Genomic DNA, 108,523 nt, shown 5'->3' with positions numbered 1-108,523 from the left:
TGTGTGGTGTGTCACCAGAGCAATAGAGAAATTGATCAAGTAAAATGGCAAAACTTTGCTAGAGAAAGCATAATTTCTGAATCTATTCACCAAATATACTAAAAATACTTCAAACAATGTCACAAAGATATGGAAGAATGCATCTACAACTACCATAGAGCTGAAACTAGCGGACTAACTAAAAAACCTGTCCCCCTGCTTATCAAATATGTCACTTATTTGACCAAATATACAATGCTTTCAAAGAAAATCATGCATTTATTTATTTATTTATTTATTTACTTATTTATTTATTTATTTTTTCACAAAAGTGAATCAACAACTTGAGAAATGTAAACTGGATGAAACATTGATTTAAAACTTCATGACAAAATTGAGCCCTGGAGATGAAAAAAATCCCATCTGAATGTATTTAGAGTCAGTGGCTTATTAAAATTTCCCCTTAGCCTAACCTTCACACTCCACAACATGCACAGAATCCATTGATTTGAAAATTGTTCTCATCATTTTGCCTTCCTCTAAAATAAAACTAGAATAGCTCACTATTCCACAGAAAAACAGGAAATCCCGTGTTCAAGAAAACAATGGACAATCCTAAAAATTATTCAAAGCATGTGTAGCACATAAGTGGTTAAAGTAACAAAACATTTCAATAAGAGTCTTATTCTGTCAGATTCTGCATATGCATTTTGACTAATAATAAATAGTAAGAAAATAACCAAGGTATATTACTGTACCTTTATTATATTTGTCATATCATTTCTATCAGTCCACCTTGCACTGATAAAGTAGAACAAGCAATATCTTAAAATGTAAACACATTTGTATTGACCTACTTGCCTCAAGCCAGATTTCCTGAAAGAATTGAGCTCAACTATTATCAATAAGTGAACCACATGGCAAGCTAATCTAATCAGTTTCACCGACCTTCATTTTTCCTTCAGTGAGAGCAGGGGAAAAAAATAACAGGAAGCTTCTCTGGGGATGAAACAGTTCACTGATCAGCTCAGTTCACAACGGGGACAAAGAGTGATCTGACTCTGAGTTTCAAACGCTCCACACAGATCAAAGCTAAAAAGATATGGCCATTGACTGGTGCGTATTGCTAAATGCTCATATCTTACAAATTTATTAGTTTCTCTATGGTAAGTTGATGTAGGACATATTGTAAAATGGCAGCTTCCAATGCTAGATAATAAAATGCTTTGATTTATATTTAGTCACAAGTCTGTTTAGTTCGACGGTGGTCATTTGGAATTGACCCCTGTTTTCTAGGAAATGAGCCAAATTGGAAGGAAATTTTGTAGCGGCTTTATTAAATTTTGGCCTGTAATGAAAATGATGGAACAGAACTGACTTTTTCTGATAGACAAGGCCAAAAGACAAAATACCAAAGACGAAGTCAAGTAACATGGTTCGCTGAAATGCTACGCATCCAGACATGCATGAGAATTGCACAACAAACAGGACAACAGCAAAAGTTTCCAACCATTTATTATAAAAAATGTGTGGCTTACTTTGGAACAATGGATCCAGATACTAGAGGCTTCAAGAGTTTCATAACAGTGTGCTAGCTTCAAATAAGCCTGCAGGTAAATCACAAAGACAAGAAAGTAGAAAACAATACATCAAATAAACAGAAAGCATTAAGTGCATTCTGTAAAATAATGTAGAATCGTTTCCTTATATACAGCATTTAGAGGTAATTTAGAAAAACGATAATTAAGACAATAACTTTGCCTCACAGATTAGGTATTCTAAAAAACAAAAAAAGAATAGAACAGCACCGAAGAGGACCCACAACGAAGAGGAAGTGTCATCACCAGACAGAGTTCATCATGTATAGTTTTTATGTTCATCCTATATTCTTAGCATTTATTTAAACAGATCAAAAACTGTTTGGGTAAAATCTTAAACCCTCAACAGAGTCATCCCTACATAGGTGGCCCATCTTCTCAGCAAGCAGCAACCTGAGAATGAAAGCAAACAGAACACATATAAAGAAGAGCAAATGTGCAAAATTGAGCAAAAAAAAAAAAAAAACATAAAAAAGACTATCAACTGTCAAACATAAGACATAGACGATGACTATTTTATGTTAGCTTACCGCTCCTTAGACAGAAGAACAGAAAGACCCAAGAGCTTTGCAAACTCCTCTGCTGTCAGGGAGCCTTTTTCTGTCACCTGCAATTAAATCACAAATCATAAAGACAAATAATAAGGGTAAATGCCTCAAATATTTAGGAGATAGTGGAACAAGCTGGGGTATGATGTTTGTGAAGGATGAAACTCACATTGTCCAAAGCTGAGGCTATCATCTCCTCTTCACTGTGAGACTGCAGCTGGACCACCATCACACCGCTGTCAAACACACGCAGCCTACACACAAGACAAGACACCAAAACAAAACAAAACAAAAACTGAAGCAAGGAAATCGGTCAGGGATTGAGAGTAAAACTAAAACAAACACAGACATCAATATATAAAAAAAATATATACACATAAAATATGCAAGAAAGGCACCGTTTATTAATCAGTGCAACAGGATGTGGGAAAACGTGAATGATCTTATAACTAGTTGAAAAGAAGTGATTGATCAGGACTGATGCACAGAATTTAGCCATCTGACCTAAAGGTATAAAACATGGCAATAACTGAAACAAGACCAACAAAAAGAAGTTAATGAGACACAGATATCCTCTGGTTTTATTTCAGGACATCAGATTAAAAGGGGCTTTAAACATATGGATTCCACACTCCAACTTAAGAAGATAACAATTTTGACACCCATGTTTTATCTTCCTTAACTTCACCAAATAAAATCCCAGTAATATGCATAGAGGTTTGTTGTTGCAGCACAACATTTTTTAAAAAGGTCCACAATTACTTTATTGAAATACAAAGTTTAGGTTCACAAGGACCAGTTACCCAAAACCAATATGGGAAAACTTGGCTTTTGTTATTTCAAACAAAAAAAAAAGAAAAAAGAAACGACAAAAAAAAAAAAAAAAAAAATACAGGAAGTAACAGGAAATGACAGCTGCGGAAGCCTGGACAGACGTTCTCACAACAGGAAGCCAGGCAGGAAGAGCCTGGTCAGCTTTGTCTATGCTAAACACTTACCCTTCTCAGCATCTAAAGGAATGTAACGCACACAGATAATTTAAACAATGCAATACAAACAAGTCAAACTCACCTCAAGGGTAGTTTCAAGGACTCAAACATTTTGCAGGCGTTTAGCAAATCTTCAGGAGATAAAAGCTGGGGGAAAAAGGAAAGAAAAAAAACCCATAAGCATAGATGTTTGTCTGGGGTGTAACTGTACAAATTACCAACTTATGTCACATGAAACATCAGCTGACACGATCAACGTGTGAGCATCACCTCCATCCCCCTGGCACGGTTGACGAGACAATACACCTCTGTGAGAGCCATCATACCGCCACGCTCCTGAGATGGCAGCATAGAGAGAGCATGACATTTATGCAAGAGTTGCAAGAATAAAACCTGAATTTGTTTTATTCTTGTGTAGACAGCAAACAGCTGAGACACCCACCTCCAGAGGAGCCTGCAACATATCTCCCAGTTGTTTAGCCAGCTGCATATGATAATGAGTACCAGATCCGTGTGTTTCCCTGGTAACAGGGTTAGCAATGCCCATGCTCAAGAGGTAAGACTTAAAGCGAATTGTCTATGGAAAGAAACATAACTGTAGATTCAAAAAATGTTGCTAATCTTTGAGCATCAATGAGTTAATAACAAGCAATATGGTATCCGATTCATACTTTAGTAAATTTGAAAAACGAAGGGAAAAACTTTAATTTTTAAAAGTGTTACTATATCTCATGTTGTTGCTGGTATTCTTACCTCATCTTCTGTAATGTCTCCCTGTTTGTCTTTGATCTTGCTTGCAATAGATCTGGATAACTCCACCATTTCTTTGGCCTGCCAGTTAGAGGGTCATTTAGAATATCACACCGGAGGTTGATACTGATCAAGAATATGCGGTCTTTTCACTTGTGACTGAACATATGCACATCAAAAGTATTCCTACCCCTTTAACCTCTTCAAAATGTGTCATCTAACCAAAAATTTATTTTATTGGGACATAACAGGATTGCAACCAACAGAAAGGAGTGTTTACCTGTATAGAGAAAGAAAAATGATAAATGCTAATATGCATTTAGCCCCCTATAATCTAATACCCCTTAATAAAATACATGGCAAAAACTGCTTTCAGAGGTGATCTAATTAGTATAATATGCTGGACATGTCAGGGTTGTGAAGCTAAAAAAGAAGGCTTTGGAAAGGAGTCTTATGAAGCCCCTTTTCCAGTTTGCTACAAGCTACATAGGGAACATAACAAACATGTGGAAAAGGTACTGTGGTCAGATAATATCTTAAGGCAAGATTACATCCTGGGAAAAACTGACAATATATGTAACTCTGAACACATCATTCACATGGTGAAATATGGTAATAATATGGTAAATTTAGCTAAATAGCCCGATTATTTTACAGAAAAAAAGTCCCCTAAAAATAATCACTCAATCTCTAAATGTGCAAAACTGATAAAGACATACCCAAAACAGACTTGCTCCTGCCATTGCCTCAAAAAATGGTTCTACAAACTATTTACTCAGGATGGTTGAAATCAAATGCATGGAACATTTTAATTTGAAAAAATTGTCACAATTGTTTTTGTCCAATAAAATTCGAATAAAATACATTGACAGTTGTGAAATTCAAGGGGTATGATTACTTTTGCAATGTACTTGCAGATAATTTCCATTATATATTTGCAGGAAAACACAATAAAAGCTTCCTTTACCTTCACCATAAGCTTACTGAGGTCCTCAAAGGCCTAAACACAAATATGAAAAGTTATTGAAGCTTCAGATGTTCAGAAGATTTAATAGTAAAACACAAATATTTTCCAGAACACTCTATCCATGACTACAAGACAGTTAAAAATGCAACTTTCATGTTAGCTTTTAAATTGCTGTTCCTCCATATCATTGCCTTTAGTAGCTTTTATATTTTATCTGATATCTGGATTTCATTTCTTTCTTCTGAGATATTTCCACGAATCAGCTGAAAATACAGGATCTCAATACGGTCATTCCTTTGCTTTTTTTTCCGTTTTTGTTTCCAGAGATTACCTCAGAAATGTTCTTGTCCGTTTCTTTCCTCTTCTCCTCTATCTTCCTTTCAATGCCAACAATTCCCACTGCGCGTGTCCTTCCTGTCTACATGACCACAAAGGGAAAGAAAAACGCACGCAGTTAAACAGTAAATTCAACAGCTGATAACTATAATCCAAGAACAAAGAAACATAACAGCAGAGAAATTCTGGATATTAAAGTTAAATATCCAGTATTTAACTTTACTGGATAATGACTAATCTAACTATGTTTTTTTTTTTTTTTAAAAACTATGTTTAATTAGCTCAACTAAGAGAAAAAATGTAAAAAAGGTAAAAAAGACTGCCACCTAGTGGATAACAATTAAACTGGTCAAAAATATCTGATTGAATATTTAAAGTCCTAATTTTGAAGCAGGATGATCCTCTACCTCTTATCTTGCAGTCTGGAACAGGGTTGTGATTAAGATAAATTGACAAGGATGTTGTTCAGATTCTAACCTGAGGCCCAGTTCCTGTTGAGATGGGTTGTGAAACTGGCGTATTCTCCCACCTTTTCTGGGTAATCTCTTCTGTCAGTCTCCTGTAAAACTGCAATTGAATGGTATGGCGTCAGTTCCAGCCAGGTAATCATAAATAAGAGAGTGCAAAGATTAAAAAAGAAAGAGCTCTGAAAACTGTGTGAATGTGGGAATACCTCAATCTGCCCATGTTCTTTAAAAGACAGCTTGATGAAAGAGTACTTGCTGTTCTGGTATGGACCAGGCTCCTTGTTGGCAGGTGATGGATGCAGGTGGATTACTATTTTTGCACTTTAAGGCAAAAATAAAACAGTTAATCATAGCTTTTCTAAAAAATAGATTTAAGTTGCATGACACTACTAAAACAGGAATTATTACTTATGATTAGTGATCATCTTTGTATCACTATCTTTAATCTTTTTTTTTTTTTTTTTTGCATTTTTTTTCATAATGACATTGCCCCCACCACTCCTGAAGAGTCTTGCAGTCATTAAAATAGGGTTAGGAATAAGGCCAAATGTATTATTATACAGTACTGTACAACTACACTTTTGACAATGGGAATGGTTGTTACAGCAAGGTAATTGAAACTAGCTAACTATCCAAGTTCTGTGTACCTCTTTCCTATTCCTGCAGCCTGCTCTTCAAAGAAAATAATCTGAGACAGGGGCATGGCCATGCAGCAGTCCTGTCAAATGGAAAAAAAAAGAAATTCACAAGTCATAATTAGACAAATCATAGAAAAGTACTTTTAACTATAATCACCATAAATGTTAAAGCAAGATCAAAAACTAGCAATATGAATAAATTATTTAGGGTGAATGTTGACCAAAGTTTTGGTTTCATGTTGTAAGTTACATGGCAACAATCATAAGTTGCTGTTTATAATAAAATGAGTCTATCATAAGTAATAACACTATAACTACACATCTTATATCCGCAAACAATGCTGCATGTGTAAACTCTTATTTTATGGCTCATCTTTGAGTTCTTTGAGTCAAAGATCAATTTAACATGAGAATGAATAACATTTGCTTTATTTGCATTTAAAATTTCCTTACGTGATTCTTTCCGTCCCTCCAGATCAACCGATGTGTACTCAACAAGGCGACTCCAACATCCAATTTTGCCTGGTAGTAACACAGGAAGTAATTTTTCATTATGGCAATATTTTTAACATGTTTTGAGTATAGTTTTAAAGACGTTTTTTTTCAATACTTGCATTGAAAAATGCAAGTATTGCATTTTTCAATGAACATATTGCAATGAACATTGCCTCGACTCACTATAATCTAATTACCGAATTTCTTACTTAATTTTTCGCTTCTGTTTTGATAGCAATAAAAAAACTGCTAATAAATAATAAAACTTTACCTTATCATCACCATCATACAGTCTGACACCTCTCTGCTGTATCACTAAAGTTTCGTTTATTTCTAAGAGCCCATTTGACCACGAAAACCGGTCCATTTTTTCTCTTCTAAGAAGGAAAAGACCAAAAACAATAAATTGCTCCGTTGCAAACACCCGTTCTGTATTTACTTCCTGTAAGCTGTTTAAAAGTTGCCTGCATAGAATCACTAACATAGCATTAACTGTAAATATAAATGCTGCAGAATTCATGTTAAACATGTATATCTTGTAATATGGGGTGTTTCTTCCCTTATTATTTGTTAGCTACTGTTAAAATAAAATCTACACCAAATATTTGCGATCAGGTACCTCACGGGTGTCCTTTCGTTGTTGACGTCCTAGCGCCAGCTGTCAGCAGCGCCAGCTAGCTGAACTTGTGCCGTTTCTTGCACTCTTCATTCACATTTTAACGATTTTTATAAATGTGCTTGCAACGGTTGTAATTTTATGACGAGCCTGTTTGAATCATACTTGACCGTGCGACCTGTCGCATATTTGTTTGTGTATCTTTTATTGTATCTTTTTGTCACGTCGTCGTCTCGATTTGAATAACTGTAGCACGCTAGCTTGTTGTTAGCTACAGCCACATTTGGTTCTGCTCTGCAGACATATCTCCTATTTGGAAGTCATAGTTTAATGTCCAAGAGCTAAGTTACTTAAGGAGTATTTTAACCATGCAATTATTAAATATTTCACTGCACTCGTATAATGTCTTAAATCTTGGTTTTAGTAAAAAATGAGTTTACGTTACAAGTCAAGAAACAGAAAATTGATTTAACCTAATCGTATCCGAATGCTTTTTATTTTATCTGACCTCACTTGTTGTATTTTAAATACTACATTAGCCTTTATAGTTGTATTGTAATCAATAACAAATAATCAAACATGGATAAGAAATCATTTGACATCGTCTTGGATGAGATAAGAAAGGTATTAAACGTGTGTCTGATTTGTAAGTGTTATTACTTCATCTACAATATTGTTGACTGTGTACTTTCTTTCAGTGTGTCCTTACGGATCAGCGGATCAGAGCCATAGAGCAGGTTCATGGATATTTCTCCAGTGAGCAGGTAGGGTACTGCCCAGACTCCTTCATCTTTAAGAGTATGCCACAGTTGCTACATATCTTATGGGTGGTAATTCACACATGAATCACTTTAAAGTATGGATAAAATTGTAAATCAAATTTCTTATTTCAGTGACAAATGTAACAATATGACTACACTGCCTGTGAGAAGTATTCATAGCCCTGGAGTTTTTCCACATTTTGCTTTTCCATATTGTTTCTAAACACAGAAACAATATTGCATGATTGCAAACATACCAAGAGGTGGCCATTTACCTAAGCTCACGGGCCCCAGCACAGTTAATCTCCATTATGGAAGAGGAGAAAAACAATGGACTGTCGATCTCCAGTTTCAACTTTGACATATGCAGTGTATGAGAGAGTAAACATATGGAAGAATGTGCTCTGGTCAGATAAAACCAGAAAAACTTAATGACCTCTTGTCACCCTTAACGCACCATCCCTATCATAAAACATTGTAGTGGTAGTGTAATCAAGATGTTGCTTTTCCTCTGCAGGGATAAGGAATCTAGTCAGAGAAATTGGGAATGTAGATGTGGCTAAATAATGACAATGGTAGAAGAAGGCCTGTTAGAGACCATGGCAGATGATAAATTATAGTACATGTATATGTTAGATTGACAGAGATGTGAATCCAACTGAGAATCTGTGGCAATACTTGTACATTGCTGCATCCAATCTGACTAAGCATGAGCTATTTTTGCAAAGAATGGGCAAAAAGTTCAGTTAATGTGTAAAGTTGGTACAGATATGCCCCAACGATGTGCAGCTGTGATAATAATTAACGATAGTTCCAAAAAGGATTGACCCGTTGATCCAAGAAGGGATAAATATGTAACACTACAGTCATTGCAGACGTTTATTTGTTAAAAAGTTTGAAAACCATTTCACAATTTCCTTTTGTGTAACAGAATCCATTTAGATTGTAGATGTAACAAAAAGTGCTAAAGTTCCTGTGATCTGAATACTTTGCATTATATTTCTATTTTGGTCATTATATTTCTATATTTTTTGTGTTTTGTTGTTCCAGAGAGCTCTTTCTAACTTCATTAGTTCTAATTGGGTACTTTAATGTGTGCAGGTGATGGAAATCCTGAAGTACTTCTCATGGGCAGAACCGCAGATCAAAGCAGTTAAAGCACTGCAGCATGTAAGTAGGAGCACTTTTGACTAACTCAGGCTGTGCTGCTCATATTTTCACTGATCAGCCTCACATCCCGCATGGTCACAGTGCTCCCTTTCTCATAGCAATCTCTCATCACCAGGGTAGCAAGGCATGTCTTAAAAACTCTTTACAAAATGGAGGCCTAATATTGTATCTGTTCCTCTTTCTGTTGTCTTTAGAAAATGGTTGCAATCCCTACAACCAAAGTTGCAAACATTCTGAACTGCTTCACCTTCTCCAAAGACAGACTTGTTGTCCTGGAACTAATAGCTTTGTGAGTACAGTTTAAAATGCCATTTAATGTGGTCAAATGTTGTTTGTAAACAGTGTGATTTTTCAGTTGATTGATGGTTTATTCAGTAGGCATGTCTGTTTCCATACAGGAATATTTCGGATGCTCAGAATTATCGACCGGTGGAGGATCTGTTCCGGATACACGCATCTGAGAAGAAGCGCGCTCGCAGGATATTAGAGCAGGTGAGGACAAAGAAAAAACTAAATAAAACAAAGCAGTTTATACTTTATCAAGAATGATTTCTTTTAAGAAAAAAAGTGCTAGCTGCTTTTAGAGCTAAATGAGTTCATTTTAAAAATATAAAATAAAAAAATTAATCAAAAATGCATGTCTTTGTCTTGTTAGGTTTGTAAGGTTGGTTGCAAAGCTCCTGTAGCCATGATCTCATCCTGTGGAATGATTCCGGGAAATCCATACCCTAAAGGCAGGCCCAGCTTGGTCACTGGCACTTTTCCTGTGAGCATAAACAATATTGAATAACTAACTTACTTGAATATAATTTATATGAAATGTCTGTATTTATATTAAACTTAAGTGACAGCAGTTCTGCTATAATCTCCTCAATGCACAGTATAGTCTTGTTTTGTTTTCCCCCACATATGGAGATTGTTATAAAATGACATTGATATAAAATATGCTTGCTGATTACCGTTTTTTGATTGGATGAATTATACATTAAAAAGAAGAGGCCAACTTGTTTGTCTGAGGTTGAATGGTTTTGTTTTTCTTAAGGATGATTGTTTTGAAATGACATATTTTGCTTCTAACCTCAGGGAATCCTTCCAATTAAAAAAGACAGTGAGAAAAAAGAAGACGGCTCCAGCAATATGGAGGGGAAAGGAATTGCTTCCAGGATTATAGGACCTTTTAAACCTGTAAGTCCAGAACTGATAATGAGATGTATATGTGTCAGAATACGACACATTTTCTATTGCGGGGAAATCTGATTGCGCAACAAGTTTCCATGTTCCAAAACTATGTTGCCTGAGCTAACGATTGATGAGAGCCCTGAAAAGACACACCTTCTTTTTATTGTTTTGACTGGACGTCTGTATGATGTAAGATTTGTGGGAACTGATATGGACCTGTGATAATATGCAGAAAGGAATTTGTGCTATTTTTTTTTTTCAATTTTGTTTAGTTTTTTTTTATTTAAAAAAAAAAGGTCACCTGACTTCTATTTTCAGTGCATCACAACTTTAAATCTCACATTGCATTCACAAAATTCTATGTATTTTATTGGGAATTTTAAGACACATATCAACACAAGATTGTGAATAATTGTGTAATAACAGTATGTGTGTGAAGTAGTAGTGATAGGACACTGGGTTTTTAGATTTTTTTATTTTTTTATTTATTTTTTTTTTACAAATAATCGAAAAGATGTGGGCATTTGTATTGAACAAAGATATAAAAAAACAAAAAACATTAAAATAAACAGTTTTACAACACCTAATACGCTACAGTATTTATCAGTTTGGTGACTTGTGAAGGTTGCCACAATTTCAAACCAGAATCTCAATAAAGTACATCACACAGTACAAGTTTTGGTTTGTATTATAGGCTTTTATAAGTTTAAACATTTTGTTTTTTGTTTTTAGTTTCCCTCAACTTACAACCCTCATCGACCTGTTCCTTACCCTATCCCACCCTGCCGGCCTCATGCCACCATCGCACCAAGTAAGAAACAACAAAGCAAAGCACACGTCTCTTCAGTTTAACCTACTTTAGAATTACTTTGAACATCATGCAGCCTACCCGTAATTTAAAAACAGAATGCAGACACAGGGTGTGTTTTCTGACTGTTACTCTTGTATTGATTCTGGTCCATTTGGAAGCTTATTCTGTAAAGTTTGTGTCACACTTGTAATGCAGGCAACTTTAATATCTGTAACTGCTACTTAGGTGCGTACAACAACGCAGGCCTTGTTTCTGTGGGAGGGGTCATAACAGCCAACGTGCCCCCTCCCCCCTACCACTCTTCTCACAAAATAGCAGGTATGATTCCTTTAAGGCAAGTTGTGCCTAGACTCTTTCTGAAGCTTGCAGCTTACCTTGCTGGCATGCTGCTCACCTGTGCTTCTTCAGTTTATCAGGTAACTGATTTCAGTTTAACTTTTGTTGGAGCGCATTGATTGACCAGAAAAATACTACAAATTGCAACAAGTTGCAATTATAGTTTACTATTAAATTGTTCTTATCTATATATTGTGGGTAAATACTAGGGATAGACGGTAATATCTTATACTAGATAATATTCTAGAGCTTTTATGGCTATAACAGAAATAATAAAAGTGATTATAAAAAATAAAATACACACACACACACACACACACACACACACACACACACACATATATATATATATATAAAAAAAATAAAAAAATTCCCCTCTCACCCTCCGTGGGTGGTCTCTTTCATCCTCTGAGCTCGGGTCCTCTACCAGAGGCCTGGGAGCTTGAGGGTTCTGCGCAGTATCTTGGCTGTGCCTAGAACTGCACATTTCTGGACTGAGATGTCTGATGTTGTTCCTGGGATCTGTTGTAGCCACTGCTCCAGTTTGGGGGTGACTGCCCCGAGGGCCCCGATGACCACAGGCACCACTGTGGTCTTCACCTTCCAGGCCTTCTCCAGTTCCTCTCTGAGGCCCTGGTATTTCTCCAGTTTCTCATGCTCCTTTTTCCTGATGTTGTGGTCACTTGGTATTGCTACATCCACCACAACGGCTTTCCTCTGTTCTTTGTCCACCACCACAATGTCCGGTTGGTTCGCCATTACCATCTTGTCTGTCTGGATCTGGAAGTCCCACAGGATCTTAGCTCGGTCATTCTCCACCACCTTTGGGGGTGTCCCCCACTTTGACCTCGGGGCTTCCAGTCCATATTCGGCACAGATGTTCCTGTACACTATGCCCGCCACTTGGTTATGTCGTTCCATGTACGCTTTCCCTGCCAGCATCTTGCACCCTGCTGTTATGTGCTGGACTGTCTCAGAGGCCTCCTTGCACAACCTACACCTTGGGTCTTGTCTGGTGTGGTAGATCTGAGCCTCTATTGCTCTGGTGTTTAGGGCCTGTTCCTGGGCGGCCAGGATGAGGGCCTCCGTGCTGTCCTTGAGTCCAGCTTTCTCCAGCCATTGGTAGGATTTCCTGATATCAGCCACTTCAGTTATTTGTCGGTGGTACATCCCATGTAGGGGCTTGTCCTCCCATGATGGTTCCTCCAGCACCTTGTCCTCTGTTCCCCATTGCCTGAGACATTCGCTGAGCACATCGTCCGTTGAGGCTTTGTCCTTGATGTATTTATGGATCTTGGATGTTTCATCCTGGACAGTGGCTCTCACACTCACTAGTCCTCTGCCTCCTTCCTTACGGCTCGTGTACAGTCTCAGGGTGCTGGATTTGGGGTGGAACCCTCCATGCATGGTTAGTAGTTTCCGAGTCTTAACATCCGTGGCCTTCATCTCTTCGATTGGCCAGCTAATTATTCCGGCAGGGTATCTGATTACTGGCAAGGCATAGCTGTTTATTGCACGGATCTTGTTCTTGCCATTGAGCTGGCTTCTCAGGACTTGCCTTATTCGTTGGAGGTATTTGGCTGTGGCTCCTTTCCTTGTGACCTCATCGAGGTTGCCATTTGCTTGTGGTATTCCCAGGTACTTGTAGCTGTGCTCTATGTCTGCTATTGTTCCTTCTGGGAGTGAGACCCCTTCTGTGTGGACGACCTTCCCTCTCTTTGTAACCATCCGGCCACACTTCTCTAATCCGAATGACATCCCAATGTCAGTGCTGTAGATCCTGGTGGTGTGGATCAGTGAGTCGATGTCTCGCTCGCTCTTGGCGTACAGCTTGATGTCATCCATGTAGAGGAGGTGACTGATTGTGGCCCCATTCTTAAGTCGGTATCCGTAGCCAGTCTTGTTGATGATTTGGCTGAGGGGGTTCAGGCCTATGCAGAACAGCAGTGGGGACAGAGCATCTCCTTGGTATATGCCACATTTGATGGACACTTGTGCAAGTGGTTTTATATATATATATATATATATAAAACCAGAAACACTGTAGTGTTTCTGGCAAATCAAACCCAGAACCTTCACAGTGTTTAGAGTTGTAGTTCTAAAACAGTTTAGAAGGTAAAAATTTAACACTCCTAATTTTATTTCTTTTTGCAAACATATTGAACACATTACTGATGACAAACTGCCATCCCAAGACTTCATTGTAAGATTGCTGAAGTGATTGTTCAGATGTTAAACAAAACTTTACCACATTGTTAAATGGGAAGCCCATCTTCCACCATTACTGTTTCATAGTTTCAGAAACATATAGATGTAATTAAATGCCCCAAAACATCCATGAATCTGAGTCAGAATTATTGAGTAGAAAATGTATGATTCCTGTAAGCAAATAGATTTGTTATGAATTGTCTTTAATTATATGTACTGCAACATTAGTTATGTTAGGTTTTGAAAGTACCATTAAGAAAATATCAAGGCTCGCACCCACAAACACAAAAGAGGAAGCATTTTGGCTACAGTACTCCAGTTTCAGATTATATGCCTTGCAGAGTATCAGAGGTATTTATGTTATCTGGTCAGTGAGCATAAATTTTTTCTTGTGAGAATAGGTTTGGGATTCTAAAGACAAAAATATATTTAAAGATTTAAACTTGGACAGTTAGTCTTTTACTTTCTAGAAGTATCCTTTCTGCTTCCATTTAACATTCATTGCTTGGGGTAGTCTTTTTTAATTGCAATATTATTTTTTACAATGGATCTACAGCTGGGTTTCCAAAACAGTTGGTCTGTTTTGTAAGATGCAAAAGAAAAAGATTTGAGATCCTGTATTTCAGTGAAATGACACTTTTGATATCAAGTAATGATTATAAAGGATAATGATAAATAAAAGAAACAAGTTTTTCTTTTTTTTTTGACTGCTCAAGTTTGTAATTTTGTTTAATAATCAAAAGTTAACAGCTGATGATCAATCAGTTTAGCTAAATAAGTGAGTGGGCATGCATTGTTGGTGATTTTCAAGATCCCACCTCTCACTTAATGACATCTAAAATAGACTACCTATTCTCTGCATAAGACTAGTGTGAGTTTTGAAGAGTTCAGTGATAGCTTTGCATTTATTTCGATTTTACAAGACATTCCATCTTTCTTGAAAATACAGCTGTACATTCTCCAAACCCTTTGGGAAAATCTCTTGCAACCAAATTTCTCTCATTTGGTTTAACTGAAGCATTTAAGGTTAAAACCACAGATGAGAAGAGTTAATAGCTGTGATAAAAGTTAACTTAAGCACAAACCAACCTGAAACCATGATGCAGACATTTCCCCAAAGGTAAGAAGGAGATGCCTTTTAAAACTATTATTTCAAATACCCATAAGAAGCTGCATGTAGGAATGCTTCTTTGCTATTCCTCCTTGCTTTTCTCTTCTGTTATACACATTATGCAAATGGTTTGGCTTATTTTAATCTTAATTAAATATTTCACAAAATAACTGACAATAGTTATTTTTCAGAGATCTTCATTAAAAATTGAATATAATTTTTGACAACCTGTATGTTATTTTCAGGTTACACCAAACCTGGGAATCCACAGAACACCACACCTGGAGTCAACAGTGGGCCACTTCTCATTCCTCATGGGTCCACTCCTTCTACCCCTGCCCCACCCCAGGCTTCACCTTCTCAGCCACCTCCCCCAACCACCCCAATTACACCAGTTTTTCCTGGGATGGTACCATCCCACAACTTGAATGCCCCCTCTCCTTCCCCAGCTCCATCTCCATCTGTGATCAAAGCTGGACCGCACACCCCCAGTGGTCAAATCACCCCTACGCCTTCATCTGTCATTAAAGCCCACACCCCCTCGGGGACTCCTTGTGGGACTCCTGTCCCAAGCAATGGGGGGTTTTCCTCTTCCCCCTTCCATGGCCTTTCTCGACCAGGGACCCCTGCTGCCTCACGTAGTGGCCAAGACTCCCAGTCGCAGTCAAATTCCATGGGTTCAGCTCAGCAGAGGGCCTATTCCCAGTCTACAGACCAGCAGTCAGGGCCCAGCTTCTCCAGCATGCACCCACAAGGAGGTAACCCATCTGGTTCGGTGATCCGAAGTTATACCTCTTCCCCTCTCACTCCTGGATCTTCTACTCCAGTTATCCCTAACTGTTCCACCCCTGGACCCAGTCCAAAACCCTCCCCTGTCCACCCAGGCCAGGCTCAAGCTCAGGGCGTTGTGGCTGGAACCCTGAACAGACACTCTGGGGGCAGCAACAGTGGCAGTAGCAGCCCCGTACCCTCAGCCTTTAAGGGCACGTCTCGTTCTGGTACGCCGACGGTCAGCCCACTGGTAACACCTAGTTCGGCTCAGGCTGCCCTTGCACGTTCTTTGGGTCTGACACACCCCTCAGGTTCTCCTCAAGTGTCTCTCCCTACTCCGGTTGCTATCACTGGCCTCCAAGCAATGTCTGCCAGCCCCGCTGCAACTCATTATCCAGGTCTGTCCCCTTTTCCGGCGCTGTCTTCTTCTCTTCCCTCTGCCACCATTCCTACATCAGTGCCTACAGTGCCTCCCTCCACCAACCATCCACCGTCTTCTGTCTACCAGGGCTTAGCTCCTGGCGCTGCCCCCTCTGCAGCTTCACCTTTCGCTCTAGGCCTCACCTCTGCCCCCTCTATATTCCCAGGCCTTTCTCCTGGGCCTAACCCCACAAGCTTTCCTGGACTGGCTGTATCAGGTGGGGGTGGCACCAGGAGCCCTGTGTTGCCTTCCTTCATGGGACTATCAGGAGCCACTCCATCCTCAGTTGCATCTGTGGCCCCGCTGCAGGCAGCCGCAGTTGGGGTTCCTTCTTCATCACCAGTGTTACCAGGGTTTGCATCTGCTTTCAGCTCCAATTTCCAGCCAGGGTAGGTGAAGTTCAAGGTTTTAACAAAATACTATTTAAATTTACAGTCTTACTGCCAGTCTGCTGACTGAAATAAGGCTCACACACTTGTTACACACAGTGCTAAGAGGACAAATTCCCTGCTGGAGCAGATTCAAAGTACTCGTACATAATTAAAAGATTTTAAATTTTACATCATATATTCTTTGAGGTTTAAAGTATTTTTATTGAGATGACCTTACAGTTGCTTGAGTAAGCAGAATGTTCTTTTATTCTTATATTTTAAGCAAAGGTAAAGGGGTTATAATTACAGGTAAATTGTAATTCGAGAGGAAAGGCAAACATGAGAATTGTGTCCCAGCCAACACTGTAAAGATTGATTGTGTAGCAGCCCTTGGCGCTTGCATGCTCTGGGCTTGAGGTAAAACATTGCCGGTCTTCTCTGCAAAATAAAATATTCATCTTTGATCCATTCCAAGATGGAGTGCGCTGAAATGACATCAGGATGCGTTATGTTCACTTCACGTTAATCATCACAAAAATTACATTATTTAACTCAAAGTTCTCATAAAAATGATTTTAGTGTAACAACAGTAGCAATGAATATTTAAATAAAAGCATTTGGATCACATTACATATTGTTGTTTGGGTAAAAACATTAAAACCCTATTACTTTTAATCATGCTGCGATCATCTCCTACTGGCCTACACCAAACTAGAATATGTCCATTATGTTATATGAGTGTAATAATCTTATTCAGTTTGCCAGGTAATACGCCATTTAGTTCATTTAGTTTAAACAAACATAAAGTCCAGAGTCCAGACTTTGAATGGCTATTATATTTGCTTTATCATCCATTCTTTTTCTAGTAATGGCACAGCACAGTAAACAGTTGGTTGAACTACATTGAGTGGAAAAATGTGACCTTGATTTCCACTTACTCATAAAGTCAAAACACATGGGTATCATAAATCCTGCCTATCAATTTCCCACCTCTGTTGTGCATGATGAACCTAATGCTTCTCCTATTCTGTGCAAACTCCTCTTGTGCCTTTACTCTAGGATTTCAAGCGTAGACTCTGTCTATGTTCTTTGTCAGCTCGGCAGAATAATGACTGCCAGTTATTTTTAATCTGGGTGGCAGAAGCGTAACCTTTTGATGCCATTTCATGTGCTGAAAGAGCAGGTGTTCCCTGAGGAGAGAGTGAATAGAAGGCAGCAATTAATTTGGAAAAAAACTAAAAGGAAAAAAAATTTACTACTATTTTCAGTATTCAAAAATATCACAATATCCCATCATACAAAAATGTTATGGTTACATTGTAATTCGTGACCTAATACTATTGGGAAAAGATAAAAAGATAGGTTTACATGATGTTATAATGATATTCCCTCATCAGAAACATACCTAGAGTGTTTAGGTTTCATGTGTGTTTGAGGAATCTTTAAACCTCCCTTGGTATCTGTGCGGGTTTGTAATATGGGGGAACCAAGCACTCTTCCCATTCTCCTTCCTCACTCATCTCCTTCAAATTAGCAGCAGCAAATGGCAAACACCAAGTGGAAATGTGCTGTGCTTATTATATGAACTCTTTGTCCAGTGAACTCCAATGAACATTTGTAAATGCTTGATAGAGGAATATGGCTGTGGCGGCGTTCTGGATGCAGAGTTTCAGAAAGAGTGGGAACTTTTTAAAGAGACAGAAGCCGAATTCCAAGGCAATTGCGAAGTCAAAATTCTTTTTAGTCATATTTGATATATTTATATCTACTTGTTTGTGCTATAAAATGATACTATGTGGCTGGAAAACTCGTAATTCTTTAAACACAGCAGAAACTTTTAGTGACACGATGCAGTGCAGATTGAGGATTGTTTCTCTGAAGCGGAGAATTAATGTGTCAAAAGGGAAATATATGCAACACCGGTAAACAGCCATAAAAGCATTAGGTATTGATTATTGCACATTTATAAATTACACACAGGTGGAGACTGTGTATAATTAAACTGTGTTTATGTGACAGAAAATAAAACATGTTTAAAAAAAGTTCAGCTATAACACTAATGAGGAAATTGCAAGCTTTTCCCATCAAGCACTCATGAAGTATTTATGCATTCCAGTTTGAGCGGCGCGCTCCAGGCTCCTGGAGGTAGTGGATTCCCTGGCTTGCTCTCCTTCCCTGCAGTACCAGGCTTCCCTCCCTCTGCCTCCGCTGCGGCTCTCAGCGGCCTCCACAACCCGTCGATGCCGTCTGCTCTACTTCAGGCATGTTCCGTAAAAACAGTATGCTGTGGTCCAAAAATATTTGACTGTCATTTTAATAGACTCTTATAAAAACTCAGCTACTTTCTTGTGTTTCAGGGTCATCCTACATCTGCACTAGAGAACTTTCCTCCTCAACCCAACTACCATCCCGGTCCTGGAAACCCCTTCTCTCTCCAACCAGGACTACACCCCCAGTTGGGCTGGCAGTGAAACATGCAGTTCAAGACATTCAAACTTAGACCCTGAACCCGATGCTTTTCCCTCCCTGTTCTCCTAGGAGGTAATGTGTCACTGGCCTTGATCCCTCAGGACTACAAAACAGCACTGTTACAGAAGGAGCATCTAAATTGAAGAAACACTAGTCTGGATATGTATGGCATACTTGTAATAACTAGGAGGTAGGAGTTGTAAATATCAGCAACGAAGTTGTGAGGTTTAACACATAGGTTGTGACTAGATGAAACAATAGCTTTGACTTGCCTGTTTTTAATAATTATTATGAACATTTATTACAGAATTATGCAAAATATGACAAATGTAAAACTATAGCTATCATTATCATGATGAACTGTTTTATATGATTCAGCAGGAAAGCGAATGGACACATAAATTCTGTCGTTTACCTGTTATTACAATGTGAACTTACCACTGACCTGCTGCTTATGAAATGGATTTTTAGGTGGAATAATTATGATGTTTGTGCAGTTTTGGTCAGTGTAATGTCCAAGGTCATTCTGATCTGGAAAGAATGTGTTTGTGTGATATAAAATATCCCAGGCCTGAAAAGTCAGGAAGAGATATGAAATAACATTTCGCAAAAGTGCTATAAACGGCACTTTTCCGTAACTAAGTATTGAAATGCCTCAGCTGTGGACAGTTCCTGAACACACTCATAGGAATCCAGCATGAAATGAGCCAAGCGATCTGCACAAGTGGAAGAAAAGAACTCCAATTTTTAAAAAACATCCAAATAGACACCAATATATATAAAATATTCCAATCCTATAAAAGGCCTTGTGACCATTAAAAAGTAGCAGACCTTCTGTAATGGAACTTGTAATGCATACACAGTTTTGCTGAATAAATCTCCTCCTGGTCCTGTGTGATGATTTTTATTTTATAAGTTTGCTACGTTTTCACTCTTTGACAGATTCAGTCTTGTAAATATTTTTTGTTGTGTGAAGAGGGGGACTGTTCCATCTTAAAAATTGATTTTTGGCAGCTTTGGTCAAGTTTTGGACTTTTGATGTATATATCTGTGAGTATTTTACCATCATTCACCTATTTTTTATTTTTATTTTTTTTAACAAACTGTGTCTGACTATTCCTGACAGCTACATCACATAATGTAGATTACCAATGAAATGCTAATTTATCTCAGTAATTCAATAAAAGTTGATTGAATTGAATTAAATGACTTTCAAATGAAGAAAGGAGTAGCTCTTTAGCTTTGGCAGGATGCTGTCATCATTGTCCCTGGTTCAGCAGTGGGTGACCTTAAATAATGTGACAGTTGTAGCCCATGTATTGGGTGTATCTGTCTGTGTGTTGAAGCACTGTCCCAAACCCAACTGTCTGTATGAATATCACCTAAACTGTTAAATGAGTTTTGATTCACAACCATCTCAAGGCTTCCAGCTGAGTTTCACTTTTTGATTTGATTAAATTATTTCACTTTATGATCATCAGATCGTTTATTGAGAAGAAGCTGATGTTTGTGTTCTTCACAAGTTCATTGATGTGTTTATGAATTGTTCACACCATTTTTTTTAATTACAGGAACAAATGATGTTTATTGACTTTGCCATGCACATACACAGTTGACAGATTGTTTTAAATGATGAACATTTTATTTTGGATTTGTCCTGTTTGTGTTTGCATATGTTCCACATTTTCTCAGTGATCTAGTTTCTGTAGTTGTTTCTGTTTGTGTTGCATTGACTGTCCAGGCACCCTTTAAATAAAATTACCCAACCTAGATGAAATTAAAATGTACGATATATATTTTTTATTTATTTATTTTTTTTATTTATCTGAAATAAGAACATGTTGGACATACACATACATCTATATATCTGTCTGTCTTTCTGTCTACCTATTTTTTTTATTTATTTTGAACATGATACAAAATCACACACATGAACAAGGAATGCAAGACACATTTTTTGCACCACAATTATCTTAACATGCTCAAAAAGGAGTAGGAAGTAAAATACTCCTACCCCATAAACTCGTGCCATATTTTCAGATGGACCCTCATTATTGAATCAAACTAGAAAATAAATAATATAGCACACCAACAACAAAAGTAAACTTAAAAATTCTAAGTTCCTGAAAGTTGCCACCATCACATCCATTCCCACACATATAACTTTTTATTTGCCTATGCAATACTCATAATTTGTCAACCTTTATGATACTTATCAACATACTATTGCTCAATACAGGTGACCAGTCGGGTGTCGATTAGTCACAAGGTTTGCCGCTCACATGATTCCTTAATCTATTTCCACTCGTCTTTATTTTCCATGTCTGTTTGATTACTCTCACCTTTTCCAAACAAAAGAAAGATTGTAATCACGAAGCATTTTCTCCCACAGATACGCGTACAGTTTTCTAAAAAGCTTCATAGAATTAGGATTTTCATCTGAAATTGTGTTGTCATTTCACAAATATTTTTAATTGATAACTATGACATTTTTTATGAACTTTTTAAATGACAGATTTTATGTACACTTTAGACACAAAAACCTAATGCAATACAGAGAACATGGACACAACAATTTACTACTGAACTTAGAAGTCCAGGCTGTATCCGTAGTTAACATTTACCAGAATTTTATGAATGTGTTTGTTTTTGATAGAGTTGATCATGCTTATATATATTTGTACATTTAAAAAAGGTTTTAGTAAACTAAACTTAAACTAAAAAACAAAAAAACAAAAACATGAACAGTTCAGAAAAGGCAAAAGTTAATAGGGAAACAAAAATATTTATTTCATATCCTCTGTCTTTGAAATTCTCTATATTATATTTGTGACGAGGATCTGAAATACATAATATTTTCTTGTCCCTATTAATATTTACCTTTTCTGAATAGTTCACATTTTATATATATATATATATATATATATATATATATATATATATATATATATATATATATATATATATATATATATATATATATATATATATATATATATATATATATACTGCTCAAAAAAATAAAGGGAACATTTCACTTTAATTTTGTGTGTGGCTCCAAATCCAGGCCTCCATTGGTCAATAAATTTGATTTCCATTGATGATTTTTGTGATTTTGTTGTCAGCACATTCAACTTTGTACAGAACAAAGTATTCAATGAGAATATTTCATTCATTCAGATCTAGGATGTGTTATTTGAGTGTTCCCTTTATTTTTTTGAGCAGTGTAGTTTTAGAAAAAGGTTTCTAAAACCTTTTGTAAATGTTCAAATATATTTGAACATAATCAACTTTATTCAAAACATACAGTTTGTTTTGACTCCATTATCTCCTGGGAAGTTGTTGAAAGTACTTATTACTGAAAATGTGTAACCTCTATGCACACCACGATAGAGTGAACACTACTTGGAAATATTGTGCTTATATAATTAACTTGCTACACCTATTGTGGATATACAATTACTTGTCATTGTATCTGTATAAATAACTCAAAGATTATTTGTATGTAACACTTATGCAAAAAAAAAAAAAAAATCTGTGCTCTCTCAGTTCCCCCAAGATATATTATTTTGCAACAAAATTGTCTTTTGACCTGGTTTAAGTTTTATGATTCCACTCTGTTGATGATCAGCTCACAGTCAAAGCCACGCCTCCACATTAAGGAACATGATATTGCCGTGTTGCAGCTTTAAAAGGCTGGCTCACTTCCTCTTGGTTAGAAGCACTTTTACAACCCTTCCAGCATATTTTTCCAGGGAATTCACTCAACTCTGAGCAGCACATGGAAATGGAGGATCAGATGGAAAGCCAGAAGAGGAGAGGAGTGAGCAAAGACACGCTGATATGTAAGCCAAATATTATTTTTGTTTCATATGCATGCTTAAACGTGACTTGACAGCCTGTGTCATGTAGTGTAGCTGTTATCACCACTTACAAATAGTTTTTTTTATTTGGTTATTAAAGATTTTAAGTAATCCTGACCAGGTATTCTGTATGTTACATGACATGTTTTTCACTGTTAATTATGACATGAGGAGTTCAGCATACTTCATGAATAGATAAGAACACGCCTGTGTTAATAAAAAGCAGCGACCCAACCCAGAAGAAAGCAGAACTCCATCAGCGTAGAGACAGAAATCACATGTCATTAAGATAAACAGTCACTGAATCCATGTGACTGAGAATTATTTGCTTCTTAAGCTTCTCTTAGCATTTTCTACGCTGTATTAAGCCAAGCAAAAAGAAACCCTGTTTTTCAGAGCTTTGACTAACAAGTATGTAAATTTGGGTTTTTTAGATAAGTGCTTCTTTCCATAAAATACAATAGAGCGATTGTCTATACAGTATTTGAAAATACACAAAATGCTTATCTATAAAACTGAAACTGATTACAATATGATCCTGTTTTCTTTCTTGTGTTGATCATGTGAAAAAAGAAGAGGGTTTGCTGCGTTTGTTAAGATTCACAAATACAGCATGTGATGCAAGTCAACATTTCATTTTAGACCCTGGTAGCTTTTTTGTGTTTGCGTCGAAAGATCTTGAGGGCCCATAAAGAAATAACTGTCCCTTAGATTTTTATTTTTTTTTAATTTGCAGCTGGGAAATTTTTTCTGGTTTCGAACAACAGGAAGCTTTTTCTTTGTTCAACTGATTTCCTGTGACTTGGTATAATGTGGTTTTGGTTTAAATGTGTCCGTGTGGGGGCTGACACAGCAAAAGCCGCAAAGCATAAAACTTTCCATCAATGTGTGATTGTGTTTTCTCTGATAACAACAAACATAAAAGGAAATATCCTCACTGCTTCTCATCTGGAAATGCACTTACCACTTCAAGCTGGAAGCAGCACCAGTTGTGTGTTACTTTCCTTTCTCGACAAAGCCTTACTCCAGAGATCATGTTGCATAAGTCAACATTTTAATAATTGCTCTTTACACATATGTTTTTGTTTGGGGGGGGGCTCTGTCATGATCTCAATAATAATATAAAATAAACCTTCGACACACCTTGTAACTGTCAGTGGCAGTTAGGTCACAAGTAAACATTTTGTCAAATAAAGCATTAACATTTCTTTGGTGTGCAGTCCAAACAAAAACGTAATGCTTTAATGTTTAATGCTAAAGTCCAACTTCTAATATTACTTTTGTATATTGGCAGTTGTGCGGTGATTCAGATTTTGTTAAAGTAGGCATTTCCAAGGTGGCACTTGATGTAGCAGAAGCACCCCATGTATGGAGGCTATGAATCCTCAACACAGTTATCCAGGGTTGGAAGACTAACCTTCAGACTCAAGCTGCATTTCTTACCCTCCTTATCTTTATTTCCTACCCTCCTTATCAAATCAAATCAAATCAAATCAAATCAAATTTTACTAGTATAGCACATTTCAGCAGCAAGGCATTTCAAAGTGCTTTACATCATAACAAAAACAAAAATACAAAGTCATGCAACATAGAATCAACAATCAAAGCATTTCATTAAGTCAAGTGCCATCATTAAATTCGCAATTGATTACGTTTCAAATACAACTCTAAACAGGTGGGTTTTTAGTCGAGATTTAAAGGGACTCAGTGTTTCAGCTGTTTTACAGCTTATCTTTATCTTTGTTTCATATCTAATTACTACAAATGCAGCACACTTGTGCCACAAAACAAAACAAAAAAACAGGCATTTCTTTACAATCAAGAAATCTGTCAAATCTTTTTCTGTTTCTTAACACGTTTTACAGACTTAGTTTTCTCTCTCACTAGCTGAAGGGCCGGTCGGATCTCTGGGATGCTGTGGCTGGGTGCTGGTCATCCTCTCAGGGTTTTTTGTTTTTTTGACCTTCCCAATAACAATCTGGGCTTGCTTTAAGGTGAGTGAGCTGAACACCAGAAATCACCCATTTCGTTTCTGTGCAAACAAGAACATGAACTGATTGTTTGCGGCCAATACTGCAGATTGTTCAGGAGTACGAGCGGGCCGTCATCTTCAGGCTGGGCCGGATCACAGACCGAAAGGCAAAAGGACCAGGTGTAGTAATCATGTCTATCCTACTTTTGTCCTACTTTTTTCTTTAGCTTTAGCAAAACTCTCATATACCTGCACCTTGATCTGTATATCGGCAGGAATTTTCTTCATTTTGCCATGCACCGATTCTATTGTGAAAGTGGATCTGAGAACTGTGTCATTTGACATCCCGCCACAAGAGGCAAGAGGCACACAACAACACACTCTCAGAGGAATTTCTTGTAAAAGTCAGTTTAATATCATGTCTATAATGTGTATTGTTGCTGTAGATTCTCACTAAGGATTCAGTCACTGTGAGTGTGGACGGTGTTGTGTACTTCAGAGTAAGCGACCCCATCGCCTCTGTGGCCAACGTGACTAACGCTGACTTCTCCACTCGGCTGCTGGCACAAACCACCCTCAGAAACGTTCTTGGCACCAAGAACCTGGCAGAGGTCTTGTCTGATCGGGAGGGCATCGCCCACAGCATGCAGGTAAAGAAGCTGAAAGGGCTCTTAAGTTGACTTTTGTTCCCTCCTTCCTGATTCACATACGACCAATGTGCTTGCTAAAGACCTGGAAAAGTTATGAAGCTCACCCCAAGGGTAATTATTATTGTTTATGTATATGGAACCGGTTTCTGAACCAGAATACTTCACAGCAGGGATGCAGTTAGGATTTTTAGACTTGGGGGGGACTTAATCAGTCAAACTTTTCAGATGTGGCTAGATTAAACTAGATTAATGTCTGAACTTTCACAAATCAAATAAAGGTTTCAGAAACCACAAATTGTGTTAGGATTTGGGGTTAATTGGGTTTTAGATATTCTGAAAGTAGTGTAAAATAATCAAGTCCAGGTTTGAAGAGTTTTTTCAGCAAGAGCAGATTAAAGAGTCCACTGACAAGTTAGGTGGAATCATCTGTTATTCTTCTGCGTTCACCATATGTCTCTCTGTCAGGAAACCACACAAACCAATACAAGTCAGTTTGGTGCTCTCAGTACGTGCGTGGTTTCTTATATTTTCTATTTCAAAATAAAATGAGAAAAAAGGGATGTATTTTTTTTTTAAACTGAATTACAAAAACAACAATACCAAAAACACAAAAAAAGACACAATCTTTTACATTTCTTATTGTAATTTTTTATGGTTAGATAAAAGGGAAACTTTATATTTTGTTAGTGCACCAGTTGCAGCGATACTATGTGTTCTCTTGACTTACTGCTCAGAACAATGTGCTGCTGTGAGCTGTCCTCATCTGCTCGGTGTCACATAAAAAAACTGTTTTATGTGGAGACTTTTTCCCACGGAGCAGAATTTTCCCACTGAGCAGCTTATCACTTTTATTCCACATTGAGTCCCCCTGAGAACGCACAGAGTCAAGTACGCCCCACTCTGTGGGAGTTTACACAGAGTGAAGCTATTTATGTCACTGGTAACACTTATGTTTCTGTAGTACAGTGTACCACAGAAAAACAACATTTGTCTTGACAAAAATAGTGGTCTCTTAATACAAGGGTGACTGTGGCTGTGTGGGTAGAGTAGTTGTCTTGTGATCAGAAGGTTGTAGGTTCAATTCCAGCTTCCTCCTGCCACATGTCAATGTGCTTCTGGGCAAGGCATCTACCAATCTGTTTATAGATGTGTGCATTTGTGAGTGAATGTGACTCTAGTGTAAATGTCTGGAAAAGCACTATATAAGTTCAGCCCATTTACAAGCTGCAATGAAAATTTATTAAGTTAACTGAGTATTAAGCATCAATTTTTACCAATAATGTAAATTTGGGCCTTGTACGGAAAGAGCTGAATAGGTTTGGACTAGGTCACTATGAATCTTAGGGTTTGGGGGGGTCATGTCCTCCTTATACCCCTGGCCATCTGAGCCCATGCTTCATAGTCAACACAGACTTCCCTTTTCATATGTATATTCACTTATTTTCAATAAATAATTTTTTTAAGATGTTCATTTATTTCAATTATTTAGTTAACAATGTGAAACACGTTATTTACACAGAGACTGATGTTTACAAGCCTTTATTTCTATTAAATATGATGATTTTTCTGCTTACTGCTAATGAAAACCTGGCATTTAAGATTAGAATATTATATCAGATCAATATAAAACATTGTGGCTTAATTAAAAGTTTGTCTAGTACCTGCTTACAGGTTACTTTTAAACTTTTTAAGATTTTTTTTGTTAAATATAATGCTGCCTTTCGTTTTCTTCAAATGAACAACACATAATATCAGTTTCAAATATGAGGTAACGATCCTCTTTCTCTATTTTCCAGTCAAATCTGGATGAAGCCACGGACAACTGGGGCATCAAGGTGGAACGTGTGGAGATCAAAGATGTGAAACTGCCTCAGCAGCTGCAGAGAGCCATGGCCGCCGAAGCTGAAGCAGCTCGAGAAGCCAGGGCAAAGGTCAGGACACTGAACATGATAAAACCAAATAAAAAAAAACAAAAAACATTTGGTTGTGTTTTTGCTTTATTTTAATATCCGTCTCTTGCTACAGGTGATTGCAGCTGAAGGTGAAATGAATGCCTCCCGGGCCCTGAAGGAGGCCTCCCTTGTTATTGCAGAGTCTCCATCAGCCCTGCAGCTCCGCTATCTGCAGACTCTCAACACCATTGCAGCGGAGAAGAACTCCACCATCATCTTCCCACTACCTATGGATATCATATCTCACTTCATGCGCAAGTGAGGCTGCTGAAGCTATCATTTGGAGTATGAGGAGGAAGGAGTCGGGCTGCATTTATTGCCTATGCTAGAGGAAAAAAAAAAAAGCCAAAATTCACTGCCAATCCTTCATGGCTTAGTGATTGTTAGCTTTGATCAAACAGAGTCTTTCTTATGGATGTGATATAAACAGAAAATGTAATGCCAATGTAATGTGGTTTTTAAATTTTGTGTCTGCAATGATGTACAAGTAACTTAATGTCGAAAAATTCAAAAAGATTCTCTTGTATCTCAATTCTGGAAACTCCCAAATGAAATGCTAATGTGAAATTACAAAGAAACTAAATGTGTTTTTGAAAAGTCATGTTTTGATTTCATAAACTCTTACAGTGATACAATTTTGAAAAGGCCAAACTAAAACTCTTGGCTTTTTCAAACTTTTTCCTTTTACAATAATGTGATGTGCATCTGTATTCGGGCACTTTGATGCAAAGCGTCTTTGCCAATAATTGTATTCAGATGTCTCCTAAGCAGTAAACAATTATGTAAGTAATTTAATTTCTGTATGCGAAAGACTCTAAATTTAATGAAGAATAAAAAAAAATCACAAACAACCTTGTTAAAGGGACAGTATGTGTTTTCATATGGTGCCATTTTATAGCATAGTCAAGTTACTAAATTACCTTCAGTTATTCTGAAGCTGAGCAGAATTGGCAAGAAGGTGGTAGAGACTAATCACATGACAATCTGGGAAAAAAAAATCTGCTATGGGCTATAAACCACTTGAGAGAGAGGCAGAGGTTAGTTAATCTTCCAGGATGATAACAAATCATAAACATACAGCAAGCCTTAAGACGCAACAACTTAGAATCAAGCATGCTTATGTGCCTCAGGGGCCCAATCAAAGTCCATACCAAAATCTCTTTTGAGGATCCTTGAGATTGAGAAATTGCCTTTCAGAGATACTGTCCATCAACCCTGACTCACTTCCCCAATGCAAACGTACAACGCACCCTTCATATTTTGATGCAGCTAAAATGTGAAAGGTGTGCTGTCCATAAATGATGAACGAGAGGAACTGGAGAAGGCCTGGAAGGTGAAGACCACAGTGGTGCCTGTGGTCATCGGGGCCCTCGGGGCAGTCACCGCCAAACTGGAGCAGTGGCTCAAACAGATCCCAGGAACAACATCAGACATCTCAGTCCAGAAATGTGCAGTTCTAGGCACAGCCAAGATACTGCGCAGAACCCTCAAGCTCCCAGGCCTCTGGTAGAGGACCCGAGCTCAGAGGATGAGAGAGACCACCCACGGAGGGTGAGAAGGGAATGTTTTGGCACTGTATATCTCTTCTCATATAGTGCCATATGAGAGAATATCCTCTTGTAGTTGGATATCTTAAGGAATATGAGGTGCAGTTGGGTAAAGATTCTTGAATGGCAGAACTCATTCTGAAAACTCATTCTGAAAAGATAGCACAAACACTGTTACCTTTTCTTAAACACTTTAATATTGTCCTCTCCCCATAAATGACAAACAAAAGCATCGACAAACTGTCTTCACATTACATTGTTGAACGATCTTTTTCCTTCTCTTGTACGTCTCCCCACGCTACAGTTACAACCCAACCATGGACAATGCAGAGAGGTCAAAGAAGAGAAAAGGAGAACAAGGACAGCAAAGGCTGAGAAAACATGCTTCTATTTCTGTCGGTGCACTAAGACACACAACTCTTGTTCTAAATGTATTTACATTCAAACATACAATCAGCACCAAAAAGCTCATCTCAGGATCAAAATCCGTAGGAGCTAAAGTTTTAAAGATCACCTCTATAAATTTTAGTCATTGAATTCAAGGTTGACAAGCCACATTTGCTACAGTAGCATTTGGAAACCAACATGAGTGTTAAAAACATCGCCAAATATATTTCATTATCCACGCTGTTCTGTGAGTAGTTTTGACCAAATGCTACATATTCAATAGCTGCTACAAAATGATCACAAAAGAGGTCCTTCTTTAGTAAACAAAATGGCATGAAAGAGTTTTACAAAATGCAATCATTACAATTTTGACATTCAGAGCAAAGTGAGACACAAATGTCCACGGGACACATTGCAGGGTCTTTACAATACCAGTTTAGGGTTTAGAGACTCTAGTCCATTCAAAAGATTTATTTTGAAATTCAGAACTGTATGCTGCCATTTGTAAACAATAGTTTTGTTGCATCCTGGTAGACTGTAGTTTTTGCACCTGAGGTGAACCTTTAGGAGGAATCTTTTAGTGGTGTGAGTGAAGAAAAAATAATCCCAAACAATCTGGAAACAGTTTTTGACTGGTATTTTTTTCTCATTCTTTTTGTGTGTGTGTTTTTTTTTGTGTTTTTTTTTTTGTTTTGTTTAGTTGTTTTTTTTTTTTTCCTTTTTACAATTGTGCAGACATTCTTAAAATCATCAGGGTAGAAAAAAGAAATAAAAGAATTGTGACCGTTTCAGTACATTTCTCAAACACTGCAATTGACATTCTTCTGACAGGAGCATTCAACCCTGTGTCCACATCATACAAAAAGTTGAAGTGTAATGAAAAGAGTTCTTTTCAAGACCATCAAAAAGTGCTGGTAAAGAAGTTACAGACCAACATCTCCCATAGCTTTTTTTCACCCCCGGTAAAGATGTGTGAAAAGCATTCTAATAAATATCTCCTTTATTGCTGCAGCAATCCATCATTTAAATTAAATAAGGGGGTAGGAGGATTAATTTAACCGCATTTCTAAAATACTTCTCAAAATCCAGAAGCAGTTTTTCTCATTTGAACAATAATCATTGAATTCAGCCGTGGTGATAAACTTTTAATTGGTAACCCACGACACAAGGGCCAATTTCTGCTAGCAACTCTTCAGCATGGGAAAGATGAGAGAAAATGCATTAAAGTTAGGCTGAAGTATAGCTTTACCTTCCAAATAAATGTCCAAAACTTTCTGTCAGAAAACCGTTGAGTAAAAAAAAAAAAAAGAAGAATTTATTATTTACTTTAAAGGCTTTTGCACACATCTTTACTGGAGAATTGTTGTTACTGAAAGCCTGGTCCAATAACGTTTAAACGAAGCTCCCCTGCTGAGCTGGAAACATTCAAATCAAGTGTGCTGGTAAATATCTTTTTACATTTTCTTTGCAGAGCAAGTATTCAAGAGAATTTTTTTGTAATGACCAGCAACGGATCTCCACATTAAAACCCCATCAAACCCAACTACTTCAATTCTCAAATGTCGGTTTACCAATAAATACGACTATATTAACTACGAATCCAAATGCATGCTCCCCTTGGTAGTAAAACTGTTGACACTGACTCTCTAGATCTATCTATTTACAGTGGGTAAAGTTTAAACTGTTTCAGTTTTGTGGATAAAGATCTGCCAACCAAAAGATCATGACCCTGAGGGTAATTTACTGTAAGAAGCAGACATAACACACCATTTGAAATAGTGAAAAGGCAAAATTTAGTTTTTACCTTTACTCTTTTTATATAGGAATAGTTGGCTTGTGGTGTGCTCTGCCGATTTGTAAAACAATTTGGGGGGTGGGGGGAAAATCTTTTTAAATTGTTTTTACAGGGCAGCTGTACAAAAGAAAGAAAGAAAATCTTATAAATTGCAACTCAGATTTCCCTGAACGAGACATTCTAGGATGGTGTGGTTTCCTTTAGTATGCAAAAGTATAAAAGAATTGTCAATTGTAAATTAAAGTGTATTACAAAAAAGGCGATGAAGAGGTACTACAAATACAGGTTCTACAAGATCTACACTAATTAAGCACATCACAAAAGGTAAACACATTTTTTTTCTGTTTTACCTACATAATTTAGAGACATTTTACACAAGACAGTCCCCTCGAAGTTTAATCTAGAATTTTCTGCATCCATGGGCAAATCCAATAATTTATGCCCTGTTTGTTCTAAACATGTCCCCTGTTCACTCAATGAACTAAAACACTATGCATTCATGCACCACAGATACCGATTGTGCCTAGCAGAAAGAATCCAAGCCCCTCGAACTCTTTGTCACACTACAGCAACAAACTTTACTGTATTTTATTTGGATTTTTGTGATAGACCAAACACAAAGTTGGGCAAAATGGAACAAAAACTGATCTTTTCAACTTAAAAAAAAAAAAAATCTTAAATGGATAGCACACCTCACAGAATACTGCTTTGTTGATCATCTCAAAATGGAAAAGGTAAGGAGAAGCACTTTAAACATTGAAATGGTGTAGATCAAAGCAGATAATCATGTGCTGGAATGGTTCAATCAAAGTCCAGTCCTAAATCCATATGAGTCTGCGGTGAGACTTGAAAGTGGGTGTTCACAATTGCATCCTTGCTGAGCTATCATGCAATTTTATTAAAAAAAATAATAAAATGGACAATTATTTGCAATGGATAAGAGTAAATCTGGCTACTTGGTGTTGGTCTATAACATAAAATCCTTATTAAAAACAAAGAAGTTTGGGGCGTTGATGCCATAAAATGTGAAAATATTTAAGGGATGTGAATGCTTTTGCATATTCAAACCAGTGTAATGTACAATATAGTTGGGCTTTCCAGATTATCTGCTCTACTGGGCTCATATATCTGTATTCCACTTCTGTCCCATGACAAATATTTTTAAACTTACAAACACACAAATATTTTCTAAACATTTCAGCATCAATAAATAGATCACAGCAATAATCATTTTTTACGTTAAAACTGGAAGACTTTCACAGTACATGCTTGCTTAATTAGCAAAAGACATGTAATAAATAAATCCGTTAAACATTGCACTATAAAGTAATAGACAACAGTTAAAACAATAAATCCTGTGCGAGGTTTCCCTTAGCTCTGAGCGCTCCGTTAACTGTTATGTTGTGTTCTGATTGCTGTTGTTGAGACACAACAGACTGCACATTCCCACTGAGGTACGTAGAAAACAGCAAACACCCATTTTGCAAGTTGACCTGAGGGACCTGAAGTAAAGAGGAGCTTGTCTTGTAAAGGAAGACCTGGCAAGGCTGTAAAAAATACAAAAGTATTTTGCAGGTAACATGGCTCCGCGGAGGTTAAACTATCAGCACTGAGCTAATTAGAAACACTCAAATAGAACTCGAGGAGGCAATTTGCTTCGATTTACAAACCAATTCTTGAACCGAAGTCCTTTATAAATAAAACGTTGGTCACTCTCTGCTGGTGAGGTGGTAGGACCAAGTTTAAGGCGCTTTGTTTAGTCCAGATGAAAGGAGAGGACTGACTCTCCTTCCACATCTTATTCTGATGGAGAAGAGCTTATTTTACTGAGGATGCCTGTGTGTCCGCGTGTGTGTGTGTGTGGGCACGTGAATGCGTTTTTGCCACACCAAAGTATCATATTCTGGTGAACTGAATGCGTAATTTCCATTTCTACATTTGCACTATGCAGGACACATGCAGGGGAGGTTTATCTATCAACAACACCTGTTCTAATATTTAACAATATTTACAGTGTGCAATTAAAAAGACATGAACACACACGGAACAGTCAGGAGCTCTGACTGGAAAATTCAGTTGCAGCCAGCATTTTTTCGTGTTTGTATATCCAACTTAAAGAATCTCTGCATCTCGAACACCACCATCAGAGTGGTTCACAGTGTCTGTACAGTATTCTGGTAACTGGTTCTAGTTACTTTCCTTTTGTAACACCATACATGCCTACAAAGCAAAGATTTGGAGTGCTGAAGAAAAAACGGGGAATGTGTGAGCTTTGAAAGCTGCTTTTAATTCTGTAAAGAGGTGTTTGAGTTACAGCAACCTGACGACGCCCTGTGAGTGGGCGTGTTCGGGCCGGAGGAGTAGTTGTGATTGAAAGCCGCCCTGTGAGTGGGCGTGGCCGGTCCGGGAGAGAGGTTTTGATTGACGGCAGCTCTGTGCGACGGGGAGCAGTACTGGGCCTGCCTGGGACAGCCGTGACAGTGGGTGGGCGAGTCGCACCCTGCCAAGGGCGAGGAGGAGAACAGCGGGGAGAAGGGAACGGGGGAGGTGGAGAAGGAGGAGCGGTGGAGCGGGGACGAGGCCGGGGACATGAGGGGGCTGGTCTGGAGAAGCCACAGCAGCTCCTCGTTGTTGCGGCTCAGGCGCTTCTTCTCGGTGCTCTCCTTCTCCACAGACTCGTGCAGGTTGGCGTTCTCCTCTGTCAGGTGCCTGTATGGGGAAGGATAAATGACTGCATGAAACAGGAAATGCAATGTAATGTTAGAGCTAACCCAATGAAACCAACAAGCACAAAAACCAACCCCTTAAAACGAGCGGACGGTCATGGATGTCTTTTATATTGCCACGTGGTTCGTCATGGCTCCAACGTTTAAGCCCAGAAAATTATATTGGAAGTTGGACTTTTAGTGCTTTCTTATACCAATTTAATCTAAACATGAATGCTGAAAGTCAGCCTATTTCAACACCAGTGTTAGTGAGCCATACTGAGCCTGGATCAGAAGTCAAGCTTATTCTACTCACCGCAACCTTCAAGGTTTCACAAGAATAGTTTAGATAGCACTTCAAATAACAGACTCAATTTAATTCAGTTATCTGTAAATGTGATTCACAATGCTTTCCGGATGTGTCTTACCTGGACGTAGCAAGGTTCATCTCGATACGAGCCTTCATATCTTCATTCTGCTGCTGCAGAACCTGGATCTTCTCTTCGAGAAACACGTTCTTTTGAGCCTGCTCAAATTCAGAATGCAACAGAGGTGCAACCTTTAATTAACCAAACACTCAACATCATCGGAATCCAGAAAGCTCTGCATCCGTCATTGGCGTGCAAAGGTTGATAGACTGTGCCTTTAGAAGGCCTATTTGAGCCTACCACTTTCTCCAAGTCTGAAATCTTCTTCTCCTGCTGGTGAATCTGCTGATTTTTCATCTCAACAACCTCTTTCAAACTCTTCAGATCTTTCTCGATGTGCTGGTATGGAGCTAAAGCATCCTATTGAAAACAATAATGATATTCATAATAATATTAAGAAAAGGCTTTGCTAAAATATTCAAAACCCTTCGATATATATATATTTTTTCAAATGTCATGATACAGTCACAGGTTCTAAAGTGCATTATAAGTGATAAATCAAAACAAAGTGAATTATTAAGCTTTACTTGATTTATACTACCAATAATAAGTTGGGTTTGCTAAATTAAAATAAACAATCTACTATTTAAGCAATTTTAGCATCTGCAACAAACAACATCTATTAATTTCAGTGGACATAAGAGTTCAAACACTGATGTTAAAGCCATAAAATACAGTTTTGTGGCTTTAACATGAAAAAAGTTGAAAAGATTTAATTTTCAAAAGCACCGTGTCATTGTTATTTATCTTTGAAGTATTTATAAAGAAGCCAAAGTGGATTGGACTCATTTTAGAGACATCCTTGAGGAGTGAGGCAGATGGTTCTGTTTAGGAAAACTTAGACTTATACTCACAATGATTTGTTCATCCGTACTCCTTCTCAAAGCTTCCTCGAAGCGTTTGGCCTTGTCCTTTAGACTCTGGTTTTGAAATGTGAGCATATCTACTTGATCCTAATCAAAGACACACAGCAGAAACTGAACATCGTACATCCACACTGCCGAGCAGGTACAAGGACTCCATAAAGTACTGTCTTCTGCAGATATAATACCTGTAAAGACAGCCTGAGTTTCTCAAAATCTTCTTCTAGGAGGAGCTTCTGTTGCTCATGAGCTTTTCTCAAGTCTGCACAAAACACAGCAACACAACAAAATGAGAAGTCAGTTTTAGCAGTTTATGCATCACAATTTTGTTTTTTTATTTCATATCTAAAAAAAACATACCTCTCATGGTACGAGCATGCTCCTCATGCAGTGTTGCCATGGTGATATTATGCATGTCTCTGAGCTCCTGCATAGCTGCCTGGTGGTTAACTGTCACCTCCTCCATCTAACGCATCCACAAACATATATAAATATACATGCAAATACAAGAAATGTGACAATTCGCATTGGACATGAAAGACTGGATCCCATCCCCTGATTCCTCTCTGTCACCTGCTCCTGCTGCTGAGTCGTCAACTCCTCCATCTCCAACCGATGCTCCGCCTTCAGGTGCTCCACCTCAGCGGCGTGACACTTCCTGAGGCCTTCTTCCACCGCAGCCAGCTCTGCCTCCTGCTGCACCTGGAGCTCCTGCAGCTCGCGCTCAAACGCCACCTCCAGCGCTGTTTTGTCCTGCTGGAGTCTCTCCCAGCGCGCCGAGTGGGAGGCTGCGCGTCAAGCAGATTAAAAAAGGGAATGAAAATGTTCAACGTTTACAGAGAAGCTTCGATTTTGAGTAGCTAAAACATGCTCAGGCCTAACAGAAATTCATGGAGAAAAAAAATAAATAAACTTAAGAATTCTGATAATACCTGTAGAAAGATAAATAAATAAATATATATTTTTTGGCTTATATACTAATCACGACTCAGAGTAATTTTAATAGTGTTACTCTCAGTAAATATTCAGTCACTGAGTCTGAGATAAATTGATGAGAGCCAAAGATGTATTTTAAATGCTCAGGGAAAGAAACAGTCAAAAATAATAGTAATAAAAAATATTGCATTTCTAATAATTAAGTGAATTACTGTTTAATATCTGTGAAAGTAATTGACAAATACACTCTTGGGAATTACACAATAATGCAAGAGAAAATGTCTACATCAATATTCAGTCATATGTATTCTCACTTACTCATTTCCTCTCTAGCTTTCTTCAACTCCAGGGACAATTCACTTTGACCTTCCTCAGCAGTTTTGTTCTGCAAATTATATAAAAAAAAAACACAACTCCATATTTTTGACGTTGTGAAAAATCTAAAAATAATTATCAGTAAAAAGTTTGTATTGTTTGTAGCAGTAACAAGAATTTGTAAGAGCATACAGCAGGTCACAATGAGCTGACATGTTGATTTCATAAGCAAACACTGAGACTAAGTTGCAAACATTAAGCAAGTATTGATGCGACTTGAATATTTTGTCAAAGATCAACATAAGGCAAAATAAACAGAAAAATCGGATACACATTTTCCCAAAAATTCTTATGAATTAAGACATAAAATGAGTTTAGAATAAGTATGCTTGTTTATAATTTAATCTGAGTATGAATACAGCAGTTCTGTAAAGTCCTCAGGGTGAACGACACAGCCACAAACCAAGAATTGATTATTCACCCAATTTGAATAAGGCATTTTTTTTTAAAGCTGGGACATAGAAAATGTTGAGAGTTGATGAGAAGTGTGTGGAGCTAAATCCTGGAAGAAGACCTTTCAGAGGCTGCAACAGACTAAGGGAGAGAGGGGTCAACATCACTCAGAGCACAGCAAGAGCTACAACAAAATAGATTAGATCACTCATACTCATTTGGTAAAATGAGACCAATCAAAGTGCAAATCTGTGAATTTAAAAATTAGTATTCACACACACCTTCCATCCAGTCTGACTGAGTACATATGCACAACAGATTTTTTTTACATTTTTGTCTATGAAAAATTTGAAAACCACGTATCATTTTGCTTCCGCTCTACTGATAAATGCTATTTTCTTCCTGACTAGCACACTGCAAGTCCATTCATCCTTGTTCTTACAGGGTTCAATGTCGCCTTCAATTAATTTTGTTTTTTGGAAGGGTGCATTTGCCCTGCAAGAGGGAGCGTACGTGACCTGCATGAGCAGCACAGCAAAAACACTTCAGTTTAAATGATGCATATATCATTTACAACAGTCGCTCGCTGCCGTTTCCATCAGCAGGGGGTGCTCAAACCATCTCTGCTGCCCCACACCTGTCTTTTGCATTTCTGTGCTGCGTGCTGATCGAATGCGGCGCTCAGACAATGACTATGAAGGAGTCAGACAGACACAGACAGGATCACTGCTTTCCTGTCTCAGAGCCTTAAACACATCATCAGGCAGGGTGAAACCAGTTCGGACACACTAACGTAGAGCCCGTCTTCACACAGTCACTCTAGCTCATCATCCTGAATGTCACCTCATGGTGGGAAATTATCCATCCGTCCTTATTCATGTTCACAGTTTGCTCACGCATTGCACATGCGTTTGCTACAATCGAGGATCGGAGAAAAATGGAAGGAGGAAACATCATGTGGAAAGTATATGGAGGGGAAAAAGATGAATTCTGCTGGTAATCAAAAGTTGTGTCCCAGGAAATCAGAGGCAAAGATAAGAATCAGAACACTGATCACCATTTCTACCCTCCACTGAGGATTATTTGGCTGCTTTATGACATGCCAAGTCTTAGTTAATTGGGAATAGGGCCACTGTTGCGGAACACGGAGGCACAAGGTCGTTCTTTCATTATATCATTTCATTTTGGCTACCTTGAGGCAATAATGCTGAGTGGTGATGATAAAGGCATCAAGACCTAGAGAAGTTCTCTGCAGCTCGTCCCTCAGAGCCTTTAGCTGCCTCTCCTGACGGTTGCAGTACCTCTGTAGTTTATGAACCTGAGCGACAAAAAAGAACATAAAAAAACCCAAAGTGTAGATAGAATGCAATAGAAGAAAGCAAACGTTAAGTAGTTAGGCTGACTCTCTCATTACTGACCTCCTCCATTTGTTCCATCTTTTCCTTCTCATCTGCTTGCCTTTCTTGCTCTTTCTGCAGAGCCTCTTCTTTCTCTTTCTGCAGGTTCTCCTGGTGTTCCTGCTGCGGCCTCAGGGGAGCCACACGCCGAGGTGACCCTGAAGGAGTGGAACCCCGCACCGCCGCTGCAGGTCGCTGCCCAGGCTGGACTGTAGAGCAAAGAAAAGCAAGCAAAGGCTATAAATGGGTCGAAGTCAAGTTTATTTTGTGTAACACATTTCAGCAACAATGCAGTTCAGAGGTAATTATGTGTTTCACAAGGGGGGGATATGTGATATAAAGCTTTCCTTATCTTAATAATTTAAAATAAAATGTGTTTTGGATGTGTTTTCAGTCCCTAAATTAAGTTAGAAGTTACTTAATAAACAATAGAGTGCGACTATCTTGGGAGGAGACTCAACATGCAGCCCAGGATAGAAATGAGTTCAAAGTGTATGAAGTCTGCATGTACTCCAGATCAAAATCAAGAATCTGTGGCAAGACTTCAGAATTGATTATTTTAGAAAGACTTTATTCAATATGACTAAACTTGTGCTTTTTTGTGAAGAACAATCAGCAACAACATCAATTTCCAGTTATACAAAAGGCATTCTTCTGTAATTGCAGCAAAAGGTGGTTCCACTGACCACAGACTATAAATACACACCACACTTTCTAGATTTTGATTCGTAAAATATGAAAACCACGTATGATTTTTTTTTTTCCCCTTTATTTTACAGTTATTCACTGTTGGTCAACCTAAAATTTACGACTGTAATTCCACAAAATGTGAAAAAGTTGAGAGGGTGTGGAAACTTTTGTTACACACAGGATATATCTTCATGATCTAATTTTTAATTCTCTGTACCAATGAAACTGACAGCTGTTAAATTAGGAGAGATCTGACCTGACCGGCTGCTAATGATCGGCTTCATGAGATAAATGATTGGAACTTAATGAAATCTTTTCTGCAAAGGAAGCTTTGTGGTTGTCCCTAATCTGATGTCCCCGCCTCTAATTTCATGACAAATGGGGCTAATATCTGCTCCGTACCAGAATTAATCCACAGAGAGTGTGACTGTGAACATCTAAGGTTTTATAATAACTTGTGTGAGTGTTTACTTGTTAACTATCAATCTAAGTAAAGCTTCATCCACTAATGATGAGAGTAATTGAAAGCTGGGCAAACATGCTCACTTCGTCATTTTTTTCCAGGAAGGAGACAACCATTATGTTGCAGCTGACACACAGACAAGTCCATTAACCTGTGTGTGTTCCACCTTGTCAATGGTTGCGAACAAAGGTGCACAACATCTTTTAGTTTTGCAATGCCAATGTTTTAAAACAGTTATTGTATTTTTTTTAATCCCTCCTATAAACCTATACAAGAACTATCCCCCAAATGTCTGCACCTCTGCATCCCCAGCCTGAGCCAGATCATTCGGACCTACTGAAGCAAGAGGGAGCAGTTTCCATGACAACGTGAGGCAGAGATTGGGGTGCAGGGTCCCAGGTAATGGGAAAGAATTGGTTGGAGGAAGGTGGGGTGGGACGGGGGATAAAATAAGAGAAAGAGCAGTGAGATAAAAGAGAGAAAAGAGTTGCAAGGCATTATTGAGTAGGAGGGGGTGGGGATGAGGTGCGGAATGACCATAATAATGATACATTTCTAAAGCCCATTTAGATGAGTGAGAAAGAAAGCTGATAAGAAAAGTTAAATTTTTTTCCCTGAAAGAGGAAGTGAATAAGGTTGAGAAAAAGGCTTTGCTTCTCAAAAACCATACATTTTAGCAGACCTTGGAGGATTTATCTACATGATTATTCCCTGTTGTGCTTTGCCTCTCTAAATTATTTCCACCCTACTTTTCCTGACAAGCACACATGTGCACACATACCTGCAGACATCTGTAGTTTCCATCTGAAAGGTTACAGAGAGGATACTGAATACTAAATGAGTGTGATGCAGATGGGAGCAGGGAGAACGGATTTGGAATATTAACACGAGCAACAATGATGAAAACCTGAGGAAAGATCTTGCTGACAGCAGAGATTAGATTTTTTTTTTTTTTTTTTTTTTTGGTTGGGGTGTTGTTAAAATATTCAAAGGTATGTAATTATAAATTTATTTATCACAACCAGGAGTTTTGCAGACGCCTGGGAATATCACTGAATAATGTCAATACATGCAAATTTCATTGGGCAGAAGGAAATTCTAGGTAAAATTAGGTGAGGTGCAAGGAGGAAAGTAAGGAACAGTAACACTGCAGTGGAAATATTAAACGGAAGAAAAAAAACTAAGCCTGGGGAGACTTTTTTTTTTTTTTATAAGGAGACATTTGGATGTTTGCTGCAATCCCATGACAAATTTTTTTATTTATTTTTTTCCACCACTGCAGATCTGGAAGAAGGAAAAGCTCTGCTTTTTATGGACTAAATCAAATCATAGATGGGAGCTGTGTGCTCAGCTCAGAACGCCATACTTGGAATAACCACATACCATCCAAGCTGCAATTAGATTTGGGTAAATTTCATAGCTTAAAATATTTCACAAGGCTGAGCCGGAGTAAAGGAATACAGAACCACATGGAGCTGAGATGTAGTTTTGAAATGGAAACATGAGGATCAAACTAACAATGTATTAAGAAAATCTTTATATAAAGAACCAGACGAAGGTCTGGTATTTGCATGTATATTTACTGTAAAGGTAGCGGTAACAATATTGTTGCCAGGATGTCTGACTAAATTAAAATATCATCAAGACCCTAAATTACTTCAGTAATTCTATTAAAATATTGTTATATAGACTGATTTCATACAGTGATGCATCAGCTTTGTTTATGTTTTCACGCTTATATTTTCATGAAATTTTAGTTTATTGAGATACACCTGTACAGTATTTTCAAAGTAGTTTTTACAACCTATGTTGAACCGTCTCATTTCACAAGTCAAATGCCGGCTCCAGAATAGTTCTTCCTCCTATTCTGAATCTTTCAGTGATAGAAATCATGAGTGATAGCAGAGAAGGTTCTTATTTTTCAGTTTTACAGGCTCTTCTGGGCGCCATCTGCAAGTTTTTACTCCCAAAGTCCAAAACAAATTGCTTATTACAATAAACAGTCGATAGGAGTGAGTTTATACATTGTTGCTTTTTTTCATGCAGTCCTGAAATGAGAATGTGATGGATATACACAGCAGGCCTCAATGAGGACTCAACTGAAGAACTTACCTGGGGACTGCAGTTTCGGGGGAACCACTGCCAACCTTTTTGGCGAAGAAGGAAGGGAACGTGTGACCTCTGAACTCCTCTGAAACTCCTTTCTGCCAACTGTCAAAACACATCAAAGTTTGATAAATCAGTGGGTGGTTTCATCCTTAGAAAATCATGCAAAATTTTCAAAACCACAAGAGGAAGCATCTGGCAAATACAAATTTTATTATGTGAAAGCATGTTTAGCTGGATAGTATATATGTATGTGTGCACATGTCACAACCATCAAACTTGCTCCTCACTTTTTCAATCTTTTTCAACTCTTCCCTTTCACCTCCTGCTATCCCCCATGCTGTGTGCTATAAATATATTTCAGTACCATCTGTCAAACATAAACAGGGCATTCAAAGGTCTACATACACATCACCTTCATGCTCCTTGTAACATTCCGCACTTTCTAGACCAAAATAGGTTCCAAATAGAGATTTCTAAGACCTTTTATTTCTGTTTTGTGCTTGCACATTTGCTTGTATGCTACATTGCACCTATACACAGTTGGAGGTGTGTGAGGTGTAAAGCGAGCAGCAGGTTTTACAGAGTGATGTTAGATGTGTTGCACTGGAGTGCTACGGATGAAACTGCGAGAAGCTAAAACGGTAACGGGAGGAAAGTGAGAAGAAAGGAAGTTTCAAGAGGTTTGTAGAGAGTCTGTCATGAGGCAGAGAGGAGAGGGAAAAGAGAAGCTTTGAAAAGAAACTAATTAGACCTGTTATGGGAGAGAAGCCTCTGATCCTGAGCAAATCCTGGAGAGATACTCCGGGCCTCTGGAGAGATCATTTATGGGTTCACTGTATGTGTGTTCAACTCCGCATGCTCTTCAGCTGCCATTCAAATGTTGCTCTCAAATTGCCTAATAAGTTTGGTGTACATATCACAGATCAATTCATATTACTGTAATAGTTTGAGTTTGTATTAAAAAACATCAGTGTCCCAAGTGAGCAAAAGACTTACAATTCTCTTTATGGGAGCAGAGCCATCTGACGTTATGATAGTACAGCGCTATAGAGTAGTGTTGTCAATGTAGCTGTCATACATTTTATTTCAAAGGAGTGGGATCAAAGATCTGCTGTAGATCCACATAACACTGTGCTGAAACATACTCAAATTAAATCAATATTTTATGGTAGCAACAGATACAATCTTTAGGACCAGAACTTTGCCGTACGGATCTAGTCAAACGCAATCAAAGCTAAAATTTAGCAGACATTTTGAAATGTCCTCATGTGTGCAAGTATATGACAAGCCTTATTGAAAACTAAGTTTGAACTGAAGCTGATTATTTTTGAATTGAAATATTTGTTAAAATTCTAACATAAGAATTAAGTTCGTAGGGTAATACTGCAGAGTTATGGAAAAACAAGCAACAGACGTGTGCGGGTCTGGCTGGATTACAGCATCCGTCATGCTTTCACTCTACAGGCCTGAGATTTTGTGGTTTCCAAAAGGCTCTTTGTGTCCCAAATCAATGAAGACAAAAGCCTTTGGTGGCAGCTGCATACCAGCTAAACACTCAAACGGTTTTTTCTTGTGTACTGGTGAATTTGATGCAACTTATTGACGTGACACATTTCTTAAAATGAAAAGAAAATGGAAAAGACTAAGACAGAGAATAATAAATAAATTCATGAATAAATAAAGGTCATAAAAGAAGATTCCAGGCTTTCGACGTATACCACTGTAATAACTCAGGACAGCTAAAAACATATGCATGCTCTGCTTTTATGGTGTCACTTGACAAGATTTTCCCAGAGCATTTGTATTTTTCCTTCAACTTTACAGTTACGCATTACTTAGTGTTCATCTATATCACATAACTACTCATCTCACCCCAAATTTCTGGATATATATATATTGAAAAAAAAAAGAAAAGAAAACTTCCAAAGGGTTTGAATAGCTTTGCGAGGCACTGCAATAGACTGGTGAATATTTAAGATCTCCAAGAAAAAACAAAACAAAACAAAAAAACATCACCACTACAAATGTAATAAGTAACATAACGAAGCAGAAAAGTAGAGTTAATGCGAACTCACGTGACTCAAACAAGATCACATGAAACATACATACATTCGTGTTCATTGTTCAATAATATCCTATATACAATACATTTCATATTTTATTCCATAAGGCATCTGGTGTTGACTCTACCAGTGAAAATCCCGTTGTGTGTGAAAAGCATCACAGCCTTGTCTGCTGCTGGTGTTACTGCTGCTAACAAAGTCAGGTGTGATCCCGCATGAATCTCACATTTTTATTTCAGCTTGAAAAGCTAAACTAGCTCATAGAAGGTTGTTTGTAGCTGTTTAATATTTCAGCAGAAAACCAAAATAATAATAATAATAATAATAATAATAATAATAATAAAGCCTTGCCATCTAAACAGTGAGGTTACATGGCAGTTTCTGACTCTTTTAGGGATAAAGCTGCTCATGTTACTACAACAACACTTAAAAATAAAATAAAAATAATATAAAAGCTCATCTGAGCCTTTAATTAACAACTATTTGGGAAGACTAGTTGTTTTTTTCTTTATGATCTCCTACTGACCTCCAGGTGAGCTTCTTGGCTGAGGTGGCAGGTAGCGTCGTGGCAACACCGGGGTGGAGGGGGGCTGGAGGCTGCTGCTGCGACATGGCGGACCCCTCTGTTGATCTGTTGACGGGGGGCTCGTTGTCACTCTGTGGAGCGGAGGCTCCTCGCTCACACTCAGACCTGGAACACGTCAAATATGACTTTACTTCTCTGAGGTGTGATTTTCAATCAAATGTTTAATCTCAAATGAGTCGTTTCTCAAAACCCATCTATCCCAACCTTTCATGAATACAATCCTTTTCCTCGCATGGCTGTGCGACCCTGGTGTTACGTCTAAATTTGGACTCACTGGACTGAGAAATGGTTTGTTACTTGAGGTTCTTGCTGCTGCCCTCAATCTTCCTTTTCTAACCTGGATCACAGCATTTGTTATTCGGATGCACACACACACACTTTCTTTCACACAAATTGAGACACGCCAACTCACCTCGACTCACACATAATACTGAAGATTGCTTGTTCCAGTCTTTAGCACGGCTATCTTGTCAACTATGTACCTTAAACCAGCTATGATACATCGTCTCCCAAGCTCATCTCCACAAAATTGATCGATAACAGCACAGCAGAGCGAGCCAAACAATGACTCGTTTAATTTAAGGCTGCCACAAAGAAGCTTTAAGATTATGATTTAGTCAAGTACCAACAACTTGCTTCTCTCTGTGCCACCAGAAGACTGAAGGTTCGTCTCATGTTGTGCCAAAACCCCCTCAGGTTTCTGGGATTAGAATAGCTCACTGCAGGGCGCCTCATGTTTTCAGAGCAGTTACGCAAGAGAACATTGTTTCAATCTTCCCATCAACAGAGACAAAAACCTGTACAGAAACATTTACAAAGTAAGAGATAATTCCAAACTAATAATTAAGAAATTCATCATTGTTTTAACGCTATAGCTTCACTGTGCTACCTTTCGAAATCTAAAGAGTGAAAGAGGATCTCCCAACAGAGCCGTCTGTCCATGCGTCACTTCACTGCTTGACTCTAGATACGTCGGTATCATTGACTTGAAATTTTTATTGTGGCTTAAGATGGTGTACTGTGAATTGGTGCCATATGCTCTTAATAAACTGAATTGAACCGAGTTAAATGTATTAATCAACACTTTCTCAAAACAATCCTCCTGCATGTTTAACCATAGCAAATAAATTTTAGCCAAAAAATGAATTATGTGGCGAAAAGTGAGATTTGTTCAAGCAATATAATGATCACCATTATAAAGCTTACTCTGGTGACAGTTGTTTAGTCAAAAATGCTTATGAACATCATAGTATTGGGCAGAATAAGTCCCCTTTGAGTTAACTTCACTAAATAACTGCACTTTCTATCATGCAGTTATTATTTTAAAAATAGGTTAACAAAGCTTTCAATTTTTGTCCTCATTAATATTATGGGTTAGCGCCCATAATCTGGTTGGTGCACTAAACCAAAGTCTTGCTCTAAAATAGCTACAGATGACTCTGGCTTAACTGATGCCTATTTCAGAGGGTCATTGGTACAACCTGCACTAGTTGCTATTCCGTCACCTAGGAATTCAGAAATATTAATATGTAATAAAGTAAATATTTGATCAAAAGATGGTTGACTGATGCTCTCAAAGGTCTTGTAAACATAGAAATAGCAGAGCAATGCCTTTATATGACTGATGCCTTGGATAAAATAAATTATTTATGATAAAACATAGTGATTGACAAACTACACTGTACGACAAATGACAAGAAGAGGAAGGAAGATGTTTAAATAAGGGGGAAGCTGATCAAGTAAGTAAACGGGCAAAAGAGCAATGAGAAGAAATGAATGAATGACAGTGAAACAGAATGAAGACCCAGGCCTTTTCTGAGAGTGCATGAAAAATCTTATGCATATTTAACGGGGATCATGAAAATGAGGAAACAGCTGGGGATGAGGTAGGGAGCATTTTTTTTACACCTCAGCAGGAGGCCATTTTCTAGGAGAAATTTATTGCACATTCCAGCAAAAACTAAGCTAATGCTGATTTTTTTGTATGTTTGTTTTTAGTCAAAGTAGATGAATAGATAAAGCTATCCGATCCCACATACAGCCTCACAGTTTGCCTGATGTGATACAGTTCTGATTATTTCAAGTGATACGAAATGGCTCTAAAGACTTTTCGTTGGACTTAAAATCTCATTTATTTTTGATGAACTCAGCTTAGTTGGAGCCTTCCCCATCAGCAAAAGAAACTCAAATGCTGTCCTAAAGGAACTGATCCACTCCATCTCAGCTGAATTTACAGAGAGCTGCCCTCTCCAGGTGCTCACACAAACACATTAAGTGTTGACAGGGAATAAAGCTGCACAGCTGGCACTGCTGACTTGCCAAAGAAAAAAAAAATCCCAGGCATCAATGCATTCTTCCCCTGGAAGTAAATAAACATTTCAAGCACAAAACTAACCGGTGAAGTTGATGTACACTTTGGTTCGTGCATATTGATTTAGTTTATTTTTACTAGGGAACATAAATCATGTCTGATGCTCTTAAGTGAAATAATCTCAACAAGTGTCTTTGATATTCTCAAATAGTTTAAATCAAAATACCAGTTTCACATCAATATTAAGTGAGTAGAATTACAGAATATCAGCTTTGTTGTGCAACGTAAATGAAAAAAAAAACATCAATATTTGTAAGTTTTCAGGAACCGACAAAGTTTTCATTGCCTTTAAATACAGGATTTACCATCTGATAATCTTTGGAAATATATTTAAATCATACCTCATCAGTTATCTTTTAATTAAGCTACATGTTCCCTCTGACAGATGCACACTACAGTCAGTTTAGTGGGTGTAATTAAGTATGAAGAGTAAATCCATCCACTGATGTTTGTTCTGCCTGTCAACTGCTGCTTCCTCTCGTCTTATGAGGCTCATGTAGGAAATGCCTGTCACTCTTCCACCGTAATTCAGAATATCCTATTTAAGCTACTGATCTGCCTGGAAGATCTTCCAGATCTCCACTCTGCTTACAGTCTATGCACACACTAAGTACATATTATGATCTCAAGAAAAAAAAAAGTCTGTCTGACAAGTAAAAAAAAACATTTTTCACGGTGTAGAAAAAAAACAACCTTTCTCACGTGGAAAGTTTCCCTGCATCTGTTTCTAATGGTACTAGATGATCTTAGTCTCACATGTCGAACACATGTGGAATAATATATGGAAGATTTTCCATGGATTGCATATTATATAATTTCTGCATGTAAAATATGTTGCAGGGTTATCTCATGATTTTTAGACGCTGCTTGGTATTAATCCAACATGTGAGACACGTGGTAGATCATACATGTGTTTCATCTGTCACTACATGACGTAATTACAATATTTCAAAAGGATTTCAGCCTTTTCCTTCTGACTTTGTTGTTATACATAATTTACACATTCAAACGCATGTAAAAGCACTTCACACACCTTCTCACAGGTTTCTACAAGATGGATTTTCCACCTTCATGTGGGGTTTTTAAATCAGTTGTGCTATTTTGAGCTTTTATACAAACTGATTTTATTTAAGGAGCTGTGACTTTAAGTGCAGAAACTTTTCACCTGAACCTGTTCTGAGAAATAAAGCAGTTGTATGGCAAAATTACTGTAATTGTCAGCAGAAAAAACATCATTTAGTAACGATAATAAATAACTGATTTTAATTATAGTATATAGTAATTATATAATTAAAGTCAGGTGTTGTAGCATTTTAAAATGTAAATTAGAGAACACTTGAACAGCACACAAAGGTCCTGTAACATATAGACAGGGCAGAGAAGGACCTATGGAGATGACCATCTGTTAGCTGCACTGGATTCAAAAACCGGCAAGAGGCAGATTCAAGCCCGCTGAAATGTTCATCTACACACCTCTGAGTCGTGATTTACAGACAGCAACATGGAATATTTACTTTTCTAGTTTTGGTTTACTACCAGCCTGACACACAACAATCATTTCATTGAGGCAACAATCTCATACAAAAGAGCTGAGCACATCCAGGGTGCATTTGTGTTGGTATGGCGCTCGCTCTTTCCTCACTCAGTATAGATTAGGTCAATTTTCCACTGCCGTTCAGTAGGTGGTATACATTTGTGCCTGCTGTTTACAGACTTTGTCGCACACTTTCACTCACAAAGAGTAAGTAGAACTGTAGTAAATGAAGGGGAAAAAGCGCCGTCACTAAAGCTCAAGGCAGAGCAATAAAACCTGCATTTTATCTTAGAAAAAGTAGCACTTTAAACTGAGTCAAATGAAGAAGAAGAAAAAAAAAAACACAGCACACTTTAAACACTTCATGTTTACCCATAGCACATAATGCAGGAAACACTAAAGTTTAGCTGCTATCGATCCAGCAGTTTTCTTCCAGCGTGAAATGTCCGATTCAGTCATGAAGTCAAGTTAACACTGAGCTGGATGAAATGCACTATGAAGCTGTCAGTTAATGAACAGGCTCGATGAGACCATCTTCCCTGTCACCGCTCTGATGCTTTAAGAAGCTTCAGCCATGTTAGTTTTATTCTCCTTATCCACAGAATAGCATCCATATCTAATTGGCCCATCTAATTTGCTGCTCTCTGGGTGAGAACTTGTGTGCATGTGTGCATGCATGCTTGTGTGTGTGTGCATGCACCACAGAAACCATCTGTTCGCAGTGAGCTGGCATGAATCTCAGACCAGATCTAAGCCTTGTGTGGCATCTGGGGTTTGACATCCTCTCCTCCATCTACACTGATGCTTCTCTTTCCGCTCGTTTCCCCCCTTCATCCCACTTTCCCATTCTCTATGCTTGCTGCTCATTTTGACTCATTGGATTAGTGTTTATAGCCACATCACTCTTCACCTTCTTCCTTCTGCTCCCTAGATTCATTTTGATTTCTTGCGTTATTAGATAATTCTTTTCTTTTCTTTTCTTTTCTTTTTTTTTAAAGTACAGATAAGAGTGATAGCACTCTATTTTAGGATTTGAGTTTTCAGACCCAGGCTTCATCAGCCTCCTTCTGCTGCATTCACATCTCAGCTCTGTATGTTGGCCGGAGTGGATAACCTGAACCGTGATGCTCCTTCTCTAATACACCAACAACGACGACAACCATGCAACAACTGAGGAGGCCAGAGTGACAACACTAATGCTGGGATTTTGTTAATAGTGTATTGATTTTATACAGAGAAACCTAAAGCTCCCAAGATGCTCGACTGCTCCGCTCTTACTTACAAGCCTCTTATATGCAAACAGTTGATAAGAATCAATTAAGGCCATCGCTGAAGCTTTGGATCAATATGACCTTGCTTACATTAGTTTGTGTGTGAAAACTATTTCCAAACGTATTGTCACATTGCCTTGCCAATGTGTTCGTATCTCTTGACATTTTTATACTTTGTCAGATTACAGAACAAACCTCCATATATTTTGGTGGTATTTTGAATGAAAAATGCAAAGTAAGCTTCAAAGTGGAAGGAAAACAATATAACAATCCAAAGATCTGATACGAGAATCTGTTAACAGGACAGCTTTTAATTGGTGATGTCCCAGTTATAACTTTTATATTAAAGTGAAAACTGGTTAAAAAAAAAAAAAAAAAGCACTTAACAACCCATGTGAGCAATAAACATATTGTGACCTTCCTAACACAATGGATTAAATCACGTTTTGCCAAAAGTCCTGTTTTGTTTTTGCCTAAAACATCTTTTGGAAAGAGATATTTATTTATTTATTTTTACTAAAATCATGTTAGCCAAAAAAGACACAGGCCATTCTTTTAGGAAGGTGATTACATGGATAAAGGTGAAGATTACACCAAAATGGATGTTTTCGGCCAAAGTGCAAAAATACGACATGTGGTAAAACACTTACATCACCCACAGCACACCATCCCATCAATATTAAAGAGCTTTTCTTCAGTAGATGCTGGCCACAATAAAGGGGGAGATGAATGGAGCTAAATATAGATCAGTTCTGGATCAAAAACAGATGGAGGGCGCTTGAGGCTGGGGCACATGCTCACCTTCCACTTGGATACAAACCTGAAACCTACATCCAGAGCTACAGATCAGAACAAACAATTGGGAAAGGCAAAACTTTGCAACTGATGTTCCACATACAAGAAAAATATCCAAAGATTTAAATCTTAAGATGTGCAGTGGTAATAGAAAGATTGCACCAAGAGACTTGCAGCTATAACTTCGGCAATATATGTTTCTACAAAATATTGACTCGGGGGGCCTGAGTACAAATGAACTCCACACTTTTCAGGAGTTCATTTGTAAAGATTTCATAACGATTTAATATGATCCTTCTGTTTCACAATTATATGCCATGCTATGTTTATCTGTCATAAATTCCAATAAAACACCTTAACGTTTTCACGTAACACTTAGCAAGATGTTGTACTCATGGATACAAATAATTTTTCATCTGATTTTTATTATTTTGTATAGACTCTAATTAATCTGGACAATGCACATCCTCATCCACTGTTTAGAGCAGTCTGATGCTCAAGTCTTTTACTTTTCTGACCTCTTTTACTGAAGAGCTAAAAATCCCCTCGTCATTTTGCTGATTTATTTGGTCTGTATCCTCCAGGGATCTACATTTGCACGTTTAGCTTGGGAATCAATGGGGAAAAGGAGCAACCAAGCACAGGCTTTACTCTTACTGCACAAATGGGAAGTGTATAGCTTCACCAACTCCCATGATATCCATGAATGAAGAGTGTGTAAAACCTCAGCTGTAAGCATGGATGTGCTTTTATTCAAGTTGAGGTATAGTGACGTGGAGGAAAAATACCCGATGTATAACAAGCCTACATTCTTTGGAGGAAAAAGATGTAAAGATATATGATATGAAAAGTGTTTGGAAATGTTGAGAGATACTGGTATTTAAATACACAGTTATGCGATCAAATTAACAGAGCTAGAAATCTGAAACACATAATGGTTCAACTGTAAATTCATGCCATTTTCCTCAAGTGTTCAAAATCAACAATAGTTGAATGCTGCTTTAGGTTTCAGCGATCAAACTCTCAGCAACAATGTGTAAAACTGTTGAATCCAGGTCCAAAAAACATAGAAGCTACTATGATCATAAAACTGTTCCCAGTATAAAAACATGAAAAAGACACAAGACGCCCATTTATGTTACACAGAAGGATTGAAAGAATGAGTCTGGCTTCACTTTAAACATAAACAGAGAAAGGAGTTCAAACACCTCACAAACAAAGGTCACGTAAAACACACACAATCAAAATCTAAAGCAAACCCACCCACATTCTCATCAAAGGCCCCCAGTTTTTTTTTTTTTACCTCTCACGACTGTCATCCTTGATCTTCTTTTATCTCCTCCCAAGCTTCTGTAGTTCATTGCAAATTAGAGAGACTGGTGCAGATGCTGCTTTTGAGACCTTCTGAATATATATTCTTATGTTCAAAAGTTTACACATGCAATAATAAATAATACTGTTGTCTAAATGCTGAAGTAACCAACCAAACATGAAGACTTCCTTCCAGACAGTGTCAAAGAAAAATTGAGTCTGTCTCCCAAATTAAGCAAATAGTGCAGATGCCCATGTGAAGAGAAAGAGAAATGGTTAAAGGAGTGCAGCTTTAAAGTGCAACGCTGCAATGAGAAACTCAGATCAAAACCAACTAAAACTGAAGGGGAAAATCTAAACAAATATTAAGCATTCCCTTTAGCACACACATCTGTGTGTATCACGTTCATTATTTTTGAAATGATTGTGTTTTTGTCTCTATCTCAACCTCTTTGCTCGCTCAACAAAGAAGCTTTCTTGTAGGAAAGAAACTCTTACTTCTTCTGAAGGAGATCACCATGCTGATTTAAGTCTATGCGTAAGATGATGAACTCTTTTTTTCTGTTTTTTTTTTTTCACAAATTAGAGAAAAAAAATCATGAAAACGATATGCTTCAAAGGGAGGAAGTGAGGGAAGGGGGGATGACATAACAGGGGGCCTGATGTGTGTGGCGCTTACGTCAACTGTAACTGGGAGAAGAGGAGCGAGCCTTCTTATGTAGGTCACATTAAATAGACATGCTGCTACCTCAAAATTCAGCCAAGTAACCCAGCAGCCCTGAAATCACAACTGGAAAACTCAGAGCTTCACACCATGAATGCAAATTGAGAAAATTTACACGGTTCATCCAGCAGCGAGTTTGATCTTATCATTCTAATTGCTCACAGAATATGTGGCACAGACCCAGTTTGGAGCTTTCTGAATTACGGTAATCTTTAAATTACTGCTGTTGTTTTCTTTTGAAACAGTCTGTGTAATACTTTAACCCATCTAAGATCATATGACCCACCACAACTCAAGACCGAAGCAAGACGTTAGTGACAATATTCTGGAATGTGGCTTTCATTGGCTTAAATTAGTTATTATTATAATTATTTTTTTATGAATAATTTTTTAAACATGATGGTGTCAGAATCATGATGTGGGAGTTTCTGAAAACTTGATAGTGGCTGTAGAACATAAAACATACTGCATGTTTATAGATTATGAACATTCACAGATGTTATTTATATAATTTGACTCAACATAAGTTATTTGTAAGGAGTTTACAAATGAGTTATAGACTACAAAGAAGACTGTCAATTTGAACAAGTCTGGGAGATATGTGTTACCAAAAGATTTGTAATGAAAGGTGGTAAAAAGTATCGATTTAGAGTGACGGGATATAGATTCATGCCACACATTTAAGATTTGGATTTTATGCCACTTTAGAACTATGTGTTACTTCGTATTGGTCTAAAATGAGGTGAAGATAAAATGATTTTCTACAAAGTGTTGTAAATTGAAGCAACAAAAAATTTGATTAAAATAGAGCAAATGTTTTGATTAAAATGTTCATTGAAAAAATAATTTTAAGCTAGTTTCACAAATGCAAATGTCACACTTTGTAAAAAAAAAAAAAAAAAAAAAAAAAAGCGTCATTATTTTTGTTCAGAGGGAACTCACGGTGTGTTGTTCTGTAGGGATCACTCTGCACGCTGTCAGCGGAGTGGGCCGAGGACGCTGAGGAGACGCTGGAACTCCTGACGAAACCAAAGGCTGCCAGGCGGCCTGCCGGGAGACGGTTGGAGGAGAAACCTGGAGCCCGCAACCCAGACTGACTGACTTTGGGAAGCAGAGATTTGGAGGCTGTGGATGGGGGCTGGGACGCTGCTGTGGAGGCAGGAGGAGCCGCAGGAGCTTGATGGCTGAAAACCTGGTCATCTAGTGATGAAACAGGCAATTTGACGTTGAATTGTTTTGTCAGTCTTTAGAAAGACTGCATATTTCAAGAGGCAAAATGTCAATAAATATGGCAGTTTTTTCATTTTATTCAGAAAACAAGGTACACCCGTGCTGGATCACTCATCATGAGTTGTTAAAGCTCTCTCAGTAGGGAGCATGAGGTTTACTTTGTGGTGACTCTGGTTGTTCCAGCAAGCAAACATAATAACTGTGTAAATTAAACTGCAAATAGCTGTTTGGCTCTGCCTGTGCTAACAGATTGGACTAATGGCCAAAATATTTTCTAATGCAATTATGGCATTCAATTCAACACTGACAAAATAGCACAGGGGAAAGTTTTTTTTTGTCCTGATACAATGCTTTGAAAAAGCATTTTAATTGGAATTTCATGTATTAAACCAACACAAAGTAAAGCATAACTGTGATGTGAACAGAAGTTATTGTCAAAATTGAATCTGTATAGATTCTATTGTTTCTCACAGGAAATTAAAAGTCAGTATGTGCAGACATTAACAATTTAGGCTTCGTACAGAGACACATAGAATTCAGTGGTCAAATCTCAAGACTTTGGATAAAAACCCCATTTTGGCTTCCATAGTCTGCAAAAACAAGGTCAAGATCCTGCACAGAAGAAAAGCGTTATCCCCTGCTGGCTGCAGAGATAAGGTACGCGACCCTCCTTTCCTTTCCATTTGGCACAGCTGTGTGCTTCAGCGGAGCCCAGAGGATAACTACTACATCAGAAGAAAAAACATGTTTCACAGGGAGAAACAGATGCCTGATGTTAGGGAGAGGAAAAAGTGGAATGGGAACAAAGTGGAAAAGTCCACCCCCTCCAGCATCATTAGAGATCCAACTCATGCTTATCACATATTTCCTCTACCACTAATATCTGTGTGCCATGAGGTCTACTTATGAGTTTGGAGCTCCTTCCTCTTGAGTGAGAATGTCAGGATCATTAAGGATAAATGTGTTAATCTGAATCCTGGCATTCCCACCCCCACTCCTTATCCTATTCAACACATCTGAGAGACTGGGATTTAAATAGCTTACTTTGCTTACTTTTTAATTTTGAATTTGTGTTCTATTTCAGAGAATTCCTTCTACAATTCAATTCAAACTTAAAAATGCAGAATATATCATGAATCTTTTGAATAAAGCCAAAGTGTGCTACGGTCTTTGAGTGAAACAAGGCCATTCTCACTTTGGATAAATTATGTAAATAAGGCCAGGAAAAATCAATAGGACATGCAGCTGGCATAAGCACTAATGATTTTAATCACAGTCCAAAGTGAGAGGCGACAGTGTGTATAGATTTCCACCTCCAGGCTTTAAGCTGCATGTTATTAAATGTAATACTTGTTTGCAGTGTAGTCCCAGCAGCGCTACTGAAAGGAAGCATGGAGAAGCACGAGTGAGGGAATCCACTTGCAGTAATGGTTCAGTGCATTTCACTGTCTTACCGTATAAGTGGACTTTCCTCATTATCATAACAATACAGACTTTAAGCTATGCACTGGAATCATGTGACACAGCTGTGTCACAAACTATATAATTGCTATAATTAGTAGGTGTCAGACATTTTCATTTACAAAATACTGAAAAAGTCATAATTGAAATTAGTGCATAAGAATAAAAGGAAACGAACCCGGGTATAGAGAATGGATGGATGAAGGGAACTAGGTGGAAAATGATACCTGCTTTTTAAAATTTTTCATAGATACAAAATCTGAATTATATGTATTTGGATTCTTCCCTTCGTTCCCATCTGACTTAGATTGAGTTATTTTCAAACATCAGAATGACTAAAATGATTCAATCTGCAGATGTTCAAAGATGATGGTGTCACACCACAAAGTAATAACAGCAGTAAAAATCAATTCTAAAAAAAAGCATTGATTCAGGGGAGCTGGATGTAAATGCATGTCACACATTTCAGATTTCAACTGGCAGTACGATCATTTGTCATTTTTCTTCCACTTTACAACCATGCAATCTTTAAATGGGTGTGTAGCATCAAATCCCAGTGAAACGATTTAAATCCGTGGCTGAATTATGACAAAATGTCCAAAGAGTATTAATCCTGTTGCAACGCACTGTACTCAAAACAGACAAATGTTCTGTGTCAACATTTAATCTAGTGTGCATAAGCTAAGAAACATTCCAGTGAACAAACAGTGGATGCAGACTGATATGCCTTAGATATGCATTAGTACAGAGTATGATAAAATAAACCATAAAACTATGCTGATCGATTTGATATTAGAGGGTTTTTTCCACTTCATGTCTAAGTTATCACTTTAAGGGAAAAAGCAAATGAAATACAGCATGTAAGCAAAGAATGAAGGATCCTTCCAGAAGAATGAGAAAATGCAATACTTCAATATTTCATTGACAGATGAGCTGAAGCAAAAATCTGATTTCAGCAGTCAGAGGCGCTATCTGTATCACTGAAATTAGAAATTCGCTGAGGAGAAGATGCAAGTGGCTTATTATTTATTTATTATTTTTATATTTCAGTTTGTAGATTGCTGCCTTCTGGTGCAGAATGCGTCCCCTCCTACAGCCATCCAATCAGGACTGCCAAAATTAATCTCAGAGAGAATGCATTTTAATGAACCGCCTTCATCTCAAGCCAGGCTGAGGGATGCACAGGTCCCACAACTGCTAGCTGTTGCATGGCAGCAGGAAGACCAGGCTGTACTCTACTTAGTCAAAATTTGGGCTGGTGAAGTCATTTTCAGTTGGCGTTCCAGAAGTGAACGTGTAGAACATCCTACCTGTGCTATCTTGGCTTTTCTGGCTGATCGCTGGGCTAACAGTTTGGATTGGCTGGCTGAAGACCGACGCTGACCTCTGTCCTTGACCGGTGGGTCCACGGGTCTTGACGGAACCCGCATTTGTCCTGGTGACGGCTCCAAGACCCAAACGGAGGCCTCTGCCAGAACGGATGAGACTTCCACTTCCCCCGGCCTGTGTAACTGTCCTGCCCTGCAAGGCATCTTCAGAGGAGACGCCTTTCAAACTGTTGGATCGTCCCACCTAAAAATCAGAATCACTAAATTTATTGAAAGGCCTAAAACATGACAAATTCATGACATTTCCTGACTTCTGCAGCACGTATTGTAATGCACTGCCACATCATTATGAATAAAAGAAACAAACATCTGCATAGCAGTTGAAAGATCTGTCCTTATTTCCTGTAAAACCAGCAATTCCCATGGAAAATTAAATTTAGGCCAATAGAAAAAGAAAAAAAAACAGAGAAAAAGAATAAAGTTATCCATTGCAGTTTGTTTTTGCATTCCGTTTTAACTCAAAGCTTCACATATGTAAGCTGTTCAAGAGGAGACTCTGATGTCTTAAAGCTAAATATGAATGTTACAGATTTTCCACAAATCTAGATGTGGAAATCCAAAATGACTGGCTTGTTTATAAAAACCAAGTGAGAAAAAAGCTGCTTGTTTTCCCTTCTTATGTTTGGAAATGAATTGACAGGGTCAAACCTTTCACACACACATTGCACTGAGAGTTATATCTCTTCGATGTTAGTGCCAGATAAGGCTATTTAATAGAAATTAATAAAAAATATTAATGTTAAGGCGATAACGATCAGCGCTTGGACTTTGAAAAAGATACAGAGGATCTATCATCAACTATGTTAGCATGAGCTAGAATAATACATGCGCAGTAAATAAACTATGCCAAATATGCCAATCATGGCACATGACATTTTTTTTTATTATTTGATGACAAGAGAGTATAGAAAAGAATAATAAAAAAAAATCTTTATTGTCTGCCGGGGGAAAACTGCCTTTGGCTCACCAGTACTCAAGACAAGCTGATAAGAACATTAAAAATGACCAGACACATAAAAAAGCTAATAAAAAAAGACATGTTGATTAAAAATGTATTAGCTGCTATTAAACATCCTTTTCATTAACTTCACATTTCTGTATTAAAAAAGTAATTTTTTTATTGGGCTGATGTAATACTCTAATCTTAAATGTGTTTTTATTAGCTATTAAAAAATCATTATAAAATTAACAACAAAAAAGGCTTGAAAACACCAGTCTAAATTATTCTTAAATATTTAAATTTATTCCACATGACTGTATAAAAGATCAATCTCAGTGCAAAGATATAGAGTAGATCATATATATCTAACTCACCTCAGATGATGTCCCATAGTAGTTCTCCACCCTTCCGCTCAGTTTCGGGGATGCATTGTGGCTGTGTGCATGTGCTGGGGGAACAGTGTTTGTGTTTCCAGGAGTCCTGATGCTCCTGTTTTGCAGCCCTGGTGGGAAACTGTTCACCTGCATCTCTTGGCGATATTTATCGTAGAGTGGGTTGGAGGCACTAAGTACAGGGGTTCCTCGGGTTTCAGCGTCAGGGTTTCTGCGCGGGTCTTTAGACGGATCCTTAAAGGCCGCTGATGTCTGGCTGTGAGTGTAAGTCGAGAGTCTGGATGGCAGAGATGAGACCTGATAAGGTCCGTCAGCAGCCTGGACTTTAAACTGAGGATTCTTTCGAACAGACGTTATGATCTTGGGGCGGATTCCTTTAGGTTTAAGTTTAGGTGATGGAGAGTTCTCTTTGGGGTTAGAGTTAGAGGAGCTCTGCTGGATGTTAAGAGGCGCTTTTGGGATTCCACTTGTGCTTATGTTTGTTTTCACTGGAGCTCTCAAACAACTGTTGCCATAACCCTGAGCTGACGTTGGTACAGCTGGGTTGCATCCTGATGGGATGTGCCTAGAAGCTCCAGAGACATTCCTGGAAATGAGGTACATAGAGGGCTGCCTGCGTGGTGAGCCCTGTGGTGTCCTGAGAGGGGATTGAGGAGGGGTAGATGACCTGGATTCAACTCCAGTCCTGTTGGGACTGGAGCAGTTCCTACGATAAGTGAGCTGAGCCTGAGGTTTGTTTTCCAGAGTGGGTGTGTTAGAGGAACCAGATAGATGTTGTCCAGTTGTAGTTGTCTGTTTCTCCATGGGTGGAACCTCCCTATGGGATGCCTGGTTAGGCTGCCTTAGCTGGGAGACAGCACTCATGTTGTAAAGGTGGGAGAAGTCTGACGGTTCCCGTAAAGCAGATTTTGTGAACTTTCTGCTTGACCTGCTGCTGTGTGACTCTGGTGATGCATTGTTGGAGGAATGTAGCACTGTCCCAGTTTGCTGAGTTTTAGGATCTGGCAAGGTCTTCTCTCTTATCATCTCTGTCTGGCAGAGGGGTCTGACAAGCTGTTGGCGCCGAGGTGGCAGCACCCTCTCCTCAAATCCAGTCCTTCTCCTTTGGCCAAGTGCTCCATCAGAGGACCTTCCATTTCTATGATGACTCCTTTCCTCCAGTCTCTGTTCCTGGCCATAGTATTGATGACAGTCATATCTCTCTTGAGGACGAAATGGTGCAGAGTTCTGATTGGTGTCTAGGGAAGCTGCCCTTCTGCTGGTCTGGGCTGAGGTAGTACAGTTGGTGTTGGGAAAAAGGTTTGTCTTGGGGTTGGAAAGGGAAATAAGACATGCGCCACCGCTGGAATCCAGAGCACTAGACAGACTTCCACCAAGAGCAACAGCTGACAGACTGGAAACAAACACATTTGTCTCAGACTTGGATTCCTTCAGACCCCCTGTCCGTCTATCACTGCCTGTCCTGGTGTCTCTTTTCTCTACTGAGCCTGTCACATATGTATCCAGCTCTTCAGTACTGTGACAGGCGATGCGTTTCTCTTTGCTCCTCTGTATTCTGCTCTCTTCCCTGTTGTGGTCGTAGTTTCGTCTGACACCGGTTGAAGCAGAGCTGGCCGTTGAACTTGAGGATATGGACATGGGACCCTCATCCTTACCATCTCTCATGCTTTCTCCATCATCTTCCTCTTCGTTATGCTCCTCCTGACTTTGGTTTCCTAAGAATGTGTGGATTTCAAATTCTCTGAGCTCAGGCTCCATACATTGCTGCTCCGATCCCCAGATTACAATTTTGTCTGGAGAGTCACTCTGACGAACCAGTGGAGGAATAGAGCTTGTGTTGTACCCTGTGACCTCAACTAGACACCCTCCTTCTTGGTCAGTGGCTGCAGTTATTTGATTGGCGTTATCATCACCTGATGGGGTGCAATGGGTTTTATTTCCAATCTTCTCTCCTCTTTCAACACTGACCCTCAATCCATGAAAATTAGTTGGAATGCTCATCTTTGACTTTTTTATTAAGCACGTTCAGGGGTTGAGGCCATTTACAGAGTCTTAAGAGTTACTTTAACTTTTGCTCTTCCTTATCAGGGTCAGTGTTTTTAGAGTCATTTGGCAGAATTATCCAGGAGTTGGTTATCATCTCAGGAAGTCTCTCTCTTTCTTTCAGGTTGCCACGCAACTTGCATTTAGATTGAGCTATCTAAGTTGATGTTAATGGGTTTAAGTGAAGATAGAAGTCTGATAAATCTGGAAGAAGAAGAAACACACAAAGGAAACTATAAGAAGGAGCAAATAAGTTCATGAAATTCAACAAATTCTGATAACATTATCATGTTTTGTCCCTACAGAGTTCCAGAAATAGTTTATGTCCCCAGTGTATTTTTAGAATAGCAGCTGTTAATTTGCCCACAGTCCTATTTTCTTTATATTTGTAACTTATGTTATTAGAGGATTTTTTGACACAAAACCTCTCTACCCAAGGGAATGTGGGGAGTCATCAATCAATGTGTCCATAAATGTATAAAGAAATAAAATCAGAACTTCACCTTTTACACAGTTTTTGTCAACATGATTACTTCACTGCAACACTTGTATTTAATATGGCAACTACAGAGTTGCTCAACAGTAACAGTAGTTAAATTCAATCATACTTGAAAAGCGTAGAAAAGGTTTCTATCAGACTAATTTCAACTGTATCATTTATAAAGCTTACATTAAATCAAATCTTGATGTAAGTATAAAGTACACAGTAGCACAATACATTCAAGGAGAAATTATGTTCAAATATACATGTACCCATTTATACTATGAAAACAAAGATCGTGTTTTTCTAGATAATTTATGAATATTTTATATTAGTAAAATCTGTAGTTTGTTGTGGGGTTGGGGACTTAGGAAAGCTTCTAAAGAAAATGGCAACAAAGGTAACCTCTTTGGGAGGATGCAATGAAGGTTAGCACATCAGACGGGTGTTAATGCTTTTGCATGACTCAACATCCCCAAAACAAAATACCTTATCCATGCTATGAACACAATGGAAATCAAATACTATGTATATGTTGTCTGAATCAGAAGTGGTATCAGAAGTTCTATTTTTAGCACCACAAACTGCGTACAGTAATGGAAAATGACAAAACGTCATGGCTACACAACATCTCTTTCATACAGATTCTTCTTCTCCCTTGAGCTGAGTAATCTTGCATGCAGTATACAAAGACGGTGCAAAAAAGTAAGTAAAAATACAGCAGCGGCGGGAAAGCCATTTAGTTTCAATCTTTACATGAGTTATAGCGTGTTATGCCTTTGAGTATGTAATTTTTTTATGAGCAGTGGGGCTGTGGGAGAAGAAAGAGCCATGTGAGCTGATTATGAGCGCAGTGGCTCTGCTTGAATTTAATGAAAGGCTGGAGTAGGCAATGGGTGACTTTGGGAGGATGTATTTTCTGTATCATCCAATACAGATTTTTCCCAAGGAGTGAGAAGGTACTGGCGCAACAGTAATGCCGACATTGTGGGTTTGTTTTGTTGTTTTTTGTTGCAGGCAGTTGATAATAGCTTACATCCAGATACACAATTACTGGCCACATACAATTTTCTTTGAACACAGTCCACATCTGTGTAATTTTATTGTCTTCCTTAACAATTCCACCGAAACAAAGATGGTGAAAGCATTTTTTTAGTGCAGGATGAATTATCCGTGCATTGAAATGCACACAAACAAAAAAACTGACAACACATACAGAATAAATTTGACATTTTTATGCTATTCAAATTTTATGTGTGATTATTAAAGCACACCCTACTGACGGATCCACATCGTGCAATATATTGTTTTAAATCTTTATCAAATAGTATGAAACATATTGAGGTTTTTTCTCCATCGATTGTCTTTGTGCACCACATCATGCGTCTGCCTTCACTTTCCATTCTGTTTGCATCATTTCAGAAATTCAAGTTGAGCCCTCACCTAATTATTTTTCCAGCAGAGGTGTCTGTTCTCATTAGCAGGTCCTTTCTTCATGTATCTGATAGCAGGCATTTTAACAAACTCACTGCTAAGATGGCAGCTCCCTGTGGCTGTGGCTTATTTGTGAATTCTTTCCAAATGCACAAGAATTGAAAGCATCAAACAGAATATGTTTTCATGATGGTCAGTTGGTTTTGTGAATTTGGCGCTCAGCTAAGAAAGATCTATTTGAAAAAGATAAAAAAAGTGCAAGTTATTTTATGACACGTAAAGATTGCAGTTAAGTATTTGTTGACTTCTATGTAGTTTTCTGTTTTGCATCCAAAAGAGAAAGAGAAACCCAATTTGCGTTACATACAAATAACAACAACAGGCAATCCGCCCACTGTCTGTCCCACTCTGCTCCTGTGTATGTCGCTCACTATCAAATAATTAGCTGGTTACAAAACACACATGGAAAACTCAAAGTGGTAGGGAGAGGAGGAGGAGGAGGCTGAATTCTCCGAGAGGACATGGTGCCAGATTGATTACAGCGCTGATGTAGCACCGAAGCTTGTGCTGATGACAGCAATCTGAGGGAGGCTGAGTGCTCTGCTCAGTCACAGAGCCTGCACCTCAATACACTGCATTTCAACAAACAACCAGGCTGACAATGCCAATTTGGTACACAACGGAAGAGTGTGGAGAATTGATGAACAAGTCTGACAATTTGAATAAAAATATTTGGTTCAGTGCAAAACATGAAATGAAAAATGTGAGAAAAATAAAAACACTTGGCTCCCTTTCTTTTTTTTTTTTTGACATAAAGAATAGAATTTATTAGACAACTTGGGCATTTATGCTAACTAGGAGCCAATATGTTATTTTCTTTCAGTATAAATGGGGATGGTACCACATTTTGCAGAACGTAGCCCAGTCTGACCATCAAATGTGTTTGGCACACCTTTGGAAGCAAATATGCACAATGACGGATGGACACTCACTAGAAACTAACAAAATGAGGGAGGAACATCCCTCCTACTACAAATGGATGTACTCATAACATGATGAAAGCATGGCCCAGGAAGAGCAGGTACTTTGATGTTAATCAAGTTCTGTTCCAGATTTTGGGAGTTTTTCGGAGACCCCTTATGTGATATTAAACCAAACCAATTAAGTCGCTCATGACATGAACAAGATCTCACCATAATGTGAGCTGAAAATGTAAAAGAACCGAGGAAAGACTCATTTTAATTCGACTATGAGGATTCAGTCTGAGTGGGTGAGAGACTGAGACATAATCTGACGTGGGAGGGATAAGATTTGCACGTCGGTGAAAGAAAAGAGTTGCTGAAGATTTCTAATTAGGCGGACGGTGGGGAATGTGCAATGAGAGCTGCTATATGAGGTTTACGGCCCCGTTTATGATGTGACTTACCGACTCAAGCCCAAGAGAGGAGAGCAGAGCCATTATTGGAAATCCCTGACCACAAATAAGGCTCATTAGTAATGAATTGTTCACACTGATGAAACTGGGAACCTGTACTTCCGCTTTAATAAAATTCTTCTCTCCAGACAGACATAAGTGAACCTCAAGATGAAAGCACTGACCAAAAGTATAAGAGACTAAAAAAAGCATTTTTATTTTATTTTATTTTTTAAAACTACGGGCAAAATCATGGTGTAATCAAATACAGTTTGAAGGAACAGGAAATTAGTGATTAATTAATGAGTTCTTTTTTCCCCCCTTTTAACCACAGACAAATCTCCTAAGAGACTGAATTTGTTTTATTTTTTATTTATTTTTTACAATGTAAAGGAGATGTTCCAGAGTGTCTTGTAAAAGTATTCATACCCCATGAATGATTTATTTATATTTTGTCTGGTTACTACCTCTAAATTCAGTAACTTTAAGGGGTAGAGCAACATAACTGAGTTCATAACTGTGAATTTGAAGGATATGTTTTTTTTTTTTTCTTTTTTACAAATTAACCTCTTGAATTTGTCATCTAATGTTAATAAAATTCAGTGAAACCTCTTAAACCCTTTTAACCTTTTTAATCTCAGTTTAAATGCAGCTGTTCACTGAAGGAGCACAGCAGCCAGGCCAAGGACAAAGCTGTGGAGAGGTTTAAAGCAGGGTTAGGTTACAAAACAATCTAAACCTTTAATCCACCAAAGTGGTGGCAACATTATGCTGTGGAAATGCTTTTCTTAAGAATTTATTTCATGCCAGCATAAATATGACTTATGCTTCATGTCTGTCAATCCCAAAATCCCAATAAAATGCAAGTTTGATGTTGTAAACTTACAAAATATGAAAAAGATCAAGTGGTATGAATACTTGCACAAGACAGTAAAAAGATGCTTCTTTCTCATGATTGGGCAAAAGCCTCAAGTGATTTGACGTGTTTTAAGAGATTTCTTTCCTTCCTGTGCACAGAGGATGTTCTGAGAAAAACAGTCTACAGTTAAGAAAAGGTTCATCAAAGCCAAGTGGTAAACTTTTGCATTGTTTTATCTGACAGTAAAAAGAAATTCTTTGAATTGAGCGCCGCGCTCACTTTCTTATTTTGTTATTTTGCAGCATTTGTTTCCATTTTCAGACACACACACACACACAGACAACCGCTGAGACAATACAAAGCCAATCGAATTTCTCAGGCACACACTCGTGCCCGACATGCATTTCCCCGGCATCTTTGTTGTTCGTCCAGCAGCACAAGCGGCTTTCAGGGAAGCCATTTGTCTTTGGCACTTTGCTTTACTCTACTCCTCCCCCCACTGGCTAGCAGACAGGTTTTATAGCTCTGTGGTCCCCAAGGGGGACACCAGCAACACTCTCACACATGTATTCTCCCCTTCCCATCTCTTTCATCCACACTTGAGCCGAGATGTGAATTCCAGCACTTAAAATAGAAACAAACGAGACGGCACAGAACAATGACGTCTGTTTGTGCGTATCACCATAAATCGTGACTCCTGAATATTTATACATGACATAATCTGATTTAGCACCTGGTTTGCATTAAAACTGGTTGCCCAGAAAGGTGGAACTCGCTCCAATGCACTTAATGCTATATTTATTGCATAGAAGTAATAAATAATACTTTGCTGCTCAGCACATTGAAACAGACATAGTAAACAAAAACAGAACATTCCATGAAAGTCATCCAACAGGTAAAAGCTCAGACAATCCTCAGACAATCCTTGCCTGCTCCTCCTATATCTGTCTGCAGCACAATACGGACAGAAATAGCAGTGGAATGAGCTAAATGCTTCATTATCACAGTGCACAATAGACACCCCGTCTGCAGAATCTCACAAGACGATTCACTGCGGTGTTGCAGAGCGCTAAGTCAAGAGATAACTCATGGGATTTACTATCACATACAACAAAGAAGCTAAGCAGCGCAGGAAACGACATATAAATAGTCTTGCGGCTTTTGTCTTTATTGATTTGAACTGGTTTCCCTTTTCTGCATCAAAAACAACAAATGTTCCACTTTGCTTCTCTGACTGTGGTTCACACCATATTCAGACAAGCTTCGTTCCTACAGTGATCCCATCTGTTTTATGCCTCTCTTATGAGATTTTTTTTTTTTTTTAAAGTTTCTCCTGTGCTGGTCCAGCCAATCAAATCTTTCATCTTATTAATGAAGTGTTTATAAGGGCAGGGTGAGGCAATCAATCCCATTTCCATCGTCCTAAGGGGCCACATCAGCAGACTGCAGCTTTGCTATCTGTCTCTCTGCACTCCCACATCATGGGGCAGGGGGGCAGTAACAGGATTTATGGAGAATCTTGGGTCAGAGTGGGTGGTCATAGCTAAGTGAATAAGGGGGATATGGAAATCAGATCATCTCCAATAAAAGCTGATTTATCTCCTTACCGCGTGCAGGCATGCCGTGGTTGCTACCTGCTCTGAAACTGACGGAAACTCACAAAATGCCACTAATGGGATTCATCAGATGAGTCAGAAATGGCCAAATGCAAACACACATGGAAACATTTTCATGCTTTGTCTCTTTGCTGCTCTCACAACCAAGAGATTACTGCAGTAAAACCTGCAACAAGCTCTGAAGCATATCTAAAGAAGCAACAATAAAATCGACATGCACCATGTTCTGAATTTCTATCTATGCAGAAGAAGAAGAAAAAGGACATTTTAGTAACTCCATTATACAACCACACATTGCTCAGTCTGTAGCTACAATGCAACTTTCCCTCATTTTGCTATGTATTCAATGTATTTTTCTGAACTTGTATGTAACCCAAAGTAGAACACCCCCCCCCAAAAAAAAAAAAACAACTATATTTATACTACTTTTAAAGTGAAAAGTGAAAGTCTTTTTGCTAATAAATTCCTTTATGGTCATGGCTGAATGTGTAAAAATGTGTGAAAGTTCAAAGCATGAGAATACTCCTACACACTCATCCGTGTAGCCAGATTTTTGATGGAAAAAAAAAAAAGCTGTCACTCGCAAGTACAGGTTTATGGCAAACAGGCAATGCTTGTGCTATGTACTTCATATTTTTTTCATTCTTGCCTTTGGCAATCACCAGGAATCAATTTTCACTTCATAAGGCAGGGTTTTTTCCCTTCACCGTCTTATTTTGCTGTGCTGCGCACCTTGCAAAGTGATGAAATACAGACAGAGCCAAAAGAGTAGAGAAAATTAAATTGGGGTTTAAGTTATTAAGATGGGACAAACTGATATTGGTCAAGCGACAGACGCCGGTGCAAACGAGCAGATTCGCCCCATTTGTCATAAAACGGCGAAAAAGGAGATTGTGAGAGAGCAGTCAAAACACAGACTAACATCCATCGCACTGGTGGCAGCTTGAAGGAGGCGTGAAACGAGGCTGCCTGTCCACACCGGTAGCTGGTAACTCTGCATTATTATTAACAAAGCCCCTCCACCCTCTACCCTAATGCCTGTCGCAGAGTGAGAAATGTTAACTCTTGCATGCCTGAAACTGTATGGGACAAAGAGAGGGAAAAAAAAGTGCCTTATATTCAAGCTGTGAAGAGTACAAATGAAGAGATGCATTCTTCGTTGGACTCTGAGGAGGCTGCAGACATTCAGAGCCAGAAGGGCAAGAGGCTGAGTCACCTTTGTTTATTTTAAGAAAATACAGACTGTATGATGAAGCACAGAGGAAGTATGATTGATGGGAACTAGTGAGAGGATTCTAGATAGCACTGCCTATGTGTAAATGTGAAATGTGTTGTAATGTCCAAACCCTTGATGTGTGGGGGAGGGAAGATGGTAAGAGGTGAGTAATAAAAAAAAGGCAAAATGAGGGTTCAGGAAGGACAGAGGGAAAGAATATATTAAGAAAAGAAGTGACTGTTTTCATTCTGGGGGGAAAAGTGCTTAACAGAGCCATGAACTCCTTTGGGGTTGGGGGCGACATCTCACATGCACGACTGTTCTGGCGAACAGTTTTATTTTTAGCAACACGGACAAGGCTGAAAACCAGAAGTGGATAGATGCAGAATATGAAGAGGGCTCTTTAAATATTGATCATGTGGATTTCTGTCATCTTGCTGATTTGTGAAACGGGCTTTCAAGGAGCTCTGCACATAAAAGGAATTGTTCAAGTAAAGGCTCCAGCTTACTTGCTCTTGTTACCCAAATGAGCTGACTCTGTGCCCTTGAACTGACTGCTGACATTCTGTAAAAGGTTGCACACAAGTGAAACAATGGCTTTCACGCTGACTCTCCACGGCATAGGGACGTGCATGTGCGTATGCGAGGAGGCGTGTCTCTCCCCCCTCTCACCCCTCTTGTCTTGGCCATGACTGCAGGGGAGGAGCCATGGCGGGCTCATTGCCACCTTCCAGACAAAAGCAGCGTGAATCTGAAAACGCGGATTTGAGTGCGTGTGTGCTTGCTCACATGCATACATAACACGCTGATGAGATTTATATACATACTGACAAAAGTGGGCTAGGAGGTGGCTGCAACAATACAGTTGTCAAACTAACTGGAGTCTCTCTATGTTTTCCTAAATTGTTAAGATTCTTCTATTCAAAACGTAACTACAGTAACTAGAGGTGCACCAATTAATCTTTCAGAGCTCAGAGTTGTTGGGGGTTTTTTCTCTTCACGTGCGTTTGGCGTGTTCAGAGACAGCAAATATTCAACAAGTTCAAAGCCAGTGGGATTACTTGGTATTACTGTTGTTATTTATGAAAAAAAGCACTTTATGTATGCAATCTTGGACAGCTAGAAGATTCTCTTTTAAGATAAGGAGGTTATGCAGTTAGTTTTACTGTATATAATTAATCTTTTCCCCTCTTTTTGTTTGTTTGTTCTCTTTTTGTGCTGTAAACCTTTGGCAACAACAACAACAAAAGAAACAGATTATGTCAAAATCAGTATTGGTCAAAAAAAAAAAGATTGATTGGTGCATATTTAATTCAAGTAAACTTTATAGCATGCACTAAGTCACACTGACACAATTTCTGTGTCTCTTCTCACTTTTCACAACTGAACTGTTTCCCATCCTCCTTCTCCTTGTTTGCCCTTTAGAATATCCTGGAAGGTTGCACTAGTGTGCAACACTCCTGGGCTTTTCGACAAGCGTTCTTACCCGCAGAAACACACACACACATGCGTGCATATCATATCTGAAACAGATGGCTTCTGTAAAACACACACTCACAGACACACACACACGTTCGCAGCAGTGCGCGCTGTGTTCTTACTGAATTGATCGCAGCTGAGATATAGCTGAGGTCAGACATATTGTATCAATCATGCAAACGTCAGCATCCAGAAAGGCAACGACAGCAGACAGTTGAAAGGTCACTCGCGGGCAGCGTTGTGTCAGCCTGCGCGTTAACATGACAGGAAGGGTTTGCTGAGGTTTAACAAAATGAACTGGATGATCCATAAATGTGGAAAGCTTGTGGTACTGGAATCAATAGACACTATGAAGTGCACTTAGACACATTTTAGTAAAAGGTTCTTAGTTTAACCAGTACCACCAGGCAAAATCCTAAAGATGCCAATACAAAAACTGGGGTGAAGTTGGTCTCAAATTGCTCTCCACAATCTCAACGACAACATTAATATCAGAAACAAATCAACTATTAAGGTGCGAAAGAACATATTCACTTAACCTTTGTTTGATGCTTCAATTCACACCTCAGGTACTCAGGGCCTTCAAGCAACACAATGGAGAGACTAAAAACAGTTTTGCAAAAGTGTCAGGAAAACCCAACAACCATGGCTGGGATTTTTCCTGGCACAAAGATAAAGGTATCAGACAGGAAGGTGAGGTCTTAATTAATGCCCTCCCAACAGAGCTGGATCAAGGTTGTATGAGGCCCTGGGCAGAGTTTGGCTCACCTTCATTTAAACCATTCACCCGGAACAGCTCAACCGATCTCCCATTTGTACTGCCCTTGCTTTCTTTGCTTTCTTTGTTTTGTACATTCTCCAGCATAATATGCACAGAAAATGTTTTCCTGGCCCAGAGAGCTTTACATTTCAGTAATTTCCAAATAGTGAAGGTTTAATTTCCAAATAGGTTTAGGATAGAGATGGGGGGTCAATCCGATCCAGTATTGATACACTAAAGAGATGTTTACTGTCAGATTTGGGAGATTAGATTAATTTTAAATATAGGGGCAGAACTTGTTACAGAAAAACAATATCAGTGCAGTCTGCTGTTGCTACAGAGTGAGCACTCTGATGCTCAGCATTATCTTTTTTTAGAGGTATTGTAATGTTGAATTGACAAAAATATATGGGTTTCTGCAAACATTTAAATCAATATAAACTGGGAGAAAACACATCTTTTACTTTACAACATAAAGGACTTGAACAATTTGAGCTGCCTGTCAGGCCATGTTCACGCTGCAGCCTGAAGTGACCCAAATACTTTTTTTTTTTTTTTTGCCCTTGTGCGACCTGTATCTGATCTGTTAATGAGAGTCAGAACAGCATAAATCCAATTTTTTACAAATGCAACCCACTTGGCTATGTGGTTCTAAATCTGATACATATCTGATCTTTTCAAACTGTGACCTGTGTGTCTATGTGGCCAGGTCACACGGAAGCAGGAAGAAAAATGTGGATTAAGTTGTTAACGTGCTGGCTCCAGTTGGGCAACAACTTTAAAATTTTAAGATATTGTCCACTATTAGCAGACATGTTTACTTCCGCAAACATTCAGCACAGTCTACATGTGACGTTACTGCTTCTTCTAGTGTGCATGCTGCACACTTTTAGGTTGTTTGCAGTTCACACAGAACATCACATGCAAGTCGAATATATTTGGAAATGTGAACAACCATGCAAAAATGTTTCAGATTTCACAAAAAAGAAAAATCTGAATTGAGCATTAAGGCTTGCAGTGTGAAGGTTGCCTTAGAAGAGTTTGACACATGATAAGAAAAGTTGTAATGCAGAAAATATTGGGAAAGATTGCTCTTCGATATGCACACCAACTGTACTACTTGCAAATAAATGTTGATAAAAATCAAATGTTGTTGGCTTTATTTGATTAAGACAGAAAACTATTATGTTAATGGGTGACTTTTTTTTCCCATTAATACAGTCACAGCGCACATAAAGGCATTCAAGAATTGTTCTGAGATTCATGATGCAATCATCAGACTTACAGATAATATTGCAAATAAAGGTATGAGCAAAAACTCCAGCAGTATAACTGACACATTCTTGAGAGTGTCAGCGCTTTTCTATTTAATTTTTGATTATGAATATTTGCAGATTTTGAGAATCAATTCAGAACACCAAAGGTCCTGAATCAGATCATCTGCAGATTAATGTATTTTGTCATACAGTTGAACCCAATTTCACTGGGCCCCCCAACAAGCAATGGTTGCAAAATTCACTTATACCCAGGGTCGAACCTGGAAGTCATCGCACTCTATCCAGACAAATGAGATTGGAGCAACCACAACTGTAAATTAAGAAGGTAATTAAATAATCCTGTCATTGAGTCATAACCCAAAACCATGCAAATATCAGGATGTTTTTCCTGAGCCTACACACAAGAATAAGGTAATAATTAATAGAATCTGTATTTTTCATGAACAACTTATCAGCACGTAACACTCCTGCTGAAATCCATGCAAATTTAATGCAAGTGGCTATTACCTCACTATACAGAGGGTAATAGCTCTAGTCTACAAGTCAAGCCTGTAATTTATACAAGATCATTAGCAACACACACTCACAGATATCTCACCTGCTCCATCCATCTCATCAACCTGCATGACCTCACTTTTTCCTCCAATCCCGCCTGTATTATTTAACCCTCATTAAAGAGCAGTCTCCTTTACACAAACGTGCTAAATGTTTTTTCTCCTTTCTTTTTTAAACAAATAAAGCAATGACATTAACATTTAGCTGCGAACGAATCGGTTCGGCTAGAAGAAGAAGAAGAAGAAGAAAAATAAAGCAAGCAAATACATGTGCGACACATCTTAAACCCGCAACTGGCCTCTGGATCAACGCTGCAAAAAAAAAAAAAAAAAAAAAAAAAGACATGCGTCGGATGTTTTCTGTGTCGCCACTTACTTGCAGGGTTTTCTGGTGCTGATTCACGGAGGAGGCTGGTGGAAAACACAGGAGCTGCTATTGGAAACAAAGCCGCGTGGCTCTGCTGCTTCCTCTGCTCTCGCTCAGGTTTAGGATGACATGAACGGTGCAGGAGGAGAGAGGTATGGTGCAGACAGGAGGAAAAGGAGGAGGAGAAGAAGGGAGGGATCTGGAGGAGGAGTGGTGCTGATGCTGCAGCCCACAGCAGGTGCGTTTACACGCACATGCTCTCGTTTCATTTTCTTTATTCACTTCCGCCCTCTGCTGGATCTTTACTGGAATATCCCTCGGTGCTCTGAATGAGATGAAATTACTGTGCCTTGAAATGCATTCAAACCCATTTAAATTCATGGGTTTGTATGTATCGCACATTTAAATTGTATTAAAAATTTAATATTTGCATTTTTGCTGTCACACAGATTCTAAATTAAGCAGATGTTAAATTCATAGGTCAGGTGGGAGAATCTGTCTTAAGATCAGCTATTAGTTCTGCACTCAACAAATCTGATGTTAATAAAACAATGGCAAAAATAATAATAAAAAAGAAGAATATTGTAAGAAATTTAGTAGATGTCCAAATCAAAGTTTCCCCACATGTGATGTTAAGGAATTGGTGAGCATGACCAGGTGATTTAGTCAGGAAGACCAAAATTGAATGTTCTGACCTATAAATTATGCACAAAATATATTAGTATTTGACAAAAATAAATAAAAAATCAAGTGAGAAAGTGAACCATGCACAAGATTCCTTCATTCGCTTTGACAGTTGGAGCTGTAGAGATACCATATTTGTAGCTGGAAAGGATCCATGTATGTGTGAGCCAGGAGTTAGCCTGCTTCTTACTGTTTGTCCCATCTTTACAAAAAACTGCTTTAAAATGACAGTAAGATAAAATGATAAGAAAGCTGCAATTCTGTGCAGTAAACTGAGCTACAGCCACACCAAACCACATTAAAGAAAAAAAACCCTTCTGTAAAATAAGGATGAAATGAGCAAGAACTGCTCACTGTCACGTCACATACTCCCTTTCTTGCATGGATAACACATTTTGAAACATCGCTGTGTTCAAATGACCTTCGAAGCAACAGTGAGGTGTCTCACTTCCAGTCAAAAGTTGTGCCTAACAGGAGCGGCTGTAGTTTGGGGCATTTGTGACTCTTGAGTAATTATGCTGATGAAAGAAAAAAGACAAATGACGGCAACTTTTTTGTTTATAGCAAGGATGCAAGGTTTTATTTGCAGAGATATGCTTATTACAGGAATAAAATCAGTTTAAGAGAACATAGAAGCTGTAGAATCCACACGTTATGCAACTGCTCTTTTTCTAAAAAAAAAAAATGTATTAATAAATAACTTAATACTAGAAATATACACATCTTATGTACACAGTTTTGATTATACACATCTAATTATTGACTGCCATCTTGTTTTAAAGCAGCGGTGTCAAAAGTCTGTATAAAAGGGCTGATATCCTGCATGTTTTAGTCTTTTTTCCACTCGTTCTTCACACCCGAACCGGATCATTAGGTCTCTGCAGAACTTTGACATGTTGAGAAGGTAGTTTGAATTAGTTGTATTGGAGCAAAAACTCCTGTAAAACTGGCAGGACACCAGCTCTTGACGACCGAAGCTGCACACCAATGTTTCAATGAATTATCCAAAACTGTATTAATTGACAAAGTACGTGACATTTATTTTAATGAAAGTCTTGGGAAATAATTGTTCAAGTGTGCCAATTACGTCACAGTAACAAATTTCTCTGTCTTTATTTCCTGCATATTTTATTGCACTTTATCAAAAACTTGAACAGAAAAAAAAAGCAAATAGCAAAGGTTTTGAAAGTGGGTTGTAACACAGTAATACGCATGTGTGCGAATGGCAGAGACATTTAGCAAAGGCATACAAGTAAAACCCAGAAAATGTTTGAGACAAAAGTTAATTAACAAATGCTGTAAATGCCAGGGTGCAGCCGCCAACGGTGTAAAAATTATACCAGTACCTTTTCTGACTTCATCTTACAATCATATTACATCAAGTGAATGTGAAGTTTGAATTTTGATTTATGCCCACATAAAAGTCAATAACATAGCAATTTGTTATTGAAAACAATAGCAATTCAAATTCAAAAGAGTTCCTACAAGTTTTTAGGCCAGAACACTTCTCAGCGGTTTAAAGGACCTAACCTACATACTGATATCCAAGTATTGGTGTACGCAGGAAACTTTTCCAGTTTTATCCCGTTACCAGGGTGGCAACAGATTGCATGGGTAAAATTTATCGAGGAAAATGACCCTGAACCTTTGTGATGGAGTTAAGTGGAGAGAAGGATGTTGAGTGTTTTTGGACGATTGAATTTTCTCGGCTTTTTTGATAGTCATCGCTGTTTAATTTCATATTTTCTACTTGCTAATACATTTTTGATAAGATGCACAGAAGAGACAACTCAAACAATACATAGAAACATTTTATAGTCTAAAATCCAATGCTATAACATTGTGTGATCCAATGCATAAATTAAAACCATAACATCACCCATACAAAGCGTATTGTTAATCAATTTTTAATTTTATAAACTATAGAGATGCTGCTGCTACATTGCTTTGGAATACGTTGCACCAGTTTAAATTGTTGCACTTCAATTGATTAGCAATTGTTTCCAATGTGAAGTAAATGCAATTTTGTTTCAGAGTTAAATTGTAAGAATTGGCCTTAATGGCAGGGAATGTGGAAGTCTATGAAGTTCATCTAAAACCTGTAATAGTTGTACCTTTGCTCAGAGTTTGGTGAAACTTAAGAAAAGGTATAGAGCGAAGAGTCTTTGAAATTATTGTCAAAAAAGATTTATTGCAAAAAATATGTCTATACTTGAATGGGACTATTTTTTCCCCCTTTCTCCCAAACACATTCAATGACATTCAACAAGCAGAAGAAATCAGAGGACCAATCCCCTAACGAGTTGCATAAGTTAATATGAACAGGACAAAAGTCAAAACGCACACGACTAACAGACTGAGGGATCAGTGTAACATAATTAAAAGTTTTAAAGGTTTGGGGTAACATAACTGAAGCATGTAAATGAATATGCTTAATCAATCAAGGTACAAGATCATAGAGACGGAAGTTCTCAATTTGTGGTTAGTATAGTCTTCCCATTAAAACCAAAGTTTTGTACATAAACACTCTTGTATAGAATGATTGACCCATCTCCTAAGCAAATTTTTGTTAAAAATTCAAAGACATAATTTTGTAATTTACCCAGACAACATGAAAAATGTGGTGACAAATTTATGCTGTCATGAGGACGACTAGTAATATAAGTGTAGAGGAAAAATATGAACTCTTTTCAATATATTTCAGGAGAAAAGAGAGGACAATGGCTGGTCAACTTGAAATAACCGTTATAAAAATGTCCCTTTTCTACTGAAATAACATCTCAAAATCAATTTTTTTTTACTATGTTCCTATGAACATTATTTAGGTAAGTAAATAATGCTGCTGACTACTTTAAATCATTGTTTCTCCCGAAGGCTACATCACTAAAGATCCACTGACCAGTTTCAAACAAAGCACACTGTGGTAACACATTTCATAAAGTACTGAGATGGTTGTATCTTCTTCAAATTTATGTAGACATTATGTTTTAATAGATGTAAAAAAAAAAAATCAATCTATTTTTATGAAAATATTCTGGCAGCACAACATCAACCACTCCACCGTCTGACTGCTAGTAATTCAACCTATTAACACCCCAACTCTCAACATGTAGAGGAACTTAACATGGCCGTACTCCACCTCTCAACTTCCATTAAACACTGATGTCTCTAATGAAAGCCCTTCTTCCACAGACAGTCAGGCAGTAATGAACAGCTGAACCACGAGGCCATGCAGAAATACTGACTCCACTGAGTGTTTCAGTTTGATTTTCTGCAAGGGATTCATCACCACTTGGCTGTAATGTGAGCAGGACCTAGATGGGGGTGTCAGTTTACATTTTTGCAGCATAGCTTTCCCCCCAAAAGGAGAGGTGAAGAAGAGGACAGGCAAAAACCCTTCTACGATGACAGCCTGGTGTCAGGGCAGGTGGACATGGAGCTGTGTGTTATAGTCCCTTCTATAACTCCCCGTTGTGTTCTTCCCTGACATCGAGGCCGCCATTGAGAAAAGCTTCTTTCTCTATTGACATGGTTTCCAATTCATGATCATGATTAAAACCATTCATCTCTGTTACCAGAGACAGGTGAGCGGAGGCCGCCTCTGAGCTGTGACGAATGCCATAACAGAAGTAGATGAATAAACCTGCAAAGAAGGAAAAAGACAAAATATGGCTTGTATCATACGCTCTCGTGATGAAAAATCTGTTCAAGTCTTAACTAGGCTGTAGTATGTTTTCATGTAAATGACACGTGATCAAGTCTTCCTAGTTTGAGTTTTGCAATCCTTCTTGGTAGATATTTTTTATTAAGGCAATGTTAAAGAAAAGCCTTCTAACAGTACCTACCTGTAATTGTGATATCACATTACATTGTGCAAACAAAGTTCCAATCAGCTTTGCAAAGAAAATACTTTTCTAATGTTCAACATAAAAATGATGCATAATAACGAAAGATGTACGAGTACCTATAGCCATCCAGATGGAAAATCTGACCCATGTTCCTCTGTCCAGTTGCATCATCAGGTAGACATTGACAAACATGCTCATGACTGGAATGAAAGGCACCAGGGGAACCTGGGAAATAGGACTGCATTACCACACACGAACGCCCTGGAAAATGTGCGTATTTATTCAAAAACCTTTAAAACAAATAGATTTTGGAAGCTTGGTGACAATTCTCTAAAAGGAGATAAATTGATATACTTCTTTGACCCCCCTAATATATAGAAATATATATATTTATTTAAATTTATTTACAACTAAAATAAACAATTACTTTATTTTAAGGTTTTGCACACTTTTTGTCCATCATAGCCAAAATTTAAACTGTTAAATTTAATTAGCATGCCATAGTACTAAAAAGGTCTTCAAGCCTAACCTTGAAGGAGAGTTTTGTTTTACTCTCAGGCTGCCTCCAGATTATGAAAATCAGAACGAGACACACCATGAAGATCACACTCAAGGCTACCATGTTCCATGAGGCGAGGCCTCCATGCACAGCCAATATACTGAAGGCCAGGATCAGCATTCCTGCAAAAGCACATATCAGAGAGTTTGTAAATTCAGACAAACATAATTTAATTGTGGACTTATTTAATGTACATTAAATCAGCTGACTTTATTTTAAATAAAGACTTCTGCTTGTTTATCCTATGAATTCAAATATGAAACTGGCTCTTGAGAAGGTATAAAAGCCAAGAAACACAATGTGTTCTGTTTGTTCACTTTTTCTTCTGTCAAATGTGACTAAAAAATGGCTATTCCATAGATACAACTCAAAGAAGCTACTTCATAAATAATTCATAATTTCCTAAAATAACTGAGTAATAACAAGATCGATCCTTTGTTCTTGTCATGAAAAGACAAATGGGCTCTGAGGACTAATTATTTTTCTGCTTTGTCTTGCACGATAACATACCTATGACAGAGGTACACATTTTAACAATGAAGCCTGACAGTGTGGACGGCTCAGGGTTGTTCGGATACAGAAGAGTCTGGAAACTGAATCTTTCCTCCACACCAGGAAGGATGCCCATACTGGACACACATATCCCATCACTGCAGTCTGCTTCATCATGGGTATTGGCTATGTGGTACGCTGGACTGTGGATCTCTGGCTGGTATCTGGAAAAAAAAAAAAAAAAGAAGCACACATTAGCACATTTCTCAATTAGATCAATAGAAAATCTAAATACCACATATTCACTGCTGCTGTTCCAATCGTAACAATGTAAAGCAGCAGTGACCCTTTGTAAAGGAAGTGTCAATTAAAATGACAGCTCAACTACACATTAGGAAACATATGGAAAGTGAGTGAAACGTTTCGTGTCAGAACATTTTCACAGAGAACAACACAAGACTTTGATTGGTTAAAAATCCAATCAAAGTTGAAGAAATGCATAAATAAGACTAGATTTGGACAAAACATTTCTATTATGAAAGTTATAAAAATAGAAGTCAGGAAATTTAAATTTAGAATTAAAAAATTTGACTACACAGATTTGGTTCTATAATGTGCAAATGTTAATGAAGTAAATGTTGAAACACAATTACTCCAAATCCCACTAATTTGGTAACTAATGTCATAAATTACCCCCAACGTGTATGTGTTTTTTTAATTTTAAGAATGAACAATTTTGCATCTCTATCAGTATTTTTTTTCTTCTTGTAGCACAAAGTAAAAGAAAAAAAGACTTGCATGACTAGATAGAAGACAGAGATCAAAACTCCAATTTTACACATGTTCTGTTTTGTTCCAGAGAGACGTTTATGATCCATTAAGAATCAACTAAGTAAATTTTCCTTTGGGTTCCACCTAGAATTTTTGAATAAAACAGTCCAAACTGACCTTAGCACCAGCACACAGGCGGCCACTAACGTATAGGCCAACAGCGTTCCTATTGACATGAGGTCCACCAGGTCCTTCAGGTCAAACAGAAACGCCATGATTGCTAAAAATGTGTAAAAAAAAAAAAAAAAAAAAAGAGCAACAAAGGGCTCCTGTAAGAACGGTGCAAGCTTGAAGATAAATATTTTTGAAAGAGCAAAATTGAAAAAGTACTCAAATGTTTTAACATTCATGGACATCAAATCTAATAAACATCCATTATGTTATTTCTTTCATTATCTAATTCTGACTGAAGAGTTTGTGTGCGTATATGTCTCAGAAATTATTGACATACGATCTATCATGGAACTGTTTCAACTGTTAATGCACAGGATAATGGTTACATGAACTTTCATGATCATGTTAAGATCTATTATGTTAAGGTCTTACTGTTACACTATTACAGTGTATCATGTCTTTAGTTCATTAATAATAAATTATCAGACCTGACAGGGAGACATGTAAGAGCCTTAAACATAACATGTTTATTGTCTTTCATTCATGTATGAAGTTTTTTTTTTTATCCACTGACAATATGGCTAACAAAATAGAACTCTAGAAGAAGAGCATCATGGTGGTAATGTACTGAAATGTTGCACTGTGAATGTCACTTTTTTTTCTTTTAAATTTTTCTGTATTTTATTTCTTAAATCATATAAAACCCTTAATCTGATCTTTCTTTGGTGCCATTTGAATCCCTAGATGCCTATTGCTAACTGCTCTCAGTAAACTTAATCATCTAATCTTTGCTCTCTTTTAGATCTCTGTTCATGTTTCCCCTATAGTTCCGCTGCCGTTTCCATGACTCCGACTCTCTCTTTTCTTCCTGGTTTGCATTTCCTACTCCTCTTACCAGACATGACCCCAGCCGCAATGGTAGAGTTTATGGGCGCCTTCCTCTCGCTGATATGGGCCAAAAAGGAGAAGAGAAGGCCATCTCGTGCCATGGCAAAGATGATACGGGGTAGGGGGAACATGGAACCCAAAAGACTGGGGTAGAGTGAGGAAAACATAAGATTTGGGAGATAGTTGTTGGTAAGTGGAGGGAAATATGGGGAAAGAAAAGAAAATGCTAGCTTGAAAAAAAAAAAAAAAAAAAAAAGCCTGCAATGTATGGATTGGAAATGTGAGGCAGAAAAATGCGCAACAGCGTTTTCAGGCTGGAGTCAGTGTAGCGCAAGGGGACATGATGCTGTTTGTCAAAAGTTCTTTGAATGATGCCATGTAATCATGCAAGGCTCCACATGCTATTATTCTTCATTGCAAATTGTATTTGTGTATTTGACACATGCAGCTTTGCTTGGTGGATTTATTTTTACAAGATGCAGGTTCAAAATATAACAAAGTTTCAAAACAGAAAGATAGTGGAATATAATCTGTGATAGACTGATAATAGGACTGACGGGAGAAATAACACAGCTAGACTACAATAAGCTACACCAGTGGCGGTTCTTGCTTGAATAGCACCCAAGGTAAGAAAAGCTTGCCCTTAAGGAGGCCATACTTTTTTAACAAAGCTTCACAGAAATGCTCACGGTTTGCAAAAACACTATTTCTTAAAATTTCAAGGTTTGTATTTTTTAGTGTAGCATCAAGGTACTGTAGGGGTTTATCTGCCCAGCCCTCCCAGCCCGTCTTCCAATGCCTCCCTGTGCATTTGTTTTTTGTTTCTATCAAGCTCCACCACTAAGCAAGACCTTTCAAGAGAAGGAAATAGAACACTGGCTATAAAACAGTGAACAAGACCCTTCAATGATCAGGGAACTGATTTCTGCCAGGTGTTAACATCTCCAGCTGACCGTCTGGAACATTAAGCCCAGCACAACTCAGTCCTTAAGCATGGAAAGAGGCTACAGGATGCAAAATTAGAAACATGCATGTTAGTGTCTCACCTGCCCCTATGCCAGAGGCAAAGGTTGCAGTTAGTGGGGTTTTGGTGCGGGGACTGATCTCAGCCATGAACTTGAAAAGCAGCCCATCATCAGCCATCGACCACAAAACACGAGGCATAGGAAACATTGCGCCCAGCAGGCTGCCATGGGGGGGAGACCAGGATATATAGTATCCACACTTCACTTACATCCAAGAGAATGATATAAGACATACATGAACAGAGACAACAGCTCAAACATCGAAGGAACACAGAACAGCGTGAATGTAGCAGAATAAGGAACAACGTACATACAGTACTGTCAAAAAGTTCTGAGGCCTCTTACTTTTTAATGTTGTGCTTCCAAAGTGCCAGACTTTCATGTTATTTGCCTTTGATCTCCAATATATTTGATATAGATTCTGCAGTAACTGAGCATGGTACATAAAGAAAGTTATCTTTACTAAGAAATCAGCTGCGTCTATTTTAGTCAGTCTTACAATTTGTCTTATGTGTTAGTTACTTTTTTATGTATTGTTGCTTATAGATTAGAGATGCAACAATAGACAAAAAGGTAGAATAAATCAGCTTTTGTCCGAAAAATGAATAAATAATAATAAAATGACAAAATTTACAAAGACTTGCTTGACACCATCCTAAAATATTACAAAAACACCTGACTCTTCAAAACAGAGAGAAAAAAAACAGAGGTTCCTCAAAACTTTTGAACAGCACTGTAATATCTTGTGTTCTGAGAATCAATGCAGACACATGCAGGAAAATGTTAAATACATAGTTATTTAATAAAAAAAAGAAAAAGCTACCTTGAGTGAAATTATACTGCACACTTCATTGTAAGAATATAAATGTTACATGTCATTCGCACTAACCATATAAAAATAATTAACAATTGAGCTTAACATAAGAAAAACTGCTACTTAATAAGTCCTTGTTACATTTCAGACACTTACACTTATGCTACAAATTATTGGTCAGTGGAGCTTTTATTTTTAGATAAGGAGTCAAATTCCGTTTAAAGCTAAATATACCCACAGCACACATACAGGAAGCGTGCAGGCGCACACAAGCGTGTTTATATATGCCTGCACATGCACGTCTGCATGTTTCTCTGTAGCCTTTATCACATGTGAGCAACGGTGTTCAAAAGACTGTCTTCTTTACGCAACGGCTTATCAGCACTTTGTCTGACAAGACTGGATCTAGAAACGTTTACAAGATCTGCTTTAGAAAAATTCAAGATGAGGCATGCAGTAATCCTGTGAACATTATTTTCTTTATAAAAAATTGAAAATAGCAGTTGAAGGAGTTGTTTTTATATTAATGAGACGTTAAAAGATCCAATCTTACATTGACATGTTAACTCTCCAGCCTAGATTGTAGATGTTTACTTTAGGACCTACAGTATCTGCATAAAATGATCTAAAGTGCCTATGTCAAAAAGGCTCAAGTGAAAACATGCCACAGACGTATGGATGGAAAAGTTGATACGGTGTGAAGTTCTTACCTGGTAGACAGAGCACAAAGAGAGCCTACAGCTACAGCATATTTGGCTCCTCCCCAGCCTACATATTTAAAAGCTACAGGCAGAGGGCTGTTGCTGTCCAGAAGATAGTATGGCATCATGAGGGTGAGGGCAGCGGAAACACCAAAGTAAGCAACGAAACAAATCAGCAGCGAGGACACAATCCCAATAGGAATGGCTCTTTGGGGGTTCTTCACCTCCTCGCCTGAAGTTTGCAAAAATAAAAAACACAGTTCAGTTTATCTTCAAACTCTGTGTTGGCCACTATTACTGGCATAGAGAAAAATAAATTGTTTAGGAAATGCAAAAAGCAAACCAAAAAACAGATTGTATAATTTAAAAAAAAAAAAAAAAAAACTTACGATAATTTCAGAAAAGAGTATTCTAAGGCAACTTGAACACATTAAAACGGACTTAATGTTGTTGGTTTAAAAGTGGGTTTTAGTATCGGATAAAATGTTTTAGCGTAGAATGTTGTGCAGCTTCACCTTGACCATAGTGAAATGAGTTTTGCCCAGACAAAAAGGGCTTAGGAATGGCAAAATTTGTATTTTGTAAAATGATGCATTTATGTCACCTTCAAACATTCTGAACAAGACCAATATATTTTTATGCAAAAAAAAAAACAAACAAAAAAAAAAACAACAGCATGTTTAGAAATCAATGAAATATAATTCTCAAATTTGCAACTCAGAGTAGTTGAGCCTGAAACCCCTCCAACAGCTGTTGCGCCACTGTTGGCGAGATGTTTTTGTGTTGGCATGAGTCCAGCGTATGTAGAAAACTGTAAAACTTCAGCAATAATTTAAGGCTTTTCTCCATGTGAGCCAAAAAAGAAAAGAAGAACTAATATGTCAGAGAGCATGTAAGCTAGTGTAAACCTTCCTTTCACTCCAACATGGAAGTCTTGGATCCATTACAGCAATCCACAAACATAATGCAGAAACACAAAGATCTATTCACATATGTAAATTTGAGGAGTTTAGAAAAAGTCTGGACAACATCTTCTTAAGCTGAATCTCTCCCCTTTCTGCGTCACAGCCTTTGGCATCCTGCCACGCACAGAAGTGGGCCAAATGCATGAAAAGTGCACCTTCTCTCCCTCTCCCTGGCTACACTTATGTAATGCTAGCAACTAATAGTGTTCCAACTGCAGATTCTGCCTCATGCAATATACCCCAACTCCAGCCTATAAATGAAATCCAGTCAGAGTGAAATGGAGATAAGAGAAATGCTTAGATGGAAGCAGATCTATTGCAGAAAGTTAATTGAGAGCAAAGATATTCTGATTCGAAAGAAAGTTCTCACCAACATGTCAGAGCAGATGTTAAGGATAATACGCAAAGACTTTGAAGTTATGAGTTGAAGAAAAGACTCTGTTGGGTGGCATGGGGGTGTTTCTTATGCATCATTTCTCCAAGAAACACCATTTTAATTACTTTACTTAAATCACTATCTCTAAAAGGATAATAAAGCACAATGTAAAGTAAACAATTTTAAAGTAAACCGATATGGTATAATATTATGACCACTGAAAGGTGAAGTAAATGCCACTGATTTTCTGCTGCCAACATCTTGGTGCCAGATCCCACAGCACTGCTTCAGGTGTCTACTGGGCTCCACAACTGCAGGCTGGGGCTCCTTTGGCAACAAATGTGGGATTTACTCACAATTAGACGGGTGATCATAATGTTCTGTCTGATCTCTGTAATTTGTTATTAAAATATTCGCTGGAAAACACTTTCTGACACATTTTGAAAAGGAAAGATCACAAAAAGCGGAGAAAGTAGTTTTGAAGTGTTCCATCCATCACTGACCTGTGGTGGCGATGCAGTCAAAGCCTACAAAGGCATAGAAACACGTAGCAGCTCCTGAAAGTACTCCTGTGAAGCCAAACGGCATAAAGCCACCCTGTCCTATTCTCTCCTTGGATGGCAGAATGTCAGTCAAACTGCATACAAAAAGCACAAAAATATACATATTTTTAAAGATAAAAATCTCTAAAACATCTTGGGCACATTAAGGTAAGTTTGGAGTCATGTTCTTACTTTTGGCTTGAGCTATTCGTATGATTAACATGTAGGATCTCCTCTGGATCGACTTGCCAGTTCTTCAAAGTGCCTTTAACCAGCCCAGAGACCACCATGAATAATAAGACTAAAACGTTGACACAGGTAAACACCTTATTCACCATCGCTGACTCCTTCACTCCAAATGCCAAAAGACCTTGCAAATGAAAACAAAAAGAAAATTAAACAGAGAAACAAATTAGAAAGCCATATTATATATAGAGAAATTTCAATATACAGTACATAGAAATTTGCTTGTCAACCAATCAAATGACAAAAACTCAATACATGTAGCCAACTAGAAGTGGTGAAGATGACTTGCTAAAGTTGAGGCTGAACATCAGAAAGGGAGAGAAAAGGGATTAAAGTTGCTATGAAAGTGGCATGGATATTGTTATCAAAATGACCTGAGCATTTCAAAAACAACTAATTTACTGGAATTATCACCTTGCAGTCTTACACAGAATAATCTAGACATAATTCAGAGAATGCAGTTGTGTGGACTAAAATGCCTTGAGGGCAGATTGAATAGCCAGATTGTTTAGAGATGAAAGAAAGGACACAGTTGCTCTAATAAGCACTTGTTACAACTAAAGAATGCTGGATATCATCACTAAAAGTGCAACACATTTAATCTTTAAACGGACTACAGCAGCAGAAAACCTAACCAGTGGCCACCCCTGTCAGTGAAAACAGGAAACTGAGACTATGATATACACAGGCTCCCCATAATTGGACTGATTGAAAAACATTATCTGGTCTGGTAAATCTCAAAATTATCTCAAATCTCACCTCAAAGTGGTTTCTAAAAAAATTCAATGAGTACCCTGGACTCTATGGTGGAAGGATTTGCATCTTGGATGAGCAGCTGACAAATCTGCAGCAGCAGTGTGATGTTATGTTATTATGAAACCAAAATGTCCATGTTAATCCAATGGAAACTTTACACAGCAACATGGTTGTCCAGCCTCACAAAATCAAGATCTACACAATAACATAGTCAGTAAGTGTTGAGGCAAAAGAAGATGCAGACAGGGAGATGTTCCTACCTGTAAGAATAAAAATGATGAGAACTGCAAACATGTCAGGGTATTCTGCCAGCACACCTGGTGCATTCATAGACATGTGTTCTCTGCAGAACTCCTCAATGTGTTTCCCTACCAACTCATCAAAGGTGGCGCTCCATGCACGGGCAACACTCGAGGTACCTGGAGCACAGAAAGTTCAGTCTTCGTTCTCAAATCAGTTGTTCTCTCTTAGCAAACATGAAATGACCTGAAATATCTTGTGACTTAACCCTAAAAAGACACTCATTGTAGAAGTTATACCGATTTACCAATAATGTAAGAGAGAATGAGGTTCCATCCAGTAATGAAAGCCCAGAGTTCTCCGACTGTCACATACGAGTAAAGATAAGCAGAGCCCGTCTTCGGGACACGGGCTCCAAACTCAGCATAGCAAAGACCTGCCAACACAGAGGCTGAGGCAGCTATCAAGAAAGACAGGACGATAGCAGGACCTGGAAAGATATGATACAATCAAAAATCTGGAACTACGTTCTCCGAAAGTTAAAACTTTTACATCAACAAGGCTGATTAATTTACCTGAATTGTCTCGTGCAACAGCACCAGCAAGCACGTAAACACCAGCACCCAACGTGCTTCCCACACCCAGGGCTACCAGGTCGAAGGTGTTGAGACATCGAGACAGACGGGAGTCCTCGGAATTCGAGTTCACCACCTTCACCCTTAGCAACTGTTTTCCAAAACGAAGAAGTTTCTCCAACACCATGGTTTGCAGACTGGCCTCAGGAGGGGAGAGTACTTCAGAGGTCACAGGGGGAGAAAGGGGAGGCTGCACACACCCTAAGGGGGAAAAGAGGATAAAAGACAATGTTCTGACTGGAGTATATCTGAGTGAATATGTGGAACGTGCACTCTAAATCCTGCCAGTAAATGTAGACTGAAGTTGCTGAAGTATTACAGATTTGACAAACAAGTCTACAAATCTCTGTTGGGAGGACAAGGTGGTTTCATGGGAGGTTACGTAATGTAAATCCACTACATGTGGCTGTAAAGCAAAGAAACAGTTAGTGGAACAGAGTGATGTCTGTGGGAAAACCTTGTTATTGGACATATTGCTGAAATGTCATGTAAACACAACTCACAAAGGACAGGGGAATGCTCCTTAGCATAGTGTTCAACAGACAAACATCTGCATTACATGACCAAATGTCATGACCAAATGTCATACCTCTACATCCATAAAAGTTACCTATTGACCAACAACCCTAATAATAAGATTCTATACTTGCTTTTAAAACTAAAGTAAAAGAATGAAACAAATAAGAATATTGGTTCAATGTGGACAATGTCAAGCAATGCAGGTTAAGGTCCAACAGTCTGGTTAAGAGATTGGTACATCTCACGGTGAAAATGGAGTAGAGTGAGTGACATGCAGTGACGCTGTGACCCTGTGACTCATGTCAACATAATGGCACCTTGTGAGGACACTCTGACATAATGACATAAACCCAGAAAGGTTTCCATGCACACAATGTACCCTTTCCTCTTTCCTTCCTGGAAACATTCAAGTTCAATTTTCCAACTTTGCCATTCAAAACACATATGGAAAAATGGGGTTTTAAGGTTTTGTGTTAGAAAATTATTTTTGTAAGAAATGGAAATTAGATGTTCAGCAGGCAAAATATCCCTTCACAGAAGCTGATAAGTCACTGAAGACAAAAACGTCATAACTTAAACTGTAACATGTTTGTGGCAATAGATTGATGATGAAGCCGTGATTAAAGTTTGTGGCAGTTGCCAAAAACTTTAAAATAACATCTTCCCATTGGTAATATTTTCCACAAACAACTTCTATAATTTCAAAGGTCTATGCTGTAAATTCGATACCAACTCCACCATCGTTAGTCACATGGTGAGGAAGTACTCTGTATACAAAACTCAGAAAAAAAAATAGTTCCAGATACTAACCTTTTTCCTTGTCAAACGGTCATCCCTCCCCTCAGGCTGTGCTTACCCATAATCATATTGCCCTATCAGACCCAATCAATGATTACAAAGCCATTTTAGAGGTCATTAACATTAGTACTTTCAGGTTGTAGATGTGTTTCACAGATCATTGATGCTCACATGGTGTTACAGTTAATAAATTGTGCTTAAACCAGCTGGAAAACAGGCTGGATGCTCATGAGAAATGTTTAGTAAGTTATAAAGGGTGCAGGTTCTCTTCCCTTAGGCAAACAAATCCCTACACAGTCTCAAAATCAGCAACAGTTGACTGGTTGATCTGCAAAATTTGGTCATAATACTCTATATGTGTAGAAACTCTAGCCCAGCAAGTTACACTGCATAATTGTGAACCTGGAATGTTTACGAAATAAAGCTTGCATTTAAATGTTTCTGCGGAAAGCAAAGGGATTTGTAAAGTGTGTACTGAGACAGCGTACATAGCCATATGCACAAACACAGCTAAGTAAAAGTAACTTATATGAACCAAGTGACCGCATGCAGACTTGAGTACACAAGTTACTCAGTTGCTTAGGTTTTCATCAGTGTAAATGACAAGGCAAAAATATGATCTCTTACATAGAGGGAATCATAACCCATCAAAACAATCTTTGGTGTCTGGGGCAAATAAAAATGGTAAAAGATAATCACTTGGTATGGATTATTGTAAAAATCGAAAGCAAAGTTTTGAACTTACCAGAAAACAGTGTCGGCTGCACTTTAAATGTCGATCTATTTGGAAGATTTTAAATTAATGATGACAGGCGTGGAACTCGAAAGCATATTTGCTAACTTTTCTTTCAACTGCTGTCAGAAGAGCAAACCTTTAGATGGGTAGGATTCTAAAATAGAATATGGAAGAATCACATGGCTTTGCTATTCCAAGCAGCCCGTAGTTGAGCACGAGCATGCAAGGTCAAAAAGTTGCAGTCACACTACCAACTTTTCTACATTTGGCAGAAATTTTCTGTTTCATTTCTTTTTGCAAGTGTTGCAGTACATAACTCTTACACACAAGCTTAAATGCCATGCCCACCCAATCTGAACAACAACATGCTTACGTTTACGGAGACCACTCATAAATATCACAATTTCCAACAGCAGGAATTACTGTGACAACTGCAATCTTGCTTTGTGATGCATGGTCTCTTGTCCTCCAGCACGCACACAGATGCATTCACCGAACCTACTGTATGTATCAAAAAATACTTTGAAAACTATAAATCAGATGTCAGAAAAGTGGAAGCAATGCCCCTCAGGGGGAGGGAGTAGTTGATCAGAGTAAGGGGTGTGATCCCTAGGAACCAATTAAAATTCACCCTGCATTTAGCACAGTTCCACACTGCAAACTGCTATGTCATGGCTAAAGTCATGTCCATTGCTACTTTGAAAGATGGAATTTCAATTTAAAAATGATTAAGAGTCAATATTTTTATGTCATATATGAAACTGGAATAATTTTGGTAATCATAACTGGTCAAAAGCAGTAATTTAATCTCAGTGATTAAAAAACATCTTTGTTTTACACTCTATGTAAATACCCAGTTTCAACTCTGAGTCCTGCTCTGGTGTTCCTTTTAAAGGTCACGTCTTTCAGTCTTGCTCAAGAGATAAAATAACTGACCTAAAATGGAGGTGGCTAGGTGTGCTCTTCCATTTCCCTTTCAGTTTACCATATTTGTGTATTCAACAATGCGTATCAGTCATTCAGGCCAGAAAGACTGGGAGGACAGACAATGTCATTAGTTGCACCACCTCCATTGAGCAATGCAGGACCAGCAACACTCAACAACTCAGACCAAAATGTTTCCCACACAAACAGAGAGTATCCACAATGACGGAGTTTTATCTTAGCAGCACCCATGCAGTTTATTCTTGGAATATCTTTGTTAAGTAAAAACATACCAATACCCCACAGGTCATTCAATTAGCTGACTGCCAAGTTTTAAACATACAACAGAATGCTTTATAGTCAAAAGAAAAAAAAAAGGACAGACAAGATTCCTTTGTCTGGCTAGATTAAAAACCCAGAGATGATTTTCAGAGAAATAATCATATATTTTTGGGAAACAAAAGCTCGACTTTTACCACAATTCACTTCACCAACAGATATAGCAGAAACAGACACCTCTTGTTGAATGCACTATCACTGAGAAAAGTGGATACATATTTGTTGTGAGAGGAGACAGCGTCATCGACGCATAAGTGTGAGTTGGCATAATTTTAGTTTGTACATGTACAACACAGACAAAGACGGCAGAGGACGTCTTGGTTCACTGAAAGTGAAGTTCTTTCTCAGAATTTCCATCTGTTGACATTGCAGTGACTCGACAGAACAAATGCACAACATACGCCCGTGACACAACATCCAGTTTACGCTGGTCTTAACAAGCTCACGCTGGATCAGAGATGAAATATGAAGCTCTGAATTTCACTGAACCTGGAAAGCTTCCGCAGACTCACACTGGAGCTCCCTGCAGAAGTGTGGTCTGCAACTTTGCCCACTACTGACCTACTTTGGGACTCGCTAAAGTTAGACTGAGTGAAGCTGATCTGAACTGTTGCTTTTGGGATCTGAAAGGTCAGAACTCACCCAGCCATTCTTTAAAAAGATGCACTTTTCTTGAAGACAGCGTGTGGGTCAGCTTCTCCTGTCTTCCATCAGAAAATAGCCATACAGTAGTCCAATGCTGCTATCTGAGACATATACAGAGCACCAGTTTCTAGAATAAAACCATTTATATCTGAGGACTTAGACTTTATGTAAAATATATAAGTAATTTGACATGACAGAGTACTTCTATTCCACATTGCATATTTACATAGGACAAGCCAATACGATGTTTAAGCTAAAATAAACGTATTTAGTCAGTGAGGTGGATTTTAGAGATTTGTGGAAGCTTGTGATAGCCTATCCTGACTGAACTGAGACTAAATAAAAATAATTGGTTCAATTTCAGTTTGTGTGAACGGCTTAGAAGCTCACCAAACGCGTATTTCTTGATGCATTTACTTGACTGTGACAGACCAAATCCATGCTTTGCAATGTCTACTCAGACAGACAGACCACATGTTGCTCTCACTCTGCAGACCGCATTCATAGCCCACCCCCGTTCAGATCATCTGGGTTCAAACCTCTCCCCACACCAGCACTCGGATCAGTTTTAAGAAATCCAGCACAGTAGCAGCCCTATTTAAATCTCATCATTCCTACAATGCAAAAAGTCACCGCATGGCTCCCCGTAGTCTCCAAATAATATCGGTATTCTGTCTGTGGAAAATGCAAAAGTAAGTGTGAATGCAAGCCGTGTTTGAGGAGTTAGCACATTATGTAACTCCGTGGAAGTCCCTCTCTCGTCCAACATCAGAAAAAAAAAAAAAAAGTTGAAATCTGAAACAAAACTAAAGACACAAGCGTGTACTATAAGCTCTAGGGGGCGAGGGGAGAAACACCTTAATTTAACCTGTAAGAAAACATTTTAAATCTTTAAGTTAAGCGCACAACTTAAAAATAATCTAACAGGGAATACAAGAATATTTATTTACACTTTAGTAGAGCCAAATCCCCGTCAGCCTGCAAGGAACAGCTCCAACATACGCGTTTCCAGAGGTCTGTAGAGTCCACAAAAAGTGCCGTGACAAGCTCTTAAAAAGTATTAAAAATGTCCGTAACGGTGGTTGGGAACTTTGTGATGTTTAGGTAGGACTTGCTCTGTACCAGCGCGTTCAGATGGAGGAGGGGATTCATGGAGAGAACCAAATGCAGCTCCGCCCGTTCATTCGCATTCATATTGAGCAATTACTCTACTCAGTATAGCTTGCTCTCTGTTTTTAACAGGCTTAAGAGACATACATAAACAAATGCTTCAAAATTTTAATAGGCCTGCATCTTATCCTTAATTTGAATGCTCTGTAGAAGTAAAAGAGCACACCACAAAATAAATAAAATCTAATGGAAAAAATAAATAAAAAAATAAATCATTTGTGGGGTATATTTGGTTCTATTACAATATCAGTGAAAAGTGTATTTCAGTGATTCAGGTCAAAAAGTGAAACTTGGATACATGTTCATTACAAACAGATATATTTTTATTAGTTTATTTTGATATAAATATTACACAAAATATTTTTCCCAACACAAATGTTGTGGCTTACAGTCTAGCAAAGACTGCTGACCTAACAGTCAATGAGTGCTGTATCAACACGCTGTAATGGAAAATTGAGCGGAAGAGAAAAGTGTAGTAGAAGCACCAGTTATTGACAGCAGGAATAAGAGAAATCTACAGAAGAGAAACAAAGCCGATTCAAGTATTTGTGCCAAATTCAAAAGTCATGTTGACAAAATTTGTGCTTCAAGGCCCACCCCACACTGACATCACAGACATGGCCACCGCTGACAAATTCCTTGTATTATGCCACTCCTATACCAGACAACATCAGAACCATCTTACCTGGGTTAAGGGGAAAACAGGCTGGACTGGTCAGAGATCGGAAGCAATCTATCAGGCAAAAAAAAAAAAAAAAAATTAAACATGTCAATGTTTTCTAAGTTTAAATAGGGAAGAAACTGAATAAAATAGTCTATATTGGCAACAACACAAGCAAAAATTTAAAAACTCTAAGCAAAGTAATTATAAAGGAAGTTATGGGTGAAAAACATGACTGATGAATGGAATAACACAAAAAGGCATAGAAAGTCTAGAAAACAGTTGTAGACCATCAGTACTTAGTCAGCATTCCTTTTTGCTATAAGCAAATAATATCAAAAAAGCAAACTCACTGCACAAGAATCCATTGCAGAAGAAAAATTACATTGAAGCTGTTTTAAAGTTTGCTGTAGAACATTTAGAAAGCCCAGTTTAGTACTAGAGAAATGTCTGATCAGGTGAGGTTAAAGATGAAATGACAAATTAAAGACAAATTATATTCTTGATAAAAATCGAAAGATGAAGCAGGTGTGGATATCCAAGTAAGACAGTAGTCCAAAAAAACGTCTTGACATATTTTACAGAAAGGTAAACTGCTAGAACGACCAGACTGTTTTCTATAAACTTAAAAGTTTGTGGTAAAGATCAGTCGTGCACAGAAATCACCACAAAACCATCATGATTTGAAGAGTTTGCGTGAAAGAAGAGGTCAAAATCAAAACTGACCAATTTATGACTAATTTCTTAAAACAGATGTTTTGAAGTAATTACAAAAAGGTTTCTCTACAAAATGTTTCATACACACTCCAGTAATTTTCCTAGTCATTTTAGGAGTAATTTGCTTTATTTGGTGTTGAAAACTCACAAAAAATGGCTAGGACAAAACTTTAACTTTAAATTAAAAAACCCTGCATATGTCTTTCAGCTCTGACCAAAAATATGAAAAGCCAGAACAGAAGGCCGGAAGAGGTTGGCTATAATAGCTGAAATGAGCAGAATTGTTTTTGATGTGTACTCGAATATAAAACGAATCCAAGTAAGTCAGACGTTTTGAATTACTGGTATATGTTTTGGTGCTGTTGTACATTAGAACCTATATTTTCCCTTGAGGGCAGGAAGACAGCAATCATTTACAATCTATATTTTATTCACAGGCAAAAACACAATAGAAATATAACTTACAAACTACCAGAGCATTTTGGATGTGATGGAGGTGTTTATGGTTTAGACTGGGGTAAAAAAAACAAACAAAAAACAGTTACAGAGCGCGAATAACTTTTACCTTTTAACACAATCAGAAAAAATGGGTCCATAGAGTAAATGTTGGCAGTCAAACACTCAAATGGTGGAGTTAAGACTTCAGAGATAAAATATTTTCAAAATTGTACTCAAGATGACACATTTTTACTCCTAATAAATTAAGGGTTTTAAATTTCTTTTCAAAGTATACTTTCTGAGTTTGCAAGACAGAATTACATTTCGGCTTCGTGCCCAAGGGCGTTCGAGAACGCTATACATTATTTACAATATTTACAAAAAAAAGTCCTCCAATCCTGTAGGTGTAACAAGTGCTGAGTTTAAATTCATGTGCACACACACATTTTCCTAGATTTCCCCGTCGTTGGCGATAAAATGTTTAGAGCAGCACAAAATGTAGAGGAAAAATAGTCTCTGGTTGTTTTCTGTTATTTCACTTCCATGAGCTGTTTAATGTCTTTAACGCCGTGCTCTTCTGCCACGGCGATGATGTGGTCCAGGGCGTTCACGCGTCCCAACATCCTCACCACTTCCCGTACTTGCTCCCTGATGGTAGACATGGGATGTAAGAAATGCATTATAACAGCATGTAAAACACAATATAACAACTCAATTTTAACAAGGTAGTTAGATGAAACAACAATAGAAGCTATTCCAATTGAGACAAACCGTCTTCAGGGTTATTTAGAGCTACTTGCCTAGTGGTGCGCCGCTCGGTATCAGACGCTCCCACGCTGCTGCGGTGCAGCGTGTTGGCCAGGTGTGTGAGGTAGCGACACAGAGGCTCCAACTGGGGCAAGGTATGCTGGCCTTTCAGCCCAGAGAACCACTGGGCTGGCAAACACTCCATCACCTGAGAGGAGAACAGCAAATTATGTCACCGAGTTAAAAATAAGAAAAAGCTCACTACCTAATTTGTCAAGAGCTTTTCAAATGTAACTAAATATCTTTTTTAAAAAATCCAATTTAAAATGAATAATGCATTTGTGCTCAATATGTGGTTTGTTTTGACATGCAATGCCTATCACGTCGTTTCAATTAAGCCAAGAAAGAAACACAGTTTAAACTCTGCATAGCAGAAAAAGGATATTCCAAATATTTCTTTATGTCTTTAGAGCAATATTTAGAGAAGAGACTTGTACACCTATAGGTTGAAACAACTAATTCTACTTATTTAATAAAGTTAGTAACATCAAATCTAATTTATTTATAAAGCACTATTTAGAGAACAAAACATTTAGGCCATTTCACATTCACAGAATTTAGATTTTGTTAATGCATGTTTACACAACAATGAAAAAAACTCCACACCGGCTTCTCCCCTTCACATAATTGGGGGGACAGAAGACAGACAGGGAAAGACAACAAGTTCCAAACTTTTTTTTTTAAATTTTCCATCTGAATTTCTCACCTTCTGGCACTTGTGCACATTCTCCTCCCCGATATCTGTGCTCTGCAGCGCAGACAAGATGTATCTGTTAAGAGTGCTGTCCAAAGCCAGATCCTTCAAACAGGAATAGGATAAGATGCCATCCCACTGAATGATGTTGCCCAGCAGCTATGCAGAGAGAGAGAGAGCAAAAAAGTAAAACATTGTCCCAATGTTGTTGATAAAAAGTTCAGATTTTCTGAATGAAATTAAAAAAATTGACAATTTTGCATTTTTTAGATAAAGTGCTTTTCAATACTAAAAATGTCTTTATGCTTAGTTAGACAAAAATGATAAAATTACATTCCATAATCACCCAAACCACATAGGAACTTATGAGTGAGTTAGTTTGTCTTAATATGATTTAAGAAAATAAAAACAGCATAAAAATGCCAATAAACGCATAGATACCTTTACACAAGACCAGAACTGTCGCTGGTAGAACAAGTATGCACCGCTGTTCTTATTGTCCATCACACTGCATAACAGAAAACAAGAGTTGCTTATGATGATTAGATCACCAAGAATTAAAACGAAGCTTCAAATTCTAACATTTCTCTGACGTACTTTTTAGGGTAAAGCGGAAGGAAGACGTCCTCATCCAGCGTCCGTCTGGTCCGTAAGACTATTGATTTCAAAAGCTCCTAGCAGACAAAGATAAGTGAGTTAGAATCATTTTATAACACTAAGCACATGTAGGTTAAATATTTTACATGGCTGAAATAATTTGCATGGATCCATAAAAGCATCCTCTACCTGTGTGTACTGGTTGTCTCCGTGCAGCACGGTCGGGTAACCTTCAGCAAGTCTGTGAATGAAGCTCACCAGCCTCGTTGTCTGACTGCTCGACAGCGGGTCCCACACTTGCTCTGCCAGCACTGTCACAAACAACATGACACATGTTGTACTCGTTTGGCCTCGGGCAAAAATCATTTTTAGTATCCCTTGCTGCTGCACAGGATTCACTACCTGATAGCTTGGAGAGAAGAACCTTCTCTACGATAGCAGGCAGCAAGCCGATGTCCCCGTCGTCTTTTTCAAGCGTTCTGTGCTCCTCGAATCCATAAAACAGAAGCGACTCAAACCACAGCATGTACTCGAAGTTTGCACACCCCTCCTACGTGAAAGTAAAAGAAATTAGAATTAAGGATCTGGTTTTCAATCCCAAAATACCATTTGGATGAACAAATGTTTCCTTACCTCGAGAGGGTTCCACGTGATGAGCTGCAGACGAACTAAAGGGTTAAAGAGCTTGGGTAAGCAGAGGCCGATGTAAGCGTCTCTGTAGCAGTCCGGGTATTCCCTTTTCCAGACCTCAAAACGGGACTTGATGCAGTCAAGAGAATGAAAGTCCTCCACCACATCCTCAAATACCTTTTTACTTTCTGCTTTGATGCGATCTGGATGGGACAAAGTGTGAGGACTGTTCATTTCTATGTTCTCTTAAATAATTGGTATTTTTCACAGTTTTGCAGAAATTACCTCTCTCCATGTTGAAGCTGGTGATATCTGTAGAGGTTTCCTCGTCATCAGAGGACAGGCCTTCTTTATGCTCAGCCCTTTTTCCATTCTGCTCTCTTGCTTGTCGCCGACGAGTTCTAGATCCACACACACAGAGAAGTAAGAACTTTAAGAGAAGTACCATAGTCACCCATTCTGCAACTTCAAATAAGTCAGTTTGACCTCTCAAGTATTTTAAAAACAATTTAACCTTCCTAAATAGATTTTCCATAGTTTATCTAAAGTAAAAAAAAAAGCTTGCTTTAATACGCCTTCAGTTATGGTATGGATATCTGTAACATAAAATATTGCAAACTCATAGTTTTACAAAAGGAAAAAACATGTCTACAACATTCCTGAGCAAAATTTGGATGGGGTAGAATTAATCAAAAATTTTATTTTACAGTGACTGGAAGACTGGAATCTTGGAGGTTTTTAAAGTTGAAACCAGCTTCAAACCTACAGGAAGCAAAAGAATGAAGTCGCCCTACCTTCTTGCTTCTCTTTCAGCTATCCTCCTCTGCCGACTGTTCTCTTGGTACGCAGCACGGTCTCGACCGAATGAGTCCAGACTGGGCGCCATGACTGCTTTATCTGAAATAAAAAAGGGTGAATGTTAAAGCCTGAACTGAATAGTGGAAAAAAAAAAAACCCTTGAACTTTTTCCTATTTTGGGATCTAACCATAACAAGATAAGCTAAATGTGTCGAAAATAAAAATGTTAATGCATGATAAAAGTAATAGTCTGGTCATTTTAACTTACAAAGCAAGCTAAAATATGTGAACCTTCCAATTCTTTCAGTATTTGCCGCAATAAGCTCAATCTGTCCAAAACTTTGTGTAGCATTTCTTAAAACTTACCGTGCTGCAACTGCAGACATGTTACAGAACATTATGTTAACCTGTTAATCAGAAACCAATGTTGTTTGACATCTTTAATTTGTTGCTCTTTACTTGAGGCAAGTTAAAACATCCAGCCGCAAAAGTCAGCAACTCAGAAAGGTCTTTTCCCATCGTCATACATGCTCAATCACACAAATCATCAATCACTTAACTTTAATCATATTCCCAAGAGTACTGCAATGTGTGCAGAATGGAGCAGGAATGTGAAAACACACACACACACACACACACACACACACACACACACACACACACACACACACACACACACACACACACACACGCAAGCATACATTCAGATATAAGGGAAACTAACGAGGCCGTTTCAAATAAATCATAAAAACCTTCAAGATGGACTGACTTGAAAGGCTTGCAAACTCCGACGATTCATCTTTAATATCATCCTGTCTTCTCTGGACAAGCCGTGCAGCCCGTTGCCTTAGTAACTGGTGCATGGCAGCCTCCAGCTCCAGGACAGCAGGCACCTGAAAGATATGATGCTTTCTGTGACCTCTGACCCAGCAAAGTTGGGACTCCGAGTCAGTGGGGCTTCTTTGGTCGGACAACTTAAAAGACACATGATGGACAAAACACTGCTGGGAAAAAAAGATCCTTGGAGTAAAAAAAAAAACAAAAAAAAAACTAAATTATTCTTAGAGCTGACTCCATCATGTTAACCTTGAATGTTGTAGACTGAAGTTGAGACAAGAGTGAAATGCAGAAGATACAGAAAGCAAACCATTCTATTACAGACATTATATACTAAATGAGAAGAACAGAACATGGTTTCAGATCCATTCATCAAAATCTTCTGTAAACTATGAGCTGAAATCTGGTGCTGCAAGATCAAGGTTAAATTATTCTGTCTGGACATGCATGTTGTTGTAAATATATTAGAGATGCACCAATCAGAAAGCTGTGGCAGATTTTCGTTCTCCGGTCTTTGTAGATCATGCCGATCTACAATTTGGCCAAATCTGACTTCTCCCTCAGACCTTCATACCACAAGCAGCCATTAAGATTTTACATCATGGGCTGAGACAACGTCATGGCGTGTTAGAGAGCAGTTGCTGAAAAACAAGCTTTACTGTTATTTAAGAAAGGATTAAATGTTTGGAGTTGAAATGATTAATTTTCTTTAGCATCTTAAATTAGCCGTTAAATGCAATTAGCGTTACTAAAAATGCAGTTATTATTTGAATACCCTAGAAAATATTGACTTCTAACCTAAGATTCTCAAAAGGTCGCCAAACTTACCAAATCATGTACGTTTAAAAATAGACAAAAAGTTAATATCTCAAAAGGTTAAAACTGAGCAGTTTTGCTTTCAGCCTTGCTGTTGTCTGCTGAAAATGTCACTCTCTTGAAACCTGAATAAACCAGATTTGCTTTGAAGAGTAGTAGAAGACATTCATTTTAAATGGATTCTTACACCTTTGGGCATCCTCTGACAATTTTGAAAACCTCACACGCTTTGAACCACATTCGCTCAGAACCAAGATTCAAAATGAAGAGTGTTGCTGTCAATGCACATGGCTCTTAAGTACATATACATGATGCAATAAATGACTGGAAAAAGATGTGTGAATTTCTAACTGGATAGTGAGAAACTCACAAATCTGACTGTGACCTGAATATGACCTGACATATTTTGCCTCTAGGCCATTTCACATGTACGGTCAGGGACAGGTAAGCTGGAAACCATATAAATCCGGTCAACAGACAATTTCTCTGTGCATCTCTAAAATTTACAAAGATTTATCTTGAATGCATGAGATATTTTCATTTTATTCTACAAATCTGTACTCATCTCTTTTTTTTCCTGATATGAATGAGCAGACATTCCCCAATTCACTACATTCTATTGTATAAGAAAAATACTTTTTTTTCCCCATGCTGCATGTGGATTACAATTCAATTTATTTTTAAGACTGCATCCGTTTAAAATTCACATAAAAGTTCCCAGATTACAGACACAAAACAGCAAGCAGCTTATCAAACTGCAGATAAATTCTCCCTTACCTTTTCACTGAAACACTCAAGCAAGTCTCCAACATACCCTCGCATCTCTTGCAAGAATTTATATCGATCTGCATTATCATTGGATGAACCCTCAAGCTGCTGGATGGTGCTCTCAGAGGCCTCTAGCTCATCTCTGATCTGTTCGTAGCGTTTGATGTTCGCGTTGTGGCCTGCATGCATTTGGTCGAGCCTAAAGACATGAAATACAGGGGGAAAGAAGAGTTAAGGGTGAGTGAGACAAAGAGAGAGAGAGAGACAGTCAAAAAGAGACCAATCTAAACTCATAGTGGAGACATATTTTTTGCCTCGTGGCCATTTCACGTGTAGAGAGCTTTGCTGGGTCATCAGGATCAACGCACATTGAGAGGGCAGCGGGTGAGGTGAGCACTGATATTAGACGTTGTGGCAAACTCCTGCAGAACCTACCTATCCTGCAGGCGCTTCTTTACCAGATCAATGGACACGGGGGTTAGATCACAAATAGGGGCCCCATAGCGAACAGAACCATTGTCAGAGAGGCTGGGTATCTTTCCAGGCTGTGGAGCCACTGAACTGTAGGTGAAAGGCATACTGTAGGAGGAGCCGTAGGGCTGCGTCTCATAGCTGTTTTGGTAGTAGGCTGTGCTGTCCTCTGGCTGACTGCTTTGAACCTGACCAACAAAAATAAAACATAAGCTTGATTAATATCACTGCTAAATTAAAAAGCAACAACAGATAAAAAAAAAAGAAAAAAAAACGACGACGTCGCAATGGTTCATACACACTTTTCATGCCAAGATACTTTTCCAGGAGTAAATTAGCTCAAAGTTCTCAGTTCACTTTTGGGTGATTTTTAAAGTACAAACACAAAAGTTCAAACTAAATTATTTCTATTGTGAGGTCAGGCTTTAAAAACGAAAACAGTAAAAACCAAGAAGGAAGCTTACAAGAAACATAAGAGAAGAAAGCACAGAAGTAAAAGGAGAGAGGGGAAAATAAGTTGAGGAGAAGAAAGTTAGGGAAGAAAGCAAATGGAAAAGGGGAAAAAATGACAGAATGAAGCAAGAGAAAAATAAAGAAACTAGAAATGAATAGATGCAGTGAAATAAGGAAGGGAAAAAGGAAAAACAAAATTAAGAAAGAACAGAAAAAAAGAGAGACGGGAAGGATACGTTTTTTTAAAAATAGAATTCTTTCCATACTTTTTAAAGCAGTGTAGAAATATTTCTACCAAATTTTACAATCAAATATTTCCAAAATCAAGTTTAATCTTTCTATCACATTTCACAATAAGTATCTCACAAAGAAACAGTCAAATTTTGTTTCTCTAATTGAGAACCATTTCACCTGTTAGTGGAGCGGGCTAAAAAGCTCAAGGAATTAAGATGCCACTGCAACTCAAGATTTCCAAAACGATGCACATAATTTCAAAAACCCAACATGAAGTCAGAATATTTCACTGCATGTGAGAGATGCTGCTCACCTGGGGAATGCTGATTCCTTTCCTAATCTGTTCTTGCTCCCAACGGCTTACTTCCTCATCTTGACCTGTATCCAGTGCTTCGTCATCGCTACCCTCAATACCTGCGCACATTTGGAGAGGAAATCCACGTCAGCCGATAGCAATAATACGGGCAAATGTATTTGAAAAATTCAACACTTCATGGCAGTACCTATCTCTTCAGCGATCTTCTGCCTCTGACTTTTGTTCTTGACGCCACTGAAGCGGATCCTCTTCTCGTCTTCATCTTCATCATCGCTGCAGTCCCTGTCCTCTTGCGTCATACGTTTCTTAGAAGGCTCGGCCTCCACCAGAGGAGCTTCCCCTCCAAGCTCTCTCGCTAGCTGCCGACGCTTCCTTGCAGCGTGGATGAATGCTGCATCGGGGATCTCTCCTGCGGGTAGAATCAGGAGTTATTAGGTCGTCAGCACTTGCGCACTTATACATGCGAATACGATAACATTTTTCAGGCTGTGAGTTAGTGAGGGACTTAACTTGAAAAATATGACAGCTAACTCCATGTGAACCAGCTAAACCAAAGAGTGCAGACCAAACTGTGGAAAAGATTTTTGAAGAGAAGGTTTTGAAATAGGAAGAGTACCTGGCTTCAGGCTAGTGAGGGATGACAGTGTGTTGAATGATGATCCCACGTTCCTGCCCCTGGACAATTGACCCTCTTGGGCTTTTGCTTCTTCGTTCTGTTCATCTCCACTCTCCACTTCCATCTCCTCCTCTCCGTGTTCACTGTTGCCTCTGCTGATAGCCTCCTCTTTCACAGTAAACACAGGCTGAGGGGGAGCGTCTGGGGAAATACATGCGTCAAATGGTAATCTTAAAGGAAAAGCATCTTTTGACTGCACCATATTTATTACTACAGCAAATTTGTATATATTCCAACTTGCACTTGAACAATCTGTGAAAGCAGAAACAATCTAGAGCAGGGGTACACAAGTACTGACGCGCTTCAATTTTTCTGCGGGCGGATATGATCTCGTGATGTTGCAAATTAATAACAGTGAATCTCACCTGATTTGGTTTCCTGTTTGACATTTCCCGATTTCTGCAAATCTTCTTTGTATTCTTTCTTCAGCTGCTTGACTATCTTCTTGCTGTGGTTGGGTTTCTTCACTCGGAACACCTCGGATCCCTCTGTTAACATAACCAGACAGACGAGGACGAGGACGAGAACAGTTTACAGGAAGGGAATTCATTAAAAAAACGTGACTGCACAATCTAGTTTCGTGTTGTAGCTATATGAAAAAGGTTCAAAATCGCTTCAGTGGCTAAGGTTGAGTGGTTAGCTACTTTAGCACTGTTACCTTCGTCATCGTCAAAACTCAGCAAGCTGGCTTTAGTGGGAGGAACTACCACTGGAACCTCTTTGCACTTCTTTTCCTTCTTCACGGGTCTCATGATGTTCAGGTTTGACAGAAAGCCGTTATTGAAACAGTTCTCCTCGCTGCTTGGAGCCCCGCTGGTCTCAATGAACGGGATTTCAACCACAGGCCCGAAAGAGGTGGGCGCAAAAGACTGCGGCTGGCTCTCCTCCAGCTCATCCTCGTCGGAGTCATTCCTCCGCCGCAAGTTAGCTCGTTTCGCCCTTTTGAACATTATGTTAATCCCTTAAGGGAAAAAAGAGCATAACGCAACAGCCGGACAATGCAAACAAAGCTTATAAAACAGAGATATCAAATGCACACTGCATGGCGGCCATTTTCTGTCTGAGTACTCGCTCGTTTTTTCTTCATTGACAATAAAAGTGGTACACAGCTGATCTTAGGGAGATGCTGCCATCAAGCGGGCACAATTGTAATAGGCGCTTGATACAGACGCCCAACAAACATGTTTCGATGTTTTTTACTTCGTAGAAAACCAACAGAAACATGTTGTGATTTTTTTTTCTATCAAATGGCCTTCACTAAAGCTACTGCCCTAAGAAACCAACAAGGGCAAAAATCTGAAGTGAAAGTTAATAATAATACGTATTTGGATATATATGTTAATATATTTTGCTCCTCTAGCATGGATCATTAATGGGTTGACACAGGGCTTAGTGGTGTTGATGCCTCGATAGTGAAAATAGCTTTGTAAATTAAAGCACCATCAAAGACGTAGCTGGAGTAAAATTTTGATTAATTAATGAGAAGATGACCTTTCAGCCTTAATGATGATAATTGGTGATAAATAGCTTTCAATTAAAAATAGCATTTGAATTTTAATACCTCGGAGACCTTATTATTCCTTTCCATCTGTAAATCTAAAATGTATTAGTATTCTGTTATAATGGAAGGACTGCAAAAACAGAAGAATCCATATCCTGTACTGTAATGGCATTTGCTAATAATACCTTGAAAATATTGACCAGGAACCTGGTGTTACCATACATGAAATAAAATGAATGATCCATCATTGAAGACAAGCACAAGTCAGTAGCAACCAGAATGTCCTTGCTGAGGAAGTAACACTTACAAATACACCAGTGTGGACCACCACATAGATAACTTTTGTCTCTCTCAGACAGTTGCAATATATATATATATATATATATTTATATATATATATATATATATATATATATATATATATATATACACAAAATTAAAGACAAAGAAAGAACAAGGTCATTATTTTAAATGTATTCACAAAGTGTAAATGTGGAACATAGCCAGCACATTAAACACAGCAGTCATTTAAGGAGAAGAGATCCACTGTCAAAAATGATTCCTAGCCACACTCACACTAAAGGGCAATTTAAAGAAACTTATTAAGCAGACATGCATATTTTTGGACTATGGGAGAAGTCCAAATCCATACACATACACACAAGGCAAAGATGTAAGTCCTTGCAGAAAGGTTGCAGACCAGGTTTTGAAACCAGGACCTTTTTGCTGTAATGTAATACTGTTAATAACTGTATAACTACATAGCTAAAATCTAGCTTGAACTAACCACTTAGCTGATCAAAGGCAAATGTCATCTCAAGTTATTTTTCCCCCTGTATTGTCAGCTAAGTCGTAAGTATTATCAGGTACATCATTTCTCATTTTATCTTGTGGGAGAGGTTTAGTAAAATCTGATCCGGTTCTTGTAGTGATCAAATAGCTGTTTTGTGTCTGATCTCAAACTCAACAAACTGGATTACAATTTTTTTATCCAACATTTTGTGTACGCAAACCAATATCAGTCACAGCGGCATATGTTACCCAGCAATTTTTAAAATGTGCTTTTGATTAAATCAGGTGCAGTTGAACTATACTCTTGAGTCTTTTCGAAAAGTATAATGTAATGTTTTTTGCACCAGTAATGTGTGTCTGAAACTGTTTGAAACAAAAGATGACAAAAGAAATGCAACTAAAATATTTAACTATCCAATAACTTGCATATTTGGAAAAGTGGCACCAGTTTGGGTGTATTCTATGGCATTCAACTCTTGATTCTGGAGGCTGGCACCATTAACAGTGCCTTGGCCTTGACCCCAAAGGAAAAAAAAAAACACATGTGAGATGTGATGTTCTTTTGTATTTTAAACAAAACGTGCAGTTAATCTAAAAACCACTTGGAGGCGCTGCACCCCTTTGCAAGAAGAAAAGAAATGGGTTTAATTTGTGGCCAAGGTATGCTCATAGTTCACTAAGGTATACTGAGGTATAAATGCTAATGAAATACAATGACATTTCCTGATCCAGTGAATCTGAATCAAGCCAGGATGAATACAGATGACATCAATATTGTCTTCTCAAATGTTCATCACTTCGTTCCCCTTGTTTTTAACAAGAGGCTGTAGCTTTGTATCAGATGAGTATTTGCATATGAAGGAATACAAGTCAAGTTTTGCTAGTTATATATCACACACTGCTTACCTGCTCCTGAGAGCATGGGGGAACGTGATCAAAGAAAGAAAGAGCCTGCCTGTCTTCTTTACGGAGTGACAGGAATCATGCTAAATTGCTCCCAATGGATGCGGTAATTGTAAAAGCAAAGCTATAGGAGCTGCACTTTCATTTGCAGCAGCGGAACAAGCATCAGGGTTGAATAACCGTACTTATTAAATACCCACTTGGTGTCACAGGGGTAACAAAGAGAGAAAAGAGAAGAAAATAGATGTTCTAATGGAAATACAAGAGGATCACAACCTTCACCTTTCACAGAGGGTCTCAATTAATGCAAGCCTATGAACATTAGTTTAAACAAAATGAAGGCATAATTGAGCACTTTTCATCGTGTCAGTCGTGTGTATGTTAGCTTTTCTTTTTCTAATGGCGTCAACTATTTTGCATGTAGGTACTGACTCCCACTCACTGCAGCTATTACTTTGCTTTTGAAACCAGCGAACAGCACAGCATCACAAACGCAAGGGCAAAGCTGCAGAAATGCTGGGTAACTAATTATGCTTCTATCTAAAAAGGATCAAGATTCACTCAGGTAATTTTGGTTTAAGCTCTCTAAATCCCTTTTGCTTGCACGATGCATTATTTCTCCTTCTGTAGAAGAGAAATAATAAGGACACATGCAGGATATGCTTGGCCATTCTATGACTTACTCATTACAGTATGAACTCAAGTAAGTAATGCTTGGAAGTTTTTGGCAATTGTTCTGGGAGGGGGACAGGTAGATAAAAGGACAGGGAGCCAGTGTGGAACTGGGGTGATGTGCTCTATTTTCCTAGTTTTAGTGACAATGTGAGCTGCTGCTGATTGACTTTTTAGGGAGACCTGTGAAGACACTGTTGCAGTAATCAATTCGACTAAAGACAAACAAATGGATGAGTTTCTCAAGATCTTGCTGGGACATTAGTCCTTTAATCCTGGAAATTTACTTCAGATGATAGAAGGCTGACTTTGTAATTGTCTTTATGCGTCTCTGGAGGTTCTGGTGTGGGTGCATCATGACACCCAGACTGTGGGCCTGGTTAGCAGTCTCTAGCTGCAAAGGCTAAAGCTGTGTGCTGAATCTCATTCCTCTTTTGGTCTGTTTCTGTTCAGCTAAACAAAGTTATGGCAATAAACAAATAAATAAATGAACATGGCAACTCCTTTCCTAAATGTATTCATTAACTTGCAAAATGAAGTGCAAATTGCAAAAAATGTCTCAGAACAGAAAGAATCAAATATGGCCAATGGAGTCAAAGACAAGTGAGCTTCAAAGTTAATATTCTGCTCAAAGTTTGATAACATTTGGGCTTGTTTCATCTCTCACACAAGCTGTGGATCTCTACAGCTCCTCTACAGCTCCCCCAGAGTTATCATGGGGTACCTCTCTTATTAATGCTTTCCTTGCAGTCTTTCTGCTTAGTCAGACAACATCTTGGTAAGTTTGCAACTCTGCCATGTTCTTTCCATTGTCAGATGATAAATCAATTGTCCTATGTGCAAAGCAACTCTCCAGGTGTGTTAACATTACAACATAATATAATTCTCAAATTAAATAATATAATTTTACATAATATTAACTGATTTGAATCTGTGTTAATTGATAAATGGAGTTTTTGTTTTTTAAGTCAATGACAATGTTTTGTTGTATTTTCATTCCACCCCAAAGAACAGATCAAATGCATCATAGCAAGTAGGATTGTCATGACAGCAAATTTTTCTGGACAATAAATTGTTCCAGAAGTTATTATGATAAACGATAATATTCCTTATTGCGATCACATTCTCAAACATCAGTAAATTTTAAATTGTAATGAAACTGAATTTTAGTGGATATTTTAGATATCCAAGAAATAAACAAAGTAACAGAAATAACAAGTGAAATCAATAATGAAGTCACCATAAACAATTTTTTCCTTCAAGTTAAAGGATTAGTTCAGAACACTGAACCAGACTGAAACCGTTTCTCATCCAGTCTTTGGTAGAAACAGAGAGAGACGCAAGGGAAGCGTCAAATCATGCAAATGAAAATGATTGAGTTTGTTTTAATTTATCATGTGATTAACTGAAAAATCTGGGCTACAGCAGCAGAAAACCTCACTGGTTGCAACTCATGTAAACTGAAAACAAGGAATTGATGTTGGATTGGGAAACTTTTGCATGGTTAGATGAGTCTTGACTTCAGCTAACATTCAGGTGATGGTTCTGGGTTTAGCATGAACAACATTAAAAGTGTGTACTAAGTGTGCTGATGATGGGTAGATTTATACTAATGTGGAAGATATTTTCTTAGCAAGTTTTTTTTTTTTTTTTTAATGGGGGTCCATTAAATCCAAGCAAAGCTAATATACTGGTGTATGAATGTGTTTCTACATGTTTCCTTTCATGTGCTTTTTATCTTTTTTTTTTTATTTTTTTTTTTAACAACTTTTAAGGTACCAAGAAAGTCTCCAGATGTTTTAATATTTATGCAGAGACATCAAAAACTCTACAGGCTACACACAAAACTTCACTGTAACTGATTTGTTTGTTTGAACACAAGCTGCTAGATCACAAATGAACCCAAGGGCTCAGACAAAGAAACACAGCATGCCACAGAGTGCACACGCCATCTCCAGTGCTATTTGTAGAGGTGTTTTGATCATCGAATAGTATAGCTCATTTTCTCATGCTGCTTGATGCATTTTGTGCATGTGACAGCTGTTCTATTTGAGTGTGGCAGTGGGAGTATTTGCATATTTCGTCTTGGCCTTCCATGGCTGCTCTTGTCACAGAGCAGAGCTTACTGTGTCTGACAGCGTGAGTTGATTACGGCAGAGTTTGTCTTAAACGCTAACCCGCTATCATGAATACGCAGTGACCTCCAACTGCCTCCTTCATGCATTAGAATACAAGTTGACATTATGCATTTTATGCTTCTTTGCTACGCTCTTCCGCCATTCTCTTCAGCTGTCGCCCTTTCTTACTAACTTTACCCATTTCCTGAGCAATATTTTTTTTGTGCTGCTCCATAAAACTGCAGATGGAAGTGATAAGCATAAACTTTAAAAAGAAGTATGAGGGGGAAAGTTCTGTGAAACTGCTGTGTAAGCAACATCACCATTCCTGTTCTCAAACCCTCCTCCCTCTCTTTCTTTCTTTCTTTCTTAGCCATCATTTAAGATAACATCAAAATGTGATCACACGGTGACTATCAGGACTTTTGCTCACATCCATGTTTGCCTGATTCCATTCACACACTCTAACTCCTTCAGAGTTTCATCTAATCTGCATTTGTGTTTGATCTGGTAGAACTTTTCCTTTCCAGCAGCTTTTCTCCACCCGGCATCAAATTTCTGCTTAGGTTTTAAGAAAGACGACGCATCCTAATCTGTAACCTTTGACAAGGGAGAAACAGCAGCCTCCTTACGAGACTCCGCAATGAGAAGTTCCCCCACAGCACCTGTGAGGGATGCAGACTGAGACTTAAAGTGGAAAAACAGTCTGGAGGAGATAAGGTACCTGATTAAAGTGAACACAGGGAGGAAATGATGATGTTTAAACTCACTTTGAAGCCTCAAACTGGTAAATAAATGATGTGCTCAAGAAGACTCAAGAAACGGCTGTGGTTCGTACACCTGCGGCTCAATGCTTAAATATTCATTTCCTGTCAAAGTCACACACACACACACACATTTTAGGAATGTGCATGTAGCTTCTAGGAGTGAGTTTAAATTTTACAGAGGCAATATTGAATTAAAAAAGCTTTGCTGCACACAAGCTGCCAATGAGAAATGAATAAAAGGAATAAAATGTGGGGTATATTTTACCTTCTAATTATCAATTCCACACATCTTTAAAATTCCCTCATCAGTGGATGGCATGCAGCACAAGAAGCAAAAGCCCTCTGAGCTTTTATCAGCTCTCTTGCATTTCTTTCATCCGTGCTATACCAGTAATGGCCCTGAGATTAGTGCCGGATGTGTTACCTAAACTTCTCATTTGGCAGGAAAGGAGGGTGAGAAGACTCTTTTTATTTATTTATTTACTCGTTTCAAAAAACGACTGCGGCTGAAAGAAAAGCTAGACAAACATGCAATTCCTGTGAAAATGCAGTGTGAATATTTTTGGTGAAAACTGTAGAATAACTTGAAGTCAATTGCAGAAATGTAAGAAATGAGCAAACTGCATATGGAAAAACTATTCAAGAGGAGTGAAAACTTTTAGATAATGCAAAAATCCCCACTCTAAGACCATTTGAAATTGCTGCAGAACATTGCTTTCAAACCTATACTGTAAGGTCATTACGGAGCCCTCTAGGGGACATGGGGAAAAAACTTTTCTTTTGTGTTACCTTGCAAAACTTCTACGTTCCCTCGCAATACTTTTGTGTTACCTCGCAATATGCTTACTGCAATATTTGCTGGTCTATTTTGTACACTGTCACAAATGTCAATTTAAAATTTCAAATGCAGCAGTTTATAAGGTTAAAAAAAAAAGCTAAAGTTAAAGCTAGTTGAAATACTAATGATAGCATGTAGGCTATCACTAGCAAGGTGACCTACAGTAAAATACCCCATACAGTGTGAAAAAAATGGTGCAACCCAGGCCTTGATCGGACGTTATTTTATCCACGACCAGATTGGCAATATGTAACCAAATGGCATCTTTTTTTCCCCCAGAGGTTTTTAGAGAGTAGATTTGAATTCATTTTCTTTCCACTGGCATGCAAATGTACCAAACCACCACAAATCATCCTAAAACAAGAGAGACTCCATTCCATGTATTTTAAAACAACTATTTTACTAGTTTGTTGTCTCAGTCTGTCTTTATACTTCACTCTGCTAATTGATAATTGTGTCAGACTGCTCATTAGACCATCTCCTTTAAAACTGCTTGACTTTGTATTTACGCCCTTTCCTTCTCATGTCTTCATTTCATGTTTCTTTCATCTGTTTGGCTCCATCCTGAGCCTTCTCTCTCCCTAGTCAGCATATGTTTCAGAAAGTCCTTCAGGGCTTTCTTTCTGTCAGCCTGAGTACAGATATTTCAGCACCTTGATTTCAGCGTAATTACATAAGGATAACTGATGACTCTCATTGAATGCATTTCTTTCTTCCTTCCTGTCAGCCCCATCAGGAAAAGGACCTGAGGCATAGCAATCACTCACTATCTCTCCTTTGCAGACGGGCACCAGAATCTTTACAAAGTTTACGAGTAAAGACAAAAGGAGTTTTTTTTTTCTTCTTTTCTTGATTGCATAGTTATTATACAAGAATAACTCTCCCTAAATGCATTCCACTTTCTTTCTGTCAAACTAAAAGGAAAAAGACCTGGGGCACAGCAATCACCCGCTTCTGCTCTGCACCAGAGGGAGGTGCAACTATTTAAAAATTGTACAGATATCAGATATTTTTTTCCAGCATTTAAGTTTCATAATCATGACAGGGACTTTGGCCTAGTATAAATGCTATTTTTGAGAACCCCACTTTGT

At 38.2% G+C, this 108,523-nt stretch overlaps 6 protein-coding genes across 13 annotated transcripts; 2 read left to right on the top strand and 4 right to left on the bottom strand.

The window, feature by feature from the left end:
* Positions 1-1,477: 1,477 nt before the first annotated feature.
* On the bottom strand, positions 1,478-7,217 carry vps36 (vacuolar protein sorting 36 homolog). The gene is made up of 14 exons (XM_014980713.2): positions 7,039-7,217; positions 6,726-6,794; positions 6,282-6,352; positions 5,841-5,955; positions 5,645-5,734; positions 5,163-5,249; positions 4,832-4,864; positions 3,868-3,945; positions 3,557-3,691; positions 3,385-3,450; positions 3,197-3,261; positions 2,295-2,379; positions 2,108-2,184; positions 1,478-1,970 (listed from the first exon to the last, which is right to left on the bottom strand). Exons 1-14 carry the CDS (start codon positions 7,132-7,134, stop codon positions 1,889-1,891), a joined length of 1,149 nt encoding a protein of 382 aa, XP_014836199.1. The 5' UTR covers positions 7,135-7,217; the 3' UTR covers positions 1,478-1,888.
* Positions 7,218-7,405: 188 nt separating this feature from the next.
* On the top strand, positions 7,406-20,774 carry proser1 (proline and serine rich 1). Of its 2 annotated transcripts, XM_014980714.2 has the most exons (12): positions 7,406-8,007; positions 8,082-8,147; positions 9,246-9,314; positions 9,509-9,603; positions 9,713-9,806; positions 9,970-10,080; positions 10,398-10,499; positions 11,226-11,304; positions 11,530-11,622; positions 15,205-16,540; positions 18,639-18,783; positions 18,880-20,774. In XM_014980714.2, exons 1-12 carry the CDS (start codon positions 7,963-7,965, stop codon positions 18,991-18,993), a joined length of 2,349 nt encoding a protein of 782 aa, XP_014836200.2. In that variant the 5' UTR covers positions 7,406-7,962; the 3' UTR covers positions 18,994-20,774. The 2 variants fall into 2 exon arrangements, with proteins under 2 accessions (XP_014836200.2, XP_014836201.2); XM_014980715.2 differs by lacking the exon at positions 11,530-11,622.
* A 1,896-nt stretch (positions 20,775-22,670) lies between these two features.
* Positions 22,671-28,279, top strand: stoml3b (stomatin (EPB72)-like 3b). The gene is made up of 7 exons (XM_014973663.2): positions 22,671-22,836; positions 24,742-24,848; positions 24,934-25,006; positions 25,102-25,184; positions 25,273-25,476; positions 27,273-27,407; positions 27,502-28,279. Exons 1-7 carry the CDS (start codon positions 22,773-22,775, stop codon positions 27,688-27,690), a joined length of 855 nt encoding a protein of 284 aa, XP_014829149.2. The 5' UTR covers positions 22,671-22,772; the 3' UTR covers positions 27,691-28,279.
* A 5,163-nt stretch (positions 28,280-33,442) lies between these two features.
* mtus2a (microtubule associated tumor suppressor candidate 2a) lies at positions 33,443-59,583 on the bottom strand. Its single transcript, XM_014973656.2, has 15 exons — positions 57,565-59,583; positions 56,173-56,434; positions 53,114-53,371; positions 44,106-44,270; positions 41,520-41,618; positions 38,276-38,463; positions 38,050-38,175; positions 36,408-36,474; positions 35,727-35,941; positions 35,514-35,619; positions 35,342-35,415; positions 35,145-35,243; positions 34,531-34,650; positions 34,291-34,391; positions 33,443-33,866 (listed from the first exon to the last, which is right to left on the bottom strand). Exons 1-15 carry the CDS (start codon positions 59,581-59,583, stop codon positions 33,443-33,445), a joined length of 4,323 nt encoding a protein of 1,440 aa, XP_014829142.2.
* A 12,733-nt stretch (positions 59,584-72,316) lies between these two features.
* On the bottom strand, positions 72,317-90,085 carry slc7a1a (solute carrier family 7 member 1a). 7 transcript variants are annotated; one of them, XM_088012689.1, is made up of 13 exons: positions 89,710-90,074; positions 84,739-84,999; positions 84,471-84,653; positions 84,184-84,342; positions 83,114-83,291; positions 82,883-83,016; positions 81,048-81,270; positions 78,506-78,642; positions 77,614-77,716; positions 76,684-76,889; positions 76,144-76,295; positions 75,731-75,839; positions 72,317-75,409 (listed from the first exon to the last, which is right to left on the bottom strand). In XM_088012689.1, the coding sequence occupies exons 2-13, from the start codon at positions 84,923-84,925 to the stop codon at positions 75,225-75,227; spliced, it is 1,956 nt and encodes a 651-aa protein (XP_087868815.1). In that variant the 5' UTR covers positions 84,926-84,999; positions 89,710-90,074; the 3' UTR covers positions 72,317-75,224. The 7 variants fall into 7 exon arrangements, with proteins under 7 accessions (XP_087868815.1, XP_087868814.1, XP_087868818.1 ...); XM_088012688.1 differs by lacking the exon at positions 78,506-78,642 and adding an exon at positions 79,545-79,684 and having other exon boundaries at positions 89,710-90,069; XM_088012692.1 differs by lacking the exons at positions 78,506-78,642; positions 89,710-90,074 and adding exons at positions 79,545-79,684; positions 88,757-88,850.
* A 1,634-nt stretch (positions 90,086-91,719) lies between these two features.
* paxbp1 (PAX3 and PAX7 binding protein 1) lies at positions 91,720-100,929 on the bottom strand. Its single transcript, XM_088012687.1, has 18 exons — positions 100,501-100,929; positions 100,208-100,330; positions 99,783-99,983; positions 99,354-99,575; positions 99,164-99,264; positions 98,128-98,351; positions 97,702-97,891; positions 96,041-96,164; positions 95,268-95,370; positions 94,759-94,874; positions 94,477-94,676; positions 94,246-94,393; positions 94,033-94,154; positions 93,844-93,920; positions 93,688-93,754; positions 93,259-93,405; positions 92,542-92,700; positions 91,720-92,389 (listed from the first exon to the last, which is right to left on the bottom strand). The coding sequence occupies exons 1-18, from the start codon at positions 100,790-100,792 to the stop codon at positions 92,276-92,278; spliced, it is 2,730 nt and encodes a 909-aa protein (XP_087868813.1). The 5' UTR covers positions 100,793-100,929; the 3' UTR covers positions 91,720-92,275.
* Between the last annotated feature and the right edge of the window lie 7,594 nt (positions 100,930-108,523).

The sequence above is a fragment of the Poecilia mexicana genome, unplaced genomic scaffold (assembly GCF_051168715.1).
Source record: "Poecilia mexicana isolate PSO_F unplaced genomic scaffold, ASM5116871v1 scaffold_14, whole genome shotgun sequence".
Lineage (NCBI taxonomy): Eukaryota > Metazoa > Chordata > Actinopteri > Cyprinodontiformes > Poeciliidae > Poecilia > Poecilia mexicana.
This window is presented reverse-complemented; position numbering and strand designations above follow the sequence as displayed.

What these genes read in the sequence shown, in the direction of transcription:
- mtus2a (XM_014973656.2), bottom strand. Translation starts at nt 59,583, where the DNA reads ATGAGCATTCCAACTAATTTTCATGGATTGAGGGTCAGTGTTGAAAGA. An exon ending in GAAAGCTAGAGAGGAAATGA is followed by an intron (nt 35,942 to 36,407) that starts GTAAGTGAGAAT and finishes CTTGACGCGCAG; the next exon opens with CCTCCCACTCGGCGCGCTGG. An exon ending in CGACTCAGCAGCAGGAGCAG is followed by an intron (nt 35,620 to 35,726) that starts GTGACAGAGAGG and finishes TGGATGCGTTAG; the next exon opens with ATGGAGGAGGTGACAGTTAA.
- proser1 (XM_014980714.2), top strand. Translation starts at nt 7,963, where the DNA reads ATGGATAAGAAATCATTTGACATCGTCTTGGATGAGATAAGAAAG. An exon ending in CAGTTAAAGCACTGCAGCAT is followed by an intron (nt 9,315 to 9,508) that starts GTAAGTAGGAGC and finishes TGTTGTCTTTAG; the next exon opens with AAAATGGTTGCAATCCCTAC. An exon ending in TGCCGTCTGCTCTACTTCAG is followed by an intron (nt 18,784 to 18,879) that starts GCATGTTCCGTA and finishes CTTGTGTTTCAG; the next exon opens with GGTCATCCTACATCTGCACT.
- stoml3b (XM_014973663.2), top strand. Translation starts at nt 22,773, where the DNA reads ATGGAAATGGAGGATCAGATGGAAAGCCAGAAGAGGAGAGGAGTGAGC. An exon ending in GAGCAAAGACACGCTGATAT is followed by an intron (nt 22,837 to 24,741) that starts GTAAGCCAAATA and finishes CTCTCTCACTAG; the next exon opens with CTGAAGGGCCGGTCGGATCT. An exon ending in CTCGAGAAGCCAGGGCAAAG is followed by an intron (nt 27,408 to 27,501) that starts GTCAGGACACTG and finishes CTCTTGCTACAG; the next exon opens with GTGATTGCAGCTGAAGGTGA.
- slc7a1a (XM_088012688.1), bottom strand. Translation starts at nt 84,925, where the DNA reads ATGGTGTTGGAGAAACTTCTTCGTTTTGGAAAACAGTTGCTAAGGGTG. An exon ending in TGACTGCATCGCCACCACAG is followed by an intron (nt 81,271 to 82,882) that starts GTCAGTGATGGA and finishes TGCAAACTTCAG; the next exon opens with GCGAGGAGGTGAAGAACCCC. An exon ending in TTCCATCTGGATGGCTATAG is followed by an intron (nt 75,410 to 75,730) that starts GTACTCGTACAT and finishes CCTTCTTTGCAG; the next exon opens with GTTTATTCATCTACTTCTGT.
- vps36 (XM_014980713.2), bottom strand. Translation starts at nt 7,134, where the DNA reads ATGGACCGGTTTTCGTGGTCAAATGGGCTCTTAGAAATAAACGAAACT. An exon ending in TCAGTAAGCTTATGGTGAAG is followed by an intron (nt 3,946 to 4,831) that starts GTAAAGGAAGCT and finishes TCTAACTGGCAG; the next exon opens with GCCAAAGAAATGGTGGAGTT. An exon ending in TAGCCTCAGCTTTGGACAAT is followed by an intron (nt 2,185 to 2,294) that starts GTGAGTTTCATC and finishes ATTTAATTGCAG; the next exon opens with GTGACAGAAAAAGGCTCCCT.
- paxbp1 (XM_088012687.1), bottom strand. Translation starts at nt 100,792, where the DNA reads ATGTTCAAAAGGGCGAAACGAGCTAACTTGCGGCGGAGGAATGACTCC. An exon ending in CAAACAGGAAACCAAATCAG is followed by an intron (nt 99,984 to 100,207) that starts GTGAGATTCACT and finishes GTATTTCCCCAG; the next exon opens with ACGCTCCCCCTCAGCCTGTG. An exon ending in ATGTGCACAAGTGCCAGAAG is followed by an intron (nt 92,701 to 93,258) that starts GTGAGAAATTCA and finishes TTCTCCTCTCAG; the next exon opens with GTGATGGAGTGTTTGCCAGC.